The 144179-nt window shown below is 40.2% G+C and overlaps 2 protein-coding genes across 14 annotated transcripts; one reads left to right on the forward strand and one right to left on the reverse strand.

The window, feature by feature from the left end:
• The first annotated feature begins 505 nt into the window (after positions 1-505).
• Positions 506-88133, forward strand: ITGA2 (integrin subunit alpha 2). Its single transcript, XM_074952534.1, has 30 exons — positions 506-682; positions 23594-23717; positions 37984-38093; positions 39381-39472; positions 44907-45021; positions 45433-45560; positions 48696-48844; positions 50006-50156; positions 50886-51051; positions 51419-51492; positions 53248-53386; positions 55463-55608; positions 56436-56579; positions 58497-58700; positions 59554-59690; positions 61257-61396; positions 62620-62771; positions 64108-64218; positions 64554-64636; positions 65177-65318; positions 66973-67065; positions 69186-69262; positions 69419-69502; positions 71331-71433; positions 72340-72450; positions 73440-73544; positions 74369-74482; positions 77280-77369; positions 83771-83887; positions 85111-88133. The coding sequence occupies exons 1-30, from the start codon at positions 637-639 to the stop codon at positions 85198-85200; spliced, it is 3537 nt and encodes a 1178-aa protein (XP_074808635.1). The 5' UTR covers positions 506-636; the 3' UTR covers positions 85201-88133.
• Positions 88134-92219: 4086 nt separating this feature from the next.
• On the reverse strand, positions 92220-101675 carry MOCS2 (molybdenum cofactor synthesis 2). 13 transcript variants are annotated; one of them, XR_012639494.1, is made up of 7 exons: positions 99525-99549; positions 99331-99449; positions 97839-97920; positions 96991-97136; positions 95893-96046; positions 94748-94866; positions 92220-92383 (listed from the first exon to the last, which is right to left on the reverse strand). XR_012639494.1 is itself a non-coding variant. In XM_074952538.1 (7 exons), exons 3-7 carry the CDS (start codon positions 97910-97912, stop codon positions 94044-94046), a joined length of 549 nt encoding a protein of 182 aa, XP_074808639.1. In that variant the 5' UTR covers positions 97913-97920; positions 99331-99449; positions 99525-99549; the 3' UTR covers positions 92244-94043. The 13 variants fall into 13 exon arrangements, 9 of the variants coding, with proteins under 9 accessions (XP_074808639.1, XP_074808638.1, XP_074808636.1 ...); XM_074952538.1 differs by having other exon boundaries at positions 92244-94112; positions 94748-94871; positions 96991-97118; XM_074952537.1 differs by having other exon boundaries at positions 92244-92383; positions 94748-94871.
• Positions 101676-144179: the final 42504 nt, after the last annotated feature.

Raw genomic sequence — 144179 nt, forward strand, 5'->3', positions numbered from 1 at the left:
GCAGTTAGTGTGTGAGGGTGTTTGGAAGGGTAGGTACGTGTGTGGTTGGGGGACAGGTTAGTGGGGTGGGGTGTTTGGAGCGCCAGGTTTGTGTGTGGGGTGGGACAGGTTAGTGGGTGGGGTGTTTGGAGGGCTGGTTCGTGTGCTGTGGTGGGCAGGTTAGTGGGTCGGGGTGTCTGGTGAGGGGACAGGTTACTGGGTTGGGGTGTGTTTGGAGGAGCAGATTGGTGTGTTTTGGGGGGACAGGTTAGTGGGTCGGGGTGTGCGCAGGGCAGGTTGGTGAGGGGCGGACTGTACTGTGCAGGGGATGGTGCCCACTTCCCGATGGCGGGTGTTTGCCCCGGGCCTGGCTAGTGACGGGCCGCAGGTGCCGCCTGCCAGGCTGAGCATTGCTAGACTCCGGGCTCGCAGCCCCGGAGCCAGGAGAACAGGCGGGGCGGGACGGGTCGGGGGCGGAGCAGCTGCGCAATGTGACCCAGATCCGCTCCCAGCAGCCGCTCAACCTCTCTCTCTTCCTCCAGCCGCTGTGGAGCAGCGGTCACGGTGCAGCGTTTGGAGCCGGCACTGCCCCTGGGTCTGAGTCCTTGGCCCTTCCCTGAGCGCTGCTCCCCGGCAGGACCTCGCTGTGCAGGAATCATGGAGCCCGGCGGCGTGTGGCTCGCTCTGCTCCTCCTCAGCCAAGGTAGGTTTCCCTACGGGTTTGCTGGAGAAGTTGCGGGGGGGTCTCTGTTAACCTCATAAAGATCATTGCCTGCTGCTGAGAATGGAGCTGGACATTGCACCTTGCCGCGCCTGGAGCCCCGCGACCAGCTCCAAAGGGGGTAGCCTGGCGTGGGACATAATTGCTTCCTTTAGATGAACTTCCCAGAAACCCCAAGTGGCCATGCAGCCTGCTGCTGTGCCAGACTCTACTCAGTCCAGGTACAGAAGGTGCAGAGAAGGGTGAGGGGGTGGGAAGGGATTTTAGACTAACTTCCACCTGCTGCACAAAACTAGCCACTGGGTGAGTAGAACCAGGAAAGGTGCTGAAATACTGACCCTCTGCATCAAGAGCAGCTTTATTCCACCACTGAAATTATGAAATCTTCCCACTTCCAGGCTCCCTGCCCCCCCAAAGAAGCTCTAATGTACTCTGAGCTCCCTCTTAATCTCTTTCATTTGGCTGCCCTCTGAGAATAAAATGTTGTGGTGACTGTTTTTAGAGAAGGGACAACACAAGGAGACTCCTAATCAAGGCTGGAATGGTAAATATTTAAGAAGCAGGAACTGTCCATTCCTTCAGCATTTTCTTTATATACTATCCTAAGTGACTGAAAACTCATTTATAAACTACTGGTAAAATATATCCATGTTATTCTTGCCTTTTGCAAGTGCCACAAATCTGTATTTTTCAAGCTATCAGATGAAATCCTGGGCAAGCTGATTAGCATCCAATTTAATTTGCACTACAGGAGGTCATGACTAATTTTCTGCATAAATTTACACATTTTAAATGGGAGCATGATGTTCTTTATTATGGATTCTGTTCTTAAAATCTTTAAATCCCTCTAACTTTGCCTCCACCCTCTGGGGTCTGTCCATAGGAAATTTTAACACCCTTCTTCTATTCTTGGATGACTGAGTGACCATTATGTATATTTTCAGGGAACTGTAAGCCATGACATTCACTTCTCATAAAATTCCTCCCAAACACTTTAAGTTTAAATATTACTGTATGCTTTCATGTATCTTAAATTGGCAAGTCTACTGAAGAAGAGCCACAGAAACTGAATTTTTACCTGTGAGGTGTTCCAGCTTGTTCTTTCAGTAACTATGGGAAACATGGTAGAATGTGTGGCTGGAGGGTATGAAATCAGAAACAAAAATGTTAACCTGTGGTGAGATTTACGGTATACAACCAACCCTGTAATATTATAATGAGAGAACTTCTTAAAGCATCAAAGTGTGAAACGCCCACTCTGCATTTTTGTCTAATCCATCCTTTATCCTCCTGGTCACAGTGACTGCATACCAGGGGATAAATATGTCCACTAATTCACGGTGTAAAAGATCTGGGACTAGGGACATTCTGAAGAATGGTGTTTAAGGGGGTGGATAGGAATTAATTATGCGAGCAGGTTTCTCCTGTATGTAAGAGGGTGCATCTATATGTATATTAACTAATTCATATTGCCTAAGCAAAGTATTAATTCTTATGGTTCATATCTGCTGTAATTTCAGTTTGAAATTTACATGAGTTTTTAGTTCTCAGGATAACTGCTGAACTAATGCTTTCTAAGGGTCTCTTCCTGCTCCTATTGAACTCAGTAGCAAAACTCCCACTGACTGAGACAGCATTCTCCCTTGGCTTAAGTGATGTAAGACCAAAGACGCATATTCTTCTCTCCAGAATAATTTCATTGTCTTTAAGGGAGTTACTCTCAGTTTACATTGGTATAGTTGAGAGATAAGGTGGATGAGGTAATATTTTTTAGTAGACCAACTTTTGTTAGTGAAAGAGATTACACAGCTCTTCCTCCCCTACACAGCTGACAGAAGAGAAGGGCAGTTAAGCCCCTGTTTCTGCAAATATTAACTTCTCATATTTGAATAGTCCCATTGAAATCAATAACTTTACTCTTATGAGCAGTCCTAAGCCTTTATATAAATGCTTGTGGAATTGGGTCTAGCGGATTGGGGGGCAGGTTACTGAAGGGCTGTATGTTTGGGAGTAAATGGGTTGGGGGGGGGGGAAGACCCTGCAGTAGGGTGGGCTTATTTATTTGGAGGGAAGAATGGAGGAATCATTACAATCCCTGTTGCGTTCAATCGGATGTCTCCGCTGGATCATACCATAAATAGGCTGGAAAACGCTCCCAGTGAATGTGCAGTGTGTTTGGTTTGGGCTTGATTATGTATATATTTTTAATATCCACATTATCAGTGCCATCTCTTCTAGAACACAGGGGCTCTTGCTTGCTTTGTTGCAAGCTAAGCAGTAATATAAAGGTTGTGCTTATTGTGGGTTGTAGATTGTGCCTTCTTTTATGTCTGGAAACTGCTTAGCACATTTGGGTGCTGCAGACATAAATAATACTTATGTAAAGCCATCCCTTTTGATATTATATTCTTGTATGCCAACCTACCACCTTCATTATATTTTACCAAAATAATCATATTTGGTTGACAGTAGCAGATTGTTTTTTAGCTTATTAGAAATGAATAATTTATTATAGGCAGAGCTGGTAGTATTGCATATTATTAAGGTTGCCTGACACTTTCAATTATAAGAGTCTGTTTTTGGTTACCTATAACTTTGCCAAACTTTAACTGTTTGGGCTGAAATTTTCCATGCTGGGTCTGCCTTAGGCTGAAGTTCTTGGAAAAGTTCAGGCTAAATAGTTCAGCTGTTTCTGAGAATAAGGCTAGTAAAATATGTTCTTTTGACAATGTTAAAAATATTCTGGAGACCTTTTCTTTGGAAAAAGTATAGTGTGCCCAATACTTGGAAGCAGGGACTTGAAATTTGGCAAGGAGTGGCCTTTGTGTGAGTGCTTGGCTTTTTGCTGTACCTGTCAATATCTGCCCAAATGTGGCCAGGTTAGAAACCTCTGAAAAGTCATCATTCACTCATACTCAGGAGAGACTTAGATTTTAGCAGCCAAATTTCCTGAAGATTGTGTCATCACTGACCATATGCCAGCCCAGGGCCCAGCAGGATATACAGCTGCTGCAACTGCAGGGAGCTTTCCCTGGGTCACAGTAGCTGTGCTTGTGGCAAGTTAGTTCCCCTGCTCTCAGTTCAGGTGCCCAATCTCCTCCTCCTCAATGATTCTCCCCACCCTGCCGCCACCAGCTCTGCCCAGGCAGCATGGAGGAGGAAGCTGCCTCATTTGAATGGATATGAGATAAGAGATGGACCAGAAGGGGGCTATGAGGTGTAGATGACTTGAGGCCAGTGAGGGAGAGACAGATCAGATGAGGATCTATCCAAGAGGTGGAAACTGGGTCTGACTGGGCAAGGAGACCGGTTACAAGGAATTGCAGGATTGGGAGGGAATTGGGAATGGCTAAGGAAGGAGCTTGGGACTGGAAGTGGTGGTGGGGGAGAGTGGAACAGGAATGAGAGTAGGACTGGCTGGCCAGTGAGAGTGGGACTAGGATGAGATGCCTGAAAAGTAGGTGAGAAAAATGGCACCAGGATGAGGGGTCAAAGGTGGTGAAGAGACCAGACTGGGAGAAGGCCTGGTTGGAAGAGAGGAGTCAGAAGAGTCTGCTCACTAGAGCACATGCCTCTCCAGAGCCTGGAATGGAACCCAAGCTTTCTGGGTCTCACCGTTCTTCTGGTGTCAGCAAATATCTGTGAAACCCACTGGCAAAGTGTCCCATCCCCTTGTAGGGGGATTTTGTAGTGAAATAAACTGTTGTCAGGACCCCTGCCTCATTTGTTGCAAAAGTTGGAAGGTGTGTACCTATTTTGGTTGCTGGGAATAGGTGTGTACTATTTTGGTTGCCTAAGCCCGCCCATAGCTAAAAGGCCCTTCCCCTTATCTGAGTGCCTATATGATATAGGGCAAGTCAATTAAACAAAACTTTTCATAGTTGGCCAGTGATGGTTGGTCAGTGTTCTTCATTTTATGGGTGCCTAACTTGAACCTATGTAGTCTAATTTGCAGAAGTGCTGAGCAATCACAGCAGCATCTGACCTCAATGGAAGCTATACTTTGAATATATAAAGTGCTATATAATACTACATACTCTGAAAAATCAGGTTCTATACATCTCAAATTGGGCAACCAAAATTGGTGGATACTTTTGATCTTTATTTTGACCTTTAGTTCCCCATCTGTAGAATGGAGATAATAAAAGCCCCTCACCTCATAAGGATGTTGTGAAAATAAATTTATTAGTATTTGTGAATCACCCAGTACTATTGTGCTGAGCGTCATAGTTTAACTCATGAAGAAATTAATATATTTTTTTTGTTTTCAGAGTCTGGTTTGAATAGTGTGCAGTAAACAAGGCACAGGGCTACACACTGAATAATGGAGAGAAACCAAAATATTTAGTGAACACTTTCCAGAGGCAGATTACACTTTTGTGAGGCCCTGGGCCGGAGGAAGTGAGGGCCTCTTTCCACCCTCCCTTTGGCCTGCAGTCCCCTGCTACCCTTCCTTCCCCCATTGCTCCTACTGGGGAAATGGGGTTAGGGTGCAGGGGCTTCCCCTTCCCCACCCCCCCACCTGGCACTCCTACCAGAGAGCAGGTCGGGGAGCAGGGCAAACCCCCGCACTCTGATCCCACTCCCCAGGAGGAGCGTGAAGCAGGTTGGAGCTTGGGGGCACCCATTTTTTCTGGGTCCCGCCAGTTGGCTGGGACTCCTGGGCACAGGCCCCGTTGGCCCAGTGGCTAATCCGCCACTGACACTGTCTGTTCTGTGCATGGAATGATGCATGGAATGGGGTCCTGTGGAAAAATGTGATTGTGTAATTAAAGACTGTATCATAATGCATATGCACAAAGTGGCTGAACTAAGGTTGCACAGGCAACTTTAATTCAGGCATTTCTTAATTTTGGAATATGTGACTTTGCAAACCTAATAGGATTTTTTTTAGAATAGTTTTGTGTGTGTAATGTTAATTAGAATGGGCCAAAGGTAGAACTGTTTGTGTAAATGCCTCCCATTCCAAACGTTGAGTGTTGGATTATTAAAATGGGAGTCTGATCTGAACCTTTGTGAAACCAAAGTCGCTACTGATTTTACCTGTCTCTGATTCTTAAAAGATTTTCTGTTTGTAAAAGCAATATTACAAATAGTTTCTTACGAGCTTTTATTTTTACAATATTATACAATTAAGTAGGGCTTATTTCATAATGAGCTACAGAAGGCCTGTATTTTACAAATGATATTTATAATATTTGTAAAATATAAAGTAAATATTTTTATAAAGTACACAATGAATTATTCATAATTCTAAACCAATTAACAATATTTATTTCTACATAACTTGGACACTAAATATAGGATGCATTGACTTACTCTTGAAGTATCTGGTTGTGGTACAGTTTTCAAACACTAATTTGCTTTTTAAGTATTGAGAAGTCTTGGTATTTAATAAAAGCAGTACACTAAATAGTCAGATATTCCTTATAGTCTTTCTGTGTTTGTTGGCCACTACTCAATATCCATTATATTTTTTCATTGTCAGTTGTTTTAAATGAAAGAAAATATTTTTTTCACATGAATAGGTGTTTGTGAGAGCTACGATGTAAACCTGCTCGTGCATGTGATGAATGTGCAAACAAATGGGTATTAAATACTGAACTTTTTGGAATAGTGAAGATAGAAGGGGGCTTATATATTTTTAAAAGAGTAAACCAAGCTATGAGCGCTGGTAGAAGTTTTGAACATTCATGATCCAGTGTTGTCATTTTCATTTAAAGGTTTCCTTTGTTAGGCTTTGAGCAGGTCTGTTCCCATTTCCATGGTTACCATGTCAAAATGCAGGCAGGACACAAGCTGGATTCTGATCAGAATGGTTCATGCAGTTGCATACCAACACATGTCGTCCGGTTGTTTTAGGACATTTTCACCAGCAGTTTTAAAGTTTCTTCACAAAGTGATCACTAGCCCCATGTTGCCTACTTGTTTTAGGATTTCAGGCCTGGTAAAGTGAGAGAAATAATGGGCAAGATAAACTTGTTTTAGTGTTAACTAAAAATAGCTGTGGGATTCCCATTCAAATGAGTCAAGGACACTGGAGAAGCTACTCAATCTTAAGTTTTCATTTCTACAAAAAGCATAACAGAGAAGGATCTTTGTTTACAAGCCTTAAAGGTAAGGAGTGGCACTTGGCTGTATTATATAATTGTTTGAACATGCCTCTTTGTGTAGCACACTTATTCATGACACTGGAGAAAAGGAATGAAGTGAAAATTAATGTGAACAAATATCATGCTACACTGGATGAATGGCAGTCTGTCTATATTTTCTGTATATGCACATCACTTTAAAGCTATTTGATGTAGCATTCTACCCACTCTTATTTTATGAATTTTCACAACACCCAGTTAAGCCAGTGGAAGCTGTGTATGCTCAGTCTCTCTGAAAGATCAGGCCAGGAGTTTTGTCGATAAGTTTGAAAATTATTTAAGTATTATTAGAGTGAGCAATTGTTATCCTGGATAGAGGACTTAGTCTTCCCAGCAATCGAAAATATTATTCAGAAACTGGGTTTGTTTTCATTTTCCCCTGAAGAGCTATACTCTTTTAATAAGAATGCAAATTCTGGGTAAAAAGTAACTCTTAAAAGGGGAACTACTTGGGCAAAGAAATAAGATAATATTTAAACAGATGAACTTTTTGAGTGCTATAATGGAACACTCCGGGCATAACACAATGGCACCCGCACAGCTATATAGATTAATGTCCTATATTATTTTGTCCTATTCAAATCAATGGGCAACCACCGTGGTGGGATTCTCTTGCCACTTCTCTGCCTCATTTTGTCCTTTTACTCATCTTTCCCAGTTCAGCACTCTTTATTCCTTAAGAAAGAAATGTCCTGTATTAAATAAACCACCCCACCTCCCTGGTTATGTGACTGATGTTTTCCAACTGACCATAGACAATAAAGAATAGTCCTTGATTACCACCAATTGCCTATGGAGGCTGTATTTCCTGATGGTGTGAAAAGGGCTGCACAGCCACTCCTGGAAGTTGGGACTCAGAGGATGGTTAAATGCACTTGCTCATTTTCCCCAAGGGATTTCATCTTTGGGGATGGGGATATGACAGGGTTCCACTGAACCCTCCTACTATCCACTATGTATGTGACACCAGCAAGGGATGTAATACAGCCATTTATGTTGGGATGTTCACTATCCTGATGACACAAAACTCTGGAAATGAAGACTGGACAGTTTTCACCAGTGGAGCATCTGGCCCCATGACTCTTTTTTTGGCTAACCCATTATGGACTGTCTGGTTAGTCAGTGTTTTAATTTGAATGTGAGAGAGTAAACAAAAACTCAACCCAAACAAGACTGAGGTAGTGCTCATGGATACACACAGGCAATCACAAACAAGGAACTTTTTGGTGACTTATGTGTGCTTCTGATTCAAGAAGTATTCTGGGACAGATGTCAGACTTTAATTGCAGAATCTATTAAGACTGTTATTCAGTAAGGTACATGCCCAACTTTAAGCTCCTGAGTGGTCCTGTTGTAGGGTGACCAGATGTCCCGATTTTATAGGGACAGTCCCTATTTTTGGGTCTTTTTCTTATATAGGCTCCTATTACCCCCCCCACCCCACCCCCATCCCAATTTTTCACACTTGCTGTCTGGTCACCCTATCGTGTTGACTGCAGTGAGACTACTTGCATGATTAAAATTAGCAAATACTTGAGTACCGGGCTGAATCAGGACCTAGTAGTATAGTGAACTGCTGTATCTTGTAATAGCCAAACCATCTTTTACAGTGATGTGCTACCATAAATGAAGAAAGATGGGGGGAAGAAAAGTTCCCTTCGTAAAATTTTGTTGGAGCAGGCTTAAGCATAATATGTTATCATTCATTGTGTAGTATTGTAATAAGTTACAAAATAACATTGTAGTAGAAGATTTATATAAGTTACAGAGAAACTGGAAAATGTTCCCGTGCATGTATCAAGGTGTCTGCAGTTTCAATTTCAGGATCAGCAAAATAGTAAATATTTAACAAAGGAAGTTGCACAATATCCTCAACATTTTAGTGTTGGGTGTTTTTTGTAAAGCTAGCTGACACCTGTTCATGCTCTTATCTGTGAATGGTTTTAAGGTACTATGAGCAATGTTTCAATTTAGTCAACAAAGGAATGGCATAGTAAGGTACTCTGGACCGTTGTTAAATTGTCACTTTGTGCAATGTTCCCAAGTACATATTAGAGGTGCCAGGTAGAGCTGAGGTGAATTTTGGATAGTATATTCAAATTTGGTTGAAATTTGGAACACTAAAATTCAGATAACCATTCAAAATTTAAAATAAAATTGCTCAGTTAGTTAGGTTAGTTGTCTAAGTGTGCCCACTAAAAAGGGGTACAGTGTTGATATGTTTGATATTTAGATATGCCTGAAATTTGAATAGATGAAATTCAGATTAGCAAAAACCAATCAAAATATTGTAAAGTCTGTGACATTTTATCTAAACAAAATTCTGCCTCCTTGCCTAGCTTTATAGTTAAGAAATGTGATGGGGAAAGGCCAGATGGCTACAGGAAAGTAGTGAGAAACAGGTATGTTAGCCCCAGGCTAAACAAATCGCTGTTACCATGGTAACCAAATGGCAGTTGCTCCAGGTTAATCAAGACACCTGGGGCCAATTAAGATCCTTCCAGAAAGCAGTGGAGACAGCTAGGTTGATGGGACACCTGAAGCCAATCAGGGGCTGGCTGAAACTAGTTAAAAACCTCCCCCTTAGGTGTGTGTGCATGTCAGGAGCTGTGGGAGGAAGTTATGCTGGTGGAGAGACTGAGCAGTGCACACCATATCAGGCACAAGGAAGGAGGCCCTGAGATAAGGGTGAAGTGGAGCTTGGGGAAGTGGGGGCTGCTGTGGGGAGGTAGCCCAGGGAATTGTACGCGTCCTGTTTCTAAAAGGTCAGCTACCATAGCTGATACTATTAGGGTCCCTGGGCTTGAGCCCAGAGTAGAGTCCCTTTGCCCCCCTGATTAATCGCTGAGACTGGGAGACAACAGAGACTGTGCAAGGGAGGATAGCTTCTCCTCACCTCCCTCGCTGGCTTATGATGAAAATGGCTCAGTAGGCTGTCACCCTTTGCTCTAGAGAGAGAAGGGCTGTGTGGAGGGTCACAGGGAGCCTCTGAGGCTAGCAAAATCTGCCAGGAAGTGCAGGACCCACGGAGACAAGGACAGAGCTTTGTCACAGAAAGAATAAACAACAAATGGAGAGCAAAACCAGTAACATTGCTAATGATAGTGTCCTTTTGTATTCTTGCTAGTGATAGATACTCTTTCGAGGCTGTGTCTGACATTCCTTCAGTTTCACTCTCTCTACTGCTATCCATCTGTCACTGTGAGATGTGACAGTCTGCCAGATGGCAGCTCACCGTACTGGAGTTGCCCACTAAAGTTTATATCCTGATAGTCATTGTGAAACTGTTTCTATCGGAAGTTGATTGTAGAAATGATTGCAATGGAGTTTGCGCTTCTAAAGACAAACAGAGGTTGATCTGGTATCTTGGCAGAAAATATGTACCCAGAAAACAGTTAAGTGTCAGTGACACCAAAAAAAGGTACAATGGCACTATTTTACAAACAGAACTTACAAAGATGTGGCTGGAATTAGGGTGCCACCAGGCCACAGGCATCTGGGCATACCAGAATCGTATGTATACGTTTAACAGTACATTAAGTCTCTTTCAAATCTGATGCATATGAAATTCTCTAGAAACTGCCCTTTTCCAAATACAGTGTTACTCTGTGTTTTGTACAGCATTCTAGATTAAATGAACAGAGATGTTGTATTGACTTGAATTGGTGAGGAGGAAGGTAGAGAATTTGTTTTACTGATTTTGTTATTACTTATAGAGTTGCCAACTTCCTACTTGCAAAAAACCGAACACCCTTGCTCTGCCCCCTGCCCTGCCCCTTCTCCGAGGCCCCGCCCCTGCTCACTCTATGCCCCCTCCCTCCATTGCTCACTCTCCCCACCGTCACTCGCTCATTTTCACCAGGCTGGCTCAGGGGGCTGGGGTGCGGGAGGGGGTGAGGGCTCCGGCTGGGAGTGCGGGCTCTGGGGTGGGGCCAGGGATGAGGGGTTTAGGGTGCAGACAGGGGCTCTGGGCTGGAACTGAGGGGTTCAGAGGGCCAGAAGGGGATCAGGGCTGTGGTAGGGAGTGGGGGTGAGGGCTCTGGGGTAGGGCTGGGGATGAGGGGTTTGAGGTGCAGGAGGGTGGTCCGGGCTGGGATTGAGAGGTTCAGAGGGTGGGAGAGGAGGATCAGGGCTGGGGGTTGGGGCCTGGGCAGGGGTGCAGGCTCTGGGCGGCGCTTACTTCAAGCAGCTTCTGGGAAACAGCAGCATGTCCCTCCTCCAGCTCCTATGCGGAGGTGTGGTCAGGTGGCTTTGCGCACTGCCCCATCCGTAGGCGCCACCCCTGTAGCTCCCATTGGCCACAGTTCCTGGCCAATGGGAGTGGGGGGGGCAGCGTGTGGAGACACCTGGCTGCCCCTATGCATAGGAGCCGGAGAGGGGACATGCCGCTGCTTCCTGGGAGCCGCATGGCGTGGATGCTAGCAGGGACTCCATGCCGCCAACTGGACAGTCAACAGCCCAGTCAGTGCTGGGCTCCCTTTTCGACCGGCTGTTCTGGTCAAAAGCTGGACACCTGGTCACTGTAATTGCACAATGCCTTGTGTTGGAAACATTGTCAGTACTTATCCACTACTGTGCTCACTGGTTGAACTTTACAGTGCACTTCTTCACTGAAGTGTACTGGCACTTGCAGAATATATAGGAATAAAAGAGTCTTCTTAAAGGACACTTTATAAAGGATGTTTTAATTTCTAAGATCATTAGACAGGGACTGCTTCTTCTTAATATCTGGACAGTGCCTAGCAAATTGTTGTTACTACTGGAAACAAAAGGTTAAATAATAGCTCTGCCGACTATTGTGCTGCACATGCTCATGGCTACTTGTCATGGAGTGTGCGGGAGTCAGGGCCCTGCACCCCCCACTTCCTGCGATTCACTGTGACTCTCAGCCGGGCAGTAAAACAGAAGGTTTATTAGATGACAGGAACACAGTCCAAAACCAAGCTTGTAGGTACAGAAAACAGGACCCCTCAGTCAGGTCCATCTTGAGGGGTAGGGAGCCCAGACCCCAGTTCTGGGCCTCCCGCCATTTCCCTGGCCAACTCCAAACTGAAGCCCCCTCCAGCCCGTCCTCTGGCCTTTGTCTGTTTCCCGGGCCAGCAGGTCACCTGATCTTTGTTCTCCAACACCTTCAGTTGGCACTTTGCAAGGGAGGGGCCCAGGCCATCAGTTGCCAGGAGACAGGGTGTCAGCCATTCTCTGTGCAACCAGCATCACACCGGCCTAGGGCTCTGCAACAGTCACACAGCCTTATCCCACCACCTAGATACTTAAGAAATGCATAGGGGAAACTGAGGCGTACACACACCGTATTCAGAGAAAACATTAAGAACATTCCCCACTTGGTCACACTACTTTAGAGGTTTTCTCATAACACTAAGTCTCAGGCTGCTGGTGACAAATCAGCCAGTAATGCTGTTCTTGTCTGTCTGAGGACATAATCTTTCTGTTTGTGTGCAGCCCAAATAGCCAAACTCCATGCTGGCTAGTTCTGTGGAAGCTGGAGCAAGGGGTGGGGCAGGGAAAGGAATCCTTTCCAAACTCTGACTTTTGAATGATAATGGAGCTGCTTTCCAGCCACTTTCTCACTGCACACAACACCACTCTTCACAGTGTGAGGAATGGCTGGATGATCTGCACATTCATGTATGCATCAGCTCTTTTTCTAATCTAGGCCTGATCTACACTGCGAAGTTTTGCTGGCAGGTGTCAACTAGAAGTGTGAAAAAATTGCACCCCCTAAATGGCATAGCTATCCTGGCAGAACTGCTGGTGCAAATGCAACTAGGCTGATAGCTATGCCAACAGAAACACACTGCTAATGTCGGTCAGCGAGGTGGTGTAGCTATGCCAGCAGAACTTCTGTCAGTGTATGGTGAGTCTCCACTAGGAAGGTCAGTTGGTATAACTATACCAGCCAAATCTCTGTAGTGCAGACAAGTTTCTAGACCTTTACTGTGCTTTTTGTCAGAGTAGATGAGCACCCTTCAACCCCAGTATAGCAGTATAGACAGAATCCCTTCAGAGGTACGTTCATGGATGTCAGACAGGTCCCACCTGCTGGGTAGGCTGCTGGTATCTTGCCAACTTGTGGTGCAGCAATACCCACAAAGGGACATCCTTGGCAGCAGAGGAGGGCACAGAACTTAATGAATGAAAAATCTGGAAAACAGTCTACTTAAATTAGAAACAATTTTGTTGCTATACTACATTTTCTCTTTGTCTCTGCTCTTCTTTGTTGCTGAGGTTATTTTAAAAATATCATCACTTTTTCCCCCTCAAGTTCTAATGTAGCCAAGTACAGAAATAAGTTGAAGGGAAGTAAGTCATGTTGGTTTTGGTATGATGATATGTTTCCCTTGTGTTGCCTTAATAACAATCGTGCTGCTCTTTCTATAGGAGGAGATATCACTAGTTAAAGTAAGGTTAGTAGACAGTATTAATTATAGAGAATGTGTGCAGAATCCGCTGGAGTGAATGCCTCATGAGAAGTCAATTTTTTATCACAGGAAAACAGATGAAGTTGGGTTTTTTATTATTGTTTTTGGAGCTGGCAATTTAAATAATTGCATATTTTGAGGTTGTGGGGCTTGTTAATGCTGCAGTTCTCTTAATCTCTCTGTGGTTCCATTTGGGAGAAACTAGGGTCACCTAGACTGGACATTGCAGGCATTCTGTAGTTGTTCCGGGCTAAACGGAGAGGAGAGAGTTTCCAAGGCAGTTTAGTAAAATGCAATTTGTGTGGCATTCCAGAAGAGTAATTTATTCTTACTTGAATTAATAATAGACAGGATAGTGAAATCAAATGGATTTGAATGCTTGCACTTTTTGTTATCAAAAACATGCAGGAAGCTGTCAATCTTTCAGGAGCTACTGAAACATTGCAAGGGAATCTAGGGTGGCCAGGTGCCCGGACAAAGAGGGGACCTGACAGTGTCCAGTCACTGTGGGCAAGGGAGGTTGGGATAGGGTGGTCAGGTGCCCCGTTTTCGACTGGAAAGTCTGGTCAAAAAGGGGATCTGACAATGTCCGGTCAGATCTACTGATCAGACACTCAAAGTCCAGTTACTGTGGGTATGGGAGATGTGGAGGCACAGGGCCATCACTCGCACCAGCCCCTACTCAGCCAGGGCTGCCTTCTACCTGCATTGGGCAGCTGCAGCTCCCAGCCATGGCTCCAAAGGCGAGTCCCTCCCAACCCTGGCAGGGAGAGAGGAGAACAGCAGCGAGCAATGGGGGAGCGGGCGGGCGGGCGGGGCTGACAGCATGAGGCCTTGGTGGGGAAGGGGGCAAAAAGAGGTTGGGGAGGTTCCAGCACTTCTGCTGGAGTGTCCAGTTTTTAACTATTACAAAATTGGCAACCCTAAAATCAGCCCTTGTATGTTCAGTAAATTGTTGAGATTTCTTAATTTCATATTTGTTTCTGGAATTAGAGTAGGAAGCTTATTAAAATGTCAAGAGAAGGGCAAGTGATCTCTAGTAACTTAGAAAGTTGTGAATGAATTGAAATAAGTCTTCTAACTCAGTCAGCAATAGTGAGCTGGAACAGTAAACTAGAAAGCATCTAGTAGGACTTTCCCAAGCCTTGTCAAAATTTGACTCACAATTTGTGCAGACTTGAGTATATTATATACTTGTATAAAGTAAACTGGTCACTGCCAAAACATTGGATACTGCTCTTTACTATGATAAACTGCTCTAACTCAGTTGTAGTTCCTCTGACTTGCTGAAACTGTGACTGCTTCTGAACGAGACTTTGGCCCTCTTCCAGCAGGAAGTCATAAAGTTACTCAGCTAAACCAAAAATAACTTATTTTGTAGAACCACTGCTAGATGAGTTGCAATTATTTTTGTTTTCACCTGTAGTATCAGCACTGAAGAAAATAACATCTGTTAATTATTAAATGGCTCCAGACGTTTTAGCCTATGTGAAGGAAACCTGGGCCCCAGACAGAAGAAAGTAAATAGTCTTTATTAAATGATGTTAACCCCAGGGAATAAGAGTCACATTTTCAGACTAGTATAGATGAAATATGAATAAAACTGAAATTGAAGATTACAAAATACTCTCTAATTTAGTGCCCTTTCTAAATATCTCTCCAAAATGTCTCTTGTCCAGTTAGTCTTCTCTCTTTCAGAATCACTGTTGGAAGTATACATTGATTTAATTTAAAGGGATATTCTCAATTTAAAATCTAGTAAATTCAAAACATGAGTTAAAAGTAGTGGTAAAAAGTAAAGGTTCTATACCTGCCTTGGAGTTCCCTGACAATACTGATAGGTATTCAGCCACATTTTCTTATTTTAAATTTTTTAAAATTCTTCTCTATCAAGTGCTGTTAATATGCAAAGTAAACGTACAGGGGAAAGAAATAGAAATATTTTTCTCTAATCTCTTTCAGTTATAGTAACCTTAAGTTATAGCAATGGTAGGAAAAACATTTTCAATCAGAATGGTAATTATAAGCAAAGTCCTATTATCTCTCTGCAATAATACAGTCAACACAGTATTCTCTATATTAGTTAATTTGACATTAAATTAACTTTATGCTGCTATGTTTTTATTTTTCAATGTGCTAAAAATGTAATATGGAAAATGCAGAACTGTGTTGTACAAGTTGTGGAGAAGCTGGAGGTTTTGGAAGATGGAGAGAGAACAATTCAGGTGTCTGATGTTTAAGAAGGGGAAGTGATTTGGAATTGTGTGGAAAAACACGTTATCCAGATGTCACAGCTGATCAATTTGGTAAAAACATAGTTAAGAATGTTGACTTTTAAACTGCCATCATTAGTTTCAAACTTAACACCCTTTGTGATTGGGGAAGTTCATACTTCTTTTAGAGCTACTGTTGCAGGCCATTTAAGACTCATGAAGACATCGCTGCATTCATCTGTGCTTTTGTAAGGTCGTCTTCACAATCACAAGGGGTAAAAACTTTTTTTTTTTTTTTTTTTTTTTTTTAACGGAAGCTTAGATTCCAGAGCAGAGTTTTGAGGCTAGAGGTGGATTCTGTGGTTCCTTCTAGCCTGAGAATGAAGCCTAGTAGGCAGGGTGAAATACCTCTGCTGCCATGCACTTGATACAATTTAAAGGAATGAAACACTTTTTGTATCCTGTCCTGTATTTAATCGTACTATTATCAATAAACTTTCCATTAATTTTTTTTTTTAAAAAAGTATCACTAAGCCTGGTCAAAAAGCAAAAATAAATAAATCAGTGACTATATTTGACTAGTTCCACTGGAATTATTATTCCAGTAATACATTTGCTGAATAGCATGTGACTAGCTATGGTCAGATATCATAAAAATATTAATCAGATAATTTAATTTTACTGGAATTAAATAATGTATGCGCCAAGTATTAATTGACCAGCAGCTCGCTTGCATTTATCTTCTTTCCCTTCCTGTTTTCTCTCCACCTTTTTCTTTCCTGTTGTTGTCACTGTGCCAAACAGTGGCAGATCTCAGGGCCTTGCAGTTCAGTTTCACATTGGAGGAGAAACAGTGCTGTGTAGTGTGGGTATTTTCTTAGAGTAACTCGTTTATTTACACTAATATATATTAGAGTCTTTGGACAGAAGTGGACACAATTGGCACATAAATAATACCCTCTTCCAGAAATATCAGCAGCCATTTTGAAAAACTCTAGTGAGAGTAATTTAAGGCAGACTAAACAGTACCGCTGCTTGCCACAGCTCCCCAAAATAAACGTAATTATAAAATTAACAATAATACAGTATTTCTTCAAAATTGTTTGCATGTTGAGGTCTGGTATACACCTAAAACTTAGGTTGACCGAGCTATGTCACTCACAGCTATGAAAAATTTCACAAACCTGTGCAATATAATTATGTCAGCCTAACCCCCACTGTACATGCAGCTAAGTCAGTGGAAGAATACTTCTATTGTCCTAGCTATTCGCTCTTGAGGTAGTGGATTAACGACAGTGATAGAAACATTGGATACTGCTCTTCGCACTACAGTGCAAAAACTGACTGCATAGTACAGTGTCTATACCATTGGTGTAGCTGCTATGGCACTGTAGCGCTTCTAGTGTAGACATACCCTCAGGCTATGTCTACACTGTAATCATGTGGTGTGATTGTAGTGTAGACAAACCCTTAAAAGAACTTGTAAAACTTCATGTAACAGCACCATCTGGTGACTCCTACTACAACTCCTGATGACTCCTTCCTATGACACTATAATGAGTCATACTGTATTGCTTCCTGAGTGATTTCTTGTCTTTCCCTCTCCCTCTCATCTTTATCAGCCTTTCTCTACATTTGACCAGATTTTCAACTGAGATTTGGACCCTTTATCCTGCTTGTATAGTGTAAAGGGTCTCAGATCTTTGGCCTGTGCAGTGGTAAAGTGCTCCTCCCTTGCCATGGGGAAAGGGGTGCCAGCTGACCTGATCATAGGGGAGGCAGGAGGTAACAGGGTGGGGCACCCACATACCTGCCCAATGGAGAAGCCCCTGCCAGAGTCCTGGTGCTGCAGGCTGCGTTGCAGGGGACTGGAGGGCCTGGCACTTGCCTGAGCGGGGGCAGCTGTGAAAACAGGGGCTGCAGCCTGGAGGTCGTGACTTTCGATGGGGAATGGGGCATAGAGTGCCCCCGGGGCTACACAACCGCCCCCCCCCCCCCCCGCACTCTCCAGGTTGGCCTAGTGCACATGTCCCAGTGCAGCTGAAAAATCTTTCAGGTGCTGGACAATACCAGATCATGTTCAGGCTTTAGACTTATACCCGGAGCTGATACCGCGAAGCAGTAGTGGGTGAGATGAGGCTGATGCATTGACATTGATACATATTTTCAAGGTCACTTCTTACCAGCTCTGATTTGCTGGCTTGGTGAAAGTAGGCAGGAGCAAAAGGCAGTCGTGTGTAAGGGGTAATGGATAGTAGAAGGAGTGCTGTGGTGATTGCAGAAGGGGAATTATGAGTGGGGGGGGGGGGAGGCAGGGGCAGAAAGTGGGGGTAGTGGGTAGGAGAAGAGGGGGCAGTTAGGGGTAGAGGAGGAGGCAAGTCAGAAGGCAGTGGAGCAGGCGGTGTGTAAGGTCAGAGTGGAGAAAGGCAGTTTTCTGCAGCTGGGCTTGGCTCAGCCCAGCAACTCAGAGGATGCCAGCTGGCTAAGGGATATCCCTGGCACATAGCTCCGTGCTACCTCCAGGACTGTCTGCATTGCCTCTGAGCTCACAGAGCCAAGCTCCACTCCCCGTGGTCCCCCATCTTCACATTATGGATGAGCCACCCAGCATTACAGTAAGCCTGAGCACAGTTGACTGCAAGCACTTTCCAGGCTGGAGCTAACTCCATAGTAGCCCAAATGAGCGCTGGTGCTGATGGCCTGGGATCCCCTGCCTTGCCGGAGTGTGCTGATCCCGCTCGCCATACCTAAGTGGGCCTGGACTCTGCTGTTGAGTGGAGTGAGGAGCAGGGGGGCTGCCTGCGCAACAGACTGGGCAGAGTGACAATGATTCTTTACTAAAATGATCTCAGCACTATGGGCATTGCCTGTCTGCCATAAGTTGGGGGCCCGTCCAGATTTCCACTCCTAGCTACACCACTGCTCTATCTTTTAGTTACATGGGGCAAAATAGAATACACAATAACGTTACAGGAGACTCTAGACAGTTTCTTAGGATGTCTGTTCCAGATGTCGGTAGCAAGAGTCTTAAGTGCGATGCTCCTACTGATGCACTGTTCAATTATGTATGATTTTTGACTGATGATAACATGAGAATAAATTAAGGTGCAATTTAAAGATGGTGTTGAAATAAAGTGCCAGGAATTTGGAACACAACAGATATATTGGCAATAGCTTTACAGTAATCAAATTTTTACATATGAAATGCCTTTAAAAGATCCATTTAGCTGCCAGGTGTAGGTGGTTGTGATTACTGTAAGAAGTATTGTGAAGTATACACAGTATTATGTCCACTCATCCTCCCTTCTCCACCATACCAATCAGATGTTTAATGGCAAAGGAAGTTCTTTCATTCTTAACCATATTTCTTAAATGATTTAACTCTTAGCAAAAGATAAATACTTGAGAGTGGGTAATCAGTAGATAATGGTTGTTCTGTATGACTAATATATGATTTCCTGTCTTAAGTTCGTCACCAAATGTTAGTAAATATGCAAGCTATGTGTATTCTTCTATGAGGAACATTTTGCTTTCTCTTTATATATTTTGGGTTAACATATGTTTTTAGGAGAGTTTATTGAAATTTTGCTTATTTAAGTGGATTGTGCACCCTCAGGTTTCACTTTAGAACAGTGTTTCCCAAACTGGGGTCCACAGACACCTGTGGGTCCCTGAGGGTACTGCAGGGGGTCCGCGGGCCCAGCTGATCAACTCTGTCCTCTCCCTCCCAGTGCTTCCTGCACACCGGGGAACAGTTGTTCCCTTGCGTGCATGAGGTGCTGGGAGGGAGGGGAAGGAGCGGGGACGGGGCACTTGCAGGAGGGGGTGGAATCCTGTCCTGGGCCAACAGCCCTGCTGATCAACTAGGGTTGCAAACCCTCCCAGTTTCACTAGAAGTCTCCTGGAATCAGGCTCTATGTCCCAGAGGCTACTGAAGCCAAACTGGGAGACTTTAGGTGTTAAAAGTCCAGTGGCACAGCGGGGCTAAGGCAGGCTCCCTGACTGCACGCCGCTACTGGAAGCAGCTGGCATGTTCATGCTGCCCCCTGCCCTGTGCGCCGACTCTGCAGCTCCCATTGGCCAGGAACTCTGCTCAATGGGAGCTACACGGGAAGCGCCGCTGGGCGGGGCAGCATGCGGAGACCCCCCAGCCCTCCCGGCTAGGAGCCGCTGCCAGAGAGATGTGCCGGCCGCTTTTGGGAGCCTCCCGAAGTAAGTGCTGCCCAGCTGGAGCCTTCACCTCTTCTCGCACCCCACTCCCTTGCCCCAGCCCAGAGCCCCACACCTGGCACCCAAACTCCTTCCCAGAGCCCTCACCCTGCACCCCAACCCCCTGCCCCAGTCTGGTGAAAATGAGTGAGGATGGGGGAGAGTGAGTGACGGAGGAAGGGTGGATGGAGTGAGTGGGTGGTGGGAAAGGGGTAGGGTCTTGGGGGAAGGGGTGAAGTGGGGCAGGGCCTGGGGCTGAGCGAGAGTTATTGGGGGTTCCCCCTGAAAAATTTTAAATCAAAATGGGGCGTCCTCAGGTTGCTAAAGTTTGAGAACTGCTGATTTAGAACATCACATGCTCAATATAGTGTATAATATGATGGGCTGTATTCAGGTTGTCTTTGTCCATGACTGGTATCCCTCTTAAAATCTCTTCCAAATCTGGTCTTGGGACTGCCAAAAAAGTCAGGTACAGTAACTACTGACATACCCATCAAGGCGGAAGGAATGCATTGATCTGTGACCCTAATTCTTAAACAGGGGCAGCATTTGCTAATGGTTGGAGGGGCAGTTCCTTCCCCTTGCCTCCCCCCCAGACTTTTCATAGGTCTGTATTCTCCATTATGTCTTCCACTGCCCCCCCCCCCCCCACCGCTGCCTCAACTTTGCAGGATACAATATAATCACATATAATGTTTTATATGCTGACCCAACTGTGTCCTCCCCCACTCCACCCCTGAATTTTTCTGAAATGATGCCCCTGTTCTTAAGCCAAGACTTTAAAATGTGTTATAGATGGGAAGAAATCCTTAAAGATCTCTATTCTAAAGAACCTTAAACTCCTATCATTAGTATAAGAAATTCTAAAGTTCCTTAATATCTCATGTAAGATCACTGTTAGTACATAAATGTTATGTGTAAACAGAAATAGATATAACTATCCATTCTGGAATGTAAGGCTCGCTATGATTTTTCAGCTGTACTATTTTCTGATGAGCATACAAGTATAGTTTTTGTGCATCGTGCACTCAGTCAGAATTGATCTTTGAACTAACTTTTAGATGATTCCATATTAACCAGTTATATAAGTACTGTATAGATGGGCGGGGAGGATGGTGGGGGGGGGAGCATGGTCAGCTAAGCACAAGAAAGAAGCCAGGAGTTCTAAATGCTGATCCTGGCACTGTCACCAACTTGTATGGCCATGGACATGTCACTCACTATGTGTGAGGGGAAAAAATATACAAAACAGGAATGATACTTACCTGCCTCACAAGAGTTTTAGAGAGACAGGGTGGCTGAGGTTATATATATTTAACTAGCAAGAGATGTCAAGAGTAACAAGAAGGGTTTCTTCAGGTATGTTGGCAACAAGAAGAAAGCCAAGGAAAGTGTGAGCTCCTTACTGAATGAGGGAGGCAACCTAGTGACAGAGGATGTGGAAAAAGCTAATGTGCTCAATGCTTTTTTTGCCTCTGTCTTCACTAACAAGGACAGCTCCCAGACTGCTGCGCTGGGCATCACAACATGGGGAGTAGATGGCCAGCCCTCTGTGGAGAAAGAGGTGGTTGGGGACTATTTAGAAAAGCTGGACGTGCACAAGTCCATGGGGCTGGACGAGTTGCATCCGAGAGTGCTAAAGAAATTGGCGGATGTGATTGCAGAGTCATTGGCCATTATCTTTGAAAACTCGTGGCGAACGGGGGAAGTCCCGGATGACTGGAAAAAGGCTAATGTAGTGCCAATCTTTAAAAAAGGGAAGAAGGAGGATCCTGGGAACTACAGGCCAGTCAGCCTCACCTCAGTCCCCGGAAAAATCATGGAGCAGGTCCTCAAGGAATCAATCCTGAAGCACTTAGAGGAGAGGAAAGTGATCAGGAATAGTCAGCATGGATTCACCAAGGGAAGGTCATGCCTGACTAATCTAATCGCCTTCTATGAAGAGATTACTGATTCTGTGGATGAAGGGAAAGCAGTGGATGTATTGTTTCTTGACTTTAGCAAAGCTTTTGACACGGTCTCCCACAGTATTCTTGTCAACAAGTTAAGGAAGTATGGGCTGGATGAATGTACTATAAGGTGGGTAGAAAGTTGGCTAGATTGTCGGGCTCAACGGGTAGTGATCAATGGCTCCATGTCTAGTTGGCAGCCGGTGTCAAGTGGAGTGCCCCAGGGGTCGGTCCTGGGGCCGATTTTGTTCAATATCTTCATAAATGATCTGGAGGATGGTGTGGATTGCACTCTCAGCAAATTTGCGGATGATACTAAATTGGGAGGAGTGGTAGATACGTTGGAGGGCAGAGATAGGATACAGAGGGACCTAGACAAATTGGAGGATTGGGCCAAAAGAAATCTGATGAGGTTCAATAAGGATAAGTGCAGGGTCCTGCACTTAGGACGGAAGAACCCAATGCACCGCTACAGACTAGGGACCGAATGGCTAGGCAGCAGTTCTGCGGAAAAGGACCTAGGGGTTACAGCGGACGAGAAGCTGGATATGAGTCAGCAGTGTGCCCTTGTTGCCAAGAAGGCCAATGGCATTTTGGGATGTATAAGTAGGGACATAGCGAGCAGATCGAGGGACGTGATCGTTCCCCTCTATTCGACATTGGTGAGGCCTCATCTGGAGTACTGTGTCCAGTTTTGGGCCCCACACTACAAGAAGGATGTGGATAAATTGGAGAGAGTCCAGCGAAGGGCAACAAAAATGATTAGGGGTCTGGAACACATGAGTTATGAGGAGAGGCTGAGGGAACTGGGATTGTTTAGTCTGCAGAAGAGGAGAATGAGGGGGGATTTGATAGCTGCTTTCAACTACCTGAGAGGTGGTTCCAAAGAGGATGGTTCTAGACTATTCTCAGTGGTAGAAGATGACAGGACAAGGAGTAATGGTCTCAAGTTGCAGTGGGGGAGGTTTAGGTTGGATATTAGGAAAAACTTTTTCACTAGGAGGGTGGTGAAACACTGGAATGCGTTACCTAGGGAGGTGGTAGAATCTCCTTCCTTAGAAGTTTTTAAGGTTAGGCTTGAGAAAGCCCTGGCTGGGATGATTTCATTGGGGATTGGTCCTGCTTTGAGCAGGGGGTTGGACTAGATGACCTCCTGAGGTCCCTTCCAACCCTGATATTCTATGATTCTATGATTTTAAAGTTCCAATTTCACAATAGTATTGTGAGGCTTAATGAGTTAATATCTGGTCAGTGCTTTGAAGATGCAAAGTGCTGCTTAAATGCTAAGTATAGTTTATTAACTTAGCCCTATATTTCCCAGGCTTCCATTTATAAGCTTATCTTCTCAGTGGTTTGTTCAGAAGAAAACAAACACTTAATATGTGAAAATAAAATGGCCTGAAACTGTAGACCTTCTGTGATAAAGGAGTAGGTCGATTTGATTGTGTTCTATTTCAAATGTAGCATTAGAATATACACAGAATAAAAGTACTTATTGTCATCCATTGTTCTTCATTATAGTGTACATTAATAGGTCTTTAGGAAATCCTATGCTAGAAGGCTACCATATGTCCAAAGATGATGGAGTTTTAAAGACTACAATAAAATATATTAAAACATATTAATTGTGTCTCTTGGATTCACACACATTGGTAGCGCTACAAGATTTATTAAGCAATGTAGTTAATAGGTTATTAAACTCTGTCTACTGTACTGTCATGCCCATATAGTGCACTGACAAGCATTCATATAATCATAGATGGCTATTGCTGTGTAGGGGTGGGAGAAACGTTGATTTTTATTGGGTGTGTCAAAGGCCGCATTTTTAACTGCTATATTAAGGGGAATTGGCATAGACAGATGGACTGTTTCAGTGAAATCAAGATTCTTTAATTGCTATTTACAGTAATATTAATCTTCCTGTTAACAGGCATTCTTCATAATTGCTGTGACGCATACAACGTTGGGCTCCCAGGGGCAAAATTGTTTTCTGGTCCTTCAAGTGAGCTGTTTGGATATGCAGTTCAACAGTTTATAAATCATCAAGGCAAATGGTAAGGGTTTTGAGTTCTTTGTCCTGTGAAAAGATTAAGAGCAATATGATGTAACTTTTTTCCTAAGTGCGAACAGTTACAAGGATCATTTGAAAATATTTCCATTATTTCATTTTCCTTTAAAAAAAAAAAAAAAACTTCTTGCTGGTAAAATACTAACTGACTTTATTTGACTAAAACTAAAAGGGGAAAACTTTCAAAGAACACAAACATTTAAATGTTGAGTGTTTTTGAAAGAATGTAATCTGATATGATTTTATGCCCAGTAATGTGACCAATAGAAAAAACTTTTACATTTATTCCTGTTGATATTCCTTTTGAGTAAGAGTTGTAATTTAGTAGAGGTCATGCCTGACAGTGCAATGACTGGAACGGGAGTTATTTAGAAACGATTGGTCAATACCAATTGAAACAATGTTTCTTCTTTGAGGGCTGGTCCCTATCTGCGTTGCACACATGAGTACGCATGAGCACCAGGCTTCTGAGACTGAAAAATCTTTCAAGAAGCATCTGTTGGTCTGCACCTATACCCTGGATCGCCTCATGCTCAGCCCTGAGGATATAAGGGGAGGTGTGGACCAACTGCCTCTTCAGGTCCTTCTTGCTGCTGCATGATCTCATTTGGACTCCTCTGTGTCTGGAATTATCTTCTCGTCGTCTTTATCTCTGTAAATATAATTATAGATAGTTTGTTAGTGTTTTACAATATTTTACATAGTGTAGTTTATTTTTTTTCCCAGCCCTGGGGACCTTCTCTGTCCCCTCCTTTTCAGAAGTAGGACTATACCCAGTATTCCAGGGTTCAAGAACTGTCTCCTGTCCTTGCTTCTTCTCAGTTATCAGTGACCACCAGCCTGCCTAAAGAGGCTCATATCTCCTCCAAATGCAGTATGTGTTGCTCTTTCCAACTCCAGACCCAAGAGGGACAAAAGCTCTGGCTGAGGAGGCACCTGGTAGATGAGCCTGGAACACATGTGCATTGGAGTTCTCTTCTTACCTCCCACCTGACCTGTCACCTGACATGACAATAATCACTGAGGCATCCCTCATAGGCTGGGAAGCCCACATGTTTGGTCATCCAACACAAGATATGTGGACACCTAGGGAGAGAGCAAGATGCATATCAATCTCCTGGAACTAAGAGCAGTCAGACAGGCCTGCAGTGCATTCCTCCCATTCATATGATCCTGCCATTGTCCAGATAATGTCAGACAACGTGATGACCGTCTTCTATATAAACAAACAGGGAGGGGCAAAAATCCCTCTCGCTGTGTGGGGAGGTGGTCAGCTTATGGAACTGGTATATATAGAACTACATTACAATTTCACCACTAATGAGTGGCTGTTACACAATTCAGTGCTGAACATCTTCAGTCAGTGGGGAATGCCATCTTGGGACCTGTTCACCTCCCAGGTGAACAAAAAGTACCCTCCTACTGTCCTGGACAAGCTTCTTGAGATACTCTTTTCCCTCGCATCCAACTACTACCCCAGGTTCTAAGAAAATGCATCATGACAACGCATGAGTCATTCTCATCGCAACAAGTTGTCCCATACAATTCTGGTTTCTGGTCCTCCTACAAATGTCAACCCATAGCATTCAGTCCTTCCTGGACCTGCTAACTCCAGAGAATAGCAGGATCAAGCACCCCAGCCCAGACCCTCTTCACCTCATGGCTTGGTATTTGGATGGGCATCAGACCTAGAGCGTTCATTTTTGGAGACTGTTCAAACTATTTCACTACCCACATGCCTTCCCCTCTGCTACGGATTGTGACTGGATTCATGGTACAGAAGGAACTGAAGAGGCGGTTGGTTTACATCTCCCCTTATACTGCAGTGCCGAGCACAAGGAGATCCAGGGCGCAGCTGCGGACCAATCTACGCTACTTGCAGGATTTTTCCAGCCTCAGGCGCATGGTGTGCATACGTACCCACATATGGAATACAGATAGGGGACCACACATGTTAAAGAACTTCCGGTTATAGGTAAGTGATCTCCTTTTACGGAAAATTTTACAGATGCATAGTATTGTATCCTGTGTGTGTGTGTACCTTTGTGGAAAGGAAAGTAAGATCCTTCATTCAGAAGGTGAATATTATATGAATTGCACAAAACTTGTTTGGCGACAGTAAAGGTTGCATCAGGACACACCCACCAACTCAAAATCTGAAAAAGTTGGAAATAACAAATTAAGGAAAAAGTCTCCTTGCCACTTTTATATTGCCTACATCACAGTAATAACACACTCCAACATACCATAATGCTTTCACACCTCCAACAGATACCAAAAGCAATACATACCACAACTTCATCACCCTGGCACTCAAGTGCAAAATCTTCACAGCAATCTCAGACACTTTTGTATCCGCATAACTAACTGTCACACATTGTATACATTTGGGAAATTATTCTGTCTTAATGTTGCTGATATTAATGTTACCGTTTCTGGGGGATGTTTTGGTTTTCCAGATGGAAAATCAAAAAAATTAATCAAAGTTGAAATTTTCCTATGATTTTGCAGATTCTGCATTTTGCCATCAAAAAGATATTTTTGACAAAAAATTCCTGTCCAGTTTTACCTACAAGTCTTAGTTCCTTAATTTAATGCCCTTCTATCTGGTGGTACAACAAGCACTTCCATATTTGGAGGTATTTAAACACTGTCTAGAGGTGTATGTCTAAATGATGCACATTTTCATGTAAACCATTTTTTTCTGATATATTCTCAGCTGTTCATCTGAAGCATGTAGTATGTCTAACTGTATTTCCCTGTATCAAATCAGCCCTACTCAGGCCCCTGTGTATTCTGTGATTCTATAGCTATAAAAGTTCTGTGGAATCTACCCCAGCCACAGAATTGTGCTCCAGAAGCTTCCATTTTAAAAATTGTTTGTTTGTAGTCCTCATGGTTGTGAAAAAACTTTAAAAACATGAACTGAGTGTAAACTAATTTATTGAATAATATATTTTAAAACTGCTTAATCACAAACATTAAGGCATCTGCAATAGCAGAGGGATCTACTATATATACATATAGTTAAGTCTAACTTATATACTATATATCAGGCTGCTGTTAATAATATACCAGGGCTTTTTATCTAGTAAGTAAGAAACCATTAATTTATTTTAAGCTGAGCTCTAGTGGTTTGGGTAAATACTTCTCCATAAATTAGAATTAAGTTAACACTGAAGCAGTTATTAATATGTTTGCTTAACATTATCTGAAAGATACTAAGGTCTGTATTTCTTTGGTAAAAAGAAAATGTATAAAATCTGAAATCTTTGTATGTAAAATTTAGAAATATCAATACTGAAACATGCCATATTTAGAATTAACATATATCATCTCCATAATTACATGCTAAATTGTTATATGAAAAGTGTTCAAAAGTCATAATTTATCTCTTGTAAAAATTAATTTAAAAACTCCTGCTTGGTCACCTGTGGTTCTTATAAAATGTATTGGAGGAAGATAAATCTAATAAAACACTAGCTAAAAAACGAATATTTTAGCTGATGATAAAATAAGTAATAAAATATGTAATGATCTTTCTCATCCATAAACGTATCTGCTTTTTTATTCTCTGACTTCAGCTTTACATGATCTTGAATGTAAAGATGATCTAGATCCTACCATTTCTCTGTTTTTATCTCATATGTAGAGATGGTAGCTAGGAGTTTGAGAGAACACAGCTCCACTTTCTCTGTTAAAAGCAGAGGAGAATTGAGCTCTTCTCCCTAGACTGGGTAAGCACTGCTCTCCGCATGGTTCCCCTTTCTCATTGGCTAGTGCAGAAAGTTCCCCATCCTGTTTTCTATTTATTTTATCCACTTACTGTAGCTAAGCAACATAGCTCCTTTAGTCCTCTATTTAAGCCTTTGTTCAAAACTACTGAAGGAAGCTAAGCACATTCACCTGAAATGAATTGATTCCTGTGCATGCTGCACTACACAGTGTTTTCCAAGTGTATTAGGAGTTCAATCCTTTTGTAAATTTTCTTTAATCTTATTACTGAAGAACTAGACCAAAGCCTCGACCAATTTAATTTTTTATTCTGCTTCCCTGTTGCACCATTGTTAATGCAGTGAAAACTGTTTTCCACCTGTACTCTGGTCAGTAACCACCAAGTACAGGTGGAAAACAGTTCAGGGACACAAATAATGCAGGGTCCTTGGCATATAACTTCCCCCATCTTTTCCATAAGTTCATAGAAACTTAATGTTATGAATCTGCAAATGCTTTTTGCAGGTATGCAGTTATTCATCACTTATCTCATTACAGCATGACTGGCCATTGTCCCATATGGGTCAAGGGAAGTTTTAATAGCCCTCTCTCTGTTTTATCAGGATCATCACAACCTATTCAAAGTGAAAAAGTTCCTTCTTTCAGTCTCTCTCAAGAAGTCATTAGAAATTGTAACTAGGGCACTCTCACTGTTTGCTTTGTTGTTTTCACCTTTTCATTTCTAGATTATTTTCTTTCTCAGATGCAGGGAAAAGATTTATTGTTCCTTTGTTATAAAATAAAGGCTCTTTTTAGGAGATCTAGTCCTTTATTTTAACAGGGCGGAACCCATCTCTTGTGAGTGCCCCCTGGTCAAGTGTGTGTGCCTGCAGTCTCTCAGTTTGTTGTGACCCCTGTTTGTGGTTTCTTAGGTGGCTTTTTAGTGACTCAGCCCTCTGTCTGACTCTCTCACACTGTCTGTATTTGAAACAGAACAAAACCCCTTCTGGGGTATACAGTCTTTAACTTGTTCTGGCCCTGGTATGAGGCTGTACACCCAGGACTTCCTCCCTGGAGACACTGTCTTCCTGTAGCCCTCCCTGAATTCAGTCCTTATTTAGTCCCAGCAGCCAGCTAGGAGCTCTCTCTTGCTCCCCCGGTCCCTGTCAGCACTGAGCTGTCTGTGGTCCCAATTGAGCAGATACAGAATGCTGAAAATGTCACCCTAGAAAATTTTACTTGCTAAGCTGATACAAGATTGGTGCAAGACTGATGTACAGTGCATTGCATAAGAACAGAAAGTATTTACTGCTCTTGGAAAATCAGATACAGTCTCAAAACATTCATATTGCAGGTGCGCTGTTAAAATTTTGGCTTGAAATAAACTAAAGAGAAACCTTCTAAACATCCAAAAATGTTATCAAATACTAATGTGAATTGCACTTAGAAATGTTAAGAAAGGCACTCTAATTCTCCTCACCATGAAAGATATTTTAAAGCAAGAAATCATATGAAGATATACCAATCCCACAACTCAGAGTAGACAAAATAATTGTGTGGTAGTCAAGAAGAGTTTATTGGAAACTGTTTACCTTTCTAAACTTCAGATGGCAAGAGGAGTGGACCAGTAAAACAAGCATATGGAAAGCTTCTGGCAAAAATCCAAGTAGGCTGCCAGAGTTCGGTATTGAAGAATGAGAAATTAAAGAACTGAGTTTTGACTCTCTATGCCTCCTATTCTTTACTTACTTCCAGTAGAGATTGGATTTGGATTTAGTGCCTTTCCCTTCCCTATGTTCAAGATGATTGGATATAACAGGGCTATACATGTCCTGACCCAAGTAAAAACACTGTTACCAAGAAAGATCTGTCCTTGTGATTAGATCATCTTTGTTAGAATTCTAACAGTGAAGTATGTTGTTCTGTTCTAGTTTTTTTCTTTTTTCAAATTGTTGTATAGTTGTTTTGGTGTTGTGTATTTTTTTTAATAAGGACAGACCTTGGAAGGGATGACAATCTAGCTTTAAAATATAAGCCCCGTTCTCCCCCCTCCCCCCCCCCCCCCCCCCGAAAAGCTACTAACAATATATTTTGTGGGACGAAGAATTTACTGTATCATACTGTTGGGTTTTTTTTCTGTCCCAAAATCAAGAAGTCCACTGTATGCATGAATATCAGTTATTAAAATGTCTTTCCTTTAATAAGTAGTTACATCTGTATGCTTCTTCAAACAATTCAGGAATATTACTAACACTAGAGCAAACATCTTACTCTGGCAATTGCTCTTTATTTCTTTTGGCATTCCAAATAATTGCACATAGTGTCTGTGTGAGATTCCTGCTTTAGGAATAATGTATGGCATGTATTAGCTGTATTACTTTAATATTATTTTATTTTATCTCTTAAAGCCACCAAAGTATTTTAGACACAGTAAATTGTCAGTTATGCTTTTAATATAAGTTCTGCAAGAGACAGTGCTCACTCAGCATATTACTTGATTAGGAAAGCAGCCGATAGATAGATACACAGATAGTAGTCTTTATGATACATGTCTGAGGTCAGCTACTGCAGAGGAGACACCTTTGCAGATGCTTTTATTGCTAGGTGAAATAAAAAAACCCTTTTTTATTAAATTTATAACTCACTCCAGGGTAGTCAAATAGGGAAAACTGTAAACATTTGTCGCTGCTTTGAAATTTATACTTAACACCACATATCTGTGCTCATTCAGAGATTAAATAAAACCTCTTTGTTACAATAGGTCCAATGTGAGTTTAAACAATTGTGGACATCCGATGAAATGGGTTTTAGCCTACGAAAGCTTATGCTCAAATACATTTGTTAGTCTCTAAGGTGCCAAAAGTACTCGTTCTTTTAACTTTTAGTTTTCTTCACCTGCAATCTTGATACTCCCCTTGCCAGCACTAATGGAGATTCATTATTGTTTTCCAGGTTTTCATCTGGTAATATGTTGTTACACTGGTAAATGCACTGTGATCCTAGAATAGGAACATATTTTAAAATGAAAATGAAGCCATCAAAACAAATTAATATGCTTGATCTTTGGAGATTTTTGAATTCTTGTTTATATTAGAGCATATAGTTGATTTAGTTGGTGTTGGTCCTGCTTTGAGCAGGGGTTTGGACTAGATGACCTCCTGAGGTCTCTTCCAACCTTAATCTTCTATGATTCTATGATATTGCTTGCACATCTAATAAAGGAAAATATCTCTTCTGATAAGTGTGCCAATGTGCTGTTTTGATGAATGTCCCCCTGAAGTGCATTGGGAAAATGCTGCAGCCTAGAATAAAGCTAGAAGAATTTTTTTCCCTTTTTCTCCACTAGAATGCTGATTTTAAGACTCTTCAAAGTTATGGGAGCATTGATGAGGATACATGAGTTTATCTTCTTTCGGTTGTCAGTACCTGTGATGTGAGTGCCATTATTGGGGCTGGCCGTGAAAAATTTTGAGGTTTCAACATTTTGTGTGGTTTTTTTCCTAATATGGAATAAAAATGAGATCTTTAAAAAATTTTCATGAAAAACAAGAAAGCGAAACCTAGCCCAGAATGGCCTATAGCTCTGTAATTAGGGCACTCACCTTGGATGTAAGAGACCCAGGTCGAAGTCCATAACCACTGGGTTATAAAATCAGTCTTTCTGTCTTAATGAATATTGAATTATTTATACAAAATGGAACAGCTCCACAGGAGAGCTTGAGACAGACTGTCGCTGTGTGGTTAGGGTACTCACCTGGGTTGTGGAAGAACAAGGTTAAAATCCCTGGTCTGAATCAGGCAGAGTAGGGAACTGTGAAGCTGGGTCTGCCATGTGACAGTCCTAATTATTGGCTGTTCTGGAGTGGGTCTGTCTCTACTCCGAGAAATTCCCTTCCAGACTGTGAGTAAATTTCCCAACAAAAGTTTCGGGTCTGATTGAGGGCGGGGGGAAGTTGACAAGAAGCTCTAGCCACAGACAGTTGTGGTGCTTCTTGCCTGTTGGCATCCTTTTTCCCCCTTTCTGCCAAGTATCATGGTTATGGGGCTAGGTGGTTCTCTGTCCCTTTTCTGGTCTTTCAAATTGCCCCCACCTCAGGTCTTGAGTCTTGTTCGGTGTCGGGAGATTGACTGTTGGGGCCGTTGTCATGCAGGAGTGTGGTGCTATGCATACAATACCGTTGCACTGGGTTATAAAGCTTGGTGATGCTCAGGAGATTATTGACCACTTTATGTGCCCCAAACTGTAACGGGGCAGTTAATGGGATCCCTATCCTTATTTGCTCCCACACTCCACCAGGACTAAGAATTTCTAAACAGAAAGGGGTAGTTCTCCATGGTGCTAAAAGGGCTGGTTGACCACTGTGGTAGGTTTATGGGCGTAAATAAAGAGTGGTCTGGAAGGGTCCATGGTGCTAGAGTCTTTTGGAACTCATTTCTGTTTACCTTAATGGGAAAAGGACAGTTTGTCTCCAGGGTCACTGTAGATATTAATGGTGTGGAGATTGTTCTGGGTATCCTGGGAGACCTCGCTTATCCCCTGCTTCCCTGATTAATGAAGCCATTCACAGGCCACTTGAACAGAAGGAAGAAACTCTTTAACTATCACTTCTGTAGTTGCAGGATGACTGGGGAGTGTGCATTTGGCTTTTTGAAAGGAAGAGGGCTCTGTTTGTAGAATAGGTTGGAAAATGCAGGGGGAAAAGCGCATAAAATTAAAGCTACATGTTGTATTTTGCACAATATTTGTGAAAGTAAGTGGGAAAGTCTTAGTTGATGGGTGGGAGGCTGAGTGCAGAGACTTGCTCAGGAATCTGAGAAGCCACCGAGTCATCCAACAGACCATGGAAACAGCCAGGGCAATACTACCAGGGTGCCTATTGCTCTTACTTTGAATCTCAGACCGGAAAATGTGCAGCTGTGCATGCAGCCATTAGCTCGTAAAGGGGGGCAATGAGATGGATTGTGGGCATTGCAGTCTCATTTATGTATGGTGGAGTTGGAACATTGTGGCAGTGCTTGTTTTACCTTGTGTCTGTGTCTAGATACTTTTGTAAAACCATATGAATTTATTTAAAATTAATGGATTTTCTGTGTAAACTGTACTGATGACTCTTTATGAATGAATTTGAATGGTTTTTATTCTTAAATAATCTGTAATATAGCAACTAGAAATAAACCTTTAATTAAAACAATAATGAAACCAAAATTCAAAGGACACAGTGCAATGGAGGGCAGACTGCAACAAGGGGAGGAGGGATTCAGGTCACAGGTGAGTCTGTGCCTCACACCTGCCTCTTGTTGTTCTTGGGCCTTCAGTTTTTGGCACAGCTTGAAGTTTTTTGAGCAGCTGGCGTCCCTAATGAGCTGGGCTCGCATGTGGAATTGTTCTCATTGCCCAGAGGTTCAGTCTGGGAAAGGAATGGCCTCTGGGAGTATGGCTGTGGTGGGTACAGAAGGAAGCAAATGCTTGTGTTCCCAGTACCCTGTATAGTCCAGAGTCTGCAGAACATGGCTGGGTCTCTGTTTGGAGCCCAGCATTGCCTGGTGCCCTAACAGCAGCATGCACTGCAGCAGAGCATTCTGGCCCTGTAGTGCCTCCAGGAGTTACCTCTGCATCTCCCGGTCTTTCTCAACTGTGTCTTTTGCCACAGCAGTGTAGTCTCTGGGCACTGTTACAGTGTCTTTGTCCACTCCTCCTATTTCTTTGGAGAGCTCCACTTCTTTCCCCTTCTTTGACCTCTGAAACAACCTCCACCTCTCTGTTTTCAGTTATTAGGGGGGTGGGAGGAGGGTGTCGGCAATGAGGTCTCGGAACATTTCATCCCTAGTTTCTGGGTTTTCCCCCCCACTCTCCCTCAGATTAGACAGTCATTGATAAGGGCCCTGTCCTTGAGGGTTTGGCTCCTGCAGGTGACTGGCTGTGGGAGCAGGAAAAAAAAACCCAACCACAAGTGGTTATTGTTCTGTATTCCAGAGAGGCTGTGATAGCATTATTTTTATATGCAGTTCTGACTTTCCCTCTCTCAGATTCTTCCCAGTATGGGAGAGAACCTCTGAGATGGTAAGTGGTGAGGCCATGAGGAGGGCTGTATTGGGATTTCGTCTGGGTAGTACTCTGGCACTGGCCAGCTGCAGGTGATCTAACTGGAGTATAGACGTATCCCAAGGGTACATCTACACAGTCCACAACAGTGAGCCTCCAAGGCCAGGTCGGCAGGCTCAGGCTCATGGGGCTCACTCTACAGCACTAAAAATGTCTGTGTAGATGTTGTAGCTCAAGCTTTGAAGCTTAGGGATGGGGGCGGCCTCCCTAGATTTCAGAGCCCAAGGTCCAGCCTGACTTGAAACTGAAAAGCACTGTCTACACTTCTAATTTTAGAGCGGTAGCATGAGCCTGAGTCTGTCAACCTGGGCTCAGAGGCTCACTGCCATGAACTGATGCTGGCTGTGTAGATGTACCCTAAGGAGCAAATAATTGTGCAAATTAACTTTTGTGGAAGAACAGAGACAGGGAACGGGCGCAGGATAGTAACCCTCCCACCCCGGGGAATTGCTGGCAACCCACAGATAAGGAGTCACTGACTTTGTTAATCTACAAATGTAGGCATTAAAATGACTGCAGTTCAGCTATCTGAGTGGTGAAATCTTTACATAATTGTTTTCTTTTGCTTGTTTCGTATTTTCGGTTAGTTTCTATGTGAATAAAATATACTGCAAATATCTGACTTAGACATAACCCATCATTAAAGGATGACTCCAACACAGTCCAGACATTTAATTATGATAAGTATGTGACAAACATAGAGTAATATATGGGGTATTTCCAAAACCTACTAAGGAAGGCCTTCTTGTTTTAATAAGTAGTTTCTCTTGTGGATGCTTAAATGTATTTTGAGAAACTTAGAAAAAGCTTACAAATAGTTATGCATAATATACATATTTATAGAGAATGAAACATTTACAGATTATATGCAGAGTGGTGTTTTAAAATATTTAAATGAGCATCAACTTGAAACCTAATCAGTTCCAAAACATCAATTTAGTTTCAGACACTACTCGTGCCCCTAAGTTTCGCAATCAATTTTCGTTTGGTTTGGTTTTACAATGACATTTTTCTATTTGTAAATATTTTTCTCTTATTTTTGCTGTAGAGAGGCACACACAAAGAGTGGAAACTGACCCTCAAACACACAAGAGGGACAGAGTGAAATGTAATTGATGTATATTAGAACCTCCTTGTATTTTAGGTTTTCTTTAAGTACAAAACAACAATTATTTCGTAACTTCAGTCCCCCTTTTGTGAAGATACAGGTTTTTGGGTCCAGTCTTGCCTCTAGCAGGAATTTTATCATTGATTACAATGGGAACAAGATTGGATCTGAATTAAATTAAATTGCATTTGATTTTATTATCTTCTGGTTTCCCTTAAACAAAATATAGAATAATTGCACAATGTTCTGCATGCATTCATGCACACACAAAACCCTTCCATCTCTGCATGAACTTAGTGGGTAGTGGAGAATGACAAAAGCACAGTAACTTGCTCAGAGGAAGCCAGTGAACATCCCAGTTATAGGCTTTATCGAACAGCCTGATTATTGGTTTTGTACTGGAGTCATAAAGCTGATTTTCTTCATGGTTCAACAGGACTTTGTCAGTAATCCAATATCCACCTCTCTGGACTATACAGAGAGTCTGGCATTATCACATTTTATAAAGAGATATTTATAACGCCATATGATAGCTTTGGAATTGCTGGAAGGACATAAAATCCTGTTTGTTTACAAAACAAAGTATTTCAGATGTTTTTGGGGTGGGTAAATTCGCTCTGTTTCTTTTGTTGCATAATCACTGTTTTCAGCGAGATAATTGAGATGCAGACATTTATTTTTAAAATACTCCTACACAGGAAAAAGGTTAGGTACATTCTGAAGTTTTGTTATGTTTTTGCTGACTGGCTTGTGCTGCTAAAATGAAATACGGTTACTCTTCATACTGTTGTGTTTAGTTGAAATTAAATACATTCTAAGGTGTGTATGGAAATATTTTGTCTGAATAAACCTGGAACATCCCTTGTGTGTTAAGAAATGTAATATTTTTATCAAACCCATTTTACCAAATTCCTATAGTATTGAATAGCAATTAAGTCATGTGGGTCCTATGGAAATGTAGTAAAGTTTTATATAGAAATTGCTTTGAAAATACATAATAGAAAATATCATTGCTATGATTTTTGTTTTTTTCTTTGTTTTAACTATCCTATAGAATTCTATGGGAGGTGTGGGATACATTTCTCTTTGGAATTCTACTAACTCCAACCCTATTGAAAGGTTCTCATTTTCTATTAAACTCTGTAAAACTTTCTCAAAAGGGACACCTTTCCTTGTAGTATCTTTGGTTTTTTTATTACCCTTTCATATAAACACTGATTTACTGACTGATTAATATTCTATAATCAGAGGGTCATAGATGGATATTAGAGTATAAAAGCAGGAGGTCTTTCCTTTTCTAATCAATTAAGCGGTTTCACAATCCAATGTTTGAGACATCACTGTTCATGCCCATGGAAATAGTTCTGCTTATCCATATTTCTCCTGCATTTTCTATGGTATATGAAATTCTCCTTCACTTCCTGTTCTAAATTACTGTTACATCGCTGCTGCCTTTCCATGGTAAGTGAAAGTTGAAATGTCTGTATTTATAGCCAGTGTCCCCAAGTATCTGGTATTAATTGGCTAATGTTTAAAAACTGTTCTGTATTCCCCAGATGGAAGGTGCTCAGAGTGTGCGAACACTGCAAAGGGAGTGTGTGGCAGTTGCTAAGAGTGTAGAATTAGGGGAGAGTGAATCACTATAAGACTTTTGGCAACTTAACTAGAGGTTGTGCTTCTTAAAATTCTTGTCCAGGGTGAAACAGACACAACACAATAGTCTGTTATCATAACCTACAGTATTTCCTTTCTGACTCAGTGTTTTCAAGGCGTAGTAGCAGAGTTCAAGTTCGGACTTGGGCAATATACCGTCACTGTGTAGACGTTGAGTATAATATCTCCTATCAGTTAAAAGGATCAGTTAAAAGAAATCAGTGAACTTTTTACCTGACCTCTCTTTGGGGGCGGGTTTACTGTCAGGAAACTGCAGATCATAATTTCCCAATTCACTAGTTGTCTAGCTATATTTGTTAGAAATTAATTACTGTTTATATATTTGTGATTATTGATATCTTTGCTATGTTTCTTTGATTTTGTGATATAACGATGATTTAGATAATGGCTTACAGAGTACACTTATAAAGTTTGCAGCTGATACCAAGCTGGGAGGGGTTTCAAGAGCTTTGGAGGATATGATTAAAATTCAAAATGATCTGGAGAAATGGTCTGAAGTAAATAGGATGAAATTCAGTAAGGACAAATGCAAAGTACTCCATTTAGGTAGGAACAATCAGTTGCACACATACAAAATGGGAAATCACTGCCTAGGAAGGGGTACTGCGGAAAGGGATCTGGATGTAATAGTGGACTGCGAGCTAAATTTGAGTCAACAGTGTAACACTACTGCAAAAAAAAAAAAAAAGTGAACATCATTCTGGGATGTGTTAGCAAGAGTGTTGTAAGCATTACATGAGAAAGTAATTCTTCCGCTCTACTCCGCACTGATTTAGCCTCATCCGGAGTATTTTGTCCAGTTCTGGGCACTACATTTCAGGAAGGATGTGGACAAATTGGAGAGAGTCTAGAGAAGAGTAACAAAAATGATTAACGGTCCAGAAAACATGACCTATGAGGGATTGAAAAAGATTGAAAAAACTGGGTTTGTTTAGTCTGGAAAAGAGAAGACTGAGAGGGGACATAACTGTTTTCAAGTTTGTAAAAGGTTGTTTCAAGGAGGAGGAAGAAAAATTGTTTTTCTTAACCTCTGTGGATAGGACCAGAAGCAATGGGCTTAAATTGCAGCAAGGGAGGTTTAGGTTGGACATTAGGAAAAACTTCGTAACTGTCAGGGTTGTTAAGCACTGGAATAAATTGCCTAGGGAGGTTGTGGAGTCTCCATCATTGGAGATTTTTAAGAGCAAGTTAGACAAACACCTGTCAGGAATGGTCTAGACAATACTTAGTCCTGCCACGAGTGCAGGAGGCTGGACTAGATGACCTCTTAGGTCCCCTTCCAGTTCTATGGTTCTATAATAATGTAATACTAATAACCACATAATGGATTAAAACATCCTCTGAATATTTGACTCTCTCATTCCCATACACTAACCCCATTCTCCATCAACATTCTCTGATATGATACTTGCATTGTCTTTTTGCGGTGCACAATGGGAAGTCACAGCTGAGCAAAGCACAATTTTGGTACCCTTGGAAAGGGAATTCTTTTGTTTTGTTTTTTTGTTTTTACGTGCTAAATCTTGTGAGCTCCTCTCTAACTTATCTAGGGGACCTCAGACTTTCACATTTGTTTTCAGTTTATCTTTAAATAAACTGAACTGCTCTTCATCAGAGTATAAGGAAAGAATCAGTTTCCCCTTGTTTTTTTAGGCTGCTTGTTGGCTCGCCATGGAGTGGGTATCCAGCTAACAGAATGGGAGATATCTACACATGTCCTGTTGATTCACTTGAAACGACATGTCAAAAACTGAATTTACAAAGTAAGTTGTAACTAATGCTGACTTAATGCAATTGTCCATTTTGCCTCACTTCCATACCAGGCCAGATTATTTGATAAACTTGAATTAGGCAGTTCGCACAGACCTACTGACCCTGATGAAGTGAAAAAGGACCCTATATTGTCCATGTTTTCTAAATAGTTTCTTTGTTGCGGAGCATTCTTTGGTGTGAGGTAAGACTTGGAAAGAATTTGAAAAATATGGACAGTAGTATTAATAAGAAGATAAGGAGGGTCATCATTTTTTTTTTCTTCTCCTTCCAACGTAGCTTTTTATTTTTATTTTACTACTAAAATTAGCTGCATGTGTAGGCATATGGTGGTTGTTGCTTCTCCCCATGTAATGTTGTATTGGTGTTTTTTTTTTTTTTGTTAGGCTTAGTAAAAAGAAGAGCTTTTTAGAGGGTTGCTCTGGTCTCCAGTTCATTTATTACACATGCCGCCAGGACAGCTTTAGTTTCTAGAGCCAGCTCAGTATATAACTTTCATGCTACTTGCTGCTGTTTTTTCTCTAACACTTTTTTACATCCACTCTGTATTAACTGTAGAATTAGTAGCAGTTGTAGAAGCTGTAGTATATATTATTTATGTTGCAGCAGTGCTTAGGGGGTTCTGATCAGGCTCCATTTTGCTAGCACTTAACAAACACATAAAAAGACTGTTAACTGTTCTGGGTAGGAACAATCTAAGTGTAAAATGAGAGCCAACAATTAGATGTAGCAAATAGGCCAACATAAGGCAATGATGAGATGTTTAAGAATATCATAGGTTCAGATCCGTGTTTTTAATTTCTATTTTATGGTGCTATGGAGTAAAGCATTTCTCTTCTCACACAAATATTCCCATCATTATATATTTTCTGTCTGAAATATCTAAGATTTGAGCTTGATCCAGTTGAGAGAGATCTGATATCTCAGGTAGTGCAAACAATAAATGTAGTCACTCAACCTACTAAAAACATTTGTACTTTATATAGTTAAACTGCCACTTGAGGAGTTTGGCGTCTTTGCCTATTTCCTGTAGCTCTTTAGAGCAGGCACTCTAATTATAAATGCTAATCTAGATATGTGACAAGGCCAGTTAATGTTGTCTAGCAAATTTCTCTCACCAATTATCTTTCTTTTGTTTTGTCCCAGAAGCTTTTATGGGATTTGAAAAATTCCTCTTCCAAACTCTTGTTCCTTAAGCTTAAACTTTGAATTCTGTTACTGAGGAACATATGATAGGAATTTAGGGCTTTTTTGCTTTCCTTTAATCTCTTTATTTTTAGCTTTAACACACATCCCAAATGTTACTGAGATAAAGGAACAGATGAACCTTGGCTTGACACTAATAAGAAACTCAAGAACTGGAGGATTTTTGGTAAGTGTCAAAGCTGTACTCAGTAAGTAGTAAAAAATTAATTTCTACTGTTGACCATTGATGGAAAATGTAGCAGCTAGAATGTTCCACATTTGTAAATTTAAATCTGAGCTGAAAATATTTCATTATACAACATGGAATAATATGTATTTTATATTACATTTAAAACATACATTAAAATAATGCTATCTAGGTGGAAAAGTAAAGCACTCAAAAGTTAGGAATTGCTCCTTTGTGCATTCATCTGGGGGGTCCTGTGTTTGTTTGTTTATATATCTATCTATACATAAAATATGATCATGTAATTAAAGACTGTATCATAATGCACAGGCCCAGAGAGCAGAATTAAGGTTGCACAGGAAAGAGGAGATGGCCCAGGCTATAGTCATTGAGTTTTTTCTTCATTGCACTCTTTTGACAGAAGTCATTTCAAATATGAGTAGATTATAGTAACAGCAAACTAGATTTCTTTTGCAATAGGTCGATCTTGGTGGTGCTTGTTGCATTAATCTGAAGGGTTTTCTTTACTAATTTGCCAAGCAGTGCAGCCAAGCCGACTTTTACAAAAATCAGTTTTTTTCCCAAGGTAGAGTGTCTGCTTTTGTGAATACAAGGTCTACTCCCTTTGTGTGTCCTCATGGCTTCGCCTTCACCAACCCAGTTTGTGGAGGAAGACCAGCTGTACTGCATAAAGGGATGTAGTTGCACACATGCTGTATGCTGGGGAACTTGAGTGAGAGTGCCTCGTACAATTCCCCCTAATGTGGTGCAGCTCTGCTCCACCTTCAGCATGGGCTATTTCCTAACAGCCACAAGGGAGCCCAACAGAGGAATCAAGGCTATCCTAGTTGAGATTAAGTAGTAGAGCTAAAGCTCCAAATCTTACCATGAGAATTAAGTATTTTTCTTTTAATTTTGGCTGCCTCTTTCTTTGTGTGGATTAACCCATAACATCCCAGGGCCAACTTTAAAAAAAAATGTTGTCCTAAAGCACTCAACAGCTTGGGAATTTTTCTCTAAAATATTCAGGCCAGTTTTGAGTTAGCAGTTTGAAATTGTTTCCACTGTCTTTTTACTTCTAATCTCCAATATGTAAGGATTCTTTAAAAAATAACACTTGAGAGAGAAAAAGCTGAATTAAATGTTCACTTAAAATAATGTTGATAAATGAACTCTGCTGGCAGTTAAAACTGCATTGGAATGGAAAATTCATATATAAAAGTATATCCTACTCCACTTTTCTCACCTTCTGAAATATCCTCCCTGTTTTTGATAAATTAAGTATGAACTTATACCCTCAGGTACCTTTAAAAGCTTTCATTTTCCATTATCTCCAAATGCAGCTATCATATGCCAGCTTTGTATTCTGCAGATGCTGCAAAAACAATTTCTTATAGCTTACATTATGTACAACTTGTTTATATACGGTGAACAGTTATGTTCAAAGATCCACCACAGCAATGGTAGAGCTTACGAAATGGTGAACGATCAACGTATTTATAGATCATATTGATTCACTGTTGTGATGCATGCATGCATACATACTCCAGTTTAAGATTTATATATCATACACTAGTACAGTACCTAATGTAGTGAAACAATAAATATAAAGCAGACACTTCACTATACTTTCTTCCCAGTTTAAAGTAAGAATGAGTTCTTCTTCAAGTGGCTATGAATATTCCTGCTTATGGGTACTGCACCCTCATGATGCACTGATAGGTGACTCTATAAAGGAGTGCCTCCTGATGCTGTGGGGAACGGCAGTGGGGCAGGAGCGCTCTAGCTGACATTGCTAGAAGACGTTTTACTGTAAGGCACCACAAGGCGGTGCAGTACCCATAGGTGGGAATATTGAAGCCATGTTGAAGAACTCTGATTACAGTTAAGTAACCTTCGTTATTCAGGCTGTCCCAGTTAACTTGAATCGTTTTAGAATTAATATTTTCTCTATTGCCCCTTATGTTGTTGTATTAGTGTTCAAGAATTTATCATCACTGGCCTCTTTTAGCCAATATAAGCTCTGAATCATCAAAGTACTTAAAAACATACCAAATGTCAAACATATGAGTAACTCCACTGAAATCAATGGGACTACTTGTGCTTAAAAATTAGGCATTTGCTTAAGTACCTTAGTGAATTGGCACTGAAAGCTCTGTTCTCTGATTCTTTAGGGTGAGAAAATTGTGACCAAAACCTGAATGATTCTTTTGCCTTCTAGATGTAAGAGGCAACATTATTTATTAGCCATTACAAACTTTAATATATAAAAATGTATATATTTAATGTAGAATAATTTAAATTATCTAAACACACAGACACACACGTACATATATGCCTGAGCCACTTTTGGTTCAAAAGCTTTCCTGATCCATGTAGAATTCACTAACACTGACTGGATATCACAAGTATGATTACAGTAGACTATTTAACAGGAAGGAAAAATAAGTTTTTAATTAGAATATATTTGTTTTGTACATTGATAAAATGTTTCTGGGGTGGCAAAAAATGCGTGTGTTGTATCTGTAGCCCTCAATAAACATTTTGAGCTAGACCTGGCCAACACATGTCCCATTTCCACTGCTTTGTTTCAACGCCATACCCAGTGTAGAAGGTATGGAGCGGCTTCAGTATGAGGAGAGATTTATAAGACTGGGACTTTTCAGCTTGGAAAAGAGACGACTAAGGGGGGATATGATAGAAGTCTATAAAATCATAACTCGTGTGGAGAAAGTAAATGAGGAAGTGTTACTTATAACACAAGAACTCAGGATCACCAAATGAAATTAATAGACAGCAGGTTTAAAACAAACAAAAGGAAGTATTTTTTTCACACAACGCACAGTCAACCTGTGGAACTCCATACCAGAGAATGTTGTGAAGGCCAAGACTATATAACAGGGTTCAAAAAAGAACTAGATAAGTTCATGGAGGATAGGTCCATCAATGGCTATTAGCTGGGATGGGCAGGGATAGTGTCCCTAGCCTCTGTTTGCCAGAAGCTGGGAATGGGCAACAGGGGATGGATCACTTGATGATTACCTGTTCTGTTCATTCCCTCTGGGGCACCTGGCATTGGTCACTGTCTGAAGACAGGCACTGGGCTAGATGGAGCATTGGTCTGACCCCGTATGGCCGTTCTTAAGGTATTCTGGGAGTAAGAGGAGTTTTGGCCATCCTCTGGCTGACCCCAAGATCATGGGGTGTGGGCAGAAAGGTGGCATAAAAGCCCCTTTTGTCCCCCATTCTGCCGTTCTGGTGCACAGAGGGAGATCCCAGCATACTGGAGCTTCAAGGCCTATATCTTATTTTCTTTTTAGTTTACATTGGCCTTAGTAAAAAAACTCTGAGCCTGCCCCTGCCTATGATTCATCTGTTAGAACAAAATGAATACTAGAGTAGCAGCAGCCAGCCTGATCTATCCTACAGAAATGGTTCATTTTGTTCTCGCTGCCGTATTTAAAATAGAAACAATTTTATATTTCAGTGCGTCTTGCATTGCAATCTACTGGTCCCAAATATTCCAGCAAAGCATTGTAGGTATAGATTTGTAAATCATACAGCACATGCAATTAATCCAGCTGCCATGCACCTTAACATAATGCTGTTTTTTTTACTTTTAGTTTGTTAAAACACAAAAGAACTGAAGTAGCCTGTCAATAATAATTGAATCCGTTCACTGTAAGAGAGGGAGCAAGTAGGAAACTGTTGACAGGAGCTAACAAAGTACAGGGGGAAGAGAGAACCTGTTGTCTAAGTGTAGAACATTCCTTCTCTTCCTTGCTTCACATTTCTGTAAAAGTGTTTAGGTGGGGCTCTGAAAGGTGCTGTACTGTCTTACTAGAAAGTACTGTCTTCTGATCAACAATAGTATAGATACAATATAAGCAGTGGCATTGGAAGCTTCCTTGTGCCTCCACCAATGTATCTTAAGCCTGACTGGAAAAGACTAACTCTAGGAGAGTTCAGTTTTTCTTGTTAATCAACTCTTGACCCTATTGCTGAATTGGTTCTTGTATTGTGGATGCCTGTGCAGAAGAACTTGACTGACACCAGCTTGTATCATAGGCCACTGAACAACTCTCATGTAAAAGCAACTTTATGGGTCTTCTCTTTCCAGTTTGGTCAAATTCAGACCAAGATAGGTTTAATACCCCACTCTTGTGCATCATACAGTCCCATTTATATATTTAATAACTTATATTCAGTTTTGTTTTTCAAATCAATTTTTTTTTTAATTTGGTGCTTCAACTTTTAAACTCTTGCCATGCATGGAAGGAACGGAAAAAACTTTTCAGACCCTACCTAAATGACAAAAACATAGCCTTATGCAGTGTTGTTATGGACCCAGGATATTGGAGAGACAAAGTTGGTGAGGTAATATCTTTTATTGGACCAGCTGATAATTACCTGTTCTGTTCATTCCCTTTGGGGCACCTGGCATTGGCCACTGTCGGAAGACAGGATACTGGGTTAGATGGACCTTTGGTCTGACTTAGTATGGCTGTTAACATAAGTTAAGTGATCTCTCTCTCCTGCCATCCATCTCCACCCTCTGACAAACAGAGGCTAGGGACACCATTCCTTACCCATCCTGGCTAATAGCCATTAATGGACTTAACCTCCATGAATCTATCTAGTTCTCTTTTAAGCCCTGTTATAGTCCTAGCCTTCACAACCTCCTCACGCAAGGAGTTCCACAGGTTGGCTGTGCGCTGTGAAGAAGAACTTCCTTTTATTTGTTTTAAACCTGCTGCCCATTAATTTCAGTTGGTGGCCCCTAGTTCTTATATTATGGGAACAAGTAAATAACTTTTCCTTATTCACTTTCTCCACACCACTCATAATTTTATATATCTCTATCAGCTTCTGTCCTATAAAAGATATTACCTCACCCCCTTGGGTCTCTAAAAAAAAATATATAGTCTTCACATGTCTCTTTCTTTCTCTACTTATTTTTTCAAAAATCCTCTTCCGATCAAGACTGAAGTTAGTACAGAGAAGTTATAAATGTCTTAACCACAGTTTTGAAATATATTTTCTTGTGGAACAAAGAATTCTCAAATTAGTAAATCCATTATTTTTTAAACTTTATTTTTATTCATGGTGTGGACACACACACAAAACGCCTCGTGAGCTAACAGAAAACATTTTGGCCATGCAGTACCATGTGTAGTTACCAGGTAACACAAGTATTCTGCAGCAAATACCAAAGACAAACTGCTACTGTGAGTGTGTGTGTACGCATAAGAACCAACTCGTGGTAACAGTGCCACCTCGTGGTTAGTCTCAGTCAATATTGTGTCTTCCTGGGAGGGAGCTATTCCACTGATCTCCTGTGCTGTATTTGAATGTGACACTCTCATGAAGGTATGTAAAGGAGTGAAATGACAGGATACATGTTTTTATATTTTCCTCATTTTATTTTTTAAAGACTTGTGGTCCCTTGTGGGCCCAGCAGTGTGGAAGTCAGTACTATGCAACAGGAGTCTGTTCTGAAATCAGTCCCAGTTTCCAGATCTTAAGAAGCTTTTCACCTGCTCTTCAAAGTAAGGCAATGAATGTAAAATAGATTCAGTAATAAATAAATCCATTGAAATGAAGAGAGATGTCATGTAATGGAATCCAAAAGTGATTACCTTTTGAATTTTTTAAAATTCAGTTTAAAAAGAGCCTAATCCTGAGGTTCGCACTCAGGGCTTGATTCTGATCTCACTTACTGGTGAAAATCAGTAGTAACTTCGCTGATTTTGGTGCATTTACATCTGTGTAACACAGATGTAAGCAGACTCAGTATCAGGCTGGGATTTTATTCTATTCTCATTCAGGCAAACCTCCTGTGACATCAACAGATGTTTGCTTGCATGTGGACTAGGTATGGACATCTGAATTTGGCTCATGAGTTGTAAGTAAATTTTGTGCATTCAGTGTCCTTTTATCAATCATCTTTTCTCTTTTAGACTGTTCCTCCTTCATAGATGTTGTTGTTGTGTGCGATGAGTCAAACAGCATTTATCCCTGGACTGCAGTGAGTGCGTTTTTGACAAAATTTGTCCAAGGCTTAGATATAGGCCCCACAAAAACTCAGGTAAGTCAGAAAACATTATTTTGAAACAGAAGGAAGGTAGCAATGAATTTTATTAAAGGAAATTAAGTTTGCTAAGGTAAAGCCAACCCCTGGTTTGATCCTGAGAGATCCTGAATATCTACAGCTCCCATCAAAGTCACTGGGATTTGCAGTTGTTCAGCATCTCCCAGGATCAGGGCTTTTGTCATAAAGCTAACTCATGTTTCAAAAGGGAATATTCCATTTTGATTAATTTATTCCAGTACATAGTTTGTGTCACGAGAGAGCTAGATTATTTCCAGGTTTCAGACTAGCAGCCATGTTAGTCTGTATTCGCAAAAAGAAAAGGAGGACTTGTGGCACCTTAGAGACTAACCAATTTATTTGAGCATAAGCTTTCATGAGCTTATGTTCAAATAAATTGGTTAGTCTCTAAGGTGCCACAAGTACTCCTTTAGATTATTTCCAGTATACTTAAAGGTCTATTCTCCATTTTAATGATAATGTGTAACAATCATTAAAATTTGAGCTGTGTGCATATATTGAGAGCAGAACACATCTTTTCTCCCCCCAGAGTTTTATACCTCATTACTCTGAGTATGGCTAAAGTTGTAAAACCTTTTCCATTTTAAGCCCACTTTTCATACAATCATAGCTTTTCAAAATCTACAACACTGATGCAGAATTTTCCGTGCTTGTTTCTCTCTCAAAGTGATGATTTTGAGAAAAATTATATTTTTAAATTTGAGGAGGAGGATTTTTAGTTTTTTCAAAAAAATGGGGAATCACCTACTTTTAGACAGTGTTCTAGCAAACACTGCTGGTGTTTGAAACATAGCTCTCAATGTGGGCTAGCATTTTTCTTGTTTTGAGATACCTTGACTACCTCAAAATCACTTTATGACCAGCAGTGGAAATTTTCCTGAAGACTAAAGTATGCACTTAAATAGAGGTGTATCTAATTTGATCCAGCAGCTATACACCTAAGAACTTCACTTGAAGTTTGAGCTGTACAAAACACATCATTGTGTAGAATGGAACTTAAGAGTCTAGTAGGAGCAAGGAACTTTTAAAATCCATTTTCAAGGTTGCTCAAGCTAATATTCCCAGGGTTTTTTTTCTCTCAATTTTTTCCCTTAAAACCTGAAAACTAAAGGCAAAATACTAGTATTGAAACAATATTAAGATTGCAGGCTCAATCACTCCAAGTTTTTAGAAAATTCAAAAACCTTGGCAGTAATTATTCAGCCATATAACAGATACTTAGTGTCTTCATTTCTTCTTCACCATGTTAAATGTATGTCTTAATATACTTCTCTATTAATTTATACTATAAAATAAAAGGGATGTACAATGTTATCAAGTAATTTCCTATGGAATTTCTATAGAGCAGATCTAGATGAGATAGTGATAAAAATATTGACTGCTGACAACTCTGTATCTATGCTAGAGCACCCACCAGTAGAAATGCAGTGGTAGAAGCTATGTAGGGAACTTTTAGGAGGCAAAAAAGTCTAGTGCAAACAATTAGATCATGTCTTCATTTATTGTTGAGTAGGGTAGATTAAAGAAAAAAGATGTAAATTACTGTAAGAGTTTGTAACATTATGTTTTACTTTGCAAACATGGGCAATAATATTAATTGGGGTTGTATGTGATGAAGGAAAAATATACCACCTTGTATATAGAATTATAGAGATGTAGGACTGGAAGGGACTTTGATAGGTCATTGAGTCTGGTTCCCTGCGCTGAGGTAGGACTAAGTATTCTCTAGACCAGTGGTTCTCAAACTATGGTGCGTGCCCTTTGGAGGCATGGGAATGTGTCAAGGGAGGTTGAGCTGTATTGCCGCCCCCCCCCCATTTTTTTTTTTAAAAGAGCTCCAGCTGTCAGCCCCTGGTAGCTGGGGCTCAGGCAGAAGGGCCATGCACGTCTGGGAGGTGGGGGGAAGGGATAAAGGGGACAGCCAGAACCTGCCACCCAGGCTTGGACTCTCCTTCCCCTCTCCCCCTCCTCAGTCCTCAGCAGCAGCGCAGAAGTACGGGTGGCAATGGGGCACTAAGTCTGCTGTGAAAAGTGATATTGATAAATATCACTTTTTACATTGCCACGCTTACTTGTACACTGCTGCTGGCGCAGAGTTGCCTTAGGAGTTGGGTGGCTGGCCAGCAGCTGCTGCTCTCTGCTCTACCTTCAGAGCTGGGTGGCAGTCTCTGAACTTGTGTGGCACGGGAGGGCATAAACAATTACAGACACAAAGAAGTGGGGGCATGATCAAATAAGTTTGAGAACCACTGCTGTAGACCATCCCTGACTGTTTTTTGTCTAACCTGTTCTTAAATGATCTTTAAGACCTTTAATGACTGGAGATTCCATCACCTCCTTAGGCAATTTGTTCCGGTGCTTAATTACCCTCACAGTTGTGAAATTTTTCCTAATGTCTAACCTAAATCTCCCTTGCTGCAATTTAAACCCATTTCTCTTGTCCTCTCTCCAGTGGTTAAGAAGAACATTTTATCACCCTCCTCTTTATAATGACCTTTTACATATTTGAAGATTGTTATCATGTTGCGTCTCAGTCTTCTCTTCTCCAGACTAAACAAGCCCAATTTTCAATCTTTCCTTGTAGGTCATGCTTCCTAGACCTTTAGTAGTTGTTGCTCTCCTGTGGGCTGCCTCCCATTTGTCCACAACTTTCCCAAAGTGTGGTGCCCAGAACTTGGACACACTACTCCAGTTGAGGCCTTATCAGTGCCAAGTAGAGTGCAAGAATTACTTCTCCTGTCTTGCTTTACAACACTCTTGCTAATACATCCCAGAATGATGTTCACTATTTTGCAACAGTATTACATTGTTGACTCACATTTAGTTTGTGGTCCACTCTAACCCCCAGATCTTTTTCTTCAGTATTCCTTCATAGGCAGTCATTTCCCATTTTGTATCTGTGAAATTGATTATTCCTTCCTAAGTACAGCAGTTTGTATTTGTCCCTATTGAATTTCACCATATTTATTTTAGACCATATCTCCAGTCTGTCAAGATCATTTTGAACTTTAATCCTGTGCATCAGTTTGACAAATAATTTGGTATTTTGATTCTATGTAATTGATTTGAATGCACGACAGTCTAATTTTTTTTTTTTGCGATGATGTTTAGGTGGGTTTAATTCAGTATGGTAATGATCCAAGGGTAGTGTTCAACCTGAATACCTACAAAACAAAAGATGATGTTGTTAAAGCAATGTCGCAGACCTTTCAAAAAGGAGGAGACTTGACTAATACTTTCAAAGCAATTGACTATGCAAGGTAAAGTGCACCAATAATTATGCTACTTTTGTAACTAAAGATCTGATCCTGGAAGGTGTTGAGCACTTCTTGAGAGGTTAGTACTGCCTCTGGTACCATTGGGAATTAAAGAACCTCTCTGAAGGTTCTCACTGCCTTGCACGATTAGTTCCTAAGAAAGATGCAAAATGACTTACGAGGCAAATTTTACTCATTGACTCAATGTGACTGCACATGTTTAAATGTTTACAGGATAAGACCTTGGTTGATTGTGTGAAAACTATCACAGAATCAAACCCTTTCTCCAATGGGACTTTTGACTTTGTTGTGTTAGCAGCAGTAAAAACTTACTTTGGGCAATAAAGTAACTCTGATTACACTCACAGGCAATGATCTGTTAAGTAAGCAGGCACTATTTTTACACAATCATTTTTCAGCATAGAACTGCACTTTCAGTTATTGTTCAGACCCCTATTAACTCAGTGACCTTGGGCTACTTGTTTAGGGACAGATTCTGAATACAGTGAGTTCCAAATCTATAGGGATCTTCCTTGTTTTCGTTTCCCTCTGTGTCTGCAAAATGGAGCTAATGCCTGATTTTATTTATTTATTTTACCTCTCGGGAGTATTGAGAGTAGAGCTGGTCAAAACTTTTTTGGACTTTTTTTTTTAATTGAACATAAGTTTGCACAGGAAACCCAGATTAAAGATTATTCAGATAAATTTTGGAAACATTTTTGCTTTGACCAAAACATTTTCCGGTTTTGATGTTTGAACAGTGCTTTGAAGGCAAAAAGTGCAATAAGTGCTAAACTATTATTAATGAAGGACTTTGGCCAAGATTTTTAAACCTAATGAGGCAGTGTTGTGCCACACCTAACTGATATAGGAGCCTAAATATGATTTTCAAAAGTGATTTAGGCATTTAGGAACCAAAATCCCATTAACAGTCAATTTAGGGATTTAGACTCCTAAATACCTAGATCCCTTTTAAAAATGAGAGCTAAAATCAGTTAGGCATAGCACAGCCCAGGTGTAGTACAGCAGTGCCTAAATAGGTTTAAACATCTGGGCCTATGTGTTCCAATAAAGAAACACTCCAGATGCACTTTGTTCTAAGTCAATGATGGAAGCGTTCGTTAAAATATGCATTTAATGAGTCTAGTGCTTTATTTATCACAGACGTCATGCTTTTTCCACTGAATCTGGTGGACGGCCCACAGCTACAAAAGTAATGGTCGTTGTGACAGACGGGGAATCACACGATGGCTCAAGTTTGCAAGAAGTGATAACTAAATGCAATGAGGACAAAATAACCAGATTTGGCATAGCTGTAAGTAATACTATAATTAATGCTGTAATTTTGGTGGGACTGATTTAATTAAAAGTATGTATTCATGCATCATTATATCAGCGAGACTGGGACGGGGAGGGAGTTCATCTTTAGGAGCCACTGTAATATCAGCAGGCTTTAGTTCATTAGAATTATTATTGTCATCCATTTATGTTTATATTTGTTAGCTGAAAATAGTAGGATTAGTCTACCCTCCATAATATTCTTTTTCGTTCCTGTTGTATATGACATACAAAATATTTCAAAGTTGATGTTTTTCAATAAAAGGGATTCAGAATACAGGGCTTGATCCTCTGCTGTCCTACACCTTGGATAGTCATTTATCATGTGTGAAGGAACTGGAAAATTCTACCATTTTGCTTTTGTAGCATTACACACCCACTGTGTGCTCCTTCAGCCTGGGTGGAAATGACTGCACCAGTTGCAAAGTAGGGGAATTCAGATCCAGTTTATAGACCTTAATATTTATTATAAATGGCAGAAATGTTGCATTTTTCTTATGCATTCCCATCAGTTCACCTTACCCACAGATGTCAGGAGGCTGATGTAAAATCCATGATGGGAAGGGTGTGAAGGATCAGGGGAAACTACAGACTTTGCCTGGAGTGTGCACATTAATTTCATTTTCCTGTCATGTATAAAATATCTCTGTGTGTGATACTGAGGGAAATGGAGCCACACTGAAGTTTCTTTTTCTCTCTCTCCAAGGTTTTGGGTTACTTAATCAGAAATGAACTTGATACTAAAAATTTAATTAAAGAAATCAAAGGAATTGCGAGTCTTCCAACAGAAAAGTATTTTTTTAACGTGTCATCTGAGGCTGCACTATTGGAAGAAGCAGGAACACTGGGAGAACGCATATTTAGTATAGAAGGTAATATACCCATTGGGGCTGAGGAGCTGTTGACAGTTTACACCAGCTGAGGATCTACTCCCTGTTTCTATTAAGGGGTTTCAGGCTGTCTTTGCATGAATGTATGATAAATGCTGATGTGACCCAGTCATTATTAAAATCTTGATAAACATTATTACCTTTTTATCAATTAGATTTCCATACTCTACAACTGTTGTGTATATTTTGGGTGTACTTTTGGGAGCAAATTATTTATTTGACAAATTGTTCCAGTCATGCTTCAGCTGACTTCAATGGCAGAAAGATAGGGCCCAATATGTAGCAACAATAATGTTCAACAGACTTAATGATACATGAATAACTTTCAAAATAATGGTTATTGCACCAGGTACAGATCAAGGTGATACATTCCAAATGGAAATGTCCCAAGTGGGCTTCAGTGCTTATTACTCACAAAAAAAGGTACGTATATTTAATCATTTAGTGTATAATGCTGGTATGATATAAAAACTGTCTCAAATGAAGCATGTAGATATAATTACATATACATAAGTCCATGTATAAATTTAACAAAATAAGAATAATAAGCAAAAATGCAATATACAGATCAAATTTCATTTTTATTTTCTTCTAATATAAACCAGGAAAGTGGAACACAGGTAGTTTATCTGTAGTACCACAAAACTAATTTACATCCTGGTTGGAAGGAGAAAGAGAAAATATACCACGATGAAAAGTGAAATAATATTTTTTATTACAGCGTTAATGTTGAGTAATGGCTTCTATTCTAAGCCCTCCTCTTTTTTTATTTTTTATTTTTTATTTTTTTCAGCTGCTTATAATTTTCTCAAACAAATTATGCAAATTGGGTTGGATTTTTTTTATCGTTATTATTTTAAGTTTGGTCAAAATCAGTTCAGCCATTTCTGAGTTCACCAAGCATGAACAATTCTCCTGTTCTAATTTGATGTCTTGTGCTTGAATAACTCAGAAAATTGAAACTAAGTATTTCAAAACTGGCTAGTTTGTTAACATTCATGGAGATGTAAGTAATAATTCAAGTGTGAAGGAAGTTTGTGTAGTATTTTCAAAGTTAAGAATGTCTTTGGCACCTTTCACATACACACATTTTTCAACTATTTTTTCGTATTAAACATGTTTAAGGATACCTCAGCCAAATAAAGAATTCCTAGTCTAAATATGCAAAGTCCAGCTGCAGTTCAAGCCGTTTTCAAGCTCTTCAAACCTAATACATATATCTATTTTTAATTTCTTCCCTAAAAACAAAAAAATTAGGGAAAATTTACATGAATAAAAAGAACTTCAATATTAATGCAACATTAAGCTTGTGAGACAGTTAAAGTCAGGATATAGCAAAAATTAAGCAGTCTCCCTCTGCTTAGTCAGGCAAGTTGCATATGTGCAAATATTTTCTATTCCCATTTTCCTTTTTAAGCCATCAGTTCAACAGGGTTCTTAAGCACATGAGTAACTTTAAGAATTCGAATACAGTAGGGCCTCGGAGTTGCACACACCAGAGTTATGAACTAACCAGTCAACCACACAGCTCATTTGGAACTGGAAGTATGCAATCAGGCAGCAGCAGAGATTTTTTTTAAAAAAGCAAGTACAGTACAGTACTGTGTTACATGTAAACTACTAAAAAAAAGGGGGGAAGAAGCATTTTTCTTCTGCATAGTAAAGTTTCAAAGCTGTATAAAGTCAATGTTCAGTTGTAAACTTTTGAAGGAACAACCATAACGTTTTGCTCAGAGTTAGAGAACATTTCAGAGTTACAAACAACGTCCATTGCCCAGGTGTTCGTAACTCTGTGGTTCTACTGTAGTCCAACTGATCGGGTTTTTTGCAAGTAATTACCATATATAAACTGTTTATATATAAGCAATCTTAATTGGGTATTACATTTTAAAAGACCTTTAGGAAGAAGAGGAGGTCCATCTGCAAGGGAAAATTTTTTGTAAATGTTTTTCTGTCTCCACTGTTATTTCCAGTTATTTAAGCTATTGTGTATAGAGGAGTCAGGATTGGGGGTTACAGGGAGGTTATTACTATGTCATTTTACTCATCTCTGAGGGTTCAGAGTATGTAAACATAATTAATGTAAATGGATTACAGCATACATATACTGTAACTTCTGCTTCCCTTGTACTTATGGAAGAGTAGGTAGCTCTAAAATTCTGATTGTATTGTTTTAAGGATGTTCTGATGTTGGGTGCTGTTGGGGCTTATGATTGGAGTGGGACTGTAGTCCAGGAGACCTCAAACCACGTGACTACGTTCCCTAATCAAGCATTTGAAAAAATTCTACAAGACAGAAACCATAGCTCTTATTTAGGTAAGGGTCGGTAACATTTATTATGTAGCATATCTAAAGTTAATCAAAGACAGGCAAAAATGGCAAATTACTTTCTAGCAGTCTCCTGTTTTAAGTACTGATTTGAGAGGAAAGGGAAATTCTGTACATAAATGGATTTCATTTACTGGTCAATTGATTCACTGAAACTGAATGAAACATTTATTGTTTTAATTATTTTTAAAACTCTGAATGAATGTTAACTGAAATATTAAAGACATAAGATGAAAAATTCTTGGGACACATACATTACAAGAATGTAAGAAATGACAGGGATTGAAAAAGGCTACTTAGTTTATAATCAGGGGGTCTGTTTATATCCCTGATTTTTGTTTGCCTATATATTCCCTATTTGACGTTAGGTCAGAAGCTTATTTAGTTGTCAGCAACTCATCCATGCTTATTCCTTCAGTGGCCTTTTCCAGTTTGATTTATGTCCTTAGTAACATCACTGCAGTTTAATAGACATTTTATTTATATCTGCTATTAGTTTTCTGACAAACATTTCTGTTCTCAGCCAAAACCAGCAAACTTTACAGCTTGGTGACCTGCTATATCCCTACACTGATGCAATATGTACTTTGGAACACTAAGAGCCAGGAGAGTTAGATATCTTGTAATATACAGGAAGCCACCGTTTTTTGTTTAGGCTTTCACCATTCATTTTTGATAGACTTGTTTTTCCATCCTAATGAGGGATTTCTGTACGGCAGTCTCTGGTTGATCCCTTGACACTTTATCAATGCCATTAAACACCAAAATGACTCTTCTTAGAATAAAAGTTTATATTTGCCTGGCAAAACTTCTCCAAGTTTTACTGTTAAATTGCTCTTCAGTGTAAGCCTAAACCTTACAGCAAAATGTTTTTGTAGTAATACAAAATATGTAATAAAACTGGTTTACAGAGATAATACGTACTAAAAATGTTTCCCAGTATTAAGATATTTCCTGCAGAGCAGTTTAAGTTATAATAGTGGTGGAGAGGATTAGCAATTTTTAGAAAAAGTCAATCAATCTGAAATCTATGATTGATGGACTGTTAACATGTCCTACCATGTACAGTCAAGCACTGTAGTGTGTTCATTAACTGGGATTAGTGGTTTTGTGTCTTGTGGGAGAATGCATTGAGCCCATCATCATCCAGTGGGTTTCCTTCAGAAACATGGCCTAATTTGAAGAATGGCTGTGATGATGGCCCCTAGTTTCTTCTACCTCCTTCATTTCAGGGCCACCATTTCCACCTTTTTTCCCCCCAACTCTCATTTGCATGCAGCTGACATTTTTGTTGTCTGTTTCGTGCTCTGTAAGCCAATGTTGCCCTACAAATCGGTCACGAGGAGTTGCATTTCACTCTCCTCCCCTGAAAACCAAATCTCCTTAACAAATAAATGCAAGTGTAAGTGAGCTAGGTGATGAGTGACAACGTAGCTTTCAAACTTGAATCTCTGACCTGGCTGTACAATGTTCTGCAGCTAGGACACCATGTCATATCTTCTGTTTTTCTAATGGGTAACTAAGGACTTGTGTACACAGAGAAATAGTCCAGAATAGCTATTCTGCACTAGCTCCACATATAGACACTCTTAGGGCAGATCTACACTTAAAATGCTGCAGTGCAGCTGTGCCTCTGTAGTGCTTCAGTGAAGACGCTACTATGCCGACGACAGAGCTTCTCCCATCAGCATAGTTAATCCACCTCCACTAGACACAGTAGCTATGTCAACAGGAGAAGTCCTTCTGTTGCCATAGTACTGTCTACCCCGAGGGCTAGCACAGTATAACTGCGTTGCTCAAGGCTGTGGATTTTTCACATCCCTGAGCAACATAGTGATATCTCTGTAGTGTAAACCTGGCCTTATTTTACACAGAGGGCCTTTCTGCGTCTTAACTTAATCCACTTTGGGAGTGAAGAATGAGAATGTTTGCACAGAGGGCTTGTTCAGAATAGCTATTGAGCTTTAAATTCATGCCCTAGCTTATAACCTTAGTAGGCAACCCTTAACTCTGACTACTTCACTAGATAATATCTCAAAATTGTCATGTTGACTTCTTTTCTAGGTTATTCTGTTGCTGTTATCTCAACCCCGAACACTGTCTATTTTGTTGCTGGTGCACCAAGATCACACTACACTGGCAGAGTTGTGGTTTATGACATCGACAGCCATGGCAGAGTCACAGTTATTCAGTCCCAGAGAGGGGATCAGGCAAGTACGATCATTTTGTTCATGGACAAAAAGTTTGTAGATATCTATTTTTACTGATGCAGCACTGAAACTGGTTATTCATGATTGGCAGCGGTGATGTATGTAATGTCTCTTTAAAATTATTTTTTTCTTGCAAAACGTTTGGCATCGTATCTGTCCGTTCCCCTGTAGCTACACTCTAGCAGTGAATTTGAGATTTTCTGTGACTTTCACACAGTCTCTTGTAGAATCATGGCAATTAGGTACGGGAAAAACATTATCCGGCCCTCTATGTAAATACCTCTAGTTGTGGGAGACGCCATGGACATCCATCCTCTCTTCATGAGAGGCCTTCTGGAGGAGAGATAGTACCGCAAGACTGATTTGCAAGTTAACGATATTCCTTTTTCTCCACTGTGAAAGCCTTGTCATGATGCTGAAAGTTTGAATTTTTATGTTATGAAAGCAGATAAATATAAAAGTAAATCACAGGTTGGGCTATTTCATGTGCATATTTTAACATAAAAAAGAAATACATTGCACAGCACTCTCTTCTCCATTTATAGTCTTATTACACTATGTTAGTGCCATAGCAGCAACAGTATGATGCTGTCCAAAAAAATAATGAAGAGAAATAAGGTGGGTAAAGTAATAATGGATACTCAGTAAGTGGCTGAATCTTCTAACATGTAGGCATGTTACACAAGTAGCTTTTCTTGTGAGCAGTCCCATTTAATTCAGTTGAACTGTTCTCACACACACACGTGCAAGCGTTTGCAGGATGAGGTGCAAAAACAGTGTAATTTTAAAGAGACGTAAATAAATTACTCTTGTGTTATCAATTCCAGATTGGCTCCTACTTTGGCAGTGTGGTGTGTGCAGTGGATGTTAACAGAGATTCAGTTACAGATGTGCTGCTAGTAGGTGCACCAATGTTCATGAATGAGCTAAAGAAAGAAGAGGGAAGAGTTTATATGTTTTCCATCACAAAGGTAAAAAAAAAGGGGGGGGGGCAGGGGAGGAGGAGGAGGGCTAAGGACCGAGATTCATGTTCTGGACATGTTGCTAGCACTGAGATCTGACATCCACATTCATGACAGACCCATGATATTCTCAATTCTAGCACCAAGTTCTTGCTGTGGTTTCCTGGGACAGAAGTACTGCTGAAAAGAAGCAGAGTCCATTGTTGTCCGATTTGTCACCTAAGCCACATCATATTGTTTCTGCCTCCTGATTGACTGACTGAAGTTTTTAAAACAGGAGATTAACAAACATCTGCTAGATATTTTTCAGATGAATACGTTTGTCTTAAAATTCCTGAAATGCTTGGTGTTTGTGGACAGTCTTATGACTGAATGGTGGATACCTGAATATTCATGGTGGACATTCAATATGACTCCAGGCATCACAGAAAAAACCGAGAAGGGTGGGGTGTGTTACTATTCTATCAGTTCTAGTTAGAACTACTGATATAAAACTAGTGCATTTGATACTTTTGGGCCATAGTCAGCATCCCTTACATCAAAGTCTTTGAGTAGCAATTAAGGATTGCAAAGCTGTTTCCTGTATTACTAGGTGAAGGAATCAATCTCTATCTGCTCTGAAACTTTTCTGCATTTGATTTTTTTTAAATCAGGTGCTGGCCCATGGTAGGGAGCCTGAGAAACAAATGCTATTTCAAGAACATGGGAGGTGCTGGGGAGTGGGAACTCACATATACTGAGCCAATGTGAGAGTACTGGGAGCGGCAGAAAAGAACTCAACCTGCTCAGAGTTCTAATTCTGCTTCTGTCAATAGCATTTTCTCCCAGGCTGTTAAACAGGATGAAGGTGCTACTGAGGAGAGCTGATACAACAGGTCACTTTGATAATAGGCAAACAAAAAACCCCAAACATTTGGTGGATGGATTTTTCACTTTTGCAAATAGAAACCAATTGAGAAACTGATTAATATTTTTAGTCTTTGTTAAATGATTAACTTAAAATTATTCATATTATTATTTTCAGAATGATGTGAAAGTGATTTTAAAATAGTATGGAATTATGTAATTTGCCTGTGCTACAGGAATTAAGTGCTAGCCATTTTGGATAAACTGTCTGACTAGCATTGCTCGCATTTTTGTGTACAAAACAATGAGAATAAATGGCAAACATAAAGATTTTTGTTTTGACGTTGCTTTTTAAGATAGATAATGCAATATTACCACGTAGACAGTTTTTCAACACTTTTTTTCTTCAGTTGGCAATAGGAAGGTCAGGAATACAAGTGTTTCCACAAATGGGTTTTGCATTAGCTAGTAGGAAATTCCATTTCTGTTTCAAAGAATTATGTCCAGTTACAAGAATTTCCATTCTCTGTGCGTAAAAATTGGAATCCAAAGCTGGACAATTAATTTATGGATTCCAAGGCCAGAAGGACCGTATTGTGATAGTCTAGTCTGACATTCCAGCATAACACGGGCCATAGAATTTCCCCAAAATAATTTCTAGAGCATATCTAAGAGAAACATCCAATCTCGATTTAAAAATAGCCAGTGATGGAGAATCCATCATGACCCTTGGTAAATTGTTCCAATGGTTAATTACTCTCACCATTAAAAATTCATCAATGGATATTTGAAAAATTGTGGAACATTTAGAACAATCAGATGAGGAAACTGAGGATTGTAAAGTCTCAGAAATGCATTTATATGTGCAATTAATACCTCTCTTTGCATGCTTTAATTTTTCTGCTGTAACATTTGCTCTGACTGAGGATCTAACAAAGCTAAGTGAATAGGTAACATGATGGCACATATAGTTCAATGCTGGTAAGTCCAAGGAAATGCACACTGGAAAAGAATAATGCAGGTATTTTTTCCTTTAATCTACTGACACAGTAGTTTTGTTCTTTCTTGTATTCTTAAAAGGGAATTTTGGATCAACAAGAACTCTTAGAAGGTCCACAAGGGTTAGAAAATGCTCGGTTTGGATCTGCTATGGCGACCCTTTCAGATATTGATTTGGATGGTTTTAATGATGTGATAATAGGTGCACCCTTAGAAAATCAGAACTCTGGAGCAGTTTACATTTACAATGGCAATCTAAGGACTATACGTACCAAATATTCACAGGTAAATAACTTTGTTACATAATACTGCATTCAAAGGCTTGTGATGAGATACAAAAATTCAGTTAGGTTCAAAATGAAGGATTTGATATAATGAGGGTTTTTTGTTAGCTGTTATTCTATCCTCTTTAAATACTGTGTCATATTCTGTAGGCTTTTATTGGCTGTTTTCAGCATCACTTCCTTTTCCTTCATCATATGCCAACCCTAAACACTCCCAGGATAACACTTGTGCAGCTGATAGCTAGGGGTACTGAGATAGGTGACATGAACATTTGTTGGGAGGAAGCCTAGCCCGCTGTATCTATATTTACATTTTTACTCCTGTACACCAAGTTGACTCATTTCCAGAAAAGGTTTTAGGCAGCCCATTATTTTAGCCTTACCGGCTTGGTGCACACCAGAAAATACTGGGTTAATTCCAAATGTTCAGGCTATAAAAGTATAGTATTTAAGGAGGAGACATTCAAAGGGGAATTAGATACCCAAATCCCATAGATTGAAATAATAATATTGTAACATGTTTCTCTCATGAGAATTCTCCTGATGCAAAAAGGGTTTGTTAGAAATTTGTTAAATTTCCCAGTCCTTGAGAATTGCTTCATGTGAGATGGAAATAAAGCTTTTCAATAATGACTAGTTGGCATGCAGCAATCTGTCTGCTTGGTCAATTTACTTCCAATATTTTTTTTTTTAAAATATTTGCTGTCTCAGAAAAAGGAACCCTTACAAATAATAGAGAGACCATCCACAAAAGAGTTTTTTGTCTAAACAAATATGTTGCATCCTAATAGAATAACTGTGAAAATCAAATGCTTATGCTGCTGTTTGTCAGTAATCAAGCTCTCTTTTTCTAGAAAATTTTAGGATCAAATTCTGCTTTCGGACAGCAACTCCAGTACTTTGGAAGATCAGTAGACGGCCATAGAGACTTAAATGGTGATGACATTACTGATGTATCTGTTGGTGCCGATGGAAATGTGGTTCAGCTCTGGTTAGTCAATTATTTTGGCCAGACAGTGTTTTAATATTTTGGATATAAGTAGTGTATTTGTTTAATGAAATGGCAAAAAATACCCCAACCTCCAACCCACCTCCACTCATGGCATGTGTATGGCACGAACACAGTTGTTTTCTCATGATTATGCTAACAGAGTATCTAGTTGAAAAATAGTGTCAGACTACACTACTTTCAATTGCCAGTAACAAATAATGGACTGACCTGTTTGGAAGAGCTGTTCTATAAAGTAAGCAAATAGAGCAGTGAAATAAAAGTGGCACCTACTTCTGACAAAATTTATCTTTTCTGTCCTGCCAAGACAGCTTACAAGTTTCATCACATAAAAACAAGAACAGTTTCACAAGCGCTTCCCAAAGCGATACTGGGTATGTCTACGCAGCAACTGTCAGCCAACTCGGATTTGGGCTGCGGGGCTGTTTCATTGCTGTGTACATTTCTGGGCTCAGGCTGGACCCCAGGCTCTGGGACCTTCCCACCATGTGGTGTCCTAAAAGTCCATGCTCCAGCCCACGTCCGGAAGTCTACACAGCAACGAAACAGCCCCACAGCCCAAGTCCTGTGAGCCTCAGTTGGCTCTGGGGTTTTCTTTGCTGTGTAGACATACCCATTGTGTGCAGCACATTGCATGGTGCTAAGTTGAAAACACAGCTTGATAAATAGCTTCACTCCTCAGTTTCCTGTGTCCTCACCAGGCCTCTCCAAGGTTATTATAGAGATACTTTATGAAGTATGAGTTTGCACTGGTAACAGAATTAAAAATATAAATAAATTGCCACTTCTTGCATCATAAAACTCAGATTAAAAAGTAATGGCCATCTAGTACCTTTTATCCACAGTGGAACTTGGGTTGATGTCAGCAGACATTCCATATGTACATTAGAAAGCTATTTGACACTTACATTTGTTTTAGTTTGATCAATAAAAGGTATTCATATCTCTGCTTTACTCTAGAATTTGATCTAACTTGACAAAAAGTGAAGCTCATTAAAGTTTTTTGTAAATTGTAAAATGCAAACAGGAAAATCAGTTGTTAACAAAACATCTTGGATTTGCTTGGCAATATTTTTTTAGTACTTTAAAACAATTCTTTGGAATCTTGACCACCTAATGACAATTACATTTTTTTCACAAAAGCTAATTAAGAAGAAATGTAACTGCTCTGCTCCACCATTAAGGTCAGTGACTTTCCTAAAAGAACACTAGCAATTTTCCTGAAGGAAAAATACAAGGACTTGATTCTGTCTTATGAAAAATTATTTAAAATATTAAGAGTATTAATATTGACTTATCATAAATCTCCCATTGTACTGTATCAGTTAATGTGACAACATAAGAGAGATTTGAAAAAGAATATTAGCTATTGAAAAGAACCATTTCATCAAAGAAAGATAACCGTACCAGGCTGGCATGATATGAAATCTTACAATGGGGACCATTATAAAAAAACATTTATAGTCACAGATAGGCCTATTCCAGAACTAAGTTTCCGATTTACTGTGGGTCCTTGAAATCACATGTAGCCATCTCTTTTTGTTTCAGGTCACAAAGCATTGCAAATATGTCCATAAGAGCCTCATTTGTACCTGAGAAAATCAGTCTGCTGAATAAGAACACTGAGATAACCGTCAAAATATGTTTCAGTGCCAAGTTTAGACCTGCTAATAGAAATAACCAAGTGGGTAAGAATACCTAATGTATTGCTTATATGAATTATGTTGAAAGTGTTGCAATTCTAATATACTGGGGAAAATTAAAAACAAATATTGGATTACAATCCTGTAAAAAGAAATCACTATACATTTTAATAGTGGCTGAAGAATTGCTGCTTTGTTTTATTTTAAAGCACTGCTGTCATCACTGACCTACTGTCTTTGGAAAGTGAGAGACAAGTTATATTGAAAAGAGTGCAGACGTCTCACCTATCCTGTTAGCACTATGAAGTGTCATCAGGGAGAGAGGAGTAAAGGCAGGGGAGTTCAGAGGCTAGTCTTAGTGCATTGAGGTCTCTAGTTGTCCTTCAGCTGCACTCCAATCCTGTCATCAGCTTTGATCACTTTGGAGGAGTAAAGGAGTAACTTAAGAAGATGGCAGGGGTACAGAGCTTGTTTCCAGGCTGCTGTTTGAAGCTGCAGCAGTGACCACATCTTCTCTCTCCAACAAAAAAAAAAAATGTCTCCCGTTGCTAAATCACTCATGCTGAACATGCTGCTACCTCTGATGTGGGCAGACAGGAGTTCTTTTGGGGTAATAGAAGAGAATTAGCCCAAACTATATATGATTTTTTTAAAAAAAAATTAAAGCCCAATCTTGGATCTTTCACCATTGTCTTCACTTGTCCATCACCGTTTGTAGGAAGTCAGGGAAACAGAAAAATATTACAAGTGTCCTTTAAGGACTTATGATACAGTATTGTCAGACTTCACCTGCTCAATTATCTTTACACCAAATAATTGGCAAAATAAGTTTGACCACTTCTCTACTGAATATGGTACCTTTTCAGTGCTTACAATTTGTGAGCAACAAAACGATGAATTTCCATAGTAAGCACTCGTAAAATTTGGAAAAAAAAATTAAAGCTGAAAATGCAGCTTGATGGATGACTAGATGCAGAGTGCTTTATAGACTGTTATAGAGTTCTGTGATATGATTGCAAGGTATCTGTATTTGGCATATTCCTGGCTTTGCAGAATGACCTTTTGCCCAGGTTACAGACTCTCACATCCTCAGTAAATATTGGATTGTTTACCATTTTTGAGGTTTCATGTTTAGCAAGCTACAGAAGCCATAAAATATTACTGGGTTTTATGGCAAAACCAGTCATTCTATAATATTGAAGCCTGATTCTGATGGGAGTTGCACTGAAATTCGGACTCCACAAAAATTTGTTCCATTTCTTTTGTAGATATCGGGTACAATGCAACACTGGATGCTGATCTCCAGTCATCTAGAGTGACTTCTAGAGGATTATTCAAAGAAAACAATGAGAGATGTATGCAGAAAAATATTGTTGTAAATTCTGCAGAGACCTGTGTTGAGCACATCTTTAATGTACAGGTAAACCGTCTCAAACACCCTCGTGTCTTAAGTCATCTAAGAGAGAAATGGGTGACTTTTACATCCAAAGATCAGAATTTTATTTGATATGGTCAATAACTTACTAAATATCTAACTAAATCTGTTTCACTCCTCAGACATCTTAAAAATATAGGCCCTATTCAAATCAATGGCAAAACTCACGTTCATAGATATTAAGGCAGAAAGAGACCATTCTTCTTCGAGTGATTGCGCATGTGTATTCCACAGTAGGTGTGTGTAGTTGCCACGTGCACCGGTGCCAGAAGTTTTTCCCCTGGCAGTACCCATAGGGGGAGCACCCCAGCAACCCCTGGAGTGGCGCCTCCATGGCGCGGTATAAGGGGAGCTGCGTGCTCCCCCCCCCACCCTCAGTTCCTTCTTGCCGCCGGTGAAGGTGCATTGGAACTGTGCTGCTCTAGCTTTGCTGTAGCTCGTCCCCAGAACTTTTCATTCGTTCAGTGCTAGTACCTGTAGTTAGTTAGTTTAGCTGTTACAGTTAGTTCATTTAGTTAGAGTACCCAGGCCGGGGCATGCCCCACGCCCCGGGTTTTAAGGCGTGCGACACTTGTAGGTGTCGATTTACAGGTAGTTAACTTTGGGGATTTCTTCCTTTCCTCGTACACCTAGTCACCACTAGGGCAAATGTTTTGGGCCAATGGGTCACATCCATCAACTCCTCTTGGTTCAGCCTCATTTCAGAGCTGTCAGCCATAGAGAGGGATTGGGACAAGAGTGTTTTAATCAGTTTGTCACTGATCTGGGAAGAATCCATTCACTACTAGGAAATCAGAAGGGAGTGATGATGGGGAGACATACTCCATGCATTTAGCGCTTCTCCTGATGTCATTCGTAAAGGCCCATTTGCCATATATGGTAGTTGGGCAAAGTGGGGTAGAGTCAGTGAATCCATGCTTAGGAAAGGGCCAGACTTACACAGCCAGGAAAGAATAAAACTGGTTTCATGTGGCTGCTTCTAAGGAGTAACTTCATCCTCTGAATAGCAAGCAGCCTCTGCAGCAGCAGGGACTTTCCATATACCAAAGTCACAGAAACAATTACAGCCTCTATGAATCCTTGGGTATTATAATGGAAATGCTGACACTGGTAGGTTCTGCTGCAATACTGCTTAGCAGACAAGCACAAAAAGAAACAAAAGGTTAAAAAGAGGCAATGCTGCAATATTAGAAGATGAGAAGAAACACTTTGTTAGTCTCTGTTTACAGCATGTTAACATATTTTCCATTAATAATATTTAAACTGTTTTAAATGATCTGCTGTACAGCCAATTGCCAGTGAATATATATGTGTATTATAGGAGCCTTCTGATGCTGTAAACTCCCTTAGTCTGCGCATTGATATTAGCCTCAAGAATCCTGGCTCCAGTCCTGTCCTCGATATATATTCACCTGCCACTGTGGCCTACAGCGTAAGTACACAATGTTACTGTATGAAAGCACACAGTGCTCCCCCAATACTGCTCCTGTTGTCACCAACAGAGTATGTAGAGATGAAAGATAGTCTTATGGTTAAGGCATTGTACTGACAACAGAAGGCATGGGTTCGTTTCCCAGTTTTATGTTGTATGACTTTACAAAAGCTGCTTAGTGTCTATAGGTCTCGCTGAGGCATCTATAAAATGGGGATAATAAAACTAAGCTATTTCTTAGGTGTTGAAGTTAAATTAGATATAGTCGGTCTGGTCCTCAAATTGTAATTTGAAACTAAAGAAATACAGGAAAATATTTGTTCCCTTTCCTGTAGATCCCTTTTATTAAAGACTGTGGTGAGGACGAACTCTGCATTTCTGATCTTGTTCTTGAGGTTCAACAGAAAACAGATGATGGGTAAGTGTTAAAGTGAGTTTTTCGTAAGGGACATTTTTGCCAACTGCATTCTGAATAAAAACTTAACAGTTTCTTTGCAATGCAGCAAATATTTGTAGAAAAATATACAGAGAGTCTTTCAGTTTCTACTACTAATAGAGGATGAGAAACCATCTGTTGTACACAGATGTATGACTGTGCTGGAAGGCAACTGAATTTTACAGTTACTTTGCCTTTAAAGAGAATTACAGCATTTCTACTGTTAAAACTTAATGTCATATTGACATATATAATGTCAATAATGTCATAGTCAAGATTATGCAGCTTTACAGAAAGTGTTCATTCAGGTCAGTTTTAAGAGATGAATTCACATCATTTATAACCATTGTAAAAAGTTATTGTAAAGCTACAGCTGTAAGTATGTAGAACTTTGAAATTGATGGTGCTATGCATGTGAGTAGTTGTTGTTGTTTTTGTTGCTTAATGGAAATCTAATGCCTTTTAGTGATCTGCAATTGCACTAGTTACTATATTTATAATACCAAACAATTTCTTCAACAGCAAACGGCCCTTTATTGTCAGCAGCAAGAAAAGAAGGCTAACATTCAGTGTGAAGCTGAGAAACAAAAAGGAAAATGCCTACAACACCAGAATCCAGGCTACATTTTCAGAAAACTTGTTTTTTGCTTCATCTTCTTTACCAGTATGTAAAATATTCACCTCCTCTCAACTTTTCCTATTATTACTGCTGTTTTTCTGGTTTCCCAAAGAAATGTTTTTCTTTCTAGTATCATTTTCCCAGCAAAGGCTGATGTGCAAACTACCACTCCGACCCAGCTTATTCCCTAGGATACCAAAATCATCTTCCAGCTTTGTCTTACCATCAGTCAGAACTAAATGTAGCGTATCGCTTTATCTAGATCAAGGATAGCGACAGCCAGCTCAACAAAAAAGCTGGCAATCTATCTAGTTTGATGCTGCCTCACTATTACCGTCATTTTTTCCTTGCCCTGGGACTTGGCATCCCGTAGCTATTGCTTGACCCCTCCCCTCCCCCCAGCAACACGTCTGAATACCGTTGCTGTGCCACATAGAGTTTATACTTGACAAATCAAGTATGCAACACGGATAGCACTTTAAAACACAGATTTTTGGAGCTAGAAATAGCATTACTGCCAAAGGTCATGTATTTCAACGAGACAGTTAGTCAGATCAAGATGATCACTCTACCAGAAACCTAATGGATTTTTTTCCTTGCAAAGAAGAAAGGAATGTTACATATTTTGGGGACTGGAATAAATCATTTATCTGAACTCTTGCTCCCAGCCAGTTAATACAGGATAAAATCCAGACCCCAGTGCCTGGCCCAGGTTACAAGGCTGCTCCTGGAAAGGTGCATGGTGAGGGTTAGAATCCAGTGGTTGAAATATCTTATGCAGGATGCTGCCATGGCTGCCAGTTGTGGGAAGGGAAGGAATGGGAGCATTCATGAAGAAGCAAATGCCTAGGCCCAACCAAGACCCATGCTCTCCTGCATGCAAATAGACGGGCTTCATGTCACTCACGTGGTATGCACCTTACATCCAGTCCCCATGGCACAGCACAACCACAACAATTCCATTGCATAAAGAACAACAACAAAAATCCGATTTTTTTTAAAATCCATTGACTTAGAGAAAGTTCAGTCTTCAAGGGCACCCATTTTCCCCCAAAAGGGTTTCTGCTTCAGAGCAGAAAGGAGCCTAGAACCAGAACTATGTGGAACTAGACAATGGAATGTGAGCGAAGTGAACTCCATCATTCAAGGAGGATTCTCTGTTTAACTTCGTATTTCGATTAATTTTCTGGAATGGCCAAATCTGGTCCCGTGCACAAAACCCATTTACACTGGCTTTGTGTGAGGGCTTGGGGATGGAATCTCCACTCTGTGCTTGAAAGCACAATAAGAGTTGATGCTGTAGGTGTCACTATGACCAGAAGAATGGGTGACTCCTCTGTCACTTTGGGGCTGTTACTAATATAAAGCACGTACTGCTGTGGCCTCCAATCTGTATTCCTTGTTTCTAAGTACAACCCTCTTGTGGGGGTATTAGACAATAAGCAGTTGCACAGAAGCAATTTGCCAGTGGATCTATGTAGTCACAGACCCACTGTCATCTTCCCACTCCTCACATGACCCAGTCCAAACCTCCCCTGCACAGCCTCTCAACAGCTTGCCCATAGTGGAACTGCAGCTGAATTCAGGGGTGGATTGGCCCTACATGGTAGATGTCACATTGAAAAATGTAGTGTAGGGTATTCTCTGGTTTTGTAGCAGAAGCTAATATCTGGGTTGTTTGTTTTTTTTTTTCCTCCAGGCTGATGGGACTGAAGTCTCATGTCAGATGGGCACTGGCCATAAATCAGTCATTTGCCAAGTCAGCTATCCTGTTTTTAAAGTGGGACAACAGGTACTGCTCAGATTTTGTATTTAAGTAAGTTTGTTATTTCTACCACAATGCTTATAAAAGGATGCCCCTTCACAAATAACAAGCACTGTTTTCTTATTAATGATTTGGTTAGATTCAAACCTCACTTTGGGTTACATGTTGCCTGTTCTGATGATGATAAACAATGGACCAAAGATCCCCCAAACCCACAGGGCTGGGGAAAGAAATGGCTCTGCAGCATGCATCTCCCTACCATGCTACTGTAATGCTTTATCTCTGCGAGGGTGGGGGGGCTGGGGACAGAAGGTGGGAGGTAACCATTCTCTGATATTCTTCCCTGGGCACTGAAGAGATTTCCAGGCAAGGTGATGGTGATATTCATAATGATTGGGAAAGAAGGGAGTGGGGGAAGGATCAAGAGCTCTGTTTTAGCCATGTTTACTTGAGCTGACAGGTAGACACCCACCAGGAGATTTCAGAAAGACAGACTGAGATGTTCGTTTGGACAGAAGAAGACAGGACTGGAGTACAGAGAAAGATCTGAGAGTCATCAGCACAGAGATAGTAGTTGAAGTTGTGTTTGTGAATGAGATTACCCAGAGATAAAATGTAAAATGGGGGAGAGAAGGCAGAGTCTGTGGAATCCCCACAGAAAGTTGGATGATGGATGAGGAGGATCCAGTTAGAGAGGAGGAGTTGGAGGAGAACCAGGAGAGGACAAAGTCATGGAAGCCAAGGAATGTCAAGAATTCAAGAGCAGGAGCACGGTCAACTGGGTTGAAGGCAGCTGACCGGTCAAGGATGATGAAGATGGAGTAACGGTTCTGAGATTTGGCTGGGAAGAAGACACCAGAGACTTTGTCCAGAGCAGTTTGTTGAGCTGGGAATTCCTGCTTGGTTCCATCAACAGTAACTCCCTCTCCAGGGCTGCAAACATAACCAATTTGTGGGAGCTGTGCTGCCATGGAAGGAGCGGGTAGCCCAGCACCTAAAAGGTGGTGTGTAAATCTCAGGATACCAAGGTTTTAGGAAGCCCATCCTCTTCTCTGTTCCTCTGGGGCAGGAGGGAAACAGTCCTCCCATTCCATGACAGGGTAATTTTGAACAATGAGAAGCTTGCCAGATAGAACAGAAACATGTTCCCTGTGCACAAAAAAATTCACTGGATTGAATGTGATGTCATTTTAACAGCTTTGGTCAAATTGGACCTGTTATGGATTATAGACAGCAGAATGAATACAGGGAGTTGTGTGACTTTTCATTCACCTGTGTTAATGCTTAGGGATGTATATAATCCAAATAACTTCATATTTCATTTAATGACCTTGGCACCAAGTGGGAGTGTGCTAATGACACAAAGTTGGGAGGCACCATCAATACAGAGGAGTGAATATTATACAGGAAGAATTGGAGAATCCTGAGGACTGGAGTAATAGAAGTGGGTTAAAATTTCATAGTATGAAGTGCCAGGGACTAATCAGAAATTCTGTAATACATGGGGGGCTCATCAGTTGGAAACAGCAGAGAAAGACCTGGGTATCTTAGTTGATCATAAGATGACTACGAGACACTAGTGTGATGCAGTCATGAAAAAGGCAAATATGATTTTAAGACATCTCAAGTAAGGTACTTCCAGTAGAGATAGGGAAGAATTAATGCCATTGTACAGGGCACTGGTGAGACCTCATCTTGATTACTGTATACAGTTCTGGTCACCCATGATCAAAAAAGATTAATTTAAATTTAAACAGGTGCAGAGAAGAGCTATTAAGAAGATCAGGGGAATAGAGATCCCTAAGTTTCAAGAGGATGGTTTGTTTTGTCTATAAAAATGAAGGCTGAGAGCTGTGCTTAAATTTCAGGGAGTCGCAGTCCTGGGAAGAAAAAAATTAAAGCTCAAAGGCAGGTCACTGAGAAGTGCAGAGCTTCTACCTCAGACAGTGCCCCAGGCTCCTGCCACTGCCTCATGCAGTGCTCTGCCTCTGTCCTACTCCCCCATAGGCAGACACCACCCAGGCATTGGTGTGTCCATCACACTCGATGTTTATGTGCAGATAAATAATTATTATAATTAATTATATTTGCTTGTAAGCAATTTAAATTTGCTTATTGTATAATCTGTTTATTTATCTTTTGTGTAGGTATATTTCGACATTAATTTTGACTTTAATCTCAAAAATCTTCAGGATATGGCAAATATAAGTTTTCATGCTTTGAGGTAAAGTACATTCTTATATAATATTTCATTTAAAAAGCATCCCCTGCCAGTGCTGCACAGTTAAAATATAATTTAACTATCATTGCCAGTGTAATTTGTTTTAAATGCAATTGTGAGTTATAATACATGAGTGAACAAACTGTTTTTGATAAATAGTGAAAGTAATGAAGAGCAAGAAGCAGACAACCAGGTCTACCTGTCAGTTCCTCTGCGGTATGATGCAGAAATTCACTTAACAAGGTACGTTGAATAAAGAAAAGAATCTGTCATTTTTGTCAAAGGTATTAGAACATAGAGGTGCCTCTGAGAGACCTTAGATTCGCTCTTTATTTGGCTGCTGTTAGAAATTCCTGCTTTATCAAGTACAAGAAATGTCATCTTATTCTCTTTGTATAATATCGCATGGCTTTTAAAAAGAAAAATAATAAAAAGACCATATATGACCCTAAATACATACTTAGCCAGGTACAGATATTATAAGCGCTCAGATACTGCAGTGGTGGCAACCATATAATTACCTAGATAGGTAGTGCTGGCTGTAACATCTGTATTCTAGCTAGGTCAGCACAAAAACCACCAACAAAAGTGCTGTGTTTTTAATGATCTAATTAATGTACAGTATATACGGTAGTGGGATTGCTGGCTCAAATGTATTGAAAGCCCTTTTCAAAATGGATAGTTTGCTTGGGATCAAGGAAAAGCCTCATTATCTAGGATAAACTATTTATGGTGATATATGATACGCTCATGCAGCGAACTGCAGGTGAAGGAATAAATATAATATCTTACTTTCTGTAGTGCTTTTTTCATGCCAAACGATCCCAATGAAATGTATAAACTTAAACTGACAGAAAAAAACAGCAATCACTCCAAACTCAACTTTTGAGGTGAAAGGTGGCATCTGCTTAAAAGTGCACCGCAACAGTGAATTTGAGGGTAGTTCTACATGTGTGGTGGCATGTAGAATACAGATACTGCATTCCCAGCTAGCACAGATATAAGTAGCAGTGTAAACACTGAGGCACTGTTTAAGTGAGTAGAGTGCCCAACGCACCTGAACCGTCACGTAATACTTTACACAGCTCTCTATGCACCCAAGCCATGCCTCCCATGTCTACGCTGATTTGTTCCACAGTTGGAGCGTTTCCCTGCCTCAGTAAGAGAATCTGACAGCAGGGAACGACTGGCAGAGGGGAGGCAGCAGGAAAAGTCTCCAGTCTTCTACTGCAGTAGGAAAAGACTTCAGTAGGTCTCCCTTGCCAGAGCCTTCTCCTGCCGCAGTGAAAGACTCCAGCAATGGGAAGATGCCAGAGCCTTTCACTGGTGCGTGTAGCTACATGCTACAGGGAGTGTGGACGCAGCCTGCCTTTCACTACAGCGTGTAACCACATGTACCTTACACACTATTGCAAGTATAGGCCAGTTTAGACAAGGTCTGAGATATTAATTTTAGAATAATTTGTCCCATAAATACAGTGTTTAACAGCCCCAATTTTGCAAAAACTATTACAATATCTTGAAAGACCCAGATGTGACACCTCACCAAGTGTGCCAATTCCTACGTCCCAACAGCAAGATGAATCCATGAGTTTTTTCCCAAGATGCTGACCAGCTGTCGTCTTTGTACCATTCCATGACAGATATTTTCTTCTAAAACACCTCTATTCTGTAGAGAAATTAGTGTTAAAATGTATGCAACTCTTCATCTGTTATCTTTTCAATCATAATTTCCAAAAATCTCTGGATAAAAACATTTATTTTTTGTTTACAGCAGCAATAATATACTCCTTGTTTAATGTGTATATTTTAACATCAGTGGCAAATTTTTACCACTTCATGGTATTGCTGTGCTGTGCTACATTTCAAATCCTCTTCGAGATTTGGGCTCCAATAAGAAGTTTCCTGTTTCTTAAACAACTTTTTAACATTAAACTAAAAACAAGGGTACAAATAATTTGAATCTCTTCTTATTACACTTCTGTACTCTGATTCACTGATTTATAATGAACCAAAAAGCATCCAATTACAGAGCTGCCAAATAAAAATCTGTTTTATGGTTGATTACCAGGCTTACCAGCATAAATTTCTATGAAGTATATTCTGATCGTAATATTCCTTCCACTGTGAATAATTTTGAAGAGATTGGTCCTGCATTCAATTTTTCAGTGAAGGTTAGTAAACATTTCTGGGGATGAGACAAGATCTTGCCTTTCCATCTATAGTCTGTACCCAAAGAACAGACAAAAAGATGGTCCTTGGTATGTTTCACTTTGCTGCTTTATGAATTTGGTCAATGAGGAAAATGATTCTAAATAGCTGAAGGATGAATGCTTCACCACCATAATGCACAACCTTCACTTGCTTAAAGGTAAGATTCCCATTTAGTGATGGGCAGTCTTATGTACGTTTGGTTCTCCAGTTGCTCACATTAGCCCAGATCTTGCAAAGACTTACGTATGTGTTAACAGTGAAGTCAGTCTATCAGTTCCTCTGCAGACAGAAATCAATGGGACTACTCACAGCACATAAAGTTAAGCACATTCATAAGTCTTTGCAGGATTTGGGCCATTGAAAGAAGACACACTGATTTCTTTAGTTTGGCTAAGGGATAAGTATTCAGAGTAACGTTCAAGGAGGTACATGACCAAGTCTGATTATTGATAACTGTATTGGTTATGTAACTCTGGAAAAAGTTTAACTGCAAATATGCAACATGGCAGAAACCTAAATTTAATGGTAACAACTGTGGGAATGTAAATGTAACCTATCTTGTAGGTTATTGGCTGCAACAAAATATTTGCTTTTCCAGAAGTGTTTTATGCAACTAATGAGTTTTTTGTTTTGAAAGCAGCCAGGTATTCAAAATTATATGGTATAAATTATTTTACATGAATGCTGGTATAATGCAATTACTGCCCAGTTAGAGATAAGTATAGGTATAGGAAAAAATATTGAAGTGAAACCAGTTCAGAGTTTTAATCAGTCTTAGAGCATTCTGATGTTCTTGGTATAGCTCAATAATTTGTTTGTATCCAGTTATAGCTAAATAAATTAATAACTAGCTATTTTCTATTTAGATTACAACGGGAAGCATTCCAGTAAAGGTGGCTTTTGTAAAAATCCATTTTCCACAGCTGACTAAAGGAAACAATCCTCTGATGTATCTAACTGCACTGGATACAGATCAGGTGAAGAACTAAACTACATCAATTACAAACTGTAACTTGTGTAATAAATGTGACGTAGACTCATTAGAATAATGGTATAAGAGCTGAGACCTAGGATCAGACAGTCTACAAGCAGTCATGGTGTGATGTCCTGAGACTGCATTTTAATGTTTGTATTGATGTTGTCTCCATTCACTGGTAAAGTGGCTCCCACATCCTGACAACAGGGAATCTCCGCCCTTTCTTTCTTTTCAGTCCTAGTTGACAGGAGGAAGAGGTAGGATGCTTCAATGGTTGGGGCACTAACCTAGGATATAGGAGCCTGAATTCATGTCCCTGCTCTGCCACAGGCTTCCAACATGGCCTTGGGCAAGTCACTTAGTCACTCTGTTGCTCAATTTCCTATCTGTAAAAATGGGGATAATAGTATTGCCTAGTGTACCTGTCAAGGACTGGTGGAAAAAACGACATGTTATCACATAATTAGTCTGTAACATAATGAATTAAGTGATTTCCAAATGGGAGTTATTCCACTGATTTTAATGGGACCAGGATCTCAACTTAAATGTTTAACCAACAGTTAGCCCCATATCTGGGACTAGTTTTAAGCATGTGGAGTTGTTAAGATTGCCAGGAATGGAACAGGCTCCTTCATTATTCTCCATTCAGAACTTACTCAGAATATTGCCCTCAGGGAAACTCACCTTATCTGACTGCACTTCCTTTATGTATGTTAAGAAAAACCAGGGTCCAATATTAGTGCAGACAATGTTTTCAAAGTATTTCACACCTTACACATAAGTCAAAGGTCATGTACTTCTCAGTTTGTAAAATTTGATAAACATAAGCTATTTTTTTAGAATTGCCAAAACATTTTAAATCAATTTAATTCTGAATTGTAAAGGAAATTAATACATTATCAGTATTTTCCAAAAAGCATTCAGTATTTTACACACACACAAAATCACCATTATGCTTCCACCAAGCATAATTCTGCATTTTCTTTTTAGGCTCAAGGTGTCAGTTGTGATGCAAAGATTAATCCTTTGCAAATAGGAAAAGCATCTTATTCTGCATCTTTCAAGGAAGAAAACTTCAGAGCTGCAAAAGAACTAGTAAGGAAAAGCTGTGACTATAATATCTGTGGTCCCAATCCTGCACTGTAATCCACTTAGGCAGACCTCTCTGTGCCATGCAGGGCCCTGTTGGCATCAGTGGTGCTCGACACTGGCTCAGCAGTCCACCATCACAATGCAGCATAGGGGCCTATCATTGTATTGTGTTGCTGTTTCCTCCTCTTCTGTATGTATTTTTTTCTTTCTACAGCTAAAATTTCTGCACAATAACCACAGCCCATTTTCTGCTACATATTACCCTGTGTCCATGCATGTATTGTGTGTGTGCAAATGGTTCTCTTTTTCACAGAACAGTCCCTAATATTACTCCTTGCAGCTCACTCAAACTCTGGTCTTTCTGCTGCTCGTGTCTGTCTAGTTCAGTTTATTTTAGGTTTTCCTACAGCGACCATCTGACTATTAATATTGCTGCACTGTTTGGACAATTGAGATCACTAATGCTGACTAAATTAATCTAAACCTCATAACTATTAAAATATGCTTATAACATTAAGAAATTCTATGTGAAATGAGACTTCTTGCTGGAGGAGATCCCTCTGGGATAGGGCTGAGGTATGTTGGTGGTGAAGTATGAGTAAGCTTTCACTTACATTGTTCATACTGTATCTGCCCTATAGATAAGGAGGGGACTTTAGCATGAGTAACAAGCATTTAATTAATACATACAGAATACCTAAGTTAAGAAACTTGTTCAGCAAGGACCAAGAAGTTTAGAATTAAAACTGTAGTATTTGTTAAAGTGAACTATGCTTTTTAAAATCACGCTAATACCTCTTTTCCCCCCACCCCCCCTTCTCTGAAAGAATTGTAAAAACACGCACTGTAATACAGTTACATGCATGCTGAAAGACCTCACACTGAAAGGAGAGTATTTTGTCAACGTGTCTACCAGAATCTGGAATGGGACCTTTGCAGCTGTAAGTATCGGGTACCTTTTGATGGGAGATGTTATACCCATGTACATCATGTTCGCTGATATTTTTGAAACTTAACACTGAAAGCGCCCCTTCCATAGCAATCCCTTCCTCTTCTTGTTGACATTGTTTTGTCTATTATCCTAAATCAAAAATTTGCAACTGAAGCTGAAACAGACACTAAGTCTGTGTAACAAACCATTTAAAATACTAAATAGAGAGACCCCCCACTGAGGTATTGCAGCTACAATGGTGACACAAATCTTCCTCGATGCTGGCACATGGTGTTTGCTTTTGCAGACTGTCCTATAAGCTCAAGTAACCAGAAACTAGAGTTTCTGTAGAGCTGAAAAAGACAACACATCAGAAAAAAAAAAAGAAGCTTATACAGAGCTCTTCTTCAAGTCTGGGCCAACATGGCTACAGCAATGCAATAAATTATTGTGCAGTCATATTATATTCTGAAAAAAAAATGATCTTCACTTTTGAACTGCAGCAAACCTTTATTCAGGCTTGTCAGGATTTTTTTTATTATTTTTTGCAATTTTGAGGATTAATATTTATTTTACATTTTTTTCCAATTTGTATCTATTTTTATTTTTAAGATTTTTATTACGTTATTTTAACCTATTCAGCAGTGGGGTGGCCTTCCCTATGGCCAGGGGCTTGTCGTCCTCCTCGCAGCCCTGGCCAGGGGTGTCTCTTATCTGCCTCACCAGCACCGCAGCCTTCCCCACACCTTGTGCCTACGGGGACTGGGTGTCACTGGACCTGCAGCAGTGCAAGGAGCCCTCTGCAGCCTTGCTGTCATGGCCCCTCTCACTAATTCCTATGTCAGCAGGGCAGCAGAGGGCTCCCTGAGCTGGTGCATGGCCTGTGACACCCATTCTCTGAAGGTGCAAAGTGCAGGGGGAAGGCTGCATCCATCCATTACCGATGGATATTTTATTCATCGATTTCAGTGCATCAGCTGACATCAACATTTACAGATATCTATGGATTTTAATCAAATCCTGCCACGCTTGCCTATATTGCATTCATTCTAATCATTTCAAAGTACCAAAAGCCCAGAACTTAATGCTATTGTTAGTGTTGCCAATTTTTTTCTTCAGAAAAGGTGTGTACATTCAGTACAAAGATATAAAAACCTTTTGTTTGGTTTTTTTAAAGGGTCACTTGTCAAAGAAAAACAGATCCCAGATTGAATTTTACAGTATGCTTAAAATATCGTTTAAATAATAACCCTGACTATCACATCTTAAACTCCCACATGTCCTCCAAGACATAACACTAATCGTGAAGAAATGATCAGCCCTCTGAAATGAAACAATGTCTGCTTCTCAGCTAGGCAACCAACCAAAATGCTCCTAAACACTCTGGGTTTGTTTGCAGTGTCAGGCACATGACGTACTGTCTGTGTTCTGTCTGCCAAGTCTTGTGACCGGGTATTGAAATTTACAGGCAGGATTCTTGTAAACGTCAATACTTAAACCATTTTAAAAAAAAAGCCCTCAGGTCAGACTGATAGTGTAATAGGCTTATGAGTGTGTGTGAATCAAGAATCTGCCTGCCTTGATAGTGTCCTTTTTAAGACTATTTATTTTTTTGATGAGCTGAACCAAGAATACTTGGATGTTGTTTTAGATATACGAAAGGTCAGAATAAAAGCAGGTAAATGGCTGTGCCTTGATAGAGCAGGAGAGGTAGCAGGTAATGCTGGCTTCTCTCTAGCAGAAAAAAATCTGTTACAATTTTCCCTATCCTCTCATGGCCACGTATCCTCCATTTGATTGTCAGTACTCCAGCATGAACAGCCTTTTATAGAGGGCAATGCACCCCCATAATCCTTGTCATTTAGAATGACAGGCATTTGGTGCGAAAAGGATGAAGGGTATGCATGCATCTGTAAAGCAGGGAAGAGAAAGGAGTGTGTGCTGAGGAGTCGACAGTCGCCTAGAAAACGATGATTCAGGAGATAAAAGGACCAAATATTTATCCCATCTGGGATAGCTTCTCCAGTTCTGCATGCAGTGGTTGGAGTTCTGACCACATTCCTCTAATAACACCCATTCCTACAGCACTCTTTTTAGACTGATATCCCTGTACTGTTGGTCGCATGTGGAAAATGTCGCATGGAACACAATCATACTGAACTGGTAATGTTTGAACTCCTGCGCAGGCTCCGCTGAGATTAGAAATAGTAATGGAAGGAGATGGAATCTCTAGGTCAGGCACAAGAATACTTTTTAAAAGTATTCCATTTTTACCTTTTTCAATCCCGAAAGAGTGAGGAGGATCAGATGCTGAGGGGTGGGGAAGAATAGATAGTGCTAGAAAAAAGTAAAGGGAAGAAAAGCAGAGAGAAGTTAGACAGAGAGACAGAGGAAAAGGAAGGGAAAAGCACACTCTCATTTTATACTTCTTTTAAAGGCCAGAGCTATGTCCCTGTCCTGTGCTATATTGCCTTTCCATTTCTCCCATTCCCTCTGATTCTCTGGCCACCTTCATAGCTAAACTGCAGCAAAAGTTTTCAAACAATGACAGATATTTCAATATCATCTTTTCTTTGAACTGTATGATGAAAATAGGGGTTTTTTAGGTAAAGTCTTAATTATTAACAGTAAGCATAGCAAGGTTGAAGTCTGCATTACTGGCATATTTATGCATTATTTTCCAGTTTTCGTAATACTATAATATTCTTCAGCTGTAGAGTATCATTCACTTAAGGAGAATTATTTTAAAACATCTTCATTATAGGAATGCTTGATTAGACGTTTACAAGTTTATTTTTCTATTGCAGTCAACTTTCCAGATGTTACAGCTGACAGCAGATGCAGAACTTGATACACATAACCCAGAATTATTTGTAATTGGAGAGAATACCCTAACTGTGAGTGTTTGTTTCCTTTCTTTATATTTTACTATGTCTAAAGGCTAATATTGGATTTTTAATGTCCCTGAGAGGTGTGTGACAGGCCACAGAAAATCTGCTCATTTGCTTGAATATGTTAAGTTGGTTTTATTCACTTGTCTGGTTTTAGAGTTGTTGAAAATGTGTCCATTTCAGCTGGCTGGTGTTTCTACAAACGCTGTTTGTTTAATTTATGTGAGCTTGCACACCTGAGTTTTGTCGTGAATGAACTCCGAAACTACCAGCAAAACTTGGTAGAAACCTCTTGAGTTTCAACTGGTTTCATGTAAAAAATGTCAAATTTTGCATAGATTTTACCATAAAACAATAAAGTAACCTGGATTCATGAACTTTAGGAAATCTTTCATCAAAACTCAGATGAGTTTTAAGTTCTATTTGCAAAGGCGCATTTTGGTATAATTGTGAATATTTGCACAGTTCAGATGATGACCAAAATCACGTCTACATTGTAACATGTTGCACAGTATACTCCAATTTAGAATGGATGTAATGTGGACATATTTAATAATCTTGATGTTCTAGTGACTTTTATCTTAAATACTCTCTGTTGTACACACTGCAATGGTTTAGAATGTTTCCTCCCAAGGATTTCATTCACTAAAATGTAAATTTAAATAGTGTTGGGGAAAATGCTTTGTTACAATACCCTTGCAGTAGAAACAATAACATCTCCTTCCCTTGGTCTGGGTATGGGTTGACATTACTTCACCTGCAATACTGGTTTTGTATTTCTTTTAGAGACCTTCCTAGCCCATCTGATCCAAAAAGTAGATCTATTTCAAGGCCTTTGGGGATTGGAATGCAACTCAAGAAACAAGCTAATAAGGGAGTCAACTTGGTGATGATGATGTGCATCAGCACCCAGTTTCAGCTAATGGAAAATCCAATTAAATATGTACTAGGGCAGTTATTGACTGACCTATCTCCAAGTGGAAATAAGGCCAAAGCACAGTACTACTTTTGTCATCAATGTTCCCATGAAACATTGCACTTTGTAAAGAGATTCTAAATGGGTCCATTTGTACTCAGCATATATTCAGTTCAGGGCGAGCTGCTGAAAAGGAGAGAAAGTATATTTGTAGGTTTGAAGAATTTCACAATATCCCCAAAACAGTAGATGCCAGTGTTTGGACTAGCTCAGGGGTGGCCAACCTGTGGCTCCAGATCCGCATGCGGCTCCAGATCCGCATGCGGCTCTTCAGCGGTTAATATGTGGCTCCTTGCATCGGCGCTGACTCCAGGGCTGGAGCTACAGATGTTAACTTTCCACTGTGCCGGGGGGTGCGCACTGCTCAACCCCCTGCTCTGCCTGAGGCCCTGCCCCCACTCCACCCCTTCCCCTGAGCCTGACATGCCCTTGCACCTCCCCCTCCCCCACAGACCCTTCTGCGCATGCAAAAGAGCTGATTGCAGCAGGCAGGAGGTGCTGACTGTCAGGGCTGCGACCAGGCAGGAGGCACTGGGGGCTGGAGGGTGGGAGCTGATGTGGGGGCTGCTGATGTATTACTGTGGCTCTTTGGCAATGTACATCGGTAAATTCTGGCTCCTTCTCGGGCTCAGGTTGGCCACCCCTGGACTAGCATGATACTTGGAGTGTCCTAGATTTTTTATATATATATAATATATATATAAATACTATTTATATAAAATGTCTTTCTCTTTTGTTGATACCCTAATTTAATTCTTATACATTAATTACACCAGCAAAACAAGGTCATGAAACTGATTGTAGAAAATGTTATTTGTGATTTAAGAAATTAATCCTACATGAATGTAAGTTTCTTGTGTATCTACAGTACGGCTGTCAATTAATCACAGTTAACTCACGTGATAAACTCAAAAAAATTAATCACAATTAAAAATAATCGTGATTAATCGCAATTTTAATCACACTGTTAAACAACAGAATACAATTGAAATATATTAAATATTTTGGATGTTTTTCTACATTTTCATATGTATTGTATTCTGTGTTGTAATTGAAATCATAGTATATATTCTTGATTACAAACATTTGCACTGTAAAAGATAAAAGAAATAGTATTTTTCAATTAACCTCATACAAGTACTGTAGTGCAATCTCTGTGTGGCGAAAATGCAACTTACAAATGTAGATTTATTTATTTATTTATTCATTTATTTGGTTACATATGCACTCAAAACCAAAACAATGTAAAACTTCAGAGCCTACAAGTCCACTCAGTCCTACTTCTTCAGCCAATCTCTGTAAATTTGTTTACATTTACAGGGGATAATGCTGCCCTCTTCTTATTTACAGTGTCACCAGAAAGTGAGAACAGGCATTTGCATGGCATTTTGTAGCCAGCATTGCAAGGTATTTACAAGCCAGATATGCTAAACATTCGTATGCCCCTTCATGCTTCAGCCACCATTCCAGAGAACATGCTTCCATGCTGATGACGCTCATTTAAAAAAAATGCATTAATTAAATTTGTGACTGAACTCCTTCGGGGAGAATTGTATGTCCCCTGCTGTTTTAACCACATTCTGCCATATATTTCATGGTATAGCAGTCTCGGATGATGACCCAGCATGTTGTTCATTTTAAGAACACTTTCACTGCAGATTTGACAAAAAGCAAAGAAGGTATCAATGTGAGATTTTGAAAGATAGCTACAGCACTCGACCCAAGATTTAAGAATCTAAAGTGCCGTCCAAAATCCGAGAGGGATGAGGTATGGAGCATGCTTTTAAAAATCTTAAAAGAGCAACACTGCGATGAGGAAACTACAGAATCCAAAGCACCAAAAAAGAAAATCAGCCTTCTGCTGGTGGCATCTGATGCAGATGATGAAAATGAACATGCATTGGTCTGTGCTGCTTTGGATTGTTATCGAGCAGAACCTGTTATCAGCATGGATGCATCTCCCCTGGAATGGTGGTTGAAGCATGAAGGGACATATGAATCTTTAGCACATCTGGCATGTAAATATCTTGCGATGCCAGCTACAACAGTGCCATGAGAGTGCCTGTTCTCATTTTCAGGTGACATTGTAAACAGGAAGTGGGCAGCATTATCTCCTGCAAAAATGTAAACAAACTTGATTGGCTGAACAAGAAGTAGGACTGAGTGGATTTGCAGACTCTAAAGCTTTACATTGTTTTATTTTTGAATGCAGTTATTTTTTGTACATAATTCTACATTTGTAAGTTCAACTTTCATGATAGAGATTGCACTACAGTACTCGTATTAGGTGAATTGAAAAATACTATTTTGTTTTTTACAGTGCAAGTACTTGTAATAAAAAATATAAAGTGAGTACTATACATGTTGTTGTATTCTGTGTTTGTAATTGAAATTAATATATTTTAAAATGTAGAAAACATCCAAAAATATTTAAATAAATGGTATTCTATTAACAGTGCAATTAATTGTTTTAACCACACGATTAATTTCTTTAATTGCTTCACAGCCCTAATCTACAGTAATCTTTTATGTATCCTGCACTATAAAACTTTGATCCACAATTGAGTTATGAGAGGTTCAGTTACAGCAGCATGTGTTCAATAGAGAATTAGAAAAATATATATGGTGTGCAGAATGAATATTTGGAAGAGTGTATGTGTATACTCCACTTTTTAGTGATTCCACATCACCTGAAAAAAACAAAAAAACAAACCATTTCTAGTTCTTTTAGGGTGAAATTCTGGTCACACTGATTTTCAGTGGAAGTTTTGACACTGATTTGAATGGTTCATATTGCAGGTGTGATTTGGGCCATATTGTAGTGGTTGGTGGGGGGAGATATTAGTTTGCAGTATTTTTATTTCAAAGAACATTTCCTCCAAATAAACTGGGCCCTCAAGTCTCCCTGCCACCAGAGGTTTGTATGTAAATTCAGGTTTTCTCCATCTCTTTCCCTCACTTCTCAAATTTTCCCCTTTCCACATCAGGTGGTAGCATGCCTGGCTGCGAATCCCTTACCAAATAATTTAAAAATCTTTGGATTTTTTTGATGAGATATTTTGTTGAGATATTTAAGGTATCTTATGGCCCCTTACTCCCTTGTGCCACAATGCAAGTTGGGCCACAGTTTGTCCCTTAGAGAATGCCATTTGCATGTAGTGACTTTTCAAAGTGTAGATCTGCTTTTTCAAAGGAGGCAGCTTCAGCGTTATTTTAATATCCGTAATCGTACCAGCCAGCCATCACATACAAGCAGCTTTTCCCCATTGCAAATTAGAGAAGCTTGTTTTCAGCATAAATGAATTGAACGTTGTCCCTGAATAATTGGGTGGAGAAGCTTTTCAGATGTACTTGTATGAGAAATCTTCAGATTTTTTCCAGTTAGAAAGCACTGCCAGTTGAGAACAAAGTACAGAAAGTTTACCTGCTAAAATCATTATTGTGGCTGTTCAGTTATAAAATGCATGAAGATTGTTGCAGCGAAATGGATACACGTAGCCACACCTAACACAATAACAGGGTTCCAATGGTAACGTCTTAAATCATTGACGTGTCCGCGTGGCTTTCCCAGAAAGCTTGAGACTAAATTCCACCAGGCAAAGCTGAGAGCAAGCAACCCTGAAAAAATGCAATGCTGTAGTTTATCAGGTTTCACAGCAAGCAAAACCTGTTCCCATTATAACTCTTTATAAACATTAACTACTCGCACATGAAAATTAAAATGTGCCTCCAAAAAGTTTAAAGTTCCTGACACTTGCAAGTAGTATTAACCAGATGTGAAGTTTATAAACCTTAGACTAATAGGTCTATAACAGCAATTGTAAATATCCATCCAAATTTATAATCAGACTTAACCCATGCACAACTAACTAGTTCCTTGGTAGCTGTAACCTGGAAACGAGTTAATTTCCAGCTATTTTGGGGGCTCTGGTATTCAGATAGTAGGAGATCGTCTGACCAGTGAGAAACATGGCAGTGTCTGGGAACTCAAGGGAAGAACAGATCCTAGCACAATTCCACCTTTTCTGTCCTTCCAACTTGACCCATCTCCTCTTGCTGCTGCTTCCTCAGGCTCAGAACTGGTAGTGGAAACCTGGCTAACATTAAGGGCAGGGAAGAACTAGTACAGATCTTAGAGTAGTTCCAAGTAGGCTGTTAAGACCTGAAGGCAAAGACCAGGAAGCCATCTGCCTGATGGGATGGGATTGGATTCTAATCCGATGGGATGGGATGGGATGGGATTCTAATCATAGAATATCAGGGTTGGAAGGGACTTCAGGAGGTCATCTAGTCCAACCCCCTGCTCAAAGCAGGACCAATCCCCAACTAAATAGTCCTAGCCAGGGCTTTGTCAAGCCTGACCTTAAAAACTTCAAAGGAAGGAGATTCCACCGCCTCCCTAGGTAACACATTCCAGTGTTTCACCACCCTCCTAATGAAATTTTTTTTTCCTAATATCCAACCTAAACCTCCCACACTGCAACTTGAGACCATTACTCCTCGTTCTGTCATCTGCTACCACTGAGAACAGTCTAGATCCATCCTCTTTGGAACCTCCATTCAGATAGTTGAAAGCAGCTATCAAATCCCCCCTCATTCTTCTCTTCTGCAGACTAAATAATCCCAGTTCCCTCAGCCTCTCCTCATAAGTCATGTGTTCCAGTCCCCGAATCATTTTTGTTGCCCTCCACTGGATGTTTTCCATTTTTAACACATCCTTCTTGTAGTGTGGGGCCCAAAACTGGACACAGTACTCCAGATGTGGCCTCACCAATGTCGAATAGAGGGGAACGATCACGTCCCTCGATCTGCTGGCAGTGCCCCTACTTATACATCCCAAAATGCCATTGGCCTTCTTGGCAACAACGGCACACTGAGCAAATAATGTTGCCGCCTTGTGTACTACTGGCTACTACTCTCAGTTTGGACTAGCTCTCTTTTAGCTGAAGTAGCAGAGGCTTTTGTTTTGTGAAGATGGAGGACCAGCACCATCCCAGTCCTAGTCCCAGCCCCAAGTCTTTGTGGGTATATGTGATTTATCTAGCAGTGGTCTCTGTCTGCAGTGCGTAGATTCACTGCAGAAGGATTCTCGTTAAAGGAAGGAGAAGGAGGTGATGAAGACGAGATTACTCTTCGTCTTTGGTCTGTGGGCTCTGCATAGACCACCATCTTATGTGTTCGTATGGCACCTAGAACAATGGTGCCATCATCTGTAGCTGGGGTGCCTATGTACCACAATGCAAATATCTATTTATAACAATCGGAAATCGCTATTAACACCAGCAAATCAGACAATAATTCTGGTGCAGCCCTCCAGCCTTTTGCCAGGGAATCTCTACAGCTGTTCCAGCTAAATAAAAGATGAGGATTAGAAAAACTTCTTTAATATTGTTAATGTTGATACACAACAAATAAAACTGTCTGCTTTCAGATCCCAGTAACAATAATGAAGCCTGAGGAGAAAGCGGAGGTACCAGTCGGAGTTGTGATAGGAAGTATACTGGCAGGACTCCTATTGCTGTTAGCATTGGTTGCTGTTTTATGGAAGGTGAGTAGATATTTATATCTGTAAAAGTAACCAACGGAAGTTCCTGCCTGAATACACCAAGGCTATAAACTTAGGAATTACTGTGTAATCATGTCGAACAATCATTTATCTGCAACCTGGGGAGAAAAATATTTTTATTAGTATTGTACCTTCCGTGTGAGGATCTCAAAGTATGTAACAAGGGATCCTTACAGCAGCCCTGGGAATTATGGAAAATTATAATAATACATTTAATAGACAAGGAAACTGGTGCAGGGAACGGTTAAGCATTGACTTCCTATATAACCATGGCACCTCGGTTTCTGATATGCTGTCAGCCTGCCTCCATGACTCTCAAGCTGTGCTCTGCACATACCTCCGATGTTCCAAGGGGGCAGGCTGGGCAGCAGGAGGGATGGGGGTGGACTTTGGGGAAAGATGGGAAAATGAACAAGGATATGCAAGAGGCAGGCAGGGTGAGTGGAAGATGGACAAAGGAAGAGGCTTGTGGGGGTAGGGAGTGGAGGGACTAAGGAGAAGCAGGGTGTCTGGTTTTGGGAAAGGCAACAGATTGTCTCTGTGCCAAAGCATTAGTGTTTAAAGGGCTCCCTGGCGCATCAAGGCAACTGCTCCCTGGGGAGCTCTTCTAGATCCTATGCTTCGGCATAAAGACACTTGGCTGCACAGCTCTGCTGCTTTGGCACTTGATCGCACCAAGCAGCAGCTCTTTCTTTAAATATGATTTGTGTTTGGCGCTACACCGCATCGCAACTTGAACCTGAAGGTTGGGGGGAGGTGAGTGGAGACACGTCGCCTGCCTTAGAGAATTTTCTTCCATTGTGTGTGGTGTGTGTTTTTTTTTTGAAGAAGCTACTGTGTGAGTCAAGAATCAGGTTTAAATTAACAGCTTGCTAATGAGAGCTGGTAGGGAAATGAGAGTTTTCTACCACCAAAAAGTATTGATGAAAGTGGAAAAAAAATGCTTTCATAAAAACTTTTTTTTTTTTGAGGAGGAAGGTTGCCAAAAAATAACCAGTTTACAACCTGAAAATTTTAGATAAACTAATTTTTGAGAAAAAACAGAAGTTTTCATCAAAAAAGTTCTGACAGAAAAATTTATCAGCTGAGAAATGTACTTTTAAATGGCAATGTGGCAATCTTCTAATCCTAGTACCTTTCATTACCAGGCAGCACAAAATAGACAATATGCATAGCTGACAAACTATTTTCAAAACTTCTTTCAGCTTGGCTTCTTCAAGAGAAAATATGAAAAAATGACAAAGGATGTAGAAGATATTGATGAAATTACAGAACTCACAAAGGACAAAGACTGAAGACAACAGTGATGGGAATACAGAACTAAACCTCTGAGCCACAGACAATGGCTGTGGTCCAATCAGATCTTCAGCTGGAGTGCCTTAAAGTTCAGTAACTCTTAAACTTGTTTTTTAATGAATGAAAATGCTTTTTTATGGATGAAAATATTTTACAGATTCTTCTGTATTGCAAGAGTAACTGCAGGTCAGTTTTTTTTTCCACAAATGATTTATAGTATATTTTCTTGTATATTTTTTTCCTTGCAAGCAAATTAGCCCTTGGATCGGGAAGGTCTGGTGTATACAGTAACACCTTTTGGCAGAAATCCCGCTCCTGTTTCACAAAGAGCAAAATAAGAGTAACTTTTTTCAGATTGTTTTGGAACAATATCAATCCAAGTTAATAGGCTCCTGGTAAAAATGACTTTTTCTACTAAGTGATCTAGATGAAATCATTGCAGGATGAATATTGATACAGGACATGGAAAAGAAAAGCTCAGTTTGCTCCTTATTAGCTTAATTTGATTGCCTTGGAGAACTGACTCACATTTCCCATCAAATCTGAGTCTTAACTAATCCATAACATTACAGGTTGTATATATTATAAAATGGGCAATGCATCCTGATTTGGGAATGAAGATTCCAGACTATGCCCTAATATAGGATGTCTGGATGGGTATACCATACCGAAGTACACCACCATATTCCTTTCACTAAGGTGACAAAAATTAAATTTTTACGGTGTATGGCATTTGGAAAGTACTTCTGAATGAGACATGTTCCTGCCTTAATGCTGCCTTGAATGTTTTGTCTCTTTTTTTAAAGGCAGAAGATCTGAATTTGAAAACTCATTGTGACTTGCTGTCATTACTAGGTGCTACTCTGACAGTTTTCAAATTCTCAGCACTACTCCGATGGATTTAAATTTTACGTCTCTGAATGCTTGTCTTGTGGTGTTCACTATCTAACAAGGGAGAAAACAGGCCTATATTTATTATTATTAAAAATACCTTTAAATTTACGTGCCATTTTTCTGTAGCCCAAAGAGCAAAACTGAACTGAAAACTTTTATTTGGATTCATAATCCCTACTCATGGCAGTAATCCCACAGATTATGGGCATGAGTAAGAAGATGCAAGATTTTGCCTTAGTTCACTAGCTGGCAATAAGGCAGGAGTGAAAGAAAGTGTCTGGTGTATTATAGGGGCACAGGAAAAGCTAAGTAATGTGCAGCTAGTGTGACAAAGAACAGTGGAAGATCTGTTCTATATTGGTGCTTGTACCACTCTCGTCGTCATAGTATCTGAGTGCCTTTCAGTGGTGCACTAAGCAGCGTGACTGTCACATGCTGTTTGTTCTTATATAGCTAAAGAACTTTTATAAGTAACTTATGTTTTGTACAATTTAAAATACTGTAGACTTCGAAAGAAAAATTTTAAGAGTTAAAAAGGAACTCTTATTCAGGTGGCCTTATGTTATGCTTTTTAATTTACATAACATTTTTCTATTTAAGTGACCTTATGTGATATACCCTTTGCTTTAAAACAAAATCTTTGAATTTTAGCTTTGAAAAGCTAAGAATCTCCATGTTAAAGAAAGAGCCCACACCAGGCTTGTGGGCTGAGATAATTGAACTTTTGGTTGCCTCACTCTCATGACACGCAGTTAACCTCACAACAAGCACATCACCTGTTGTGATATGCTTTTCTTTACATATTTTGGATGAGAAATAAGGTGGTGTCTGATAGACAATTATCTGAAGGGTGTAAAATTTTCAAAGGGACCTAAATCCCATTTTCAAAAGACTTAGGAGTCTAAGTCCTGTTGATATTCAGTTAGCCTTTAGGCAAAGATTTTTAAAAGTACCACTCTCCTCTATGAATGTGAAAATCAATGTGACTAAGGCTCCTACATCACTTAGAGCCTTTAGAAATTTTTACCCGTAGCCTCCTAAGGGCCCAAGTCACTTTCAAAAATTGGACTTAGGCTCCTAAATCACTTACACTTTTGAAAGTTTTTACCCAAAGTCGTCTTAGTCAGTAAACAGTAGCCAGCCAAGCTACCAACTTCCCTGGCTGTCAGAGGTGCCATTTGGAATAAGACTGAAAACAATTCAGCTATCGGGTGTGTGTGTGTTTTCTACAAGATTTTTATATTTTCATATTATATTTTTTCTGGTGACATGTTAAAAGACAATCTGGATCCCCAAACTCAACTGTCTGACAGATAAAGACAGTTGCTACCAGTTGTGTTTGTGGCCAAATTGAGTTTTTAAAAATTAAGTAGTGTTCTAAACAATTCCTTAAAGAACAAACTTCTGACTTGCAGTTATAAACCCTGGGTGCATCGACTAGCATATGTGACCTAAGGTTGAAGATAAAAATTGGTCTCCTGCCTCAATTCTTTTTTTAACAACTTGAAAAAAACAATTGCATCCATACTGTACTTGCGAAAACCTCATACATAATTAATCATGCACATTCAAAGCCAGAGGAGGAATTTAACAATACAGTGGATGGTAAAATCTTTCATTTCTTGTGCCTTTTGGTGGTGCATGTAATGGAACCCAGGCAGGCAGCCAGTTTTCATTGTCAGTCACAAGCTGAATGTGCAGAGGAGTGTATCCAGGGTTTTAGGTGAGTTAACTCATTGAGTAGGCAGAGAGTGATTTACATTCACTTGCCTTGACTGGGTTTTTCATTGTCCCAGGTGTTACGATTTTTCACCTAGTCTAGAAGTAGTACTCTTCTCAAACTACAAGGAAAGCAGAGCATAAGTAGGGTTTTGCATCTGTCACTTAGCCATTTAATGTTACTAGTTTAGTGGGTTGGTTTGTTTGTGTTTGGTTGTTTTTGTTATATGTATTTTTTATTACATAAATAGTTAATTCCATTTTGTAAAGAGTCATTTTATTGCACTTTTGGGTGGGCATAGCCTCAGAAATAATGCTGGAAATGTGATGTATATTTTGTACTGTGTATAACAGTTTGGGTTTAAGTTTTTAAAACCTTATAAAGATAAGTTTTATCTCTAATGTGTTTTGTGGTGCTGGGCTTTGATTCTAATCTTGCTTGCAACAGCAGAAGTCAGGAGTAACTCCAGTGAAATCAAAAGAGTTACACAGTGTGAAACCGGTGCAAGATCCGCATTAGAGTGGCTGAGGTTTAGACGATATGAGTAAAGTCCTTTGTAAATCTCAAAAATTAGACTCCTAGGAGACTGGACACTGCCAGTGGGGAATGTGAGATAGAGATTTAATACAAATGATCAGATTGAGGACTCAGAATGAGACTGTAAACTCTTTGGGGCAGAGACCATCTGTTATGTGCTTGTGCAGTGATGGGCATAATGAGGCCCTAGAGCCCCAGGCACTACTGTAGTACAAATGATAAATACTAATGCTTTCATGTTACAAATCTGAATACAGAATAAGTAATAAAAGCAGGGCCTTGAAGAGTGAAAAGCTCTACTAAATGCCACTATACAAAAGGCAGCAAAATTTCTTCTTTGCTACAGTAGCAGTGTTGTACCAATAAATTAAAAACCAGCAGGATCTTATTAAAGGGAAAAAGGCAAAATACCACATTTATTGTGAATACAGAAAGAATCATAGTAAGCAGTTAGTTATAGCTATAACATTCCATTCAATCTCATATTTCTTCACACATTCATTCATACACACACACACACACACACACACAGGTTCTGCAAGGTTGTTATCATAGTTACCAGCCTTAGAGTTGCTCATGCCAAGCCACTGGCCAGGTGGCCTGGACATGAGGAGGGAGCAGGGCCTTGTCAGATGCTCATCTGATGCTCCTGGAAGTTGGTTTGCAGAATCAGACCCCAAAGTTCTCACTTTTTAGAGTCTCTTTTTATAGGAATTTCTTCCTAGGCCAGTCTGTGGGAATTGCTTCATCATGCTGTTGCTGAATCAATCAGCAGATGGCACATTCCTGACGGCTCCGTGCTGCTAGATGTTATCTTGTTCTTTGGTTCTCCCATTCTTGAGGCTGTTGGGTGGATTCCAGTCTGCCCTCCGGGGGTCCTCTGGTTATTTCCACTTGACGCCTTCTTCAGCCGATGGACACTGGATTCTTAGGCTGGCACCTCCGTGATCATTCAGTTATTATCCACACCAAGCATCCATCCACATACATCCTCTATCTCTATTTTAATCACAGTTGTTAATACAACAAAAGGGCGGGGAGTCTCTGGGTGCTGTGTCTGTTGTTAGAGTATTGCTTTGAGTCTCTCTCTGTGAATTGCTTTGAGAACAGACTCTGTCTTAGAATGTACTAACGCAATTAGCAGCTTGCAAGTTTCACATACAGAGGGAGAGAAACAGTACCAAAAACCAAGAGACCTCTTAATTAGTAATACCCTGGAATTTAAACTATGGGGAATCAAACTCATTTGTGATTTTAATACAGAACTTCTTTAATATGATCCAACATAACAGAATCCTAGGGTTATGATATTGCAAGGTGCTGACAACCAGGAGTTGAGGATACTAAGAGGCTGTGCCTCGGGCCTTACAGGTTTTAGCCACTGGTGCAGCAACGCTGCTAAGCTCAGTTGTGCTGGTGTAAGTCAGAGTTCACTCTGATGCAGCACATCTACACTAGGGGGTTGCACCACTGCAGCTATATCAATGTTGCTAGTTCCCACATGTTCTCTCCCTTCTAAAATTACAACAGGTTTGCCCTCCCATCTTGGAGCAGTTTGTAGTCTTCCCCCTCCAAGTTAACAGTGACTTTTGAGTGATCCTCAGACCCTCCACTCACCTACTTTGTATTACAGCCCACTTTTGCACTTTGAAAGAGCAACATATGAAAATAAAGGTAAATAAGATCAAACATCACCAAATACTACATATGTTGGTTACTTTTTATCAGGCTAACAATTTCCCCATTTCATTACCTTTTAAACAATGAACTGTAAAATGATGTGCTCATTGAGAAATGCAGTTAAGATTTAAAATATTCTCTGGTGACATTTCTGCCCTCTACTGTCTGTATATTTTGCACTTTGGTACAGAATGCCATAGCACCTAATGTACTGGAGTGAGTTTAATACCAAAAATAAAGGCAGCACTGTTTGTGTACATTCAAATCAAAACTTCTGTTAAAAATTGCACAGTGTGATGCAAATTCTTAGATATACCCCCTGCTAATATCAGCCTGATGATCTTTATAAAACTGGGTTCAAAATATTTAAAGGGACATCAGTACATTTAAAAATCATTTATGTAATTTTTTAAACCTACCATTGGGATAAGCAACTCCCTAAGATTATTACTAAAAGGGTTTAGAATAAAGCCTCAATTTTCAGATTTTTTTTAATATATGCATTTGATAACTATTTGTGTGTTCTTTCACACAACAAGAGAAATTGGGGGCAGATTCAAAAGGTAGGTAAATGTGTATGTAACACCACAAAAACTGGTACGATAGCTACTGGAAAGAGGTAGTACTTTTAAACTCTCTAAAATAATTTAAAGTTGGCCGTGTCCCTTTAGCCAACTAGAACTGAACATCTGTATTCTATTTCACAACACACATTGCCTGCAGGGAAGGTGAATGTAGAACTGTGACTTTTAAAAATTCCTTCTAAAAAGATCATTTTGATCCCCTATAACACTACCACCTGCAGCTGTCTCTCTACTGACATCTACTGGATAGATCTTGATCCACATTCCTGCACCATCCATTACTTTGTAACAATCTCCCAGCATGCAATTGATGGTGAAAAATCAGCCTAAACCACTTTCGAAAACATAATGAAACACTATGAGGGCCAGAGCAACACTAAAAAGTTGCTCAAATATTAAGTTACAAGTGATCATCCAGTCACAGCACAGGTTACTCTCAAATATTGCAAGCCAAGAAGTGAGAATTTTCTCTAAGGGGTTCTGCCATCAAATCCATTCTTTACTTCCATGCTGTGATAGTTTCCTGCGTTCTACAAGTAGTTCTCTCTGCCCTTGCACTTTCCTGTAGAAAAGCCATCTCGCCAGCATACTAACACAGGCAAACAAAAAATGTTAGGTACAATGCCCGGGTTAAAGATTTTTCTTGATGACTGCCAGGGGTTGTTACATATTGCAACAGGAGATCTGATTGTCTTAACGGGCCTGAACAATGTAAGTAGCTGCAACTGTTAGTGCTCATTATTTGTCTTGCTGATCTCCTGCAGCAGTGAATTGCTCTGGTTTCTAGCACATCTTTAAAGCACATCACCCTAATGTCCAATGCTGTTGATTTGCTGCATAAAACAGTATTTCCGCTATTTAATGCTAGTTGTGCTGGTTTAGCTGGGTGTACCTTTCCTATATTATAGGATAGAGGTGAAGGAAGGATCGAGCCGTTCTCAATGGTCTTCAGATGTTGTTTGAATAGGTCAAGTATCTTAACATCCTATCTCTACTATAACTTCCAGTAACTCCCATAACCTTTTAAATGCATGTGTATAAGCTTTCTTGGAACTTTCATTTCTATTTTCTAGTCCAGCTGAAGAAACCCAAATTACACATTTCCAAATTAAGACGTCTCTAAAACAGTGCTTAGATTAAGTGATGCTTGTGCCGTGAAGGACAGACACAAAAAGATGGTGCGATCTTAGCAGTTTAACACAACATGACTCCCCTTTCTTATGCCTGGTTACTGGTGGGGGGGAAGGCAGTATTCCCCTTGATCTGCAATCTTCTCTCCAGCTGCTTATACGATGGGGATATGTGAGTGATTACTCTGTTCTCCTTCCATCAGATCAGGTAAGAAGCACCAGTGAAATCCATAGATTCCATAAGTTGCCTCTGGCCCAGAGAAGGTATAACTTTGCAATGTCATTTTCTGTTTTAATGCTAGCATATAAGCACCACACTGGTTCTGCCTGGTTCACAGACTACCACTGAGATGGCACGTTAGTTCAAAACCTCTTTGTAAGTAATACCCATTTTCTGCTTGATCCCAGAATCGGGGCTCTCCCTGGAAACAGATTCAGGTGGAGCCACTACTGCCAAGAATTTGAAACACTGGGTATAATAATTGCACTTAAAAAAACCCCAACAAATACTGATCTCTGTAGAAGTGATCTTTATTCATGGATCTGATAGCACTGAACAATCCGTACAGCAAAGCATAGTTCTTCACTCGCACATGCCAAACAAGGAAAATTCAGTCCATAACTTACTCTGCCTTACCTAAATAGAAGGACCAAAGTGATAAAGACACATTAGACACCCATACATGCAAAGAGTGGCTTCTCTTCTTCCCAGGGATGTCCCACTGCCATCAGTAGGAAGTACACCAAAAAGCAGTACAAGGACCCAGTTTAATCACACTTCTGTTTGAAGTTTGGGGTTTTGATTTTGTTTTAAAACTTACTCTAGTTGAAATTAACACCAAAGATTACTGTGAGTGAAAGATTAGAGAGAAAATTGTCTTTGTTTTTGCTTTGTGCAGTTGCCAGGGCTACTGAGGAAACAGTGAAACAAGTACGGCCTAAGTGTTATGTAATGGCCTGTTGTATAATCTTGGGCAAGTCACTTCACCCCTGTGCTTCTTTTCCTTTCCACCCCTTCTCTGCTCTATTTAAGGTTATAAATTCTCTGGGGCAGAAGCTATCACTCACTAGGTTTGTAAGGGCTGAGCACACTGGGGCTCTGATCTCAGTTGAGACCTCTACAGTACAATACTACAATACATACACAAATATCAAGTTGTACGTGTGAGTAACCTTACTTATGTGAGTAGCCCCATTAACTAATTAGTTCCTCCTGTTAAATCTACTGAACTATTTTCTTAAAAATTGACTTTAACAACTAGTTAAGATGAGAAGTTTTATTCCTAACTAATAAATATTCTTGCATTTGTAAGTTCAAGTCAGAGACTTAACACTGTTTTAATTTGTAACAACTATTGGGTTTTTTTTTAACCCATAGAATAAGACAGCTGCAAAAGCTGCTTCAAAACTAGTCACCTCGATACATCTATTAAGGTTCAGTTAAGTTTGTTTTATTGCTAATGCAAATTAGTTGTGTATGATCTCACGTCGAATAAAGAGCTTTAAATTTCCTTAATGTGATGAACCTGTAGTATCAGCTACACAGTAAAAATATTTCTATGAAACAAAGCTACTGGCAAGTCACATTAGTAACTCTGGGTATAATTTATATTTTTTTCTCTACTTGTACCAAAAATGTTTAATCAACTTAAGTGTCAAAAATATCTTAAAGCCAGTATGTTGACTTTGCAGTCATATAAAACCAACTAAGGATATTTTTAAGATTAAAAAACCACAAAGCTGATTGTCACGTTGTGATCTCCAGTGCTGACAGTGAACCCACAAGGTGAGAAAAGTATTAAAGCAGCATATAGTATATAAAACTAGACTCCTTTCAATTCAGAATTTTTGGGGAAATGGTTTTAAAAAACAGTCTAGCTAGTTAAACACAGCTGGGTGATTTTACAAAAAATGAAAGTTATTTGGGAACTTAATCTATTACCTTCTGTCTTAATTAGAAGGAAGTGTTTGTTATAATGCATATAACTGGCGGGCTGAGACGGTGTTTACATTGACTGTCCGCAGGCACAGCTGCCCACAGCTCCTAATGTCCGTAGTTTGCTGTTACCAGCCAATGGGAGCTGTGGGAAGCGGCGCGGGCCCCAGGGACATGCTGGCCACAGCTCCCAGTGGCTAGAAAGAGCAAACCGCGGCCACTGGGAGATGAGGGCAGCCATGCCTGTGGAAAGTCAATGTAAACACTGTCTCACAGCATGCCAGCTGATTACCCTGATGGGCTGCAGGTTGCCCACTGTAGAGTGAAGGGGTTAGTTTTAATAGTGACTTTGGAGATGGAGTTATTTTTCCACATCTGCCCAAAAGCATTCCTTGTTTTCTTTCCAAGAATATTCCTGCTCATAAATCTCCTGCAAACAAAAAAAAAAAAATGGGAAGTGCTTCAGGAGTCTGCTACATAGAAATATAACCAGTACACACAAAGTCAGCTAATCTGCCGTACAGTTTCCATAGTGTTTGGTAGAGACACAGAAAAAGAGGACACTGTCTTGAGATGCACACAGTGTCAGGCCCTGATTCTGCAATGAGTTCCATGAAGGCAAACACCTACGCCTATGCAGATTTCCCACTCAGATTAGTAGGGCTCTGTGCAGCATCCACCTGCACAGAGCTCATGAATGAAAGTGTAAGCTGCAGCAAACATACTGCTCATGATGATCAAGTTTTAATGCATTTGCCTTCTACATTATTCCATATTAAACTATTGAACCTTCATTTTAGAAAGGAGGATATTTCAATTGTTCATAACGTCCAAAATACTGGAAGTTGATACTCAAGGGCCAAGTCCTCAGAACTGAACATTTGGAACCCAGAACCTGTCCTGTCTCAAAGCACTGATCATCCTTTCTTGGACCATAACCCCAATCCCTTACATCCCTCTGCAATACAAATCACAGAAGTGGATAGCTGACTATTTTAAGTGCTTATACAACTATCAGACCCCAGAGAGGTGGCACTTTTTGTAAGCTACAATACTTAAATTCACCTTTTTCCAAATTGGAACAGTTGCTTTCAAAGTATTGATGCAGTATTGCACAGCCTCAAGAGATGCCACTCGGTGTGGAGAGGAGATTGCTACAATCACACTTGCTTCTGTTACTGGAACTAAACTAGGAAAAAGACAAATAGGACATTAGATGGTAAGGCAATGTAAATGTTAAGTCCAAAGTCCTCAACAATGGCTGGGCCCCATTCTACCAAGACACTGTACGCAACAGAGTAAATGAGCATCCTTGTCTCAAACAGCTTATACTCTGAACAAACAAAACCCACTCAACTTGAATCAGCAACAGATGTTTAAATCCTACGCTTTTTACAAACATTTCCTCATGAACCTGGCAGAAAGTTTGGCCCGCTAATAGCACAGTTCTGCATCCAAACTGAATTTGTAAAGATTGTTTCAAATTATGAGGATATTTTTCATCTAGTGTAATACAGTTTGTAAAAATAAGTGAAGTTTGACATAACCTAGCACTACTGAACAGTGGTAATCTTTGCTGAGAGGTGGAGGCATCCATTTGTGATATGCTCAAAATTAGACCCTGATCCTGAATCAGACTCCACTAGCACCAAAACCTGCATCTACCCACTGATTTCAGGAGATCCCAGTACAGGACTGACCTGGTAAGATTCATATGCCATTACTTTCTAATGGATCTGCATTTTAAACTCAACAAAAGTAATCTGCAAGTCTTGGGAAAGGCCCTTGATCTCCCAGCGAGCATGCCTGGCAACTCCTATTTCAAAGATATTCCAGGTATTCTAGACCTTGTATACTCTGGTAAACTTGACTTAAGTTCTGTAGTGAAGGGCTTGGATTCTGTGGTACCCCAGGGCAAGAGACTGGAAACACTATGCAGCTTCAGATAAATCTTAGTTTTATTTCCAGTGTGTTTCAGGTTACGTGCAGACTCAGGCAGCCATCACCACACTGGTTTGTACTTGGTTCATGTTTTGAAAGTTTCTCTGGAAGCGGATTTTTTAAAGTGACCAGGCACTGCAACACGATTTTTCAGTAAGGGGTGGATTCAGTGGCAGGTTTCGCAGCAGAGAATATGCAGGTTCCTGCCCACACCATATGCAAGTACAAACATACTGACCTTTAGTTAGACACATCTTGGCCATACATACCCAAGTCTATGGTGCACTGCTATATGTTTGATGGAAGCCCATTTCTGTCTAACATCTCTACAGATTTTCTTTATTTCAGCTTCTGCCATTGATGAGTATGCTTCATATTCTAAGTGAATCACTTTTTTCCCTTCAAAGTTATTCCTTGTAGTACCTAAAAATAAATGAATTACTAAAAACAAATGTTATTTATTTCTATTGCAAGAGTACCTGGGAGCTCCAGTCCTGGGTCAGGACGTTATTGTGCTAGAACAAAAATATACTCCCTGTCCCAAAGAGCATATGATCTAAGAATGTCCAAATTACATATTTCTTATTCTAGAAAAGGTTTAACCAGCTCACTGCAATGAGCTGGAAGTGACCGTTTTGTTAGTACGTTAGCAATTCTTCATGTATAAAAGGACAGAATTTAACCCACAGATTTTACATGCTAGAGTTACCAAGATGGCAACATCTTCACTAGCACAGATCTGGCCCTATATGTTTAGAAAGTTGTGCCTGTTCTCACTGCAATTGCTCATACAACACAAATAACTGTATGGAATTTAGGCACACAATGGTACTCACTTCTGAGCACAAAGGGTTCTGAAAATGTAGGTCCTGATATATTAACCACAAGGCTAGAATTAAGTCTTATCTCTTCAGATACTATTTTATGAAGAGGTAAGTTGCATATGGGCTACACTGTGGCATTTAACCCCAGCCCTACACTGGAGCGTGGTGAAGGGACAGCCCTGGTGATCAGCACATGAAGTTTACAGAACCATAGTTCTATCTATTCCCCATCTCCTTTTGTGTAAGTTGCTCCAGGGGAGCAACTAGCAGTCCCTGTGCTCCCCCAAATATAGGGGCTACAATTCTAGGCTGACCACACCAGTAAGGAGGCTCCTTAGGACCTCATTCCTTATTGCACGAGGACTGGCCATGATCTTGCTCGAAATGATTAATACATAATTTGCTAAACATTATTGGTTTGTCCCAGAGACTTATTTTTTAAGTAGTCTCAGAAGCATGAGGTTGAACTTATGAGGTGACCTGTGCTCTACTTACTGATGGATATACACATCCAGGGATTTATTTTAGGAGCCTTAAACTCACCTATGAACAGAGAGACAGCCCCGCAGCATGGAGAAATCACCAGCTCCGACACTTCATCTGCAGAGAGTTTTTCACAGTTCAGTTTGATGAAATCTTTGGGCTCATCTTCACTTTCATTCATGGCTTCGCTGGAAGGAAACAGAAAGCTACAAAAGTCAAAGATTTAATAAGTTACTTTTCTAGTTACATTGGCCATTTGGAAGCTGCTTTTTAAACAGCTGTGGGGCCAGAATTTATCCAGCAATTGTATGGCACCCACTAACATGCTTCAGCTGTAGGGCTCACCAGTAGAGATGAAAAAGTAGGTCAGTCTCCATGCCGAATCAGTTCTTAGCCCTTTTGCTGGGAGAACACTAATTGCACTTCTTGTTGGCAATTTCTAGAGGTACAGGGGCTCTCCTTGTTTTAATATACCAATTCTAGAGCCCAGTCTGCAGTGGGATCAGCTAGCAGAGACCCTTGTGCTAGCATATCCTATTGTATGACTGGCTACAGTAAGAATGTCAAATTATAAACTGTCTGGAGTTAGAAGAAGGCAAGGAATCTTATTACAATAAAAACTAGAGCACTGATCCAAATGATTGATTTGCTCCAGGGGAGCACCATCAGATTAGGCCTGAATAAAGACTGGGAGTGGTTGGGTCATTACAAAACCTAAACCTAATTTCCCCAATACTAATTTCTCCCTACTGTTACTCACACCTTCTTGTCAACTGTCTGAAATGGGACACGCATTTCCACTTCAAAAGTTATTTTTCCTCCCTTGGCATCCTGCTGTCAATTGAATTGTCTCATTAGACTGACCTCACACTTGGCAAGGCAACTCACATTTTTCATGTATTTTATACCTGCTGCTGTATTTTCCACTCCATGCATCTGATGAAGCGGGTTGTAGCCCACAAAAGCTTATGCCCAAATACATTTGTTAGTCTGAAAGGAGAGAGGTTCTTTTAGCAGAAAAAGAGGAAAATGATAATTTTATATTTCAAAATTGCTTTAAATCATCTCTCTAGCATCTTAATTTTAAAAAGTCAAAGTAAAAAAGGTTTCTTTTCATTGTGATATTAGCCAACCACGAGGATTGGCACCTCTACTGAAAGCCAACAACTATAAAAGCATGAAAAGATCTTAAAAAAAACAATTAAAGGGCCACATTATAAAGGGACTTAGGCACCACTAGTCTTCACAAAACTCCTGCTTAGCTGCTGCCAAACCCCATAGGTACCCAACCTTCCTTAGCACCTAAGTGTTTGCATTTAAAGTTTCCAGGGAGCCTATTTTTTGGCTTCTGAGCATGTACACTATTGCCTCACTCTAGGTAGCTGGACACCTAAAGCCCCAGTGTGATGCACAAAGCAATGGAAGATAGGCATTCCTCCTCCTAACTCATTTGTGGGGATAATCCCATAGGTATGCTCTGACCATGGCTAACGCCACACAAAGCAGGGGGTGGTGTGGTGGACCTCCCTCCTAACTTGTGGCCAGTGATTAGGGTACTCACCTGGGATGTAGGAGTCCCACCGTCTATCTGAGGGAAGAAGGGATTTGAAGAGGAATCTGTCACCTCTAGAGTGAGTGCTGTAGCTACTAGGCTACGGGATAGTCTGATATGGGCCTCCCTTAGTCTCTCCCATTAAAGCTGTTCCATTGTGGATAAATAATGAGTTAGTCAGTGGGCCAGAGAGAGAGAGTGCAAGAACATGTGACTGACTCTATAGCCTGGTGGTTAGAGCACTCATCCATGATGTAGGGGACACAGGATCCAGTCCTCCTGCTCCAATACTAACACAAAAGACTGAGGGAGACCTATATCAAAAACATCCCATAGTTCAGTGGTTAGGGCCTTCACCTGAGAGGTGGCAGATCACTGTTCAAATCCTTTCTCCCCTCTCAGGCAGAGGGGCAACTTGAACCAGGGGTCTTCCACATCCCAGGGATGTACCCTCATTGCTGGGCCAAAAATTATGGGGGAGATGGTCCTTCACCACCACCTTTGGTGCCTAACTCAGAGAGGGTTCACAGCTGAGAATCCCAAGCAGAAGGAGGCACCCAACTCCTTGAGAGGGGTCGGGCTTAGGACACATTCTTTTCCTTGGCATCTCCTATTGGCTAGTTCATGCCACTCCCTGCCTAGTGTGCTGGCTTTTGTGAATCCCACTCTTAGGTGCCTATTTCCTGTCACTCATTGTCCAGGAAGCCTGAATGCCAAACTCAGGTTTTGCAAATCCCAGTGATTTGTCTAGGCAACCAACTCCCTGTGTGAATCTAGCCCAAAGTATTTTGAAAGCTTTTTCCAATCCATTGCAAATACATTAATCATTTATTCCTGCACCAACTTACATCTTAGTGTCAGCATCACAGCTGTCTACTGCAGGGGACGCATGTTACACCCGCTCACAGAGTTCCAGCAGAAGGGGAAAGTCATCCACAAATCACTAGACCCTAAACAGAGAGGAAAACTAAAAAGAATTCCAGCAATGTTTCAATGCATGATCAACCCCCAGAGACCATTTACAAGAAGAAGCTATACATACCCAAGCGTCTTTGCCTGGAGTTAGCCCCCGCTGATAGGTGGGATAATAGCAACCTCGTCACCTGACTGCAGGACCAGAAGCTGATCACCAAGAAGCACGTATTCCTGGCGAACAGCAAAGACCACTTGATCCTGAATGGCAGCAAGTCTGAGGAGGATTAGCAGTAGCATAAATACATTTAAGTAAAGTGTTTGCATGAATTCTCAGTTAAATGTGAACAACTGACTGGTGCATAGCACAGGGAAGCTGAAGTCAGTAAGATTACAATTTATGCATCTGCATTTGTACTGTTTTCTTTAAAAAAAAAAAATCACAACAAACAACTGTATACCCTTGGACTTGGTGATTATCTTTTCATGGGCAAGGGCCAGTGGTGAACCAAACCAATACAATTTCTAAAGATAGGAATTGAGCTGGTTATTTCAAGCAAAATAAAAAATAGATCATATACAGTGGATAGGGAAGATAACATAACATGAAAAGATAACATAGAAAAGAGTGGTGAAGCTTTGTTTAGAAAAGGTAAAAACAATAATAAGAAAGGAATTATACACTGCATAAGCGTATAGCACAGATGGGGGGAAAATACTATTGCCCAGAAGCAAGTAGATGTACCAACGGGGCAAGTAAGACTATCAAGGTGTTAGTGACCTGGTTAGAAGCCAGTGGTGACTGCTGACAGAAAGGCAAAAGACAATTTCATTTTCCACCCAAGTCAGGGTAGGTTATGTAACATCTTCAAGAGCTTTGCACAATTTGCGACTGTAAAACATAATTTGATTTGCTTTTCATAAAGAGAATAAAACTTGCAAACTACTGATCATTTTGTGGCCTAAGTCCGTAGGTTTTAGTAACCAATCCAGTAATAGGCTATATGGTAAAATACATTCCAGTCTGATTACTTGCTACTGCTACCGCAAAACCCAATTTTGTTTCATTTTAGGCAAGACCCTCTCTAATATTTAATTATAGCCTTTCAGTTGCAAGCTTAGGGGCTGCTACTTATGCCAGCCAGTTTAATGCAAAAATCAGTGAAATACTCTTTTGAACATATTTGTAGAACAAATAAGATCACAAGTAGCAAAATGTAGAACAGATTTCACTATTTTTATTATACTGAAAAACTGACACACACACCTCATTCCACTATATTACATTTGTAACTCAGTTAACAGTTTAAAACCCCCCAGACCTGAGGAGCACCAGAAGCATGCTCTAAAACTACCTTGGATGCCTTTTAACAATTTCTTCCCACAGCTGTAGAGAGGTTAATTGTTGCGGTACAGAAATAATCTCAGAGCGAACACCTGCCAATTCAGCGCTCCTGGCAAAGTACAGCGCAACAACCTGTTAAAAAACAAATCACCATTCCGATTACACACCCTTCAGCTCCTGTCTCCTCAGTGGGTATTTCTAGCGTAGGAAATGGGCCCCCAAACGCATCAACATCATCCCAGGAAGAATTTTTTACGTTACGATTTTTTTATCATCATTATTATTTTTAATCACATGCAAGGCCGGGGATCTCGTTTCAGGCACGATAACCGGGAGAGCTCATTACAGTGACTGCAGCCCAGGCTCCCCAAGCCCTTTCATGATTAATTAGGCCCGGCTGTAACTGGTTACTGAACTGGGGGGCCCTTAAGGAGGTGGCCCGTGTTCTTGTGACTCCAGCAACAGACTGAACGGTGCGCGGAAAGGGGGGGGGGGTGTCCAGGTTACCACGTGTCCCGTGGTCACCCGATCCCCCTGCCGCCACCCGACCGCCGAGCCCGGCAAACACCGGCACGCCCTGAGCGAAGGGGCTGCCCCGGGGCACGGAGCGGGCACTGCAGAGCGGCTCTCCCGAGGGGGCGGGGAGCGAGCCCCGCCGCGGCTCGTTTCCGGCCGACTGCCTTGCCCCGGAGCGGGGCTGCTCCGCACCTCGCAGCCCGCTGTCCCTGCCCCGTTCCCATGGCGGTGCCGTGTAAACGCCCGCCGGCCGGCCCGGCTGCAGGCTACGCACCTCGCAGCTCATGGACGGAGCGCCGCGGGTCGGAGCCCGCTTCCCGAAGGGGAACAGGCCGCAGCGCCTGCGCCCGACCCGAGCAGCTGCCGCTGGCCCTGCCTCCCGCTCCCGGCCCGCCCACTGGGCTGGGGCTCCGCGGGCTGGCCGGGGCCCTGCGCCCTGCCTGGGGCCCTCGCCCTGCTGCCGGGCAAGGAGGGACCAGGCCGGGGAGACAAAAGGGTCCGGCCCAAGGGCAGACAAATGCGGCTCCAGCCAGCCCCAAAGTGGGGACGGAGCTGGAGTCCCAGCGCCGAGCCCGCCCCAAACCGGGGGGCGCACTGGGCGGCTCAGCCCCGCCTCGGTAATAACAGGGCTAGAGCTCTGGTGACCCCGGGGAGAGGGTGGACGTGGATCCCCAAGGCCCCTGGCTCCGTCGCAGCTCGGCTTCCGGGGCAGTTCCTGCTCCGGGGTCTCTGGCGGTGGGGCTGCTCAGCTGCTGGAACGGAGAGCGGCGGGGGAGCTAGTGCAGGCCGCTGCGGGAGGGTCCTGGGATCGAGCCCGAGCATGAAATGAGCCCGCAGGTACCGTTCTCCCCAGTAACAGACAAGCTCTCCTGGACATTCATTACAAGTTAATGAGGCTGAAAGCTCCTCAGGGCAGCGACCCTGGCTTTGAATGTGCTCTGTGACGTCCAGCACTGTCTTTTGGACAGTGTATCAATAACCAATTTGCAAACAAGGGATCCAGACGCTCAGTTTCAAGTTATAAACATGCAATGCAATTAAACACCAGATGGTCTCAAAATATCCATCGTGCCTCATATTTTAATACAGAGATTGTCTTGTGGGTCACCAGCCTTCCTATTTATAATCACGTCGCATCCTCTCATAACTACAGCAACTGGTTACATGGAACAGTAACAGTGGGACAATATTTAATGGAGTGTTAGCTGACTCAGTACAATTAACAGCTGGAAATGAGCAGCATCCCGCATTATATGACAAGTAAATGCTTCAAAGACCAATAACAAATGTTCCATATACCACAACTTGAGAAACTTTGATGTAATAAACCTCTGGCCAGGTAGGGCAACAGAGTTGTCGCTGTGCGGCTCACCTGCATCTTCACAGCAGCAGAATAGTTTTCAAATCTTCCTCCAAAGGCAAAGGCCCTATCACTTGAGCAAGAGGAGAATTTCTGATACCTGATAGTGATATGGGTTTATGATGCACATTTGACCATTTCTGATTTCATCTAGGTAACCCAGTAGTACACATCCACCCTAGGCAGATTGTTACAACATAATATAACAACAAATACTATGCCAGTGGTTCTCAAACTTTTGTACTGGTGACCCCTTTCCCATAGCAAGCCTCTGTGTGCGACCTTCCCCCGCCCCCCAGCCCCTTTATAAATTAAAAACACATTTTTATATATTTAACACCATTATAAATGTTGTAGGAAAAGCAGGGTTTGGGGTGGAGGCTGACAGCTCACAACCCCACTCCCCCCATGTAATAATAACCTCATGACTCCCAGTTTGAGAACCCCTGTACTATACACTTATAGTAGCAGCTTCCATCCAAGGATCCCAAAGCACTCCATGAATGAGAAAGAAGTATATCTTTGTACTTAGTAAGACTGACCTATGAACTACAAAGGGAAAAGATTAAATTGTCTGCCAGTGAGGAATGAATATCAAAGTCATAAACACATTTTCTAAGAAACACCCGTGAAAGTTGCTGTTGCACACAACAGGACCATTTTCTCTATGTTAAGGGATGTATTGATAAATCCTTGTCCATTGCATTAAACACTTACCCCAAACGATTTAGAAATTTCTGAAGACGCAATAAGTGAATGTTAATGGAAATTACACCACTTAACCCTTCCATTCAACACTGAAAATTCACCTTGTAGTCACTATCTTGCCCGGGCATTCAAAAGTTCTGTGCTATAACTTCAGACAATTTACTGAAATCTTTCTACTACACATTGTTAAAGGAATTTGCTTAATTGGAGACTTTGCTTAATGGACCTGTTTTTTCTCATGCATTAAGATATTTTGCATCTATTTAGTTCAAGTATGCCCATTTGATATCACTTGACATTAACTTATTTCATGATTAATGATTTCACCAACATGTATGTGACAGGACCCCCGGGGTACAACCTGGAATTATGAGACCACTGTGTCCCTTTTCTCTCCAGCCTGGGCTGTCTCTTACGCTTTGCCAGTGACAAGCATCTAACCCTCCTAGCAGCTGTTATCACTCAGCTACCAGCATGCAGAGGCACACCCAATTAAATTGCATGAATACTCTCATGAACTATACACAGGGAAACACCAGCAAACCCCCCACGACCTCAGCCTTGCACCCCAGGAATATACTGTGTTGCACAGCTCAAGCCCTTCTCTTGACCAGTGCAAGCTTATTAACTATTTCACCACTTCATCAAAGGAAAGTGGACGTGCACCAGCCTTTGTAACCTGAGCAGATTCCCCAAGCACTTCAGACAAACTTACTGATTAAGATAACTACAGAAAGATAGATTTTAAGTGATTATAAGTGGTAGGCATAAAAGTCAGAGATAGTTACTAAAGGAAATAAAAGGCAAACATACAGTCTAAATCCTAAACCTTTTTAGGCTAGCAATATTTGGATCAAACAGTTTTTCTCACCCCACTGGATGTTGCAGGTAAGTTACAGTCCTTAATACACAGGCTTTTCTTTCCAGCCTGGGACCAGTCTCCTCAGTTCAAGTCTGTCTTCCCAGTGTTCTTGTTGCCTTCAGCATAGGTGGGGGAAGGAAAGCTAATTGCATGATGCCGCTGTCCCTTATTTTATACCCTCAGTCCATGTGCCTGGAAAATGGAAAATACTAGCCCAGACATGTCCTGGTGGGCTTTGCTGAGTCCCAGGGTTGGGTAATCCCATTGTGTGGTGGTGAATCAATGAGTTTCAGCAGTTCATGACCTTTCATATGATATCTTACATGGTAAGTTTTGTATGAAGTTTCACAACCATATATGAATGATGAATATAGAAGTTACAGGGTGCTACCTTGGGTTACAGTGTGTCACAATGTATTGTATATATTTGAAACTTCAAAAAAGGACAGTTTTCCAAAGCTGAAAGCAATTGTCGTCATAATTGAGTGGAAACATAATTTAAAGTGGAAAGTGTTCGAGGATCTCTTACAAAAAGCCACACTTCCACAGACACACACAAACCCCCTCCCCACCCCCACTTTTGCTGGGCAAAAAGACATTCTGGTTAAAAAGAGGTGTGGAAGCAACGATAAAGCATAAAAAAAATCAGCCTATAAAGACTGGAAAAATGGGGAAGTAAATGGCATTGAATATAAGTAACAAGTTAAAAAGGTAGGCAACTGAAAAGAGAAGCCAAAGAAATCAATGAACTAGCAATAGCCAATAAGTCAAAAGACAATAAGAAGGCAATTTTTATACATATTGGGAATAAAAAAACAACCACCCTAGGTTCATTGCTAGATGAAAATGCTAAAATTATAAATAGCTGTGTTCAAAAAGCAGAAATGTTCAATAGCTATATCTGTTCTGTATTTGGGATGAAACAGAGGTATCTATGCATCCCAGCTGTTGTGGATAGAGCACAAGATATACTATCTGTAACAAAGGAGGACTGAGGCAACATCTGGTAAAATTAAATATTTTCAAATCCACAGGCCTGGATAACTTATACACATAACTCTACAGCTAGTTTCTTTAAGACTTTGCTGAACCATAAATGTTAATTTTTAACAAATCTTGGGAAAATGGTGAAATTTCAAAGGATTGAAGGACTGCCAACATAGCTCCAATATTTAAAAAGAGTAAAAGAGATGACCTAGGGAATTACAGACCTGTTAGCTTGATGTCAGTTCTAGGTAAAAATAATGGAATGGTTAATTCAGGACTATCAACAAGGAGTTAGAAGCTCAAAATATAATAAAAGCCAGTCAATGTGGTTTCATGGAACTTAGGTTTTCTGACAAACCTGTTGCCTTTTTTATTTTTAAAACAGGATTACAAGACTGCTTGATAAAGGTAACTATTTTGATATGGTATACTTGTATTTCTGTAAAACATTTGAGTTAAAACGATATGGTATTTTGATTTTAAAACTTGCATGATGTGAAATTAATGGAGCACATGTCAGATGGATTAAAAACTGGTTTACAAATAGATCTCATAATGTAGCTGTTAATAGGGAGAGATCAATGCGTGGGGCTTGTTCCAACAGGGGCTCCAGGAATTGGTTCTTGGTCTTACTATTTAATATATTTATCAGCAATCTAGACAATGATATAAAATCTTTGCTGGTAAAGTTTGCAAATGACACAAAGACTGGTGGGGTAGTAAAGAATGAGGAAGGCAGGTTATTGTTACAGTATGATCTGAATTAGCTGCGTAAATAGTGACAGTCAAACAAAATGCATTTTAATACAACCAAATGCAAGGTAATACATTTGGGAACAAAAAACACAGGTTATACCTACAGGATTTGAGACTCTGTCTTGAAAGCAGTGACTCAGAAAAGGCCTTAAAGGTCATTGTAGATCATATCTTCAACGTGAGCTCTGTGCAATGGTGTGGCAAAGGGGCTAATGAAATCCTTGGATGTATAAAAAGGGGAATATTATGTAGAAGTAGTAAAGTGATCTTGCCTCTGTACACAGCATTGGTAAGACCACTGCTAGAATACTGTGTCCCCTTCTAGTGTCTGCACTTCGAGAAGGATGTGGACATACTTGAGAGAGTTCAAAGGAGGATCACAAAAATGATCCAGTTGCCAGAAAACAAGTTTTAATGTGGTGATGCTAAATGAGATCAATTTATTCATTTTATTGAAGCGAAGGAGCCTTGATCACTGTGCATAGGTACATACACATGGAAAAGAGATTTGATAGTGAGGGGCATTTCAACCTGTCTGATAAAGGCACAACAAAATTAAAAGGCTGGAAGTTGAAGTTGGATAAATTCAACCTTAAAATAAGATGCAGATTCCTAGTAGTGAAGGTGATTAAACACTTGGACAGCTTACCAGAGAGGAGACTCACTGTCACTTGGCGTTTCTAAAATAAGATTAGATATTTTTCTGAAAGATGTCCTTTAATCCAGCTTCTTGGAGAATTTCTGCAGCCTGTGTATGGGAGGGTCAGGCTGGATAGTTGTGGTGATCCCATCCAGCCTTGAAGTCTGTGAATCCCCCCATTCATCCCCTTCCTTTAAGGGCCTTGGGAAGAATGTCATTACTCAACATGTTCATAACACGTGTGGCTCTGTATTATGATAATGATTATAATCTAATCTCATGCTTCACGGCTTCAGTTGGTCACTTGCAAGAGGTCAGGAAGGAATTTTTTTCCCCCTGAAGCACAAATGTAATCTAGTGGTTATTTTCACCTTCCTCTGAAGAATCAGGGATCAGCCACAGCTAGAGACAGGATACCAGTTGGAATGGACTGGTGCTCTAGGTGAGGTGGTAGAGAAAATCTTCTGTCTTAGATACCAGGCTGATGTGTCTTGTTTACGTGCTCGGGATCTGATTGCTAGTTTTGAGGTGTCAGTAAGGAATTTTCTCCCAGTTCAGACCTTGGTTGGGTTTTGTTTGTTGGTTAGGTTTATTTATTTATTTGGCCTTCCTCTGCAGCATAGGCATGGATTTCTTCTACGATTGTCTGGGTCTCTCACCTAATCAATTCCCTGCCATCACAGGGGCCTGGGTGGAGCCGTGGTCTCTTCTGTTCTCTGCCTGTGGCACAGAACAATTTAGTCTCCTGAGAGCTAAAATGCTTTGGTTTAACTGCAGTCGTTGGACTCAACATAGGCATATTTGAGTGGAATTTAACGGCCCGTGATATGCAGGAGGTCAGACTAGATGATCTTCTGACCTTAAACGCTATGAAACTATGAATCTATGTTTACTGTCAATTGAAAAATCAATGATTTCCTGCACTAAATAGCTCTGAATGCCAAATATGAAATGGGAGGCAGGGCTGAGTAAAGACAGGTGTTTGCAATGGAGTTGAAGAGTTTTGTATAAAATATTGACATTAGTAATCTGGAATATTGGCTTTATATTTTTAGCATTCGAGAATTGAAAAACAAATCCTTCTGCTCGTCATGATTTCCTTCTCAACTTGAGGAGGGTCGGGTAGCTTATTGGAAAATTCTATTAATCAGAAAAAGTTTTGGCAAAGTGATGTTAACATTAAGCAGATAGATTTTTTATTTTCTGTGTTGTTTTCTGGAAACTGCTCACACTCTGAAACTAATTCTACCCATTTCAACTGGTGTAAACCTCAACTACCTGGAGGTGATGCTGGATTTACATTGCTGTAACTGAGATTAGAATGTGCCCCTTTGTGTCTCAATCCACTGCTGCCAGGAAACAAATAAGTTAAATTTTTCAAAGAAATAAATGCTATCTTCCGTTTGTGAATGAAGTGAATGATTAACTACTGTTACAAATTGAACTCTGCTCAAGACATCATGTGCCAGACGAATAGCATGGCCAGCTGTAACTGTGAATAACCTGATCATTTTCTTTTCTTTTTTCTGGATTGTGTATTCTTGGAATGGAAATATGTCACTTTGATAGGGTCTATATAACCCAGCCAGTAGCTGGCAAGGGAGTTAGCACACACTCCCTGAGAGTGATAACATAGGTCCCACAGGTGCATGCCCTGCAAGTAAAGATTGCCATTTGGGGAACTGAGCCATGAGGGAAATGTGGGTGGTTGGGTTCATCTGGAGAAAATTAATCATTCAGGAGAACCACAAAAGCAGTGAACTCTGAAGTGTTTGCGTCTGGATTTTGGGTTGAGCTGGGAATCAAATTCACCCTGGGGTGAGGGGAAATTAGCTGCAGGCAGCAACTCTTTGGGTATTCTTTATTTGAACCTCCACTAAGAGCTCATCCAGCCCTTCACTTGACTGACCCAGCCCTTGACAGTTGCTGTCTTCAGCCATTATTGCTGACAGAGGTGGGCAGCTGTCCTATGTTGTGTGACTCTGGTTGAAGTCAGAATTTGGCCCATAAAATATGAAACAAGGAAACATGGGATTATTTACTCACGTTATCTATTAACACACCATGGCCTTCAGACAGAAAACTGCTCTTTTAACAAAAAAGTTTGTACACATACTCCCACATACACACTTACTTTTATCCCTTTCAATAATATTTCTTGGGAACTTTAAGAGTTAACTGAAGCTCTCTAGAGTGGAAATATTCTATTCTGTTTGTTTTAAATTTTAAAATGCAATGGATGCAAAATAACCCAGAATGGATCCCCTCCCAAAGTGACACAAACAATGACAAATTAAGTTATAGTAATACCAAGGAGAGGAAGTGGCAAGGAGTTGTGCTATTATCATTTTTATATTATTTCTTAAAGTGCCAGTGATGCACTTGGAACTGTGAAGATACAGAATGAAGATAAACCGTCTCCTAAATAGGGGACAATCTAAGGCCCTTATCTTGCAATGAGCTCTAGAGGGAGAGGATCCACATTAAAGTAAATGGGGACTATTCAAGTGAAGCAATCCGCTTGCACAGAGCTCATTGCAGGATTGAGGCCTGAGAGAGAGAGAGGAGAAGACAGGATGCATTGGGCAGACTAGCAGAAGAATGAACTGGAGTGATTTTATTATTTCTCTTAATTTATTTTTGCTGACTCACTTGCTGTGGACACTGCAGAAAAAGTGAATCCTTAAGGCCACACTGACAATTATTCCCCTGGAATTGATATTTCTGACACAAAGCATCAAGTAGCTTTCCCATGTTTTTCAGTTCATTTTGGACAAAATTATTCTCTCAACTATTGGTGTAAATCTTGAGCTACTGCACTGAAATCGACATTTACATTCATAAAACTGACCACAGAACTTGACCCCTTCCTGCTTCACAGTCATCTTCAATTTTGTTATGTTGATGGCTGATTCTGCAACTGTGCTTTAGCAAGTTTGCTTTAACCTGAAAAGGGGATATCGTGCTCTGTTCTTGGCTGGGTGCCCATGAAAATTCCTGGCTTTGGCCAAAACTCATAATAGAGCCAAAAGTTTGACTTTGCATTAGCATTGGGAGATCACTAAACATCTAATACTCGTTTCAAAACCATTGTTTTTATTTTTGCCACCACTTTGTATAGCATTTTACAGGTAAATTAAAAGACATGGTCCCTGGCCTGAGAAGACCAGTTAAATCAAAACATAATAAAACTAACAATTGATCATAGTGTAATGGAATCCTTTATTAGGGGCACATACATTGGCAGTAAGTAGACAGAAACTTATCTATAACCTCTTTTATTGTGTCTGAAATAAGCAACATGCAATAAAGTTTAGCAGTTATCAAGATTCTGATTCACCCCGGTTAGTATCTTAGATATACAAGCACAGACCATACTGAACCTGGATATTGATAAGTAATATACGTAGAAAGACTGACTCACTCCTCTTACTTCATGCATACTGAGATCAAATTCCCATTTTGATGATCTGCAACAACCCCATATTGCATGTTGAAAAAAAGCTCAGTTTATGTGTCAGGTCCTTCATTTGTTATGGTCAACCAGCCAGTTTACGCAAGTTTAGCTTTAACCTCCTTCAGAGATTCCACTAAAAAGGAAACAAAATGGTTTTCAATACATACCATGAAACATTCACACCAGATGTAAGAGGGTCTGTTTCCATTGATTTCTAATCACTCCACTGAATTCAGCGCAATATATTAACAATAGTCATATTCTGGGACACATTTTCAGAGCCTTATTCTGGAAGGACAGAGAATTGTTCCCTGTAGCTCACGAAAGCTTATGCTCAAATAAATTTGTTAGTCTCTAAGGTGCCACAAGTACTCCTTTTCTTTTTGCGAATACAGACTAACACGGCTGTTACTCTGAAACCCCCAAGAGAAATATTTTATATTTTTATAGTGCCCAGCATCCCAAAGGATACCCAAATATTTCATAAACTATAATGTACACACAACACCATTCAAGCAGTGCTACTCCTGAGGTTTGGGGGTGCAACTAACCAGTATAACCCATGCTTGTATAGCATTGTGAGAAATAGAAAAAAAATTGTCTGAAGGTGCTGGGGCAAGCCCCTAGTCTTATGATGGTCAGTGTCTATGCAGTGCAAACATTTGATCCCAAAGATCCTCGTATTTCAAAGCGCATAGTACTCAATTTATCTATAGTTGGAAGAAAAAATGGATTGTGTCTACCTGACTGGGATTTGAACCTGTACTTCAGGAAGTCTAAGCATTTTAAACAAGCTGCTTAATCTTAACTCAAATTTCTTATCCTTCCATTAGGAAACAAATATTACATTATTTTGCATTAATGTCCAAAAATGCTATAACATAGCAGTTATGTAAGGACAATGAATGTTGAATACCATCTTTATAATTCAGGTCTTGTGTCTCATGTTTGAACTAGTAAAACTTCTTTGCCTCTTGTCGTATACTTACATAGTTAGCTCTTTGGGGGCAGGGAACATCTTTGTGTTCTGTTTGTACAGCACCTGACACAAACGGGTCCTGGTCCCTGAGTAGGGCTCACAGGCTATAGTAATACAAATAATAATTCAATGCGGCCTGGATTTCACCCCTGGTATTTCCATCTGTCAAGTCAATAGCTCTTTGGAGTACTTTCTTAGGTTACATTTTCAATACCAAAAGGGGGAAAAAAAAAAAAGGGAAGAAATCAGTTTTTCTACACTGCATGTTCATCTTAATAGATTGAGTCCATGTTTGCAGACTCCTTCCCTGAACCTGTTCAGCTGACTAGTGTTTGTACTGGCTCCGTTGCAGGATGTCCCCTATTCCTTTTGACATGTGACCAACCTCATCAGTGGAAAACCCCGCTGAAGGCAATGACTCTTCTGTAGCTTTTCATTTTACAAAAGTCACCTGGGAGAAAACTCTACAGTGAAGCCATAATGAGAAGGGGAGTAAACTGAATTCACAAAAAGATTTTTTATATATTTATATATTTTTTAAAAAGATATAGGGTGGTCCTACTGAAGACAATGTCAAAACTCTCATTGAGTACAAAACTTTTCAGTACAGCCAGGATTTTACCCAGCGTGGTAGACCAGATAAGATTCTGTGCAACTTAGAATAAATTATAGGAGGGTTTTTTCAGTTATGTAATTTTGAAGAACTGGATAATTCTGTACACTTGTAATGAAATGCAGAGCTTTTCACCTCTAAATCAGTGAATCCAGCCCAGGTCAATGATGATCAAAAGAAGTTTCTAACTAGCTGATAACTATTAAGTGGTTTGTAGGAGACATGTTCTATATCAGCCGTTTCTAGTTGTCAGGTATCTACATTACAAATCTCTGCCTCAGAACTGGTATGCTTGTTGGTCTTTCTGCTGAGACCACCAAAGATTAAAAAGATGTGGAGAAAGAGGCGTCCAGATCAGGAGTGCAAACAGGGAAGCTTACGCTACTAGTATTGTACCTATCCTATAGACCAATGCAGGGCTTCAGTTTCAATAGATGCCATATTTCAAGATGCATCTTCCAGGAGGACTAAATTCATTTATCATAATTCTAATAAAATGAACAAGAAATACTTAATATTGCCAAGTACTGTCCTGAATGATTTCGCTATAACTTTAAAGCAATTTGGTCTACACACAACCCATTAGATTAATGAAATGCCTAATTCTGCTTTGTAAAGCATGATGTCTCGGATCTGGACTGCACTTTAAGGATAAGACCCAGCGTTCTTCATTTCTAATTTTAAAGACACGTAAGCGCATAGAACTCCCTACAGAACAAAAAAATTCCAGAGGCTCTGGACAGTTTAAGTCATAAAAAAGAAGACAGCGCTAAGACATTCGGCTGTATTCACTTGCTGAAGCCAGTGGAATTACATTTGGGGCTAAACCGATCTATAGGTGGCTCATAAAAATAAGAACTTACTCAGATTCCTTGTCCAGCTTTTCAAAATTTGTGTTTTGAGGTCTGACCTGTCATTTCTGATTGCAGGATTGGCCTTCCTGAACCTATTTGGTCTATTCCTGCTCTATGCACCAACTGTAACTGCTTTGCACAGTTCAGGAATAGCAGTTTTCCCCAAGTTCTCATGGTATTTCGCATCAGCACTTCTCTACTTTTACTTCTTCTAGAAGCCCATGCAAGCACAATACATGATCTTCTCTTTTTACCTGCCCAAAACAGATGGTGATCTGGTTTAATTATTTAATGTTCTTATTGTGCCAAATTATTAATTTTTTGCATTTCAATTAGAACAACAACAAAGTGGAAAATATTGTGTTACGTTTTAGTTGTAGGACTATTTAGCTGATACTGTAAAGTGTTTGGTTTAGATTGAAACATACTCATTGATACAACACTTAAAGCTTAGCCTTTTGAAGTAGTAAGATTGAAAGTATGTAAACTTTTGAATGAATTCAAAATAAGTATTTTATAAGTATCCGAAGGCTGGATGGTAAGGGGGATTGGGCATCTACAACTCCTAATGAAGCCATTAGGACACTCAGAATGTCTGAGGAGAGGGACATTTATATTTTAAATCTGGTGGGGCAGATGTACAAACAATAATATAATTCCAGTGGTTTGTAGCTTTTTGCCCCACTTGCAGTCACCAAGCCATCCATGTTTTTTTCCAATGACTCCCATCTCCCAAAACCCTTTGCTGGACATCTCCCAGAATCCTTTGTGCTATTTCAGCAAAGAAAAGTGAGAACCTAAAATGCTGTAATATTTAATTTAATGGTTCCTTAAAATTTATTGTACTACATATAACCAAAGTGGGTTTTTACAAGCACTGCATACGTTTGTCCTTGTTTAGCAGTTACTGAAGTCAATAGAGCTAACAGTTTACACCAGCTAAGGATCTGGTCCACAGTCTATATTCAGTAGGCTTTATTTCTACACTGGAATTCTATCTTTGAAACCTTAAAGGGCAATCGACTATTTCTTTAAGGAAAGATTGCCAAATTTTCTACAGAGAGTAAATCACTAACAAGCTTTGTGAATGACTTTGGAGTTGCAACTGCAAGGCTGAGAGCCACTGATCTTACTATCCTCCTAAAAATTAAGAGTTTTTATTATGGAAACTCTAGTTGTGACTCTGCAGTTAAGGGTGAGTGAGTTTTGCACTCAAGTTTTAAATTTGGAACTATGCTGTACCGTGTCATCAGTTGTTATGTGGAACTCATTAGGAAATTCCACTTAAAACTCAGTGACGTGATATTGCCTAGACACAAATAAATAATAAAAGAAGGTGTATTAAATGAAGCATCACAATTCTGTGGGTCATATTAAACACCTTAAGTTCATAGATTTCAGCTCTGATTAAAAGATTTTCCTCTCCAACACGTAACAGCAATCATATCCACAGGAGGGCACTAATTGACATCTTATTCTCAGGTCTAATGTACAATCGGTTTCTGATGTAAATGTATCAAACAATTACTCCAATTTTACTTTTATGTAGCCAGACCAAAGATTCAACTCACAAAATGTTGCATATCAAAAGGGTCACTATTTTTATTGATCCCCAGAGAGCAATAATACACTTTGCATGCATATGCAACTGTAAAATCCACAGGAAGCTTTAAAAATTGATAATATATAAAGCACACAAAATTGATCATTTTTATTTTTTTTAAAAATACTATAATCCATCTGCATGATAATAGTTTAATTAAAATTGATCATTTTTTAGCTTTGAAAGAAACAAAAATTCCAAGTTTTTCCCTCATTTATTAAATCCATAGAAGTATGTGGCAGCACCCACTTCATTTTTAGATTTGGCATAATGTTGTACAAACCAAATCACTGTTATAGCTACATTTTTAACTGGGCGGGATACATTGGGTCTGATTAGCCTCCTGTTTTCACCACTCTACATGAGGAGCAACTCCACTGAAGTCAATAGACTTAGAAAAGTTAATGTATATATGCACACACATTTCTGTCAGCACCCAAAAGAGTAGACTCCTTCAAAACAGAAAAGAAAAGGGACATTGTCCTTGCTGCAAAGAGCTCACAAATTAGACATGATTTAAGGAGGATGTAACAAGACATTGGAGTTAACAATGGAGGTAACATCGATTAGATCATGTGGTTAGCCATCAGTGAGGGCTATTGTGCAGCATGATATAATAAAGAGGGTGTTTTTCTTCTCTAAAAATATCATTAACTGGATTGTACTATTGGATACTAAAAAGCTTGAGAGCCTCCAAAAACCCTTCCTTAGATTTCCCAGCCATGTAGGAATAAGGAACTGTGAGAGGCCATTTTGTGTGTTGGGGGGAATTGTGGAGACTTCCTTTATCCCCATCTACAACATGAAGTCAGAGAGTTGGAGGAAATACTGATGAGGTAGCAAATAGCCAAATGGTTCTTAAGCTGGGGAAAATATAAGGTTTGTACTGCAAAGCAGATAAACAGAAACAAACATGTTCCTTTGCATTAGCACAAATCCAGGCAATGGACCAGATCTGTGAAATGTTCCAGAAGACTTGACTCTACTAGACATTGTCAAAGCTGATGGCAAATGGTTAGTTTAATAGAGTCATCCCTGAGAAAAACTGATTTGATTGGAAGAGATCAGATCCCACACAATTTGACAGATGGAATCTAGGTTCCATATTTCAGTTGCCCTCAGAGAACTTGTTGGTGGAAGGGAAGAACATGAGATAATTTTCCCCACGTATCCAGAAAAATTCTTTTGCAGACAAGTGTTAATAATGATCGGATTCCATTTTTATGGCTACAGATTTGAATTCTTGTTTGTGTCAAGCATATACCATGTAAGTAAGTACCTTTGGTCTTTCTCCCAGTGCTTTTGAACCAATAAGGCCCTTTTGTGGAAGGGAAAAAAATCCCTGTAGCATTCTTCCTCCTCAGCTCCTTCCCCGATCCCCCAAAAAAGGCCATCAATAAAAATATACAGTTTCACAGATTGACTCAGATTGTCTTCATATAAAATATATTTTAATGTAATATGTTCTGTCCCTACCACAAGTACAGTTCCCCAACACACACACTTCTCAAATGCTGTATTGGAGGAATGATATTCAGTCATTCAAAGGGCATCAGGAGACTCCACCACGTCCCATGGTAGTTTGTTCCAATGGTTAATCACCCTGACTGTTTATTCAGAGAGATTAACTGATCTGCATAAGCAGAACTAGAATGTTCTCTAAGCAGATTAGTTCAGCCCACTTTTCACAGGCCTCCATACCAACAATTCTTCAGTGAAGATACTGTGGTGAAAGTGGGGCCGATCAATTAATTTCAGTAGAGCTAGAGCAATGTACGCCAGCGGAGGATCTTCCCAATGAAATGCAGATTTATTAGTATAAATGATATTTGAGATAGGGAGAAGATTACACTGCAGAATGATTGGAGTGTGTGGTAAACACTGTGCCTGTAAGTAGCTACAGAGATGTACAGTGTGGCTGGATACTGATACACAAAGACTTTGTGTAGCCCCAGAAATTGTAAACTGTGCTCCCCTTTTTCCATCTGATATCTCTTATTCTGCAGGATTAACACACAAGGATAGTAAATGCTGACTAGGATAATAAAATATGTCTGTCTCCATAAATTTCCCAAACAAGGAAATAATCTCTCCAAGCCTCCCTGCCTACTCAAAACTTCATGACATCAGAACAAATTTTGATTGACTAATTTGTGGTCATGAGGGCAGGATGTTACTGTAATAACTGCTGGGGACTTTTTTTTATTTTTACAAATTTACCCTTTATTAGGAGTCATGTACACCATAGTCTTTCCCAATATTGTAGGTTTTTAAGTTTCAGTAGATAAAAAACAATGCAGTGAAGAGTAAAGCTAGTTGGAGGATTTGTGGCACATTGTGGCCTTGTTAACACATAAGCTATATTATCTGCAGGTTCTGAGCCTATCTCATGGGTTTTATTCAATTACAACACTTCAGATCTTTTCAGCAATGACAGTTTAACATGAATAATGACCAACCAAATCTTGTCACTTCAGATTTGCAGGCAGATCCTTCACAGTCTTCCAGATAACTAGCCAGTGACAATCACTTAGTAAAGATGCACAAGAATCATGTATACAATTCACCACACTAACAGTCATGTTTACTGGATCATGTGTTAGAAGGATAAGTGCACTTGTTACCTAAAAACCCTGGTGTCTAGGAGTTTCCTGTAAAATGACACATACATTCTGGTAGAACTGATCAATCAATCTTTAGATTATATAGATGAACTCAAATTCCATATCAATTTTACATGCTTTATGCAGTATCAGAAATGGAATTGCACTTTTAATACCAAATTAAAAAAGAAAAAGTTTCTAGGTCAGGGCTCAAAAATGCACTTGTATTTGCCACAAACCAAGGAGGCAAATTGTGGAAACTGTGGTGCAGATGCCTAGATAGATACAAAACTTGTCGTTAGTACACAGTTACAGTTAATACACACAGTCACCTGACTTGCACATGCAGTTAGGATAACTGTGCATTCAAATACATGCCATGATTCTGTGCAGCCCTCAGGCTTCCATTTAAATAAAATCTAAACTCTAAGTTCAGTTTACAGCATTAACAACTCAAAGATGATTAGATGGGGGCTAAAGAAATGTCCTAGATAATGACACTTAAAACTGAGGTGAAATCCCAATAACTTGAAATAATCTCCCAGTGTCAAGTACAAGGGATGGATTATTCAACTAATCTAGAAGAAGCCATAATTCATTGTAAAGATTAAACTCTCAGAACTGGAAAGCTGTGTGGAATTCTTTTTCTTTGGATTCAGGTCTCAAATCCTACAGTGCTCTCATTCTGGGAAATGAATGTGATCCACCCAGAGACTAGTAAAATATAACAAACACAAATGACACTCTCCAAACCCTCCTTCCTCCAAGGCTCCTCTAGCTGCCATTCCCTTGACAACAACCTCCTGGCAGGGCTTCTCAGGCAGCACTGGCTCCAAACTTCCTCTTCAGACCCATCCTCCTGAGCTCCAGTTTTATGTAGGACTGGCACCAGTCCAGTTGAAAACTGGTTAACCCCATTCTTGGCCTCTGTTTCTAAGGCTGGGTTCCATATATATGTAAAAACATGGTATGTGGCTGGCAGGCAGCAGTTTCTGCACCACAAATCTACACTAAACCCGAGAGCACCGATTTGATCTTGCACTCATTCCCCAGTGGCTGGACCAAGCCAAAGGAGCACTCTCAGTTCGTGCAGAAAGTTGTTGCTCAACATAGTCATGCCCTCTCTCCCAACGACTATGTGGAGGAGAGTAGGAGATGCTTAATCCAATCACCCACCCAGCAACAAAATAAATGTTGGCTGCCAACCAATTTTTGGAAAGAGATGTGATTTAAGAAAAGATGTGTTGCCTAGTTGTCAGTTTTATCTTAGTCAAAATGTGGCAATCCTTTGCAAACTTTGGGCACATGAAGCTGTTTGTCCTTAATGACAGGCCCAATACTAATGTTAAGCAGTAATTGAGGGAACATACTCAGTACCATTTCAGAATAGCAGCTGTGTTAGTCTGTATTCGCAAAAAGAAAGGAGTACTTGTGGCACCTTAGAGACTAACATTTATTTGAGCATAAGCTTTCGTGAGCCTCAGCTCACTTCATCAGATGCATTCAGTGGATTCATCGGATACATTCAGTGGAAAATCCACTGAATGGATCTGATGAAGTGAGCTGTAGCTCACGAAAGCTTATGCTCAAATAAATTTGTTAGTCTCTAAGGTGCCACAAGTACTTCTTTTCTTTTTGTCAGTACCATTTATGCTTCCTGGATATGCTGGCCTAGATTCTTACAAGAGAGAATCCCTTCTTCACCCCTTGTTGCAGGTGGAGAAAATTTATAGGCTCCATGAACAAGGTATTTCACACTTACCTTGTGCATATATCTATAGCTGATCTGTGAGTTTTTATTTACTTCCTATTTACTTTGACTAAGTACATTTAGTTGACAAAGGGTGGTCTTTCCTGTCCCTTGCAAGCAAGTTCCTCTAACTCTTTCTTCCCTTTCTCTTTAAGGAGCAAGGCTTGTTTGGAAAGGCAAGACACTCCCTGTATCTGAGTATACTCAGGTACCCACATTGATTTTAAAAACCACTGGAAAAAAGTCTTCATTCCTATGTCCAAAGAGGTTTTACAATGAGTATCATACTGATGTGCCAAGATTATGCCGCCATTGCTGCAATTTTTCAAATACTAGAAAAGATACCACAATTTAGAGTACAAAGATATTAAGTATGGGATTGTCTGTTATCAAGATCAGTTTTCCACTCTATGCCATGAGTATTCATGGTATTTCAGTATTCCAAACACAGTAAACACCAGTTAGAAACTGGATATTTCCTTTCTGCAGTGAAGTGTGTGACAATTTTTGCAGTACTTCCCCTGCTGAGTGTAGAGAATACCAAAATAATCATAGTAAAGGCAAATAAGTGGTGTGATAAACATCCATTTTAAAACTGGCATGCATAAGAACACTGTCATATTGACTGAAAACAGACTAAAAGACCACACCAAAGGATACTGAAACACAGCAACATATCAAGATGGAGGAGGTGTGGCAATCCAAGGTTCAGAGTGTAAACAGCTTGTTAACATTCACAAAGGATACTAAATTGAGAGGAGTTCTAGGAGGGTTAGTAGGGTCACCAATTTTGGTCAGACCTATTCTTGGAGGGTTAACCACATGACACAATCTTTAATTAAAGATTAATCTTTAATTCTTGGAGAGTCCAGGACAATCCTGGAGCATTGGCAATCCAAGTTGTAAACACCAGTAAGAAAAAATAAATTAAAGCAAAGGTCTTGGAGAGATTAAAAACACAGCCAAACAACGACAAAATTCAGTTCAACATGGAACAATGCCGGCTAGTTATCAAAGGGAAAATAATTTATCTCACACATATGCAACAAAGGACAAAAGCTGGGAAGCTGTAATGCTGAAAGAGATCCACAAGGCAATAGTAGATAGAAAATCAGACTGGACTTGCAATGCTACACAGCTGCAAAAAAGGCCAAACCCATTTTAGGCTGCATACATGAAAGGAGCAGTCCTCTGAACAGCTGTTGAGCAGTCACAGCTGGAACATTGCACAGAGTTCTGCTCATCATGTTACCAGAAAATTGACAGTTTGGAGAGAGTTAAGATTGAAATCCTTTTTAAGAAGCAAAAAAAAAAAAAAAAAACCCAAACTTGCCAGTTCCACACGAAACAAGAGTTCCTTTTCAGTGCATATTTAGTTTGTATTTGATGTCAGCATCATTTGTGAAGCAATGCCATCAAATAATTGTGGACGTTTCTATAGGAAGACAAACAGCACAGTTCTGTCACTAGTAGGGGAGTACTACTGAATTTACTTACATCTGCTGCATAATTCTCTGACTTTCTCCCAGCAGAGAAAGTTTCCTATAGAAAATGGTCAGAAATGTGTCAGAAATCTATGAGCCCTCCCCATAACTGGAGATGATGGACAAACTTCCCCTCTCAATTATACTGCTGCAACCCCAGATCAAAAGAAGAAATCTGCCCAATATGAAAAACGGAACTAGTTATTGATGATTTAATGTAACATATTTTGCAGGTATTGAAAGTTCAATACAAACATACTTTGATTTGTGAAACTTTTAGCTCAATGTGCACTGTATAATTTGCCTGTTAAAATTAGCCATTAGCATGCAAACAGAATCAGCTACTATTGTAATATTGACTGTTAGCCACAGCGTAAGAACTGGATGCAGAGTCTAGGAAAATAGGAATCAATGGCAGGATCAATTCAAACTGACGTTGACAATGAAGTTGTCTCATTACAAATGTCCGCAGCCAGAATAGTCTTTTTTCTTTGTTTGTTGTTGAGAAAGTGAAATATTTTTAACCTTGCAGCAGAGTGAATTATGAGAATTGTACCTGTTGTGAATAAAAGTTCCAAGAATTTCAACACACCAAACAGGGCAATGACGTCTCTTTTAATGTTTGTTGTCCTATCTCCAATGCTAAGAACTAGGTGAAAACAACTGCAGGTTTCTCTATAACAAAAACAAATGGGTTTAAATAATCTTGAGAGCTCAGTCACCCTCCCTTCAGATTTTTCTTCTTCCCAGACAGAAATTCTGGAGCTGCTTCTAACCCTGCAAATTTCTGAAGAGACTGGACTTCTGAAAAGAGTATTTTCCTTGTAGAAGCTGAGGGAGGGAATCTCTAACATTTTTAAAGTTTACAAAGAAAGTCTCATATTATGTTCCTTTCTGCTCTTCTAGAAAAGGATCCTTGATATTACATAGATGCCAATCCTTTAAAACACAGAAGACCTCAGGAGAGGAGATGAATGCCCTTATAAACTTGAATTTCCAAATTCAGTAAAATTGATGGTGCAGGATTGAGCCCTTATTGCTGCATCTAAGCAGTAGCCCAAAACATGGGCATGAAGGAGAAAATTGGGAGACATGGGGATTTTGCCTAGGTACATGGGTGCCTATAAAACAGGACTCTGTCCAGAAACCAATATAAATGTGAATAATCTCAGTCAATAATGGAGGCTGAATTTGATTTCACTTAGGTTGGTTTTATAATTTCATTGTCCCAAGTGGAGTCAATCCTGATTTATGTTTCCTTGAGATCACAATCTGGCCTTAGTTCCTGAGCAGTCTGGAAGCCCTAACATTCACAACGCCTGATGTTTGCTCGTACAGTAAGTTTTCACTGTGGGTAATTCTATGAAATATTTACATGCAGTCTTGAGAGAGAGAAAAAAATCAACTTCATGTTTTCTTTCCAATGAGGAATGGCCTGGATTTTTTGTCTTTGTTCTAGGGATGGCACCAAATGCAGATCCATACCTGGAACTGATTTCAGATCTCAAAATTCTGGGCTATTCCAATCAAGGGGTTTGTTCAGCTGATTACTTTAGATTGTAAGGTCTTGGGGGGCAGATGACTGTCATTATTTATAGGTCTGCAACAGTGCTGAGCATATTCTTGTGTGGTCTAGTAGGAATTAGGAAACCTTGGTGCTATTCCTGGCTTTGCCTTTCACTTCCTGTGTGATCCTGGGCAAGTCACCTCACTCCTGTGGTTCTCTCTTCTCTCCCACCTGCATTGGCTATTTAGGTTTACGCTCTCTAGGGCTAGTTGTCTGATACTATGTTTTAATTTTATTCAAAAATAAATTAACATGAAACTTATGTACTAAGACAGTGTAACCAGGCTGTCTTGTCCTTCCATTCCCTGATCTCTCACCTCTCCTCCCTTCATTCAGCTATGCTTAGTTTGTAAGCTTTCAGGGGCAAGAGCTGTGTCTTTTACTTACTCTATAAGTCAGCTAGCGTGCTCTTGGGTGCTGTGCAACAAACAGTAATATTAATAGAGAGAAGGGCTGTTTGAGAGATTCTGATCCTGATTTGGTTTTTGGAAATCCTAAAGGCTTGTGGATAGCCACATTCTGGATTTTGGTTCTTGAATTTGTTGTTGTGTTTGGCGTCTGCTATGTTGCCAGTCTGATACGGATCACAGGAGCGGTAAATTAGGAACAAGAAACTAAGCCTACATCTACCCTCTGAGTGAGGGGTGTGATTCCTCTGCTCGTGTACACGTACTCACGCTAGCTCTCCTACCAGCGTAGCAAGGATAGGACAGTTTGTGGCTGCAGAGGCACAGCACACATGCTGAGTACATAACCCTCACCCCCCACCCTCGCAATGGCTATACTGCTATTTATACTCCTGCTGGCTTGATGAGACCCAGCACAAATACGTGTACATGAACAGGGGACTCACACCCCTAGCTCAGAGTGTAGACATAGCCTAAAAAGGAAAAAAAAAAAGTCTAGAACTATAAAGTTAGGTAAAAGAAGAGGGTAAATACAGTATCTTACTGGCACTTGTGTACTCATCTAGATTATGCTGACACAGGGGGAGTTCGCTTTCTCACAGTCAGACACGTATTTCAAGATCATGTAGTCAGCTGTCATTCTGTCATTACTGAACAGTGAGTAATACATCTCAGTCTGTAACACTTACATCTCAGCAGCATTTCCATTGTCTAGGAAGAAAGGAGCTCACACAGTTCCTGCCAGCTTTATCAGCCTCTGCCCACATGTCTGCTTTGAAGATATTTCGACCTTTTCCAAACTGTATGCTTGGGGCAATTATAATATGAGTAGTATTGTAGACACATTTGGGGGCCATCTGATATTTTAGTGAGGTCTGAGGGGGCTTCTTTTTATGATTTTAAGTGGTGGTGTCTCCTGAAGGTGCTTTGCCACTAATATTCTGTGACTTCACTCTACTGTACACATACTGGGGAGTGGAGGAGGGCACAGCCAACAAGTGATAGTATTTAAGTTCGTATCTGAAAGCTTTTCTAAACTATTCCCTGACACTCTATATTTACCTATAACTATTCTACTAATAGCTGTAAAACCTGTTTTTGATACTTTCTTAATTTTATAGTTATGCATTTAGTATCATAAACTAGGGATGGGCCCAGACAACTGCAGAGACCAGAATTTCTCCAACCTGTGTACATGTGAGAGTTTGTATATTTTTGCATATATAGTATTATTATTGTGAAAACCAAAACAGGATCCAGATCTGATTTTATCAAATGGACTCTGTCTTTACAAGAGACTGAACAAAGACACCAGATGAAAGCATCCCTGAATTTGGAGATGTACAAATTCTGGATCTGGATGCAAATTATGAGGCTTGAATCTCTTTCAAATCAATGTTATTAATAAAATCTAGTAGAAAAAAGAAAAGCAGAAAGAATTTGAACAGTTGATAATAATTGGCCTCTTCCACCTCCTGCAGAGTTCTCAAAACATTTGGAGAATATCAAATAAGTACCAACATTAATAAGCCAAAAGCAAAGAAGAATAAAACTAGTAATTCCAGCAAAGATTAAATATCACAGCTGTCATATAATACAGACATAAAAAACAAAACAAAAAACAAGCATACTAAGGAATATAAGCAAAATCAGAGTACTGTCCTTAACACCGTGGAGGTCACATGAATTAAATAACTAATGTCTTTCCAAGAAGAAAACATAATTAAAAGCCTGGAAGAACTGACGTCTGAATTAATTCTTCATTAGAATTCAAAGGACTTCCCAGGCATCCTATCATTTTTATAAGGCCTCCTATTTGACATAAAAATATGTAATTGTCATAAACAAAAAAATAAACTTCTGACTGTTAACAACTGTGACAAAGCAAGACTCATTACTGCAGCACCTCCTACTGGCCACCTTGGGAATTATCTCTCAGCCCTTCCAATCCACCTTCAGCTAGTGGTGTCATGCCTGCCGTCACTGCTGTCTCCACTCTTTGGACCCACATCACTCCCCAGACCATAGCATCCTCTTCTGGGCATGGTCCTCTGGCTATGCCCCCACTCTGGTATCTTCCCCCTTGGCGGGGGACCAGCCATCCTTAGTCCTGCCACTTGCCTCAGCAGCCAACTGCAGTCCAAGGTCCAGCCCCTCACCTCAGGGGCAAACTGCAGCCTGGATAGCAGCCACTCTCCTCATTGGCAAGTGAGGTGCAAAAGGCAGGGGACCCAGGCTCACCCACTACTCTGGATCCCAACCCAGGGACCCTGCAGCTGGCAGCCACCGACTGCCCTCTTCCAACCTGCTGCCTATTTTCCCTGGACCACTTCCCCCATAGCCCTAGCACCCGCTCAGCCCTTGTAGCAAGGCCCCAGCTTGGCAGTGGTCAGCCAGCAGCTCACCCTCGCACTCTGCTGCCCCTGCCCAGCACAGCTCTATCTATGGCACTTCTTCCAACAGCCAGTCCTCTTCCCTTGCCTTCCGGGGAGAGACTCCCTTCTGCTCTGCTGAGCAGCCCTTTATATATGCCCTCGCTGGCCTTGATTGGCTGCTCCAGAAAGCCTTCCCCCTATTGGTGGGCTCAATAAGCCCTTTCCTCATTCGTAGGTTCTACGCAGCCTCCCTGGTGCTGCTTTTAACCCCTTCTTCTCCCTGTGTGAGGTAGCTGCCCCACCACACAACCGACTGAAACTTAGCAAAGAGTAGCATCGTATTATCAAACCCCAACCCAAGAGCATGGTTCTAAGTCTGAAAGGGAGATTTGGGGAAATGGCTTAATGGTGTTCCCTGTTTTTATTATTTACATTGTTGCTATTATTTATTATTTTTACTAATAAATTTAATGTATGGTATCTCAGTGGCTTCCGTGTCAAATTTGCTCAGCTTACAAGTAAAGAGTTCTTTTTTCTCACTGGCAGGGCTGCAAACCCAAAATCCCACCAAATAAACCCAGCCAGACTCCATCTCAGAACCTGATGACTAGTTAGTGAACTGATAGGAAAATAAAATGAGTCATAGATGAATCTGTGGGACAGGTTCTACAGTACTCTTTTTCCTGTGCTGGGCATGAATGGACAGTATGGGGGCATAGATGGCTTTAAGCCACTTTTATGCCTCCCTAATTCTGGCCCAGGTCAGGATCTTTCTCAGCTTCCCCATCCAGTTTACCTTTCTCTCTTCTCCTAGTGTCTTCACATCCAATGACTCCATAAACACAGGCCATTCCTTCACTGACCCATAAGAAAGAAATCTGCTCCCTTTCTTTCACCCAGTCAATAGAAGTTAATGGTGTAAATCAGTGGGGTTTTCATCTGCTTCATCACTTTGGGCAACCATTTTGCCCTGTCAGATGTCAAACTTCATTCCTTTATGAGAAGATGTATCTTCGCCCAGTTCTGCAACCCAGAGGGCTGGAGGCATTTCCAAGGAGATGAAGGATATGTCACAATTCAGTGACAATTTCCCATGCAGTTCTTCAGTGAGAGATTGTTTTATATTTTTTTCTTAAAAAAAACAAAAACAAAACTAAGGAAATTAGCCTAGGGAAAAAAAACACAGAAATATATTTGAGTCTGACTAAAACCCCCAAGAGGCATATACAGAGTTGACTCTCATTCCACCTATTGTACTTACAACTGCAGGGGTCTGAGAATAATATAATGTGTGATCTTACAAATCTGTACTGTAACAATATTTTGGCATGACTGCCTGAGTTTAGGTTGAAATGGGAAGCTGTAGCTTTCAATTTGGCTTTAAATCAGACTCTTCGTATTATTTTAACATAGGATTGATTTATACTTTAACATTTAATTTACACTTTTAAAAGGGGCTGTAAAGGGAGTGGAGACTGCCCCCACACAATACCCCTGTTGCAGATGCATTCTTCACCGGGCATACAGCCACTTTAACTATGCCAGACCCTTCTCTGACCTTAGTGTAGGGAATAGACTGGGGGCAGGGAGTTAGGGGGCACAGAAGGGTGTGGCCAGAGTGCAGTGCTATCCAGCTATTCTGTACTTAGTGTAATTGCCAATAGAGGGTTATTTCAATCTGGTGTAATTTAGAGCATCCCTTTTCCTGTCACTTAAAATGAGAATAGTAATTTAGACCCGTATTGTGGTCCAGCTAGCATGCCAGTGCAGGAGGCACAAAGCGACTCTGGTCAGCGTGCTGGTGAATGTATATGGCGAAAGGCATAAACCTGGTGCTGTAAGTCACAGCCTCCTTCCTGGACTGCCGTACAACACCACACTGGCCCTTGCCCGGGGCTTGGGACAAATCCATGATTCAGCCCCTAGGAAGGAAAAGCTTGTTAGCTGGAATATTAAGTACAACCTTCGAAACCAAAATTGTTTATAATTTTTTTCACAGAGTGACTGCAGAATTGCAGAGGTCTCTGGAATACAATAAATTCATTGCAGTTATGCTCTTTTGTTTGTATGAAGATTTCCAGAACCAGCAATACAGATGCCAAAAATTAACCATTTGGGAATCCAATAGGTATTGTGCTGGATCTAGTTTCATTCTTTTCTAACCAGCTTTTCTAGAATAAGGATATAAAGACAGCATGGTAATTGATTAAAAATCTAAGACATATCAAGAGGCAGCCAAAATCCCAGCTTCAGTCTTCGCCAGGTTTATTCTTTAACCGAAACATTCTTCCTTAAATTGCATAAAGTCTGCCTTGCTAAAATATACAATGCCACAAAGAACTGAGAAACTAGAAGAATGTGGTTATTAAAGCTAATAAGGGAGACTCTCCAGTAAAATAAATGGAAATAACAAATGGTTATAATTCATCTCTTAAAATAATGACTATCTAAGAGTAGAAACTTTCCATTTAAAAAGAGTCCGATGTTTTCTATCAAGGCTGCTAAAAAGCTTAATAACTGTTAAATAATTTGCCAAATAACATCCATCTGCATAAGCTAATAAACCATAAATGATCATTTGCAGTAGTTTTGAAGACCTCTGTCAGTTCAAAAGTTGACCTATGTCATAACCTAGTCACTGTTCTTACCTGTCATTGCAATGCACATTAATAAATGTATTGTTTTACATGTGGTATATTGAGATGATAGATATGCCTACATTATATGAAAATACCAACTTGTAACCATAGTTAGTGTCAAAATATCTGCATGCTAATACTACATGGCGTCTCAAAAGTCTGTTTTCTGAATTGATCATATTGCATTGCTTTTATTTTTGACAAGTTGTCTTCTGTAGAGTGACATTGTGAAATGGAATAAACTGATGAAATACAATACAGTTAATAATAGCTTTATACATAAAGCACCTTTCATCATGAAGAATCCCAAAGCATTTTACAGACGTACATAAAAGAATCACTCCTCGCCCACCACTGAACTGCAGTCACCATTGGGGAAAATATGGCAGCCAGTCTGTGTCAGCAACAACACCTTTGAAGAGGGGAAGTGAAGAATAATTTCTCTATTTGAAACTATATAGGGAATATTTTGGGAGGCAGATTCTAATTACCAATGTTTGCATTTGATCAGAACACTTAACTTCTTATTTCTTATAACAACACACAAGTATATGTGTATTCTTTGCCACAAGCTGTCAGGACTTCAAATATCTTTGAAGCAAAATATGGCACTTTAAGCAGCATAAAAACTTTTGCCATCATGCTGGGGATTGGTTTAGAACTGACTCAGAGGGGAAAATGCTACTTACTGAATGTCCAAGACCTCTTCCTGAAATATAACTGTGTTTTCCTGGAAAGGTTCCTATCCAAATATCAATAAGGTCCAACCCTGATTTGCTGATGCAGTCACAACCCTGGGTGGTATTTTACTTATGTATACACATTTCAGTAGCGCTCATTGCCATAGAATCTTTGCATGGAAGTTGTCAGTGGCAGTACTTGTTCTTAGTGGAATAGGATACATTTGCCTACTTCTCTCCAGATGCCCATAGTTCATTATTCTGAACATTAAGCATAATGGAATCATGAGCAATAAACATCATAGCATTATAAAAAGGAAATTGTACTACACACAACTGATCACTTAAAAATCAAGCTTCAACATAATTGTATGAGGACAATTTAGGAGAAAATTGACTGGAAGACCTTTCTCTGTCTATGTATAGAGTGCTAATTACTGTAGTATCTAAGTCTTCACCATATCTGACTTCTATGATTCTGTATACGCAGTATATATATAGTTTATCCAGACATCAGTAAAGAATTTGTTACACTGCTTCATGAAATCTTGCTGGAGAATCTTACTTGGATATGAAGAGTCATATTAGAACACTACCTGAAGGATCATAAAGAGTACTGGTAAATGTCAATGGATCAAGCTGGTGGGTAGTTATTCATAGGGTGCCACAGGGATTAGTGTTAAGACCAGTCTTATTTAATATCATTATTGGTTCAATGGAAGTGGATGTTAACAATACAATAATTAAATTTGCAGATGATACAAAACTGGGAGGGCTAGCAAACACAAATAGGGACCGAGAAATAATAAAAGAGACCTCAAGAGGTAAGGAATATGAGTTGGAAATACAAAATGTGATTCAGCCTGGAAAAATGCAAAATAATACAACTGGGGAATAATAATCTCAGACAGAAGTATTTACTGTGAAATAAATATCTAGAAAGTAGTAAAACTGAAAGAAATGGGGAGGTAGTAGTGAATAGCAAGTTAGATATGTGCTTATTATGTGATACGTTGACCAAATAAAAAGTGTGATTTGGGGTTACATACTCAGAGGAGAGCAACAAAAGTCAGTAAGGGGCAAAAGGGAGTGAGTTATGAGGTAAGAATGAAAGCACAAACTCTATCTGTAACTTAGTCAGATGATGTCTAAGGAATGTGTAATAACCATCTACAAGTGATTGAAGAGTATAAACTCTAAAACGTGAAAGGGATTATTTAAGGAGGTCCAAAAGTTTGTTGCTTCTTAACCCTCTTCCTTTCAATCTTTTCAAATTACCACTGCTAAAGTCGTATGTTTCTCTGCCACTCCATTCAAGTCACTAGAGGTGTTCAAGAAGCAGACATTTTTTGAACAAAAATGTCTTTAGAAAAATTGTTTTAGTTTTAAGTTTTAGTTGTGAGGATAAATTCATTAAAGATTGTGAGACACTTTTATCACTTGTGCCAATTTAAAATTGGATGGACAAAGCTCTCAGGGATGCACTTAGAGATGATTGAATAAATTGTAACAAATAGATTATTCAATGACTATAGCTTCTATTATGTTTATGAATGGTCCATGATTAAGTTAGGAACCTAGGAATTTCCATATTGGATTAGACTATTGTCCTATCCAGCCCACTACTTGTTTCCAATGGAACCAGACACTTCCCTCCCTCCTGGCTTCAGATGAAGGTAGAAGAAAACCTATTCATTATTCAAAATTTGTCACCGAATAATTTGTACAAATGATTTTTGACTGGTAGATTCTTTGTAAGCAGTTAACTGTGAGTAATTCAAAATCCAAAATTTGAGCTGGGTTGGTAAGTTTTAATTGTACATAAGTGACATATTCCCTTGGTGGATGAAAGTAACTCTGAGATTCAGGTTTCTGGTATTAATACTTGTGATGTCAAATTCAAAATTTATTTTCCATGAATATCTTTATTATATCATTAAAAATGACTGTTTCTGTGAACATTTTTTCTGCAAATTCATTTGCTACAATATTATTTATTTGTTTATTTACTTATTTGTATTATCGTAGCATCTAGGAACCTCAGTCATGAACTAGGACCCCCCTGTGCTAGGTCCCCTACAAACAGGGAACAAAAAGACTGTCCTGCCCCCAAAGAGTTTACAGTCTAAGCACAATATTTGTGAACAAGAGGGATTAAAGCACTGACAAAAAATAAGACAATGTTTTATTCATGTGATCCTTTGTGCGCATTTGTTTAGGTGTTTGCTCACATCTACATTTACTGTAGGAAAAGAAGCTATGTGAGGAGGTCAGTACCCTACTCGGTCTGTTCTGTATCTATGTGGTTTCTCAAAATCTGCAATTACAGTAAGGATTGGATTTATCACTACTGATAGGCAAAGCCTGAGGACATTCACATAGGAAGGAAATATCAAATGCACTGCTACAAAAGCGGGAATAACTGGCTAGGCGGTAGTATTGCTGAAAAGGTTCTGAGGATTACAGTGGATCACAAATTGAATAGGAGTCAACAATGTGATGGAGGAGTGAAAAAGGCTAATATTCTGGGGTGTATTAAGAGGAGTATCATATGTCAGACATAGGTGGCAATTGTCCCACTCTACTCGGCACTAGTGAGGCTTCATTTGGAGTACTGTGTCCCGTTCTGGGTGTTACACTTTAGGAAGGATGTGGACAAATTGGAGAAAGTCCAGAGGAGAGCAACAAAAATTATAAAAGGTTTAGAAAACCTGACCTATGAGGAAAGATTAAAAAAAACAGGACATGTTCAGATTTGAGAAAAGAAGACTGAGGGGGAACCTGATGATGGTCTTCAAATATGTTAAAGGCTGTTAGAAAGAAGACAGTGATCAATTGTTCTCCATGTTCACTGAAGGTCGGACAAGAAGTAATTGGTTTAATCTGCAGAAAGGGAGAGTTAGATTAGATATTTAGGAAAAACTTTCTAACAGTAGAGCTAGTTAAGCTCTAGAACAGACTTCCAAGGGAGGTTGTGAAATCCCTTGTTATTGGAGGTTTTTAAAAACAGGTTAGACAAACACCTGTCTAGGACCTAGATATACTTGATCCTAGCTCAGCACAGGGGGCTGGACTACATGACCTCTCGAGGTCTCTTCCAGCCCTACATTTCTATGATTCTCTGAATAAGCTTAGGTGAGCCTAAGTCTAGTTTACAGTTAATTTAAATTCTTCTCCCTTCACTATTGTGAAATCCTAACCCACATTCTCCTACTGCACTTAGACTTTGTCTACACAACTAGTATCAATGTAGCTACACTAAAGCAAACCCCTTCTGTTATTGTGCACCAGTGCAGCTTACTCTGGTTTCACATCAAGTGTGAACAAAATTCCAGTGTAGGCAAGACCTTAGGTAAAGCATGTGGTCTCTATCTTCCTTGGTTGTTTCTGAGGAACAGAAAGTAGCTAAAGTTTGTCATCTTTCAGAACTCCAGCTACGACTTGCACATTGTAACTCTGCCAGAGTCTTTCTGGTGTGTCTGTGTGAATCTTGCAGGGTTTGGTTTATGGAACTGAATGTTGCAATTTGCCCTTGACCTCCCCCTCCTTCTTTTCTCCCACATCTGCATAGTGGGAACATTCCAACTAGCTACATGATCTTCCGTAGGTGTTTTCAGAAGCGTCTTGTAGTTTGTTGGAGAGCTGAGGGGGGCCATTTTGGAGGGGGTGTGGTCACCAGTTTCTCAGCACAAAAACAAACTCAACCTATGGTCACTAAACTTTTTCAAGCATAGGCTAGGGTTTAATGAATGTATCAAACTTCAAGCCAAGGTCTAAGGCTATATCTATATTAGTTTGGGGTGCCTAGGGTCAACCATGTCCAGCTAACACATTTTAAAAAGTATTCAGCCCTGTCTGCATTAATGTATATAAATATGTTAGCTAACACACTTATGAACAGGGCCTATTTTCCTAGTCTACACAGGGCCTAAATTTGAGTGGATTTGGGACTCAAGGCAAATATTTGCTTTCTACCAGAGAATACCATGTCTACATTTCTCACATTGGAGACTCTTTTTCAGTAGTATGCTTTCTATTTTTTCAATAATCTGGCATTTTTTCTCACGTTTCTAGTGCTAACAAGGCCAATGCAATCAAGGTGGTCTATTTCCAACAGTTCCACCCATCCAATTCTTCAACAAAAAAACTTCAAAAATAGACTTTAACAAGAAACTGCAGAACTTGAATTAATTTGCAAACTGGGCACCATCAAATTAGACCTGAATAAAGACTGGGAGTGGATGGGTCACTACAAAAAGTAATTTTCCCTCCGCTGATACTCACACCTTCTTGTCAACTGTTGGAAATGGGGCACCTTGATTACTTTGGCCTCGTTAGCACTACAAAAGTAATTTTCCCTCCCTTGGTATTCACCCCTTTTTATCAACTGTTGAGAATAGGCCACTTCCACCTTAATTGAATTGGCTCGTTAGCACTGGCCCCCCCAGTTGGTAAGGCAACTCCCATCTTTTCATGTGCTAGAATATATATTCTACTTACTGTATTTTTCACTCCACGCATCTGATGAAGTGGGTTTTAGCCCACAAAAGCTTATGCCCAAATAAATTTGTTTGTCTCTAAGGTGCCACAAGGACTCGTCGTTGTTTTTGCTGATACAGACTAACACGGCTACCACTCTGAAACCTGTATTGGTAATGGTTCTCTTTGCTTCCAGGTAGAGGAAGCCAAGAGAGAAAGAGCAGTACAGTGCATCCCTCTTATGTGTTTCAGTAATCTCTATAAAAGTGATGCTACCCTGTCCTATTGCTGTATAATAGTTTGAGTTTTCATTTCAAGGATTATTGCACAATAGACTATAACAGCCCTTTCAGAACAATTATAAATCTGTGTTGTTTTATAATTCCTGAATAAATGGATCATTGACATGACAGACTGTATATACTATGAATGTTTTCCTATTAGATATTGTGGTTTACTCTGTTGATGAAGGTCTGAAGAATAATCCAGTATAGTGCATAATCCTGCATGCTCAGTTAACATGCACACTGAAACTCCTTATGAAGAAAGAAACAGATTATGCACATTAGCAATTTTTCAGACTTTTATGTCTTGGCTACCTTTTTCTTGTTAAATAGCCTTGGCACTAGTCTAGATCAGGGGTGGCCAACCTGAGCCTCAGAAGTAGCCAGAATTTACCAATGTACATTGCCAAAGAGCCACAGTAATATGTCAGCAGCCCTCCATCAGCTCCCCCGCCCCGCTCCCAGCACCTCCCGCCCACCGGCAGCCCTGCCGATCAGTGCCTCCCCTTCCTCTCCCCGCACCTCCTGATCAGCTGTTTCGTAGCATGCAGGAGGCTCTTGGGGGGGGGGGGAGGGGGAGGAGCGAGGGCATGGCAGGCTCAAGGGAGGAGGTGGGAAGGGGTGGAGTGGGGTCAGGGCCTGTGGCAGAACCAGGGGTTGAGCAGTGAGCACCCCCCGACACATTGGAAAGTTGGCGTCTGTAGCTCCAGACCTGGAGTTGGTGCCTATACAAGGAGCCGCATATTAACTTCTGAAGAGCCGCACGTGGCTCTGGAACCACAGGTTGGCCACCCCGATCTAGATTATGGAGTAATAGCTTGTACAACATCAAACTTTAAATAAGGAAACCAAAACTCCAAATCTGAATGCATTCAAATTTTATGCTTAGAGCTCAATCTGAATTTTACAATTGGTTCCTATCTCTCTAAAGGTCTGAATCAAAACAATGGATCCAAACACCCCAAACTGGAGTACTGCGAGTCCAGATTCAAATTTTCTGGCACAATTCTTTCATTTTTGAAGCCAAGTCATTTTCTGATGTAAAGCAAAATCATTCAGTCATTGTACCAGCTCCAAAACTGAATAGTGCACAGGATGGATGGTACGTATGTCTTAAAAAATGTGGACCGATGAATTTCTGAGGATTCTGGAGTGAAATTGACAGGGAACAGTAAAAGCACAAGTGCAGAAACCTGCATTTTATAAAGAAAACCTATTGCCCTGCCATAAAAGGCCTGCTTTTCCCATGATTTTGGGCAATGTCTCTCTTGCCCATCCATTAATATGTGTGAGATTCTGGTGCTAAAATCTGTGCTAATAGCTGTGGTTGCAGAATGGAATTATTACTGTAATAGTAGAATAATTGCAGTTGGCCAGACAGGCCTCAGTCAGGGATCAGGTTCATTTGTGCTAGGTTCTGTACAAATGTATAATCATAGAATCATAGAAATGTAGAGCAGGAAGGAACTTCAAGAGATCATCTAGTCTACCCTCCTCCCCCTCCCCCCTCATGCTGAGCTAGGACCAAGAAAGAATACCTGCCTCATCCCTGACAGGTATTTGTCCAACCTGGTTTTAAAAACCACCAGTGATAGGGATTCCACAGTCTCCTTTGGAAGCCTATTCCAGAGCTTTTTAGTTAGAAAGTTTTTCCTGATATTTAATCTAAGTTTCCCTTGCTGCAGATTTAGCTGATTATTCCTTGTCCTACTCTCAGTGGATGTGGAGAACAAGTGATCACCATCCTCTTTATAACAGCCCTTAACATATTTGAAGAGTGTTAGCAGGTCCCCCTCTGTCTTCTTTTCTCAAGATGAACATGCCCAGTTTTTTGTTTTGTTTTGTTCCATTGGCCAGGTTGTCCAAGGCTTTTATTGTTTTTGTTGCTCTCCTCTAGACTGTCTCCAGTTTGTCCACATCTTTCCTAAAGTGTGGCCCCCAGAACTGGACACAGTACTCAAGCTTAGGCCTCACCAATGCTTAATACACTGGACAATTACATCCCTTGTCCGACATATGACACTCCCATTAATACACTGCAGAATTATATTAGCCCTTTTTTGCAACGGCATCACACTGTTGACTCATTTTCAATTTGTGACCCACTATAATTCACAGATCCTTTTCAGCTGTACTGACATCTAGCCAGTTATTCCCCATTTTGTATTTGTACATTTGATTTTTCATTCCAACATGTAGTACTTTACAACTGTACTGTGCCGGACCACGTGCAGACACATACAAACATACAGTCCTTGATCTGAAGAGTTTAAAATGTAATTTAAGAGAAGATGCAACCAAGTGAGTATAACAGTTGGAGGGAAGTTGGGGGAAAGACAGGGACAACAGTAATAAGATGCTTCTGATACATATAAAAGTGTTCTTAATGTAAGTAAATATCAGCAACCCTCAGTGGGTTTCAGCTTAACCATTATCAGATGGTGATTTCTTGCAGGCCTCATGGTAGAAGAGGGTATTGAAGAATTAGCTGAAGGGTGACAAGAGGGTGGATTTGGTTCACATAGGTGGAGGAGGGGCAGCAAAGGGCTGGTGAGTTAATGTTAATAGGCTTGGCAGAAGTGTGCTTTAAGAAAGTAACTGAAGTAGCAAAAGGAAAAGATACTTGATGAACCAGTGAAGGGGGACAATTCCATTTCAGGGGCAACATATGCTCAGCTGCCACAGTGAGGAGCACAACACAACATAGATCAGATAAGCTTGGATAGCAAGGAAGAAGGAAAGGAGAGAAGGCTGGAAAGGGAGAGGTTAGGCATGTTTATCTGATGCAGTAATAAATTCGTCACCATTTCCACAACAACTAAAATCCACTTTTCTGCCAGTAGATGCTAAATATACTACCAGCCTTACTATTTCACAAATGAGAGACATATTCTAGCATGGACTCACCTAAACATTGGTTACTGAATCTGTATTACCCTAATATAACTCACATCTTGTGCTATTCCCTCCAATTTCCGTTTGGTGGCAGTACATGTTAAGAACAGTCCCTCTTTATCACAAGGAACCATTATTATTCATTACATTTTAAACTAAACTTTGTTCTTCTCAAATGTTTCTGAGGCAGGAGCCAATTATTGATATAAACTCATAAACCTGAAAGGATAAAAGCCTAATTTTAAAACACTCTAATATGTAAAGATAAATGGAACCTTCTTAGGGAGAAAAAAAGTCTGTGATAATCTGTTCATTAACATTTCTTTTCACTCGTATTTCTTTCAGATTTAATAAAAACAATCCTGTTCGGTTTTCTTCCAGTGTTCCTTCTAACAGGTTGTGACATTTTCACAGGAATTATGGTTATCATGAAATAATCAACAATATGTTGCTATTGTTGTTTTCTTTTTATGCAAAAAATAAAATAGTTTTCAACAATCTGTACCCCAGAGAGAAATTGCACCTGTATGGGAAAAAATGTTTGACAGGCGTCCCCAAGGGACTCACCACTGTCTTTGGTAACAGGCATATGTAACTCACTCTTACTGAGCAAGCTGTACTACATACTAAATGAACATTTTATCTGGTTCAGTTTAGAGAGACGCACAATATCCTGTTTTTAATGCAGCACAGGTGGTAGCAGATCAAGTTACCAAGTCTCATTAAATCATATATATATAGTCATGACATCAATTTTCTATTTTGTCTGCATTTGTATACTAGGTTAAATTGTTAAAACTAAGACAAGGGTAGTGAAAGGGAATCAGTTATGGTGTTCATAGGGGTTTTGATCCTCCCTAATCTCTGTTTTGATCCAAGCAATATTTCATTTGACTGTTTATTTTCATTAAGATGCTTTTTGAACTAGTTTATTGAGCTATGGTACATTTTGGAAAGTGTTTCTGGCTATGGACAAATACCATCTGTATTAAAGTAAACTTGGAATTATTTGTATATAAAAAAGATCATTAGTACAAACTAAAAACAGAAAAGGACCTTAAATGGGTCTAGGGAGGGAGCCAATAACCCTAACTGCAGGGTGGAAGGGAAGAAAGGTACAGAGTTTTTGTATGAGACATATACAGCAAGCAAGCAAGCTTAAACAATATACAGTTAGATTGTATTAAATGTTAGCTATTGTGTTTTAAAACATGCTTCGGTCACCTGTAAATAGTTCCTGGAAGCAATAAAACATGTTTCATACATACACACACATATGCTTGGGAATAGAAAAAATAGTGTATATCCTATGCGTGTGTGTGTGTGTATCCTATATATATGTGTGTGTGTGTGTGTGTGTGTGTGTGTATATATATATATATGTGTGTGTGTGTGTGTGTGTGTGTGTGTATACACACACACACACACTTTTTTTTTTTATATATATATATATATATATATATATAATAGGAATATTAGATTGATATTTCCAACCTCATTCCTTACATTTTAGGCACTTACATCCATATTTAAGCAACTAACTAAGCAACTTGAATATAAGATTGCCCACAACTGCCATTGAGCTCAGTGGGAGCTGCAGGTGGTCGGCACATCTGAATATCAGGCTGCTTATTTAGGTGCCTAAACATGGACTGTGGTGCCTAACTTGAGACACCCAGGTTTGACAAGCTGGCCTTATTAGATATGTGCTATGGTGCTTTATATTTTCAAAGTGTTGAACATTAATTAGTCCTCAGAACACATCTGCGCAGTGCGTTTTATTTTCTCTATTTTATGGATGCAGGAAACTGAGACCCAGAAATGTGAAGTAACTTGCTATGTCACACAATGAGTCAGCAGTGTGGAAAAATATATACTTTTGGGGCTGATCCTACATTCACTGGAGTTATGCCTGCTATGTGGTTTTTGCTTTTCATTGTGTCTTGTTGATTATATTGGACTGGACATTGGTTAGCCCTACTCTACTGGTCATATGGTTTCAGGTCATAATTCTCTCCAGTTTTGTCCCTATTCAAAGTAAAATGCATTGGCTACCCTTGGAAGAATATTTGTATTTTCTTAACTAGCTATGTTACCGCTGTATTACAGCATTATCTAAATATCCCTGTTCCCTAGGATTCTGCAAATTAGAGCTGTCTGCAAATTTCTAATGAAAACTTCAACAAAAAAGGGAGGAGAGGGAAGGATATTTCCCCATTCCATCCCCATCTTCCAGGCAGCTCTGCTACAAATCCAAATTACATTAGCTATGGCAAGTTTTTTAAGGATGACTAGTGTACATAGTTAAAAGGAAGCTAAACAATAAAGCATGCACGGAATTAGTGAGCTGTTATTTCCAAATTATTATGTTTTATTTATAAAAGACTTTAGTTCTGTCCTAAAGTCAAAAGACCTACCTGTTATTATATAGATAGAGAATTCATTCAGACTCATTTAACTACTGTTGAACAAGAGACCAGTGGGCCTAATTCTTATTTACATGAATGCCGGTGTGTTCTTAACTCAAGTTAGCTAACCTGTGGTCACTAACACAAGGTAAAGCCCTAGTGAAGATAAGGCAGTTCTTAGTTTTAACATGAGTTAGCAAGTTGAGATAAATCCAAGGCTCCCCCATAGACTTTCACTTGACCTGCTAACTCATGTGAAAACTACTGACTTTGTTGTCTTCCCTAGGATTTTACCTTGTGTTTGTTATCAGGTGTCAATTAACATGAGTTAAGAACATGCCTTTTTTTCCTTTTGAAGACATACATCTGTACCAGGGCAGCCTTGTAAAGGGTTCTTAAGGTAATTTACACTCACTTTGTGACCCTTTCAAACTGCCAAGAATCAGGGTAAATGAGAATCAGGCCAAAGGCCCCAATCCTGTGAATGAATGGGACTACACATGGCAATAAAGTTGAACATGTACATGAGTGTTTGCATCATTGGGGCCCAAGTGTCTTTAGGTAATGTATTTCTTCATCAGGTGCTACAGGGCATGTCTACACTGCATCTGGGAGTCCTAGGTCCACAGACTTGTGTTAGCAGGGCTCTCGCTAGCGCTCTGAAAATAGCTGTGTAGATGACGTGGCTCGGGCTGGAGCTCTGGCTCTGAGGTTCAGACCCCCATCTTCGGAACCTGAGCTCCAGCCCAAGCTGCAACATCAAAACACCATTCACACAGCTAGTTTTAGACCACTAGTCTGAGCCCTCCAAGTCTGACCTGGTCTGGGATAGCTCAGTGGTTTGAGCATTGGCCTCCTAAACCCAGGGTGGTTGTGAGTTCAATCCTTGAGGGGGCCATTTAGGGATCTGGGGCAAAAATTGGGGATTGGTCCTGCTTTGTTGGACTAGATGATCTCCTCAGGTCCCTTCCAACCCTGATATTCTATGCCCCCAGAGACCATAATTTTAACCCTTGGAGGAGACTTGCTGAGAGAAAATTTTGTTTCCAGGAAATCAGTGTCTTCTCAGCTGTGATGGAGCCATACAGAATTATATTGCTTGTGCTTTGTTCTTACTCACTGGTGCATGATTCCTTGGGATCAACACTGCTATCAGGTAAATAAGCTTAATTCATACCACCCAAAAATGAAATCATACATATACGTGAGATGCTAATAAATGCCATTCTTCTGCTAACTCTTGCCACCCTCCCTTCAGATGCACACATCTAACATGGCTGTGATGAAAGAGAAGGAAAATGGGCCCTGGTTTGACCAAGGGCTAGTCTACACTGGCAACGCTAAAGCGCTGCCGTGGCAGTACTTTAATGTGGCTTGTGTAGTCACGGCAGAGCACCAGCGCTCTAAAAAAATCCACCTCCATGAGGGGCATAGCTACCAGCGCTGGGAGAACGGTCCCAGCACTGGTGCACTGTCTAGACTGGCCCTTTACAGCGCTGAAACTTGCTGTGCTCAGGGGTGTGTTTTTTCACCCCCCGAGTGAGAAAGTTGCAGCACTGTAAATTGCCAGCATCGACAAGCCCCAAATGTGGGTGGGTTTAGCCCTACTCACCAGCTATTCACATGTTCCTTCCTGAACGAGTGTATCAGGAGCACATTTCATGAGCACAATATATTCCATGTGGCTGTGGGAAGCTCTTCCATTGCACATTCAGTAGGGAACTGTCTGCCTACATGTAATTTTATACATCTTCCAAAGAGATCCAAATGCAAAATGCAGCACTCAGGGACATTCCATGGATTTGTGACACCTTCCAGTGTACTTTGCATCCAAAAAACAGTGAATGGATTATACTCATCCCTATGCTGTTTTTTTATTGGTGACAGATAAGACATGGCTCCTATTGTAATGTACTAAGTGATCCAAGTATAATTCAATCTCCTCTGGGAAAAAAAAATCACAAATCCACATTAGAAAATGAAAAGTTCAGCCATATAAAGCTTAGCCCATTGCCACAAAACTTTGGGCTTCGATCTCTACAAAGCTCGGCTAGTCAGTACTTGGATGAGACACTTCCAAGAAAATCCCATGTGCTGGTGATTTAGTAGGTGTTACTCTTCCCTCTGAGTAAGTACTGAGCCAGAGCCTCATTATGATGTTTGGGACACTGTGCTACTTATACTGCCATTTGTTTAATGAGAAGCTCAGTTACCGTGGTTGGGCAATCTGTAAATAGCTAAGATAGGCAGAAATGGAGAACAGAGTCTTTTGTACATTTATTCTATAGCTTGCTGAGCTAGAGACACCCTCCCCCAGTTTTTATTTGTTTGTAAGGTTGAGCATCAGTGTCAGAGCTGACCACATCCACACCGTTGGTAGTACAGAACCATGGGCCAGAACTGAGTTGTTTGTAAAGGCAGCTGCCAGGGCTCCTTTAAGGCATAGGGACCCAGCTTCTCAATTCATGTGATTGTATTGGAATCTCAGCTTTTGTATTTCAGAAAAAGTAAGTCTCTAGCTCTCATGGGGGAAGAAAATATATATTGAGGGACATCTACCTGAGTCAGCAAAAAGCCTGAAACAATAGCTCTGAAAGGTGAGAGCGGCTCCATGCATTTTGGTTGGGTGTTAACTCCAAGACCCACTGTTCTAAGGGGCCCCATCACCAACAGAGAACTCTGTGGGTATGTCTACACTGGAGCCGATGGCTTAATTTCCAGCTCAGATAGACATACCCATGCTAGCTTTGATCAAACTTGCACACTAAAAGTAGAAGTGTAGCCACAGTGGTGTGAGCAGAGGGATGGGCTAGCCGCCCCCAGTATGTGCCTAGGGTTTCTGATGGGGAAGAAGATGACTGCAGCATGCCCAGGTTTCCCACTCACCCGAGCATATATATCCCCACTGCTAGGATAATAGTGCTACCGCCCCGATGATCCTGAAGGGAAAAGGGGCTCCTGCCGCTGTCCTTGGATAGTATAGCCAGGTAGAGCCACGGGATACTCCATGTGGCCCAGATGCTTTTAATCTGTCCATATCAGCTGCAATCGGGTAATCCTGGCATTCTTCTTGGAACCTAACATGGCAGCAGCCATAAAAGGGGGCAGTTGTCTGGTCTCCCAGTTGTGATATACATGCATACAATTTTAATTGCTGACATTAGATGTGCTCTGTCTATGGATTAATCTACTTTTTTTTTAATGCATGCATAAATATTGACTTTTCTAAACTGCCTCTCAGTCAGGCTCTCATACATTAGCTGATTTCTGGTGCCACTGCAGCAGACATGAGTCTTGAGAAAGGATTTGAAAGGGGAGAATTTCCATCTTCATAAGTCCCTGCCCTCCACAAATACAATGCATTTCTGCGGTGCTGTACAAATAATGATATTATTAATTCTATAAAATATTTTGAGAGACTTATATAAAAGAAATTATATTCCCTAGCTGATTCCAAAAAGATCCCCAGATGCATACTGCATTTCATGTAAAACATACTTCGGGTCGACTCCTGTATGTTCTCTGTGCACAGAGCTCCCATTGACTCAGCTGGGAGCTACATGCTCAAAGATAATTTTGAATGTAAACAGTCACATCCTAAACATGGAGAAGTGCTTTGTTGCTACCCTATAAGCCCTTGAGTGCTGCGGATCAAAGTAAATTCAGCCTTTGTATTAATTTTTAATGTAACAAGTATTTAATTCTGTAACAGCCATAGCCAGGTTGTATTAATGTCTCAGTGCACATTGTCTCTTGATGACGATATTTGTGGAACCATTCATTTTAACCATTAGAAATCAGTTATGGAAACAATGGAGAGGAGGTAGGTGGGTTTGCTTCTGATAACACAACCCCACCAACCCTCACCAGCAGAGAAGGAGGAAAAGGAAGAATGAAGAAAGAAGGAAAAAAGGGAGTGGTGAGTGGGTGGGTGGGTGCGGAAAAGGAGATCTAATTCCAAATCCACAGTCCCAGCACACACACACACACACACACACACACACGGGAGAAAAGAAGTGAGGGGAAAGATATAGAGGCCAAAGAAAATAACAGGAAGGAGAGAGGGTCATCTTCTGATGACCAAATCTCACCATTTATGCACAATGTCACAATTGGAGCTGTACACAATCTTTACATCAGACCTGTCTGAACTGATCCTTGGGGTCAAGTGAGTTCATGAACATCAGCCAATGCTAATGAAAGCTTGGCAAACATGAACTAAAGATGTTCACACAGCTGGGAAGCTGGCAAGCTTACTGTTGTAGATCTCCCCAACACATACCTCCTCAAAACAATAAAACCTAATACATCCACTGCCACAACTGCTACCCAATGAAAACTAAAGAAGAGTTTCTTGTAGGGAGCAGGAGGTAAGGAAGGGACAACTATGCGGGAAGAAACCCTTGGAGGTTGAAGGTAGTTGAATTTGAACCTTGAAGTAAACCTGCAGAAGTTGATTTGACTCCATTTCCTGAAACCCAAACTGCAGTGTTCTGCAGTCCAAACACACTATGATTGGTTCTGGCCTGGCATCAGTTCAATCATGCCACAGTATGCTGCTCCTAGGGCAGCAGTGGAGGATAGGAAGGGAGAAGGAGAAGTAGAGAAAAGAAGAAAAGGACGGACAGTGGAAGGGGGGGGTGTGTTCCACTTCCACCAATCTGTAAATTTTTCACTACCACAAACTAGTTTTATACAATATCCCTTTCATCTCCATTGATTACTTGCAGGTGGTAAAGAAGAATCCAAAATCCATGTAGAAAGCAGTTTTATCCAGACTCCTGTACAATATTAACCACTTGAGACTGAGCTGCACAACACACTGTATTTGGGAAAAACACACCTGCAATACCTCCACCACATGTCATGTACACTCACACAGAGTCTGCGACAGAGGACAGGGTTAGTGAAATGGAAAGTAATGGCTGAATCTCCTATGGAAAAGGAATTTGCTTGTAATGTTCTCAAGTTTTAAATGACCCCAGCAACATGGAAGGGAAAGCCCTCAGAAAAGTTAAATTGTATGTGTTTTTGTTTAATGATTCACTGAGTTAAATGTTGTCCTGTGAGGTCCCCCGTATGTTTATGGTCTTACAGAATTATAGTACTATTTGGATACTATTACTTGAGAGTTTAGAAAAACAACAAGAGTCAAGAAGGAGCGTTTGTCTTTAATACCAAGGCTCCACAACAACAATAATGTTACATTGTGGGGACCAAAATATGTCGACAACTTTGCTACTAAAGAGAAGATGAATGACTTGCTTTAAAAGAAACCGTAAATAAAAATCACATTACAGAGGTGTCTAAATGGGTAAATGCCAAGAATTGAGATTATTTGACATATCTGTGCAAGTCTAGAGCTGAATAGAGCAGTAAGGCATAAATACAATACATATCTGTGAACACTAGAGGGCACTTAGAAAAGAGAATAATAAAATAATGCAGTTCTTAGTCTGAATGAATACAAATCCTGGTTAACCTGACTAACTGCTTGTTAAGAATATAACAAACTGTATCTTAAGTTATTAGATGTATTTCTATGATAGCTCTAGGTTAGTTAGAAGCACAATATAATGCTTTCTGTCCACCTAATGAAGGAATTAGACTAAGTTGAAACATATGGTGAAAAAGACCTCAGCTCTTTGTTTGCATCTGTTGGACTTTTACTTGTTTGTAATTGGTTCACAAGTTTTTTATATATTAAGTGAAAACAGGCTTTTTAGGAGATACACAAATGAAAGAATAAACATCCAAGAAAGGTTTGAGGCTGCTTTTTGTTTTATCATCAGTTCATTTTGCATCTCTTGGAGTAAACACTGGATTTTTTTGTAATGAACACAGACTTACTTATCAGGTCACCTGGACCTTTTGAGGAGAGGGGCCATATTTGGCCTTCTGTTGTGGAGCATTGCAGAGATCTAATGTTTGCATATAAATTAAACGAATTGATTGTGTTATCCAGCTCTTTCAATAAGCATTCCTGATAATGGTCCATATTGTGAAGGGGTTGGTGGTTATTTAGTAAGAGGAGTGTGTACAGGGGCCTCAAAGGAGGCTCAGAAAGGTTGGGCTCCTGCTATATCATTAACAACAGCTGATCATAACCCCATGCTCAGTGACTGTACATTAAAATAACTCTAGCAGCCAGTGGAAATTACAATGTATGTGGTTCAGTCTAATCAATCTTGTTTGTTATTTCAGTGACATGATTCCTGTTTACAGCAATCAAACCATCATATTACACAGTGTAAATCAATAAGGTGATAATGTAACTGTTTACTGTACTTACAGACTTGCCTGTGACCATGACTAGGACATGCCATTTCCTAGTATGGAAAGCACTTCATCTTTATTTCTCCTTGGAGCACGGCTGTCATAACTCTCAGGTACTAGCAAAATCCCTCCATGCTGCAAAATGTATATTTATAAAAGATACATCTGGTGCATATTTATAGTGTGCAGAATAAGGACTTGTTTCAATTACGCACATGGATTTGCTCTTTGAAGATGAAAAGTAGGTGTTACCTCATG

The sequence above is a fragment of the Natator depressus genome, chromosome 5 (genome assembly GCF_965152275.1).
Source record: "Natator depressus isolate rNatDep1 chromosome 5, rNatDep2.hap1, whole genome shotgun sequence".
NCBI lineage: Eukaryota > Metazoa > Chordata > Testudines > Cheloniidae > Natator > Natator depressus.

Bases quoted from the DNA above. Each gene is read 5' to 3' on its own strand.
- ITGA2 (XM_074952534.1), top strand. From the start codon at position 637: ATGGAGCCCGGCGGCGTGTGGCTCGCTCTGCTCCTCCTCAGCCAAG. The intron at 56,580-58,496 runs GTAAAAAAAAAG...TATTCTTAAAAG, and splicing joins ATATGTTTTCCATCACAAAG to GGAATTTTGGATCAACAAGA. The intron at 67,066-69,185 runs GTACTGCTCAGA...TCTTTTGTGTAG, and splicing joins TTTTTAAAGTGGGACAACAG to GTATATTTCGACATTAATTT.
- MOCS2 (XM_074952535.1), bottom strand. From the start codon at position 97,912: ATGTATTTGGGCATAAGCTTTTGTGGGCTACAACCCGCTTCATCAGAT. The intron at 96,047-96,990 runs GTGAGTTTAAGG...ATTTATTTTTAG, and splicing joins GGCTGTCTCTCTGTTCATAG to GTACTACAAGGAATAACTTT. The intron at 94,872-95,892 runs GTATGTATGGCC...TCTTTTTCCTAG, and splicing joins GCAGTGCACCATAGACTTGG to TTTAGTTCCAGTAACAGAAG.